At 42.9% G+C, this 117,332-nt stretch overlaps 1 protein-coding gene and 1 long non-coding RNA gene across 9 annotated transcripts; one reads left to right on the top strand and one right to left on the bottom strand.

Moving 5' to 3' along the window:
• Window positions 1–9,333: 9,333 nt before the first annotated feature.
• Window positions 9,334–100,060, bottom strand: CCDC93 (coiled-coil domain containing 93). Of its 8 annotated transcripts, none has more exons than XM_077956861.1 (25): window positions 99,421–100,060; window positions 93,952–94,065; window positions 92,440–92,534; window positions 86,590–86,701; window positions 82,064–82,162; window positions 81,262–81,318; window positions 72,106–72,206; window positions 71,509–71,526; window positions 64,124–64,160; window positions 61,551–61,643; window positions 61,213–61,263; window positions 59,984–60,070; window positions 43,383–43,499; window positions 36,874–36,936; window positions 33,471–33,544; window positions 32,269–32,350; window positions 31,216–31,287; window positions 29,912–29,965; window positions 28,423–28,485; window positions 25,477–25,585; window positions 23,354–23,436; window positions 20,862–20,899; window positions 19,351–19,435; window positions 14,884–14,997; window positions 9,334–10,127 (listed from the first exon to the last, which is right to left on the bottom strand). In XM_077956861.1, exons 1-25 carry the CDS (start codon window positions 99,820–99,822, stop codon window positions 10,074–10,076), a joined length of 2,274 nt encoding a protein of 757 aa, XP_077812987.1. In that variant the 5' UTR covers window positions 99,823–100,060; the 3' UTR covers window positions 9,334–10,073. The 8 variants fall into 8 exon arrangements, with proteins under 8 accessions (XP_077812987.1, XP_077812989.1, XP_077812988.1 ...); XM_077956863.1 differs by having other exon boundaries at window positions 43,383–43,496; XM_077956862.1 differs by having other exon boundaries at window positions 61,213–61,260.
• LOC144333367 (uncharacterized) lies at window positions 99,380–101,123 on the top strand. Its single transcript, XR_013401954.1, has 2 exons — window positions 99,380–99,546; window positions 99,811–101,123. It is a non-coding gene; the product is annotated as an uncharacterized LOC144333367 (long non-coding RNA).
• Window positions 101,124–117,332: the final 16,209 nt, after the last annotated feature.

Raw genomic sequence — 117,332 nt, 5'->3', positions numbered from 1 at the left:
GACCAGATGTGTTTCAGAATCCAGAATTATTTTTTTGGGTTTTAGAAAGGCATATATAGTATATAAACATTTATGGTATAGTCCATACATTAGAAAACACCCCCGACTGGGTCTAGGACAGCAGCATGTAATCAATAATTGAGTATTTCTGCAGTAAGATGTATGAATATATACATTGTGAGAAAAGGACTAGAAATAGCCTCATATTAGTGCAGGTCATTTGAGTCAGATCAGTTGTGTTGTAAAATGAGTTACAAACACTTGTTTTCTCAACAATTTGTATTTTTGCAATTGTGGATCGTGCACCAGTATAACCTCAAGCCATATACAGTTCCAGTTCTCATAGGTACCAACCCTGTTAAATGAGGGAATTCTGAAGAGTCTGGGAAGAATACATGGTCCAACCATTCCATTGTTGCTAGAGACTGGGCATCAGGAAGGTAATTAGTGTGGTACCCTGGACAGCCTTCTTGGAGTTGTGTTTTGGAATTCTGTTCTTTTTCATTGGAAGATACAGGAAATATTCTTATAAAACTCATCAGTGCATTTCATATAAGGATGCAGTTAATCATCCTATTACATTCTTTGTGAAGTCATGTTTTCTTTTCATGACAATGAGGATTATTAATTGACTGTGTTTCCATTTTCATTTTGATGAGGAAGAAGCACAGAACCAAATTGTTGGCTTAACTCTGGAATTTATATAAAACCCAGTAGCCTACTTATTTGTGTATAATGTTTCCAGCCAGTCTATAATTCCAATTTTAGATTTCCCTATCCTAGTGTTTTATGTTCAGTTTATAGTTTACTGTTGTTCTGCTTGTTTCCTACAAGCCACCTCATATCTCGTGAATTAAGGCAGGGAAGAAATTAATAAGCAGGTGACTGACAACCTGGAGGAGGTGGAACAGGTATGTAGTTACCAAATGATACACTCAGTCATCCATCATTGTTGTCTTTTAAGAGTCAGAGCTCAATCTTGGGTCTACTGAGAATCTTCCCTCATTGACTGAAGGATAATAGGGGGTATTAATAATCTCCCCATCTCTCCCTTCATAAAATGCACATTCGGGAATAAATTTTAAAAGTACTGTTTATTGAGCACCCATCATGCATAGCTGTTGTACTGGGTTTTAAATACAAATGATCACTCACTCCTCCATTCACTCTATAAGGTAAATATAGTCCTCACTAACTATATTCTAAAAGGGTGAGTAGCTTGCCCATGGTCACAGAGTGAATACATAGCAGACAGGTATTTGGACTCAAGTCTGCCTGTTTCCAAACATGAGAAAGATGAAAGGAACCTAACAGAAACCTGACTAGACTCCATGTTTCAGCTGTGGCTTGCATTTTGCAGCATGAGATCCACATGAGCCTTTGCAGACTACACCTGATATAGTGAATCCTCTTGCATTATTCTAGTTGGATTCCAGGAATAAGGTTTCAAGGAGAGTCTGGGTGTGGTTGGGTAGGCACCTGTAGAATTTTTTGGTTTACTCTTGCTATTGGATAGTGTGCGTTTATTGTTTATTTGGCAGGGGCTTTGACTTAACGTACTCTCATTATGGAAGCATCCCGGGCAGAAGGAATCACATTTATGTTTAGATTTCCTTAACAGAAAACTATTTGCTTGCCAATTTGGTGGCAACTTCTGCTGGACATTTTAGACTTCAAACTTTTCTTCAGTTAGTAAGCCTTCTTCAACTGCTCACAATAATTATAAAATGTTGAATTCCTGAAACGGATTAGTTGATGATTGACTTTATGCAATCATCATAAACTGACTTATGATGACTTATGATTGACTTATGATTCCTTTTAATTCAGAGTATATGAAATGGAATTCTAGTGACAAAAACACATCTGATTTCCAATTAACATTCTAGGAACATCCTTGGTAAGTGTAATGTCTCTGTTCTCCCTCCATCCCCTTTGCCTATAGAACATAACTAAGATGGAGTTGGGAGGCTGTTAGAGGAATTCATCTCCCCTCTGTGTGGATTTATTTTCTTTCTTTCCTTTATTTATTTATTTATTTATTTATTTATTTATTTATTTGAAACGGAGTCTCGCTCTGTCGCCCAGGCTGCAGTGCAGTGGTGCGATCTGGGCTCACTGCAAGCTCCGCCTCCTGGGTTCACGCCATTCTCCTGCCTCAGCCTCCCCAGTAGCTGGGACTACAGGCACCCGCCTCCATGCCCGGCTAATTTTTTTTTGTTTTTAGTAGAGGCAGCGTTTACACCGTGTTTGCCAGGATGGTCCTGATCTCCTGACCTCGTGATCCGCCCTCCTCGCCCTCCCAAAGTGCTGAGATTACAGGTTTGAGCCACTGCGCCCGGCCATGTGTGGATTTATTTTCTAAGTTATCACTAAGGTGTCACAATTTAATTGCACAAAGTTCCAGGTCTGTAGGATGGATGTGGCTAATGGAAGAGCTTTATTAATTTGGTCATCTATAACACATGAAGTATGCTACTTTTCTCCCTTTGAATATGGCCTCCATGTTTCTTCAGGCATATCTGAGGGATTTTTTTTTTTTTTTTTTAACTTTTTTGGTGTAGAAACAGGATCTTCCTATGTTGCCCAGGCTGGTCTTGAACTCCTGGCCTCAAGCAGTCCTCACACTTTGGCTTCCCAAAGTGCTGGGATTATAGGCATGAGCTACCGTGCCTGGCCTTGTCTGAGCAAACTTGGATTCTTACAATGGCTGTGCTCTGTGAGCGTCTATTCCACATGTAGGTCCCATTCCCAGAAGGCTGCTCTTCTGGCCCCTCATCTGAGTGGTGTGGAGAGGTATCTTTTCAACTCCAGGTCACAACCTATCATAAAACCAGTTTGGGGTTTGCTCAATCAGCTGCATTCTCAATAGTCGTGTGCAATTACTATGAAGTCTCGGTGGTACACAGCAAATCTTTATTTCTTGCTTATATGCCTGAGTTGGCTGGGATTTCACTGATCTAAGGCAGGGCTCTTCTGGGCTTGGTTTCAAGCTGCAGGTTGTGTCTAGGCCTGCTCTATTTGTCCTTCATCCTGTCCTTGGGCCAACAGGGTACTTCTCAAGAGAGAAGGGCAAGAAGGTAAACCCATCTGTGCAAGCATACTTTCAAAACTTGTATCAAGTCAGCTAACAACCCATAGGACAAGCAAAAGCCCAAAGTCAAGGGGAAGTACATTTCACCTGCCATAAAATGGCATCTGCTACGACGGGATGATGGAAAGCAGCACTTCAATGCTCAGCATTTTCAAAACAGGAAAAAAAAAATCAGAGTGTTGTATTAAAAGGGGAAGTATTATCTCATAAAACTTTCATTTTAGTTATATTTAAATCTGGAGTATGCCCTGTATGCCCTGCCCTCCCCATAGTCAACACAGTCTCCAGAGGGATCCTTTTTTTTTTTTTTTTTTTTTTTTTTGACAGTCTTACTCTGTCGCCCAGGCCGGAGTGTAGTGGCGTGATCATGCCTCTCTGCAGCCTTGACTTCCCAGGCTCAACCCATCCTCCCACCTCTACCTCCTGAGTAGCTTGGACTACAGTTGTGCTCCACCACGCCTGGCTAATTTTTTGTATTTTTAGTAAAGATGGGGTTTTGCCATATTGCCCAGGCTAGTCTTGAACTCCTGGGCTCAAGCGATCTCCCCTTCTCGGCCTCCCAAAGTACTGGGATTACAGGCATGAGCCACCGCACTCAGTGTAGGGATGCCTATTAAAATGAAGAGATTGGTTGGGCACGGTGGCTCACGCCTATAATCCCAGCACTTTGGGAGGCTGAGGCGGATGGATCAGCTGAGGTCAGGAGTTCGAGACCAGCCTGACCAATGTGGAGAAACCCCATCTCTACTAAAAATATAAAAGTGCCAGGTGTGGTGGCACATGCCTGTAATCCCAGCTACTCGGGAGGCTGAGGCAGGAGAATTGCTTGAACCCAGGAGGTGGAGGTTGTGGTGAGCCAAGATTGCGCCATTGCACTCCAGCCTGGGCAACGAGAGCGAAACACCATCTCAGAACAAACAAAAAAATGAACCCAGATCGCATTGATTTCCTTCTCCAAAACCCTCCAGTGGCTCCCCACACAGTTCCCCTTCATGTTTCTCAAACTCACCTGCTGGGTATGCTCCTACCTGAGGGCCTTTACACTTGCTATCCCCTGTGCCTGGAATGTTCTTTACACAGGTATCTATATACTCAGTCCCTCACTAGTCAGTGAGTGAGGCCTTCCTTCACTTCTCAATATAAAATTGCAACCGCCACCAAGCCAGACACTCCTGATACTCTTCCTTGCTTTAATCAGCACATTGAAGCACCACATGCCAATATTTACATAGTTATCTGGTTCGTATGTTTTTTCCGCTGGAGGGTAGCTCCAAGAAGGCAGGTTCTTTTGTCTGCTTTTTTTACTGCTGTATTCTCAGGGCCTGACACATAGAAGAAACTCAAGTATTTGTTGGTCGAATGCACAAGCTAACAGAGGTTCATTTTTCTCATGGAACAAGAATATGGAAGCAGGTGGGCCGCAGCGTGGCTGAGAGGCTTGTCATGCGTTCGGAGAGCCAGGCTCTTTCCACCTTTTCCCTCTGCCAACCTCAGTGCGTTGGGATGTCTCTTTTCATGGTCTCAAGATGGGTGAAATCTTTCCAAGAAGTTCAGCAGTCTCCCCTAAACTGGCCATAACTGGCTTAGACATCCATCCGCAAACCATCTGCAAACCAGCAGTTGGCCAACAGAAGTAAGATTCCCGACTGGAACGGCTGTCATGTTCCTCTCCTGGGGCTGACACACAGCCACCTCGGAGCTGGACAAAACCAGAGTTGTGTTGGTTTTTAAAAGAAGGCAGGGGTGGAGAAGGATCACCCACAGCAGGTTTCCACACAAGACGGGCACGGCTTCGGGAGGATGTTAACAGCCCCCCTGGAATCATGACTCAGAGGTATGCCTATCTTTTGTGCTCCAAAAGTCAGAGGACCAGGGTTGCACTGTGATGTTTGTGAGATGGAGGGAACCCTGCAGCAGCCCATCTGTCCCAGGGATTAGTCATGTCACCATCTATTTCCCCGTCCCCATCCCTCCCTCTGCTTGACCCAACATGCTCCCAGAGTGTGAGGAGAGCCAGCCCCTGCTTCGCTGCCCCATTCTGTTCTACCGGAAAAGGACACCCCCCTTTGTATGGCCCACTGCCTCAAGACCCAAGAAAGAGTCTCACTACTTTTGAATCAAAGGCTTTATCTTTAAGAAAGCAGATTTAGTGAATCAGAATTTTCTTCCATTTTGGTTCTATTGTTTTAAGAAAAGTAAACCAAATTAAAAATTAAAAACTATTTTTTTAATAGATAATACATGTACATGGTACAAAATTCAAGAGGTACAAAAGGTGTACATTGAAAAGTCATTCCCACCCCTCTTCCCAGAGGCAATCAGGCTGCTGGATTGCTGGGTATCCTCCCAGAGAAATCCTAGGCGTATGCAGGCAGACATATGATATACATGTGTATATGTCTGTGTGAAAACATACGCACACACATACATCTACACATTTTTCTCCATTCCAAACATTAAGATACCATGGGCTTCTTTTTTCCCCCACTTAATCATGCATCTTGGGGACCATTCTATGGTAGTACACACACACAGGATCCACTGTTTTAAGTTTCTGCAAACTATTCCATTGTTTAAGCTGGTCATAATGTATTTAAGCATTCCCCTATACTGGTGGCACTCTCCAACTTTTTGCTATTACAGTGTTTCAACAAAAACCCTTGTACACAGGTACAATTCTTAGTTCAAAAAGCTGATGCATTTGCACTTCTGACAGACACTGTCTGGCTGTCCCCCATGGAGTGCCTACGTGTCACACTCCTGCCACCACTGTATCTAGTGCTGCCACCCACAGCCTTGCACTGTGCTCCCACTTCCTGGTTCACATGGCTGAGACCTTTCTACCCATCAAGTTACCTTTAGATTCATGACACATTTTGAGCCGAAACATGCCTTATCTCTAACATTACTGTAGTTCTTCCCTCTCTTTTTCCCTTCTTGGGGAATTAAAAAAAAAAAAAATCTGTAAAAGGCAATTCCTTTGAAAGATTCAAAAGCTCTGACACCTTGTTTCATCTCAAACTTCAAGGTTACTGTATAACACACTCTAAGACCCTCTAAAGTTGTGAAAACTGTTTACCTGTCCTCAAACTAAGCATCACGTAGAGGAGAGGTTCAATCTAAATTTTGCTAATAGAGATGCAAAGTTGCCATGTGGAAAAGCCATTTTATCCAACCGGAATTTCCCAGTCAGTCATCTACCCTGAGCTAGATGCTGGGGAGACTGTGGTAAGACAGGCCCTTCCTTTTGTTGCCCAGGGCCAGGCCCGGTGGCCCTGGGCAGGCATGAGTTCGGCACATTTGGGGGACGGATGTAAGGCTGGTGTGGAGCATCCACGGTATTCCCCGTGTTGTCAAGTATGCTATAGATCGGGCACCAAATCCTCCAGGAGTTTTGCACATTTATTGTGAGAAGTGGGAATACTACTATAGCACTACCTTTTACAATGCATCTTCAGCCTGTCATAGAAGGAATGCCCTGGACTTCATGAAAAGGATCAAGAGAGGGCGTGGGGGATTCTGAAGATGCACGGAACAAGGCACTTTCCTTGGGAATCCCAACCACGGGGACAGACGATGGCACCCATCCTATGGGGCACTTTGTTGTACTGTTCTGCATTAAGATGTTCTTTTACCTTGAGGCCAACACCAGCCATGAGTAAATCATAAAGTGCTTCCTTAAAGTGTTCTTCCTCAGTGCATGTGTCAACTCAGCATCTGCACTTCAGAGCAAGGGGTCAGGCTCAAAGTAACTGTGCTACTGTTAGATGCCTACCTCCCCTTTAGGGTGATCATCAGTCACCTACAGAGTGGGCGAACAAGACCATCTGAGGCAGCAGAAATATGAGGGCACAGGTTATGGCCAGGGCTCACTGTTCAGAGTACCCTTTCAGGCAGGTCTGCTTCGGTCACTAGAGACGTGACTTGGGCCTGACATCGACATCACAACCCTGATGTCTCGAGGTCCCAGGCATGACACTTGGTGAGGTAGTGAAAGGACGGTCTGAAGGCTTCTCCAGCCTCTGCTCAAGGTTTCAGGAGGTCCCAAGGGCTCGGTGTTGTCAGAGAATGCTTCCCATGCCCGGGCCTTCTGGTTGTGCTGACAGACTCAGCGGACACTGGCAGGACCCAGCTATCCTGAAAATATGTAAGGGCTACGAGCTAGAACCATTAAAACGATGAACTTCAGACTCTAACAGAGATACGCTTGACAAACTGGGAATTTGTCCTCTGTTAAAAAACCCCTCAGCGTGACTCTGACGACTGTTTAACACTCTGCATCTCCCTCCAGTGGTGTTAGCTAACCCCAGTCATCCAGTAGAGACAGAGCACAGGTCAAAGATATCAAAATAGCATCTCCCCACGCACCTTGCGATCACCCAATCTTGTCCTGCTCACAACAGCTCTGATTGCGGCTTAAGCAGAGCAGTCCCAGGCACTCCTTAAGAAGCACGTAGTGGGAAGGAGCCCCCAACCCAGAGGCTGGCGGAGACTCCACAGCACTGTGCAGCCTGCCCGCTAGCAACTCCCTGTGCTGACTGAGCAGGGCGCCTGTCCCTCCTGGGGAAACCTGGTTCCTCCTGAAGCGCACATTTTACAAAAGTAACTTAAGGATGTTCTTGCTTCCTTTTAACTCTGGAGAAGCCTGTGGGCTTAGAGCATAATGCCACACTATGTCTAGGCATACAGAGAGCCATGGCCCTGGGAAGACCCCTGCTGGCTCTCCAGGAGGTTTCTGAAATGATCAGGGGCCTTGGGGCATCTCCTTAGCCTGTATGGCTTCACTATAAAGTCATATCCTAATTACTCAGAAGACACTGTCCACACTGAGGGTTGCCTGCAGCAAGTGTGAAATCTGAGCTCAAACTGGCTTCTGTAGCCTAATTCAAAGTGTATTCAGGCAACAGAAACTGATTCATCCGTAGTAGGCCCTGTGGATAAAAAAAAAGGGAATAGAGATCTATGGACACCTCTCTATACCAAAACCAAACCAAATGAAACTCCTGTGAAACACAGCTCAAAATAAATGCCTGCACTTTCAAACAGAATTACTGGCTGCTTTGGATTAATCATGCCGTACTTTCCCCATGAGCACAGAGGTGGACTCCAGTAACCCCAAAATGTCATCTGCCTCCCTACCATCTGTGGACAAATATTCGAATAACTGCCCCAACTGCTCACAAAGTTCAGTTAGCCAGGGGTGGGCCTACAAGCTGCTTAACAAGATAACGCAGATGTTTCCCTGACTGAAATAATTTCAAACGCAGTCAAAATTCTGTCTCCTTCCCCTGCCCTCAAAGTGCCACCTGTTCTTTTGCAATTACTGCTTCAACTTCACCCAGCCCTTCAAAACCCCCACATGACCGTGGCTCAGGGCCCAGCTGAGGCGGAGCTGCACATGGCCCAAGAAGCGCCCTCACGTGGCAGTTTCTATTTGCAAGCTGCTGCTTCCCCCTGGCTCAGGCAGGCCTTGCTGGCCCTGGCACTGAAACCAGTGGCTGTTTTTAATCCAGCACGTGTGTGTGTTTTTGAATCTGTACATGTCGGCCCTGCTTAATCACATCCATTAGGGAACTAAAAATGAACACATTTCTGTGGCTGCTGAATGCTCCAGTTGCTTGACATGTTTAAGCTTTTGTGTCAAGCTTACTGTCCAAACCTGCCGCCTAGTATGTTTGCAAGATTTATGCAGAATGGAGCACAAACCTACTGAACATGACTGAGTTACCAGACTCCTGAGGACCAGGGCAGCAGGAGCTCCGTGTCTGATCTGCACTGGTTATTTCCAAGGATTAAAGTCAACCATCAGCTGCCCTTCCAAGGCCCTCCAAAGTCTAGTCTCAGCCCTACTTCCTAGATGGGTCTCTGAAGCCTCCTGAAGAGACCAGTTTATCCCCTCCTTTCCCAATACGCATGCCTTGCACTCCTCTGCATCCTCTTGGGTTTTTAATCATAGCGTATTTTCATTTAAAACAATCTTCCTGCCTGTCAACATCCAATTCTCCCTTTAGATTGGGCCCAAATGCTGCCTCCTCCAGGAAGTTTCCCTGGATCTCTGCAAACCCCACTGCTTTTCCTCCTGACACCCTACTTGCCTTGAGTGCAGGGAACAGTGTCTCTCTCTCTCTCCTGGCTCAGATCATGACCCATCTGCAGTGTAGCCTCATCGAATGTGCCTTCAATGAGGGGGATGCACAGCCCCTCTGCATGCTGTGACTCAAATGAACATTGGGGCAGGGGAAGGTGTAATTTTTATTGAAGTGTCCTCAGCACAAGGTCTGTTTTCAATTTTCTGAGAAATAAACCTGAGTAACGTATAAAAATGAAAATGATACTGAATTTTCATTCCAGTTGCTGTCACCAAGCCTGCTGGTTGGCACCTGGAGGAGCTGGGAACAAAAGGTACCATGGCAGGTGAAAGGCCCAAGTGACCAACACTACATGGGCTGATCATTTCAGCTACATGCCTTCTGTTTGCTGAAAAACATCTCAGATGGTCCAGTTCTGTGGTCAAGTGTGCTGTGTATCTGCCTCCCTGGGCCACCTGCTGGGTGCCTGTGCAGTAGGAACTCTGTTTTACATGTCTCTGAATCTTCCTCAGTGCTTATTTCTCAGTGGGTGCTCAATTAATACTTGCTAAACAAATGAATTCTTCTTTATTCAGAGTCCACACAAATACAGGTACCTTTGTAAGTGCAATGTTACTGGAGACATAAAAGTTGATCAACAGAGAAAAGTACTGCCGACATTCTTCACAGGATGACGGGTGTTATCCAAGCCACATGTTTACGGTCTGATTCCATCAACAGCAGCCAACAGAGATGAATGGAAGCAAAGAGGAGAAAGAAAACATCCAGGTTGTTGAAACCATTACACCTGCATCTCTCTACTGTCGCTTTCAGAACCATTTCATGATCTTGTAGTTGATACACGGTGCTTAAAAGTAAAATCAATGACATACAACCATGGCTGGGGATGTTCAGGAGGCCTTCGCTTTCACCTTGGACAGCAGCATCTCATTCTTGCGGCCCTCCTGGAGGAGAAGCAGAGTATAGAGAGAGTGGTGACTACATTAGCGCCCATGTGAGGCCAAGATGGTCTCAGTGCCCTTCCCATATCCCTATGGGAGACATCTCCTGGCCAACCCAGTCTCTTGGCATGCTGCCGCCAGCATGGTGAAGCTTCCTGATGACCTATGACATCAACACCAAAATAACTATAATGATGCTCCATTTCTGGGCTGTCAGACTGAAAACAGGATGAGAGGATAGGCACTGTCATTCCTAAAGACTTCATGAAGTCTATGAAACATCAAGAGGATGGAAGCAGAAAGCACACTTATCTGCCAGTCTTGGCATACTATGGTGAGTGAGTGGGGAAAGGCTTTGGAGACAGCAGCGTAAAAAGAGAGAAAAGGGAGCCCTAGTTTACACAGCAGGCAAAACACGTAGAGTTCTAACAACAGTGAAGGTTAAGAATATTCTTGTCTTTAAGAAACTCAGAAAATAGGATAAAAGATATTCATCAAGAGATAATGGGGCCGGGCGCGGTGGCTCACGCCTGTAATCCCAGCACTTTGGGAGGCCAAGGCGGGTGGATCACGAGGTCAGGAGATTGAGACCATCCTGGCTAACACGGTGAAACCCCGTCTCTACTAAAAATACAAAAAATTAGCCGGGCGTGGTGGCGGGCGTCTGCAGTCCCAACTACTCTGGAGGCTGAGGCAGGAGAATGGCGTGAACCCGGGAGGCGGAGCTTGCAGTGAGCCAAGATCGTGCCACCGCACTCCAGCCTGGACGCCAGAGCGAGACTTCGTCTCAAAAAAAAAAAAAAAAAAAAAAGATAACCCGCCCTTCCTTAAAACCAAGCTGTATGAAATCAATGGCGTGTGCTACAGGTTATCATTGAGGGAGGTCACTGCCCCAACCTCTGCCTGTAGAATCTGACATCCAGTGGCATAAGTCACCTCTGCATCATTTCATGTTCCCTTCTGGGGTCATCTTCAAAAGCTTCTAACTGCGCCTCCTGCCCTCGTTCCACTGGCCTTAGTAGCTCAGGATGCCTCCATCTGCTAGCAAACCTCCGATAACTCCAACCCCATTCTCTGGGCAGGGTCACAAGGAGTCCTGCTTTTAAATTGGGAGATAAAAGTGGTAGCAGAAAGGGCCCGGAGAGGTAGAGCTCACAGGCTTGACAGTGGTCAGGCCTCCAGGGTCCGTGTTTTCCTGGAGGTGCATTTATTGTGGGAGAAAAACTTTCACCCTTGAACCTTCTGCACTCAAAACCCCCATGGTCAATTTTTCCACCTCCCTGGGCCAGGGTCAGGTGCTCTCAGCTCTCTGGAGGTCCTGATCTTTTGGCGGTGTGATGGCAGCATGACCACAACGACCTTGGTTTAGCTAAGGCTAGTGCTGGCTCATCTACAGGATTCAGACATATCTTTCACTCAGGGAACAAGGAAACAGGTGGGTGCTTGCCTTGGTGGTAAGGCTGAAGACTGTGAGGCTGTCAGAAGCAAGGCGCTCTGACACTTTTCAGCACCTTTTTGGGGAGAGAGAGGCAGTTCACGGGGAGGGCGGTGGGGGTGACAGAAATAAGGTGATGCTGGGTCACATGTTATTTTCTTTTAGAAAATAACAAAGTTTTCCTTTTTAAAATGGATTGAGATGTACTTGAGGGAAAAAAGACTCCAGCTTAAAACAAATGGAGGGGAAGAGATGGAAGAAGAAGAGAGAGCTACACTATTATGTTGTTATACTACACTCTCTACTTGTGTATTTTTGAAGATTTCCATAACAAAAATATAAAACGGTAAATAAGTTTAAACTGTCACCCACCTCACCATTTAAATGAGGCAAAAACCACCCAGAAGCATCCGAACTCTACCGTGGGGAACGGTGTGTGTCACAGCACACTAGGTGATGCTCATACTTTTCGGTAGACACAGCCTACGATGTCACCTAGTATGTGAGCCTACAGAATCACAGTCTCCGTCTCTTCAAAGCAAATATAAAAGAGGCGCTTTGGCTGTTTGTTTCTAGAAGAAAAGGGAATGTCTCATCACCTCAGTCTCCTTCCTGCTGAAAACTCTATCCAGGCCCACTAGGTGCCAGACAGAGAGCTAAGTTCACTCAAGGTTATGTACCCAAAGCCAGCTTCACAAAAATGTAGGGTTTGAATTCATCAGTGCTATTGAATTTAAATCTTAGTTTCATGACCTGATGAAACTGTGGCTTAGAGACACTATTCACTTAATACTGTGATTAAGGTGATGTCAGAGTACATGTTGTTTCCTGGCAGACTTACAATTAATCAGCTCTCTCAGGGCAAGTCAACGGGATTTTAGAGAAAACCCAATGTCTCTAATGAAGAAGCTTCTGAAACCAGAGAAGGCTGGGAGTCAGGATGCAGGCATGACTTGGTACCTAAATGGTGCCCATGGCACATCACTGTTACCCATTTAACGTGGGGTAAACCAAACCCAACGAAGGCAACCGCTAAGCTGGCAAAAAAGCTGGCAAAAAACCATCTCGTAGACAATAATGTGTTTTCCATGAAGAATAATTATGGCACACTACAAGTGCTTGGGCCCAGGATGCAGTGAGAATTTAGAATGTAAAAACCAGTGAGAGGATGGTGAGAAGGCAAAATAGAGGGTGCTGGGAGAAGGCTCCACCCTGGATGAAAGTCCAAATTAAACTGTAATGTATAAAACAGAAAAGCAGCAGAACTAGTCTGGCTGAAGATATGGGGTAGAGGCTGTGGAGTAGCAAGCAAGTCCCTATCATCACCTCCTCCTCAACACCTGTGGTGGCCCCAAATTACCTTGCAGGAGCTTGTGGGAGAAAGTTTAAGATGCTGGAACACTGACATGTGGTTGCCAATTTTAAATTTTTGCCAAGTAAAATGTTAAAAAAAAAAAAAAAAAGGACTACCCACCATCACAATTATTTTCTAAGACAATTTTAACACCAAAAAATAAAAGGACATGCTAAATGTGCGGTGAAATATATTTAAATGAAATATGTAAGAACATATTTCATCCCCTCCCCCTCTTCTGACTTGCTTTGGACTCAGGGAAAGAGGCCCGGCAAGAATCTGGTCTAGGTGTCTTAGCTGGCTCTGGAGGAACCACCCTCTGTGTCTGGTGTGACAATGACTGCCAGCACAGGTGGGAACTCAGACCCAAGCCACTTAACACCTCTGAAGGAACTGGTGCTTCGGAGGTCATCCTAAGCTCTCACCTGAGAGCCTGCTGGGCGAGAATGAGCTTTTCCACTTCATTGTCAATTGCTTTGACAGCTTATACTTATCCTCCTCAACTTACTTGCTTTTTGTTTCTACACTGTCAAAAGGGTGTCTCCAAGCAAAATTTGAGATGCAGTTCTCCTTTTGTGAGTTTTGATTAAAGGGAAGGAGGAGCTCTGAGTAGGGCAGCAAATTCCTAATTGTTCCCTGCCAGTTCGCTCACCGGCCCTTCTGGGACCTCAGCTTCAGTCTGTGCTAGCCTCAAAGGAGTCCCAGACTGAGCCGCAGACCCTCCGCTCCCCATTCCTGCACTGCTATGGCTGAAGAACTCTTTCTTCCCATGGCTATGTCCTGCCCACCCTAGAGGGCCCTCCCGGACCACACCACCTAAACCAGTCTCCTCACACGGCAAAGTCTGGAATTGTTACTACTTATTTGTTATGACTTGTTCTTAGCTTGTTATCCGTGTCTCCCACCACAGTGTATGCTCCTTAAGGAGGGGGAGGTCTGCGTTACAACCTGGCATCTGTCCAGGGATATAGTAGGAGCTGGAACACTGGAAAAGATGAGATTTTGAAATGCCTATGGGATGTGGCTTCCAGAAGTTAAATCACAAAAAAGATGTAGAAGAGAAGGGAAAGATGAGGAAGGAAGAAAGAAAAGTCTTAAAATAAGAACAAAATTATGAGCATAGGAAGACTACATTTTTTATTCTGCAGACCAAACACCACGATACAACCTACCTTTAACTCTGCTGTATTTTCAGCAGTCTCTAAACTCACTGAAACCACATGGATTTAGGTTAGGGAGAAGGAATTCCTTAAAATAAAGCTGCTGAGACCCTAGCAAGGGACAAAATGAAGTCTTTGTGGAAAATCTCTTAAGGGCAGGCACTTTTCTTTCTGGAACAATGAAGAGTAACTGCCCAAATGCAGGAAGAAAAAACAGGGAAAACCAAAATTGACTTGAGTGTTGGGTGGTAGGAGATGCCAGACCTGGTGCTGGATGTTTCAAATTTCTCATCTGACCCAACAGAACCCACCAAATGAGGAAACTGAGGCTGTGAGGAATTAGGTCATTACCAAAGTACACAGCTGGAAAGTGGTAAATGTAGGATTCGAATCGAATCCAAACCTGTGACACTTCAAAGTTCTCTCTTCCCACAGTTTCTTGAGGTCCCTCCCTACCCTAAGATTGGCAGGAGAGGAGATTCTGTATCTGAATCCACAACAAATGCTGTTTCCAGGTGGCCCTTGATATGGACTGATGGAGTCATTTTGTGAGTTTAATGTGCTTACTGTTAGGAAAACTAAAATGATGTGATGTCTTGAAACATTTAATTAGACCTCAAGATGGGCCATAGAAAAATGCAATCTTCAGCTACCTAGACGCCACACTTCACTGCCAGATCACACTCTGTCTTATTATTTCCCTTCACAGACCAAAGGAAAACCAAAACACTGCTGTTTTTTTAGTGGCTACTTTTGAGGTGAACATATATCTCATGTTAGCCTTAATGTGCTGCCCAGCCTTCCTCTTACCTCCTTGAACTCTTTCACAGTCTTAAAGTATAGCCTCTGCTTTTCTAACAGCTCCAAGTACTGGTCGTTCAACTGGTCTCTTCTCATTTTGTTCTCTTGCTTTTTCTTTTCCATCTGTTGAAACATTGTGGGAAATGGTGATGAAAAGACACGTTCTGCCCAAGGGCTGCTGGCAACATCCAAAAGGCAACAGTTGTTAACAGTTTCGTGGATTTCCTCCCAGCAAAGGAAGCTTCAATATATAATTTTTGAGGTTGGTTAATTTATTTGCATGATATTACATGGAGGCCCTACAATTTATTCAGCAATTTTTCTATCACTGAGTATTAACTGTTTCCATTTTTTTTTTTTCTCACTACAATTTCACAATGGACAGGTTGGTGATTCTCAACTGGGAGCTATTTTGACCCCCCACTCCCCACCTGGCAGTGTCTGGAGACAGTTTTGATTGTCACAACTGTGAGGAGTGGGTGCTACTGGTATCACTGAGTAGAAGCCAGCAACGCTGCTAAACATCCTACAGTGCACAGGACACCCCACAGCAAAGAATTATCTGGCCCAAAATGTTAACTGTGCTGAGGCTGAAAAACCTTGATTTAAATAACTGTGCTCATATAATAAAACTGTGTATCCTCTTTTGATTTAATGTATTTCCATGTCATTACAAACTTTCTACAAATTATCATTTTAAAAACAACACAATGTTCCTGCTGATTGCTAACTTACCCATCTTTCTACTGGTAGACAATTTAGGATATTTTCAGGATTTAGATCTCATAAATAGATGCTAGGCTTTGATTTAAAGAGACTTTTCTAAGGTACCCAAAAGCTTATTCATTCAACAAATATTGACTTAGAATCTACTGAGTAGCTTCACGTAGGGTGAACATGGCAAAGTCACTGCTCCCACAGAGCGTACATTGTAGAGATTCACATTAAGCAAGCACCCTGACAAATAGACACACGAAATATTCCCAACACTGATCAGTCGTGTGAGGAAAATGACATGGGAGGAGGTGATGGAGAGGACGGTGGGTGCATGGCCTCCTCAGCCTGGAAGCTCAGGGAGGCTGAGGACACTAGAGCAAGGCTGGCAATGCTATGTGCTATATGTCCAGAAGGTAAACCCAGAGCATCAGCCAGGAAATGAGGGCAGAAAGAGTTACGGTACAGACCGGGTGCCTGACTCATGGCTGGTGCTCAAAAGCTTGTTGAATCAAATTCTGAGAGATGCTTTGCCATGGCTTTGCTGATGCCTGACCGTGATTTCTGTGTTACACTTTGGAAGGGATTTGGTAAACACAAGCTACAGGTAAACTGGCTGCATTTTATTCAGTAGTTCCCTCCACACTGTAGGCCTCTGTTGACTGCATAGGACAAATGCAACTTGGTGTCCCCAAGGCCTACCCCAATGCTGTTCAGAGAAAGACCCATCACATATGGGGACTGATTTGCCTGGTCAAATCCTGACCTTGCATCCAGTTCCTGAGTCCCAAGACCCTGTGCCCTGCTCTTTCCACAGGTCTGCATACGGATGCCTGGTGCACACCCATACTAGGTCTCCAGTTTGGTGCCCTCTTGTGCCCAGGTCTCCCAGAGTGGGCAGTCCCCTCTGGGGTCCTTGGCTGGTGTCCTACTACACTTGGAGCCCTGGCTCAGCAGCAAGTCCTGATCCCTGCCGACGGAACCCCTAATGCTGCCTCCATGGGTCTCTCACACCCACTCACGATCCTGTCACAGTGACACACCAGCCCACCACAGCTCCCACTACTGTTCCTTCGTGGGCTCCAACTCTCAAAGCAGCAGACACCTTTTCCGCTGTGCTGGATAGGACCTCACAGCTAGGTCCCTCTCTCTTATTAGGACAGCCAGCAGCTCTTATCTCAGGACTTTCCTCTCTGCTCTGTGCTTTAGCAAAACACTTCACCATAACTGATTATGTCCTAGTGAGGTAGCAATCCGTTTGAATTATGAATTTATCTAGGATCCACTGTGGGAGTTACTGTGGCAACCTAGAAATAATATAAGCATGAGGCCAGAAAGGCTGGGTTCAAATCCTAGTTCTGCCACTCACTGTGTATCCTTGGACAGCTAATTTAACTTTTTTGAATGCCAGGTCCTTTAGCTAAAATAAGAATATCACCTAGATCACCAGTTTTGTTATGAGAAGCTTGTGACATTAAATGTTAAGTGAATGATCCATTATCTGGTCCATAGTAGCTGCTCAACAAAGACAGTTTTTCTTCTTAACATTTCACATCCTAGGATGCCAACTCACTCTGTGAAGCAGGAGTTGAATCTTTGATCTAAGCTTCATTTGCACACTCTTCTCAGTGTCCCCTTACCCAAACGTAACTTTGTTATTCCCTACTTATCACCTATTCACACCCTAGGTCTGTGAAGTGCTTGTGCCAAGCACTTGCTCACAGTATTCCAGAGATCCAGAGACCTTACCTCCTCTGAGTGAGGTCAAAATGCTGACTGATATGTGACCTCTTCTTTACTCAGAAACCCTTAGACGGGGCATAAACACCTATTCAATCATTGTTACCCAATGCTGGTCTGCTATGTAACACTCTGAACCTGCTGGTTCTGAGAAACTTGTGCTTGAGAGGACACAGACTCCTCCGCCACATCTATGAGAGCAGGACCCATTATGGCACTGTTACAGGGAAAGCTACATTTAAAACAAACAAACACACACAATAAAACACATCCATGCAAGTGAGTGCTGTTCTATCCAGAGTGTCAATCAACATTCAACATTCAAAGTGTATCTGGAACCCTCTTTGACAACTGCTCTTTGACTCTATTGAAAGAATTCACCCATTCAACAAATAGTCCTTGAGGGCCTAACCATGGGTTAGGTGCTACATCAGCCACTGGGGATGCAGACCAGAGAAAGAGAGCCCACTCTGCCCTGGGTGCCATTGACCCATTTGGCACCCACCATGGAGGGGAGAGACAGATACAGCAGCACCTGGTTTCCACACTGGTCAGCCCTGAGGGGCCAAGAGCATGAAGCCTGGGGGAAAGTGAAGAGAGTGAAGGGGTGAGGCCCATTTCTTCTTCTGCTCTGGCTCATAGTCAACAACAGGAATTCATGGGGTTCTTTCCTTTGGTTTCCGCTTCCTGTTTACACTGCTCTCTGTAAACAGGAAGCAGAAGTCAAAGGAAAGAACCCATAAATTCCTGTTCTTCTTGACTATGAACCACAGCAGCTTCCTGAGGAGCAATAGAATGGAGGAAGCGTCTAACGCACTGACATCTGGGCTGTCACAGGCTTTTGGTCAGTCAGGTTCTCTGCCTTCCACCTACTCACATCCCAGGTCACTGAGAGGGGACTGAATTCGCTCTCTGCAAGACAGCCTATCCTGGCTTGGGTGAATGCGCATATACAGGCAAGCATTGACTTATGTCGTTCTAATTTTGACGGCTGAATAGTCCAAGAAATTGTGTTTGTTACTAGTGATACTTTTTTTCTCCTCCTTTGACATTGTTTTATTGAAGTCATTCACAGAGAGATTCATGGTATTTTTCTACAGGGAAAGGGACATGGAACACTTCTGCCCTTAGCTCATCTCTTGTGAGATGAGATTACAGGCAACCTGAACGTTTGTCTTCTGTAACAGGGTTTTTTTAGGATGACAGGACCTATGGACAATTCTTTTTCTTGTGTTTATATTCTGGCATCACTCACTGGAGCCCTTTGCCCCAAGATCATCAGAGGAGAAACCCGACGTCCCTGGAAGATTTTACCGCCATGTCGGAGAACCACTCTGGTGTGATACATTTTTAAAACAGGACCATAAGCAAGAGATATTTGGAAGTACGAGTCAGGATTCATCTGAGAATGGCGGTAGGAAACTGCAGCTGTCTCTGTAGGAAAACCCCATGCTGTACCCTGACTGAGTGGTGCCTCTCTGTTCTCTTCAGACTTCTGAGGCTCCATTGCCTCTCACTTTGGCAGAACTCAGTTCAGCAATGATTTCTCTTTTTTAGAGGGGGGTTCCTGAAAACTAAAATGCTCTCAAGATCTTAAGATTCCTAAGGAATGAATCTCTTGTGGCAGAATGTCAGGTACCGCAGATCCCCCGAGGAAGCGAATCCAGTCAAGAGCGGAAGCCTGCTGGTGAAAGGTGGTCTCCTCATCTGTAAAATGGGTGTGATACTGTTCACTTCCGAGGTCTTTCAGGAATGTCAGCACAATGCCTGGTACACAATAGGTGTTCAATACATGGGAGCTGCTGCTAACAGCAACTTCTGAACCCCTGGGTGTAGGCAGCTCATGGGACAGGCCCTGCCCACTGCAGAGTAAGACGCATGGTGGGAATCCCTCTGTAGAAATGTGTCTTTTCAGGATTGAGGGCACACTCCCCAGCTACCAGAAGAGGCCTGTTCTTCCCAGGACTTTCCCTGTCACCACTATAAAACCTGGGCTACATTACAGAAAAGAAGCCATCTGACCTTCATTCTACTTTGCTTAATTCCTTCCACAATCTGTTCCATCTGACGTAAAAACTGGTCCCGGGCAGCAGGGGAGGCCATGGCTCTGAAAGAAAAACCAGCAGAGTTATGACCAGCACACAGGACTCTGAGGTGGGGGGAAATGCCAAGCAGTCAGCTCTGTATCCAGATTATACCTCTTGAGAGAGGCAATCAGGCCTTTGCAATGCACAGTGGAGCCATGGGGGCCCCTGCGATCCCAGGCAATTAAGGATGCTAAACCTCTGAGAAGGCATGGAAATTAGCCTGGTCTTATAATTGCATATTAATCTTTTTGTCATACTTTCCCTGTAACTTTCATAACTAATACGTATTTCCTTAAAGTAAAACGTGACTAAAATGAACAAAAACAGTACTTATTTGAAATATGGCATGTACTGCTTAAGTAATGAATTTCACTTGGTTTATAAAAAAATTTGAGGATTGGCAGATACTTGAAATTGGTAGACATATTCTGAGATTTCCTAAAACCAGGTCTGAGAAATCTGGTCCTATTTCTAGAAGCAGCAGCTAAACAAGTAGATTCCCTGATGTCCTAAAACATTCTTCTTCACCTCCAACTCTGCAGAGGGAAGGACACCAGGAGGATCAGAACATAAACACACAAACACGCACACCCCACCGCATGCACGCACTGAGAATTATCCTGAAGGATGGGCTGACGGAGCAGAACTCTTCACAAGACACTCAAACCACAGGCTCTCTCAATCATTGGGAGAGATGAAAATGGCATTTTTACAAATGTCACAAGGTATTTTACACAGTGAATCTGAATCTTATTAGGAGGCTGTGGGCTTCTTCTTTTTTTTTTTTTTTTTTTTTTTTTTTAGAAAAGAAGCTTAAAACCTAGAACCTGTAACTCATTAAGATCTCAGTCTCAATGTGTCCCCTGTCACCTGCCAGAGGACAGCAGAGATTTATGCCAGAGAGAAGGGAAGCATGCTCTCTAAGGAGCAAGTCCTGGGGCTGCTGGATGGTGGGTGGGCAAATGGACATGTTTGAGGGCTGCTTGATTTGGGAACAGGTGGGCCTTGACATCTAATTTATAGAGAACAACGTACACATTAACCAAAAAAACTACCGTGAGATTTTAAAAATCTAAAAAATTATATAAATTCCATTATGTAAATTTTAAAGCATTTCTGTGTGTTCATGAACAAATATTAATTTGATAATATACAGAGAGATTTTAGTAGGTAGGCACAGCCAAATTATTGGAAAGTTAACTTTTTTCCTAAGCTCTTCCTTCACTCGACTATCATTATAGTTTTGCAGGTACTCAAGGAGAGTGTAAACAAGATACCTAGCAGAAGGGCTAAAAGAGTAAGAATCACATACCCAGCGTTAAGTCTTGCATGTGCTTTTGTGAAGCACATGCACAGGATAGCACAGGATAGCAGTGTAAGGTGGGCTGAATTCAAAGTGTGCAGGGTGACAGGGTATTAGTGGGAAGGAGGACTGACAGTACTTACTGTGAGAAGTTCTCATGAATTGAGTTCAGCAGACTAATCTGGGGAAGTAAAAAAACAAACGAAATTATAAGACAGGCAAAAAGATTTCCACACTACTGCAACTGCTGCAAGCTTGCCTGTCTCCACATACTGCTTCTGCAAGGAACACAAGCCTTGTTTATGAAGATTAAAGTAACATATGGAAAAAAAAAAATGAGCCACATGTTCTGTCTCACAGTTTTCCTCAGGGAATCCACCTTCTTCTCACAGAAAATTCCCTCTTCCTACAGGGCATTCCCACAGGAATGTAGGGAGAGGGTGCTTTGAAGGGACCTGGATCCCAGCTGAGAGGACACTAAGCTAACATTAGGGCTCTCTAGGCAAGCTGCCACCACAGTCTTTTCTATCTTGCCAAACACTGCACTTTATTTTCAAGGATAACAGCTTAAGGGAGTCAGACAGTGTGGAGGGTGAGAGTCATTTACACTCTATTCCTTCCCACAGAATCTTCTTGCCAATGCAGCAAGCTAAGCTGCTGGGTGGCTGAGTGCCTCCGAGGGGACGCACTGTTCAAGGCCCGGTGGACACTGCCTTAGCCTCACAGCAAATCCTCTTATCTGCCCCAATGATACGGTCCTTGGAAGGGCTCTGAGGCAGGAGTAAGGAAACCTGGATCATCTTTCTGGCCATAAAACGACTCAACTTGGGAGCTCAGAACTAAGTAAATACCACGTGTGAACTTTAGGTTCACAGTCTGCAATGTAGACTATTTCTTGTCCTTACTACTCCACAGGAAGGTTTTTTTTTTTTTTTTTTTGAGATGGAGTCTCGCTCTGTCGCCCAGGCTGGAGTGCAGTGGCCGGATCTCAGCTCACTACAAGCTCCGCCTCCCGGGTTCACACCATTCTCCTGCCTCAGCCTCCCGAGTAGCTGGGACTACAGGCGCCCGTCACCTCGCCCGGCTAGTTTTTTTTGTAGTTTTTAGTAGAGACGGGGTTTCACCGTGTTAGCCAGGATGGTCTCGATCTCCTGACCTCGTGATCCGCCCGTCTCGGCCTCCCAAAGTGCTGGGATTACAGGCTTGAGCCACCGCGCCCGGCCTCCACAGGAAGGTTTTAAAGTTAAAATATCACAGGCATAAATCCATTTAAGATAAAATACCACCTTTATTCAAATGTAACATTCTAAACTGGTAACACGCCTTGGAATTAAAAAGCCCAGCTCCCCACTCTGCCTCGCAAAATTCCTAGTTTTTAAACAGTGGAACAACTTTAAACACTGCTGATGAAGGAAGGTCAATGGGATTTAAGGCCTTTGGGAAGGGGCTGGCCTATCCCTAAGTCAGGGTTGGCAAATCTTTCCTTTTCCAGGTAGGAGGGCCTCAAGGCCAGGATGTGGGGCACAGCTATTCCCCAGTTCTGATGCAAATCCCATAAAAATGCATTCATCTATTCAAATGTTTATCGAATGTCTGTTATACGCCTACCACTGTGTAAGGCCTCGAATACAGAAAAAAATAAAAAACAACTTCTCAAGGAGGGCCCTCTAGGATGACAGAGATCTACCTGGTTTGTCTGACAGCAGGCAGTAAAGGTGACAGTAATTACAGATGCTTCAATTTGGGTTCAGGTAAAAGATACATTTGTAATATTATCCTTATTAAAGTGGTAATTAGTGTAGGCTACAAGGTGATAAAATGAAAACACATTCTGTTAACCTCAAGGTGAGGGGGAGGGTAGGAACAAGTATGTACTGAGAATCCATCATGTGTAAGGAACTTTACATTTTCTCATTCTGTCCTCATTATAATCATCATCAATGCAATTAGGTGTCATCCCCATTTTACAGGTGAGAAAAATGAGCCACACTAAAACCCAAACAAACCAACATCTGACTGACGCCAAAGCCCGTGTTCTCTTCAGGACACCTGCTGCCATGGTGAAGACCAGGACTTTTCTTTTCTAAATTAAGACATATCTGCATACTGTGCCCAAACCATTTGCCATCAACTTGGAAAAGCCCTGAGCCATTAATTTAACCTGAGTTTTTAAGCGTTAGAAAGATGAAGGAAGTGACAGTGACCCTTTCACCCCGGCTTTGAATTTTACAAACCTTTTAGTTCATGCCTATGTCGGCCACTGATTATTAAACAGGTATTTTCTCCCTGTAAACTATAACAAGCCCACCACCCCCATTCAGCTGGTTCCTCCCTTCCTTTAAAACTCAAACTAGTCTCACCAACTCCAGAGCTTCCACTGTGTTCCTTTTAACAATGGCATTTCCCCCACAGCACTCTAGAATGGCTGTCCACCAGTCTCACTTCACAGCAGACAGTCTGGGCTCCCAAGGAATCTTGTACTTTCTGACTGGGTATGCCAGCACTTAGCACATAAAACAGGCACTCTTTCTGCTAATGCTGAACATATCCATCCCAGACATCAAGTTCATTTGACTTCCTGGAGTCAACTGCACTGTTAGCTGCTTAGCCATTTTCTTTTCATAAATGTTCTTACCTCTTTTTCCAAATAAACCTTTTTATCGTCCAGTGTATTATATAAAGTGAAGAACTGCTTGGTTTCTTTGTGCACTGCTGAAACTGTAAAGGTAAAGCAATCAGCACATGAATAAAGAACAGGTATCAGAACACCCTACCTGCCCCTCTCCCCCATGTATGCACTGCCAGGACAGCTTTGTCAGGCCTGGGAGCTCACTCTGCAGAAACCCCACAGTGCGCAAACAGAATCTCCTGGGAAGCTTTTAACAAGTCTCAGGACCAATGAAAGGAGAACGTCTGAAGGTGGGACCCGGGTGGTGACAGTGAGTACCCAAAGTTGAAAATTACTCCCACAAATGAACCAGCCACCCTTACCTCATCCAGCTAAAGAACTGGGTGGGGGTTGTAGATATTTGATAATAATACATGATACAGGTATTTTGATGTAACTGCTTGAAAATGTCCTTAGTGTAAACATGTCTTTATCAGATGATTTTAACCTATGTGAAATTTGTTCCGTGAAATAAATAGATGCAGGTATTATTATTACTAAAAGCTTTGAAACAAGCAGGAATAGAAAAGTAAAGGGAAAGATTTAACTTAAAGCAGAAACTACTTTCTGCTGAAAACTGTCACTGCTGATCCCCGCCTCTGATCATCTGAGTCCAGTGTGAGGACTGGATGAAACCCCAGCCTGGTGGGGCCAGGGCGTGAAGGAAGCATGTTCTGAACTCCTCCAATAGAGCCAGTGCTATACCAGGAAGGATGCCTCAAGGCAAAATCTTAGGTGGAGTTTGAAATAGCAAGTGGGAATTGTAGGATAATGGCACTCTGGACTCCAGCACCAGCTCACAGGCCAAGATGCAGATGTGCAAAAGGGGTGAAGCTGGGTGAAGTGGGCCAAGACGATGCAGGACTTAGTACAGTGTATTTAGGATTCTAAAGATTACCTAAGAAGTTGCAGGGAGCTACTAAGTATTAAAGCTTTTAGAGTAAAATGATCAAATATATATTGAAAAAGATCTAATTAGACTCTGGGCAGCAAAGGAAAGTGGCTACAGCAGCAGTCCAGAAGAAACAGACAGAATTGGCAAGCAGCTTGAGTCAGAGAAGTAAGACGGGTCCAGTTTGCCTAAGAGGAATATGGGGTAGGGGGGCTGAATTCAGTTTTGTACCTGTTGAGTTTGAGGTATCATGGGGACATACAAGAGTAGGAGCATGGAGAAGAGGTGATCAGTTCTTGCCTGGGGTGAGCGACCTAGAATAGGTTTGCAGGATCTGAGTTTGGTATTGAAGAATTTAGCCTGACAGAAGAGAAGGGATCCAGGCACCAGGAACAGGAGGAGTCAAGGCTAAGACGTCAAAGCTTATGGTTTGCTCAGAGGCAGTGTGTGGACTGGCAAGGCCAGAGTGAGGGTTCAGATCAGGAAAGGGGCCTCCAGGCAGGCCACTCAGACTGGGGAGGAACCCAGACATGGTAAAGAAAGAGGCTCTGTTCAGTAAGGCCTGAGGAGTTCCTGAAGATTTGTTAGCAGAGAGAGAAGTGACAGAATCAGATGTGTGGCTAGGGGACTTGGAGGCACTGCAGCTAATGGTCATTTAGCTGAGATATGATGCAAGAGCAGATGTGGCAGGAGTGTTAGGAAGAGAAAGGCAATGGTAGCCTTGAGGGCCATTCTGAGCCTGATGAGACATGGTCTCTTATTCAGGCTGAGGGAACATGGTCCTGGGTTACTGGGTGAATATGATGCTGTTAAGGGTTAAGGACCACATCAGCAAGAAAGTCTGTAGAGAACAATGAGTGAGGGCTGATCTCTAGACACCAGGGTCACGATGTTCTGTGTGAAGTTGGAAAGTGGTGCAGGAGCTCAGGGGAAGGCTATGTGGCTGACCAGGATAAGGGCTGCTTTGAAGCTTTACTCTAAGAGCTCAACTGGTTCAACCATCTGTCCATGGAGAGGGCAGTGAGAGCACCAGTACTGCTCCCAGGACTGCCAAGCGGACCTGTTGATGAAACGGAGCTTTCTGGTGGTGGCCTTTGTGGACTGCGCTCTGGTGCATGCTCCCCCACGCTAAAGTGGAACAGACCCCTCGCCTGTCCCTCCCCAGCCTGGAGAGCTTGTCTGTGGTCGATGCACCTACTCTGGCGGTAGAGTTCAATAAATCTCTTCTGGTACTGTATTAGCTCGGCACGGCTAGGGACTTCATCAATCTTGCGGTGCAAAATTGCTATTTCTCGATTTCTTCGAGCCTAAATGCAAAAGGAAGGTAGAGACAGTACTATTTGGTAAAAGGCCTTACATATTCTCTAGGGAGCCAAAATATTGCCTGCACCCCGACCTGAGCCCAACCACAAGCCCTACAATGTAGGCACAAACTTCTGTCATCGGCATAAAGGTCCCCATCTCAGATTCGGATTGACTTTCCCACTTTCCTAGGTGTGGGAGGAGGCGACTGTGAACTGAACCACAGAAGGCACCAAATAAATGGACCAGGAGGGAAGACACTGAATGGGAAGGGCTGCTATGGACAGAGCCTGCAGCTAGCCCCCCAGGCCCCCAAGGAGTCCAGAGTAGCCAGCTGCACCACTGCCAGGTGGCGACAGGCAACAAGAGGAATGCTTCAGATGATGGGAAGCTACGCCACCTTGCTGCCTCCAGATACATCCCAAATTCCTCATCCTGGTTGAAAAGCTCCTACAACCTACTCCTCAAATACTTTCCAGCATTTTCTCCCAGTAGGAAACGGCCCTACTGACCAGGTCTGGGAGGCGTGGCACTGCTGTGTGGTGTAGCATGGTGCAAGGGCAGCTGCAGGGGGAACAAGCCGCTCATTTGTGCATGGCTCCCACTGAACATGTGTAGACTCTGGACCACGTAGGCTCTGAGTGCTGCCTTTCTTCTGTGCCTGCATCCCTCTGTCCACCACATCCTCCCACTCTCCTGCCTGCTTCACCTGCAGCAGCAGATGTGAATCTCTAATTCACTGGTAAATAGGAGACTCCTGGTGGGAAACCCATATTCATGTCTGGTGACCTAATCCAAAACTGGGTCTCTGCAGCTCTAGGGAGAGGGAAGGATGTATTTCTCCCTTAGGCCAAGGCTATGCTCCCCATGGGTGCTCAGGCGCTCACTCCTGGTTTCCTTTCAGGAGTCTTAAGATACAACTCTTCAGTCTTCTACTGCATCTGTAACTTTTCTCTAGCTACTGACCCTTCTCATCAGCATTAAATACATTCCTATGTCCTCACTTCTTAAAAAGCCCTTCTTTAATCGCCATCACCTTTCAGCTACCAGTCTCTCTCTTCCCTTTTATAGGGAAGAGAAATGTACTGAGAGCCACGCATATGGGAGCCTCTGTCCACACCAATCCTCCTTCAACCCACTGCGACTGGGCTCTCCCCAGTGCCCCACTGAACTGCTTTTGCCAAAGTCACTGCACACCTTCTCAGGGACACACCTAAGGGACAATTCTCAGCTCCTAGCCTTGATTTCTAGTGGCACTTCCCCTCCTTTCAGCTGAGCTCTCTGCTCGGCTCCCACGAGCCTCATGCACTTGTTTTCCCTTCTGGCTGCTCAGGCGCATCCTCACTGGAGATCCCTCCTTTTGCTCTGCCTATCCTCACATGCGCTCACCAGGGTGTAGTCTCAGGGCCTCTTCCACATTCCACAGCCCCAGTCCTCATCAACACTGCAGACACCCAAATCTCCAGCCCATACTATTCTGGGAGTCAGATCTGACAACCAAGTACTCCTTGGACATTTCAATGTGGTTGAGTACCCCAACTTTGAAAAGCCCCAAACAGATCTCATTAACACTCCTATTTATACTCCTCCTCTCACCCTTAACCCTAGTCCACTGCTTCTCTTTTATGCTTCTTCTCTATGAATTACACAAATATTATCCACCCTTGTGTTAGAAATTCCAGCATCATCCTTGACTCCTCTTTTTATCTCAATTGATACTAAGTTCCATCAGCTACAGCCCTGCAATCTGTCCCATCAGTTCATTTCCATGCATTCTACAGCCACTGCCTAACTCAGGCCCTTGCCCTCAGCAAGCCACTGGCTTTACTGAAGGTTTCCTCTGGCCAGTCTGAAGCTGCCCTTAGTAAGCAATTTGCACATAAACTCCCTTGAACTTGATGTATATAGAGACATGTCTTGGTTCTCAAATAGCCAGCATTTCCAGGAGATGGGTCATCCTATTAGTTCTGGGACCTGATGCAATGCTGAATACATACAAAGCCCTCAGTCAAAAAGTTTCCAAATATGCAGCCGTACTGTCCCGATTTTATTTAATTCTATGCCTCTTTAAAGATTAGCAGAGACTGTAACAAGGACAAATTTGACTCACCCAAATTTAGCCATCTCAGCTCAGCAAAGTAAGCAGGTGCCAGAGAGAGGGGAAAGGCGATCTCACTGGCCTCTGCAGCCCTTTGGCCATTCCTACCAGAGCTCGGCCTTTCCCTCCCAGAGAACAGAAGGTTGGCTTGAACCAAAGTGTGACAGAAGGAACTTCTGGCTTTTGATCTTCCATGAGCCAGACCCCAGCAATGTAGGGGATTTTAAATGTAATTTTCACTCTGCATGAATTAAACTTTAGAGCTAATTCTGAAACCTATCTCCCCCATATTTGATGTCACTCTCACAAACCACCAGTTATCCAAACAAACAACAACAAAAAAAACCCAGCTGAAATGGCACTTAATTTCAGAGAAACAGTAGCACAATTCTTGTTTAGTACTTGATGAGTACCGGGGAACTGGAATCCAGACTCTGGCACCTACCAGCTGCTTGACTCTGGGAAAGTCAATTTCTTCATAAAGAAAATGGGATGTAATATCCACTCTCCACCTGGGGTAAGGATTAACTCAAAGGAGTGGTTATGAAAGTAACATACCAATGTGAGATGTTAATACCAACATCTTAAATCACTGAGTTACACTCCAGATAGAAAGAAGACTGGTGAACAGCAGCCTCATTACTCATCTTTTCTAATTCTTAGATATTGAGACTTTCTAGTTATGTCATAGGACATCTAAACCTAGTTAGAAGAATTTATGCATATTTTTGTCCTTTTACTCACCTGTAGTAAACGTATCTTGTAAAGTTTCTCTTTCTCCATATTATACCGTCTGTCTAGGTCGTCCTAAAAATCGGAAAAGGCTGTAATTATCTGAGAATAGAAAACTTTCACTCTTTAATGGAGTCTTTGAAAGTTGAATATGTTTTTATCATATCTCCCCCATCCCAAGGCCTTAAATTTCTCTTCTTAAATGCCTAAATTTACTGTCTGGGTCCTATCTCATATGAGACCCTTGATACCCTCTCATATCATGTTATAACAACTCCTCCTTCTGGGACCCAGGACGAATCCAGTATTCTTAAGTGAAGTAACCTCTAAACGTATATGCCCTTCCCCTGCAAAAACCTATGATGATGTAGAGACAAATCACTAAAGAATGTGTTGTTCTATGCCTGTGTTTGGAGATGACGCTAGTTTTCTATGTTTCTACTTAGAGCTGTGTTATCCAATGTGATAGCCCCTAGCCATAGTGGACAGTGCAGAACAGAATATTTCCATTACTGCGAAAAATTATCTTGGACAGCATTGATATAGAAAATAGAAAGAAACTAGTCCCTCATTGAACCCCGCAAGGTAAGAGACATGGCTGGTTTGTCGTCTCAGAGAAAGTTACAAAAGGGGTCAAAGGAGCCCCTCCTTCTTCAGCATAGGGAATATAAACACACACATACACACACACCCGCACCCACCCACCCAAGGGACTCAGCTGCAGGCAAAATGCAACAGACTTCACTGGAAGAGTGCTGAAGCTCATTCTCCTGGGAGATTATGAGGGTACAAAGGGAAGAGGAACCCTTAAAGAAGACAGATGCTTACAGTTTTCATGCTTTTCCTTTCCTCCACTTCCTTTCCTATCTCTTTCTTCTGGAGGGTTTTGGAATGCGGGTAGCACTGGTTTAACTCAGAAGAGGGTGGCAAACTACAGCCTGTGAGCTAAATTCTACAGGCTTTGGGCCAAATATACCTTGTGGCACATTTTTGTAAACAAAGTTTTATTGGAACACAGCCATGTCCATTCATTTACAGATCAACTATGGTCACTACAGCAGAGCTGGCTCACAAAGCCGAAAAGAGTTACTATGCGGACCTTTACAGAAACAGTTCGCTGAGTCTGGTATATAGTACAACAGAGAGAGAAGGTTTTCCCCTCTGTGCCACCCAACCCCTCAGAGCCGGAGTGGTGACCAGCATATGCGGCCAACGCAGGCCTCTCCCCTTCCCAGCTGAGATGCCAGCATGAAAACAAGATGCTTGTACACAGGACTGGGAGAAAACCCACCAGAAGGGTCACCTTCAGGGCCACTGCTGGGGAGACGCTGCCTCTATCTGAGGGCCAGCTGTATCAAACAGGACAATGCCCTGGAAAGCCTAGATGCAGAGTCTGCCGTAGAGCACATTAAAGTAGGCATGAGAAGCCATCACAGGACAGTGGAAAGCTGGCCGCCTGCCCTCAGGAGACAATGCCAATCCCGAGCAGGCAGGTACTTACGTCATGAGTCATTGCAGAGGTCAAGGTACCAGGCGGCTCTCCACTGGAGAGGGTCTGAAACAATGAAAACATAATAAACACCTCTCCTGAGCATTTGGGAATAGGACAGAAGCCAAGGATCTAGATGTAGGAAGGGGCCAGGCAGGGGCATAAGGGTGCAGCCGAGAAATGCGTTGATGTCCCCCGAGCATGTCTGAAGAGAGCAGAAAGGGAACTGCCCTTAGATGAGCCCCAGATTTTAAATTGTCCTTAGGTGTCTGTCAGTTACACACTAACACGGTAAACTGTACAGCTCTTTTGAATGTAAGAATCTCGCTCACAAGATGTGCTGAGAAGAGAAATGAGATCCTAAGAGTCTAATTCGTGCAAACTCAGAGGCTCAAAACTCAAGCTGATGATTTGAGCTTTAAAGGTTTAAAGTTTTAGAAACAACAGGAGAAGTGGGCTGTGTGACGATGAGCCTGGGATACCACTGCCTCCTAGGCTCTCCCATTCACCCATGCCGGTCCCCTCACAGATGTGAAGAGTTGTATGGCTCGGATGAAATAATGCAACCACTCAGGAGAGTGAAAAGGGCCCTGCAAGACCTTCGTCTGCCCGCTGGGCATGGCAGTGTCCTGTACAGCCATGGGCACAGTCCAGAGCAGAGTGCTGGGCCAGGCAGCAGGGCATGCGGTCTGGCGCTGGGTGGCTGGACACTCTTGTTCTCCCTAAGCTTCAAGTTCCCTGTTCCTTACAATTTAAGGTTTAATTGTAAATTAAAAATTCATGTGAGCTCCTTGGAAGATCAAGTCCTCTGTTCCAAGAACCAGCTGTGCAGGTGTGTTCCCTAAACCTAGACTTCTCCTGCAAGCTTAGGGTTCTTCCGTGAAATCCAACACTGCCCTCTCCTTCTTCATGTTTGCTGCTGCCTTTTGGGAGTGGAGCATTATCCTTGAGCAGGAAAGGAGGAAGGTGAAATGAGTAAACTGGCAGAAAATGTAAAGAATGGGTGAGCAGGAAATAGAGCTCAGACTTTTCCCAGAAACATCTCCCTAAACAGAGGGAGGCCAGAAGTATGTAATCTGGTAATTCATGTCTGGGTTGCTGCCTTCTACATCCTCTGCTGCCTTTTACTCCCAGAGGAAAGAGAGAAGAGATGGATGCAAATCTTAGAAGGTCACAGAAGGAAAACAGTTGAGAAATGTGTATTTACAGGATGAGTTAGCACCAGCTGTCTGCTTGTTGGTCCTCTAGAACTATCTTTTCCCTGTGTAGGTCATAATAACACCTGACAGTCTCAAGGACTAATTCAGAGCCTTTACCTTTTCATCTCCATGTGGTGCTCTCTTAGCTTTCAGGTTTTCAATTTCTTGCTGTAGCCGTGTCATCTCCTCCTTTAAAAGCGACATGAACATTTAAAAAATTCAGACAGGCCAGTAATTAGATGCAATTATTCAACTATTTGGTCCACAAGTCTTATTTTCACATTTCATGAGTTTATTCTGTGACGAAAAGCTAATGGGGTAGCTGCCCCCATCTCCAATTATCAGCCTGGGAAAGTTCTTTTCAGGAGGCTACAGGCAGCTCTTCCTCCATCGAAAGAGGCCTTTCTTTCTGAAGGGCTGGTGAGTAGGTAGTAATCACTGGGCATTGAAATGAACAAGTGATCTAGAGCCTAGTTCCAATTAGTCTTGTCTGTTTCCTGTCTCCAGCAGGCCTCAATCTTATTCACCTGTCCATCTTCCAGCCTGGTGCTCTGCCTCATCAAGTACCTCTTCCACTTGCCGTCCTCCTTGGCCCTTAAGTAAGATCTAGCTTTTAATGGCTCCTGTGCTGAAGTGTCTTTTCCTCCCCTGGAGCTCACACAGAACTTGCCGGGCCTCATTTCCTCTCTCACACTAGAGTCCCCTGAGCACACATCACCCCCACGACCAGACTACAGATTTCCAGATGGTGGCAGCCAGGACTTATACATAGGACATAGACATCCCAGGTTTTCAGGACAGCCCTGGTTTTGTATGATGTTACTCTTTTCACAAAGGCCATCTGTCAACAAAATACATTTTTTCAAAAACTTCATACAGCTTTTCTTTCAAATACCAAAGTTAGGTGGCATTGTTTGTTTTGGGGTTTGGCACAAAGTTACTTATTTGACTTACTTCTGGTGTCGTTGTAGGGTACCAACCATGGTGCTCTATTCGGCTTGTACAACTGACAACTGCTGGATGAATCTGCTTTTTTTTTTTTTTTTTTTTTTTTTTAATGAATCTGCTTTTTAAACTGCACTGGATAGGATATCACAACAGGACAATGGAGGTAAACCAAGAGATTCAGTAAGAGTCCTGGTTTATTTGCTAACACCAAACAACACTTACTCGACAATGTGCTTTAAATTCCTGTTCTTGACTTTTCAGATTTTCATTCATGGCTACAAGTGCTCTCAGGTTCTGTAGGATACTGAAGAGAAAAGACAAGAAAATGACATATGGCAGGCCATTATGATTTTATGAATCACAGCTAAAAGCAGGTCCGCAGCTAAAAAAGGACTCTTTTCAATTTCCTTTCTCAGCTCTAAGAGTGTCTCACGGATTCTGCACAAATGATAACGACTTCCATTTAACTGACATTATTTTTCATTTATAAACCCAAGACCATCATGCCGGATCCAAGAAAACATTACAGATTCCAGAATTAAAATGCCAACTATAGAAACATCAATGAGTTTCAACAGCACCAGATATATTTAATGATACCAATTATTCAACTGTATTCAGGGCACATACAGTATTGAAAACTATTTTTAAAATCCATTCTGAAGAGGATAACAAGTTACTTAAGGTCATTAAAAGCACAAATTTGACAATAAAAATATCAAATATCTGACACTGCTTTGCTCCATTTCATGAAACAAAGGTTTATAATTATAGAGTCAAATTACCTGTGGGGACTTTTTGGTAAAAATGTTCATCAAACAAGAACTGCTCATTCTGTGCCTGAAACTTTTTGATTTCAGTCTCATTCAAATAACCAGCTCCTGGGAGACCTTATACCACCCAAACAGTCTGAAGCTAAAAAGGTCAAATGTTAAGTGCTTTCTCTCCTCTAATGCTCTAATGACAATTCATTCTACATGGAAGAACAAACAACTACAGCAGCTGCGTCTTGACAGAAAAGACTGCACCTTTTCTACCAAGGAGGCATGAGCTGTTTAAAAACTTGTAACGACAGTGAACTCTAGGGAAGAGAATTGGGTGGCTGGGGACAGGAGTGTGATTTTTTACCACATGCCCTTCTTTGTACTAGGAAGGTATGACTATTTTGAAAAACAGAAAAACAAAAAACTATGCTGCTTCTGCACACAAGGGGTATTGGGAGAAAGGTGACTAACACAGGGCAGCCCAAGCACATCTCAGCATGACACAGTCACCACTTTCTGGATGAACAGTAAAATGATCTGACCTGCAGCGGCCAGACCAATAGCCTTTGGCTGCTTTGTTCTGTGTTTAAACAAATCCAGCCAACAAGTATCAGCAAAGTTACTTTCATCAAAGCAAAAGTGCATGCTGAAACCTCTTACCTTGGATCAGCTTTGGATTCTATCTTCTCAAGGGCTGCTTGCTCTTTGTCCAGTTTCTCACTGTAAGTCTTAAGCTGCAAGAGAGAATGGAGACATGGTTGCTGGAGCCTTGGTAGTATAGGTGAACAACTTCACCTTCTTTTTGTGAGGCAGATAATGACATTTTTTAAACAAGAAACTTAAACTCGGATTTTAATGCATAAAGTAGGTAATTACATCATACAACAGAATACTAAGCCAATATTTTTTAAAAAATGAAGTAGCTCTTTTACAATGATCTCTAGTATCTACTGTTTGGTGAAGAAAATACCGACTGTTTCTCCAAACCTACACCCTTTGTACTTTTTGAATTTTGTACCATGTGAATGTGTTACTTATTCAAAAATTAAAAAAAAAAGAAGTTTAAAAAAAGTTCCAAGATTTCTAGTTGAAAATAGTAGACTAAGCACAACTTGCAGCCACTCCTTCTTTTTTATTTTATTTATTTATTTATTTTTGAGACGGAGTCTCGCTGTCACCCAGGCTGCAGTGCGGTGGTGCGATATCGGCTCACTGCAAGCTCCGCCTCCTGGGTTCACGCCATTCTCCTGCCTCAGCCTCCTGAGTAGCTGGGATTACAGGCGCCCGCCACCACACCCGGCTCAGTCTTTGTATTTTTAGTAGAGATGGGGTTTCACCATGTTAGCCAGGATGGTCTCGATCTCCTGACCTCGTGATCCACCTGCCTCAGCCTCCCAAAGTGCTGGGATTACAGGCATGAGCCACAGCGCCCGGCCGCAGCCACCCCTTCTTGCCCTAAGACTCCCAACCATCCAGACTATTACATTAGAACACAAGAGTTTAACCTCACAGGTCAAAAAAGATGGTTAACAGACAGGAATGGCCTGAGGAGGAAGCTATGTGGAGTTAGCAGATGTAGGAAGGACTGGCGTGCAGTGTTGGGGATCTGCATTAGGAACAGCCACATAGGCTAGGCAATGAAACCTGACTGTCTTAAACCCAAGAGCTGGTGCTTAACTCTCAGAGGCAGGGCGGGGTCCTGCATAGTTGGTGATACCCAGCAGAAATGGGGAGTTCCCTGACCCAGAACATCAGTTACTACCTGCTGACCCCAGCCAACAGTAGGTAGATCCCTTCCAGAATAAACACAGGAAGTGGGCTGCATAAAATGGATGGATCTGCAGAGGTGGTAATCCGAAATTTTAAAATTAAAGATGAGCATATAACCAAGGATCACCAAACAGCTGCAGACAGACATAACCTTAAAAAAGATGTATCAATTCAACAAGCCAATTCGGATCTTAAGTGATAGTTATAGAGCACGCAAAACCAGATACAATTAATGTACTTAGACATAAAAGAATACTGCATGAAAACAATCACACACAGGAAATTAGAACTGTGATGGCTGAAATTACAGAGTGGAGGGGACAGCCAGTCTTCTGGCCTTCCTGAAGCAGTCATGAAGCCTCCCCCACGGGTGTCAGGCACCACTGCTGTCTGCGACCTTCCATGCCCTGCTCTGCTGTCCCCAGACTCACTGGAGAGACACAAGTCCTCCCTGCTTTTCAGTGCCACCAGGTTATCCTGGAAGCGCAGGTTTTGCTAAAGAGGTAAAATCTGGGAAGCCTGGAGTGAAAGGGTTCAGAGCGTTCATTCTGCTCACTACTCACCTTGATAGGTAAGGAGAACCAGGCCCAGAGGCGAAAGACATTACTTACAGGCTGACCAAATCAAGCTTCTTCAGAAGTTGCTCAGTACTAGGTTTTATATAGCTTTCCCATTTTTCCAGATGGGAATTAGTCTGATTGTCCTATTAGACAGTAAACTACCAAAGAGCGCTCTGATGCCAGGCTGCCTGTATTTGAATCCTGACCCCCGCTGCATGGCCTTTGGCAAGTTATTTAGCCTCTCTGCCTTAGCTTTCCCATCTGCAAAAAAGAATGATGACTGCAGGAATGATAGGCCCAGAGCAATGTTGGCTGCTGTTTTCATTTGAGGACAGTCTTATTACTGACTTAAATCACACCCTCCACCTTTCTATAACATGAAAAGGGCTCAACAAATACTTGATTTAGTGTTTAGTATAAAAAGCCCCTTTGTAAGTCACTGATAGTTGATATCCTAAGGCATATAAATGTCTTAGAAAATTGATATCAAGATATTTTCCCTTTAATCTCTTCCAGATTGTTATACAAAGACAGATCCAAGAACTAGCAAACTTCATGCCAGGGGCTCTGCAGCATTAAAAGTAATATCACAGAGGGTTCCCAACCCGCAGAGCTTGCCATCGAATCCATAAGGAACGCAGTCACAGAGCAGTGTAAAGGAAGCTGATCTGTCCAAAGGCAAGGCAGGCGTCTTTATGAACAATGAGAAAAAAATTATTCTAATTGCCATTCATGTGCCTGCTCTTTTGAAACATTCTGACAATAACTGAAGAGGTTAGTCCAGACCAGAATTGAAAAGCTTTGTCAGGTTGACATCAAGGTGGAAAATTAAGTGCTACATATTGCTACAGAAATAAGAATTTTAAATTGGTAAATGTCATGTGAATTGTAGAAAAGTAGGGAGACTGGGTTGGTTTCAGAGACCTCTTTGAAGATCCTAGCTTCCAAATCGTCCAGGAAGTACTAGGTAGGGACCTTGCAGCGAGGTCCTTCCATAGTACAGCTATAGTCCAAGCACCAAACTCAGAAGGAAGAGAGCTTTTCAAGTCTGGATGAGGATAGTTCTCTGTGGAAACCAAGCGACAGAAATATCTACACACTGCTCATGATAGAGGTGGCAGCAGAGGTGTCTGTTCAGCAATCAGAAGTGGGAAGTGAGCAGCGACAATGCTGATGTGAAGTAGCAGCACACTTGCAACCTAGACTACAGACTGAATCGCAGGGTTCAAATGCACTCCCAGTCCTCCTTCTCCTCCTGCAGCCCCTGCTCCATTCTGCCTAGGAGATTACTGGAAATTCTGAACAACAATTATATCACTCTGAGGTTCTCTCATCTCTCAAAAGACATCTCACTCTCAAGGAATTCAGGATCTTACAGCTGCTGTTTGAGAGGCAAGGGCTATTTACTGTGAGTGACATTCTGAGTTCCCGCCTGTGCCCCACCCAGCCTATCAGGCTCGCCTTCCTAGGAAGCCTTTACTGACCCTCACAGCCCACAGAGACCTCTCCCACCAGGACCGCTAAGGGTCTAGAATGTGGCAGTGTGAGCAAACTGATGGCATGGGTCACACACTACCACGTAACTGTCCCATGTCTCAAACTGACTGCCGTCTCTGAGAACAGGATTGTGTCTCCCATACACAGAATGATGAAACACGGCATTCCATTAGTGGTGCAGGTCAAAAACGATTCTTGACAAGGGCCCACGGAAGAAGGAAAATCTATCTGCTCACCTCTGTCAGCGTTTTCTTGGCTTCATTATATCTGGCTTGTAGGCTGGTGTGATTTGCTCGCAGCTGTAAATGAAAGATAAAAGACATATGCTCTCATTTGATCCTCATGACAACACAGATGTCAATTTCACAGATGAGAAAATGAAAGCTCAGAAAGATTTAAACTGAGCAAATGTGAAAATTTTAGAAGGGTTGCCAACAACAAATCAAGAAAAAAGCCTCATATTTAATTACCACCAAGTACACGTCAGCCAATGTACTACGAATTTTGCATAAATTATATCACTGAATCTTTACATTTAGTGAAAAAAGGCATTTTTCTTACTTTACAGACGAGGAAATAAATACTCATAGGGGTTAAGTTATTTGACTAAAGTCCCATAGCTGATAACTGATGAGGCCTAGATCCAAATTCAAGTCCCTCTGACTTTTCAGTGGGGCTACAATCAATGCAGTTCACCAACTTGCCTGTTAGCAGAATACAAACAGCATTTCAGCACTTGAGATTCTAGCATAAGACTGGTTGGCAAATGATGACACATAAAAGATAGGATTCAGGACTTCAACACTAAGAGAATGAAAATAAATTACTTTACCGTTCCAACTTACATAACTGTGAACTCACATCTTGAAAAAGTCGATTCCCTTTCTCTTGCTAAAACAATATATCCTAGTGTCTATCAACTTTTAGAAATTTGAAAACATTCCTTTAAATGCTCAAAAGGATTGTGTATTTTCACTTTTAAGAAGGATAAGAGGTACCATATGACCCAGCCATCTCATTACTGGGTATATACCCAAAGGATTATAAATCATGCTGCTATAAAGACACATGCACACGTATGTTCATTGCGGCACTATTCACAATAGCAAAGACTTGGAATCAACCCAAATGTCCATCAGTGACAGACTGGATTAAGAAAATGTGGCACATATACACCATGGAATACTATGCAGCCATAAAAAAGGATGAGTTTGTGTCCTTTGTAGGGACACGGATGCAGCTGGAAACCATCATTCTCAGCAAACTATCGCAAGAACAGAAAACCAAACACCGCATGTTCTCACTTATAGGTGGGAACTGAACAATGAGATCACTTGGACTCGGGAAGGGGAACGTCACACACCAGGGCCTATCATGGGGGGGGGAGGGGGAAGGGGGAGGGATTGCATTGGGAGTTATACCTGATGTAAAGGACGAGTTGATGGATGCAGCACACCAACATAGCACAAGTATACATATGTAACAAACCTGCACGTTATGCACATGTACCCTAGAACTTAAAATATAATAATAATAATAAAGAAAAAAAAAAGAAGGATAAGAGGCAGAAAACCACCTTCAAACTAGTTACTAACTGGGTTCAAGTTAACAATGAGAAATTTTAACCTATATCTCAATGCTTATTTCAAAGTAACATGCCCCATCCTTGGGCCTGTAAGCAGCTTATTAAGAATTATGTCGCCATCAGAAATCATTACTCCCATCTAGTTACTAGTCTTCATGACTGATATATGGTTATAATTCCAATAAGGCCTATCAAGAAGCCAACTCAAGCCGAGAGCAAAGTGATAAAGGAGAGAGAAGCAGGTGGGTTCTGGTGCCTCCCTTTTCAAAGACAGCCATCTGTGCAACAACAACTTTTATTAACCTGTTTGTGTAACTGGTAGATAAGGGTACTTTGGGAAAAAGTTTAGTTGTCTCTTGAAATCCCAGCGTTTTAACTGTTGATGCTTTCTATGGTCTAAATGTCAGTGTCTGCCCCAAATTTGCATCTTAGAACCTAATACCCAATATGACAGTTTCAAGAGGTGGGATCTTTGGGAAGTGATTAAGTCATGAGGGCTCCAGCCTTGTGAATGAGAAGAGTGCCCTTACAAAAGAGGCTCAGCCTGGGCAACAGAGTCAGACTCTGCTGACTCAACCAAAAAAATAAAAGAAATTAGTCAGGCATGGTGGTGTTCCTGTGGTCCCAACTATGTGGGAGATTGAGGCAAAAGGATTGCTTCATCCCAGGAGGTTGAGGCTGCAGTGAGTTATGATCATGCCACTGGACTCTAGCTTGGATGATGGAGTGAGACCCTGTCTCAAAAAAATGAAAATATAAGAGGCTTGAGTGGGCTCCCTTGCCTCCTTCCACCATGTGAGGAAGCAGCAACAAGGCATCATCTATGGACATCAGACATCAGATCTGTTGGTGCCTCGATCTTGGACTTCCCAACCTTCACAACTATAAGCAACAAATTTCTGTAGTTTATAAATTATCATGTCTAAGGTATTTTGATAGAGCAGCCCAAATGGACTAAGACAAGGCTCTAGGAAAGGTCCCCGGGATCTTCTCACCTGCTTCACCCACGTTCTTGTGTAGCCTCTCACCCCTGCACCCACCTACTCATCTGACAGTTACCCAATGCTCTGCTCAAATGAGGTGTATGGGAGAAAGAAAAGAACATGACATTGTAACTGTGAGATCAAAATATGAGAAGAGATGGGGCAGAGATAGGCCCAAGGAAAGAGTCAGCTCCCTCACCAGGGGGTTCAGGAAACCTTCACTGACAAAGACTTACCTTAGATGGATCATGGCAGGGAAGTAAGAGCTTTCTAAGAAGAAAAGGCTCATCTCTTTTCTTTAATTAATTTAACTAACAAGAGCTCTCTTTAATTCTTCATCTGACCATCCTTTCTTACATAGGAAGTGTCCCAGTAGCTTAGCTTGGTTTTTATCTTGCTGAAGTCCTCCAGGATTCTCTTACCTCTATTTTCTTCTTCATCACTAATCCCTACACTTACCCTAAAAATTCAGCTGCTGGTTACCACCACCTCTCTGGATTTCTCTTTCTTTCATCACTCTCAGGTTTCTTCTTAGCTACCTACCAGTTTCACTCCATTTTAATTCCTTTGTAGCATATTCCCTTATTGGACCATGATACAGTTTGGCTGAGTCCCCACCCAAATCTCATCTTGAATTGTAGTTCCCATAATCCCCACATGTCATGGGACGGATAAGGTGGAGATAACTGGATGATGGGGACGGTTTACCCCATGGTGTTCTCATGACAGTGAGTTCTCATGAGAACTGATGGTTTTGTAAGCATCTGGCATTTCCCCTGCTTGTACTTCTCCTTCAAGCCATCATGTGAAGAAGGACATGTTTGTTTCCCCTTCCGCCATGATCGTAAGTTTCCTGAGGTCTCCCCACCCATGCAGAACTGTGAGTCAATTAAACCTCTTTCCTTTATAAATTACCCAGTCTCAGGTATGTCTTTATTAGCAGGGTGAGAATAGACTAATATTTCCTTATTTGTAAAGTGAGGATAATAACAGTACCTCCCCTTCATTAAGGATGTTGTGTGAACTGAGTTAATTTTGCAAAGCGCTTAGTAATTAGTAAGCAATAACAAAGCACTTATTAGGCATTACTGTTACTGACAGAGAGATGTCTGTGATAGAATACATGAAATAAAAACTCAATTTTGTAACCATACAACTCACTCTCAAGGTGAGGGCATACATGTTTGTAAAAGCCTAAAAAAGGATGCATCTCAGATGCTTTCTGCCTGTATGACTTTGTAAAACAGGTTGTGGGGTTTAGAGTTTGGAATCCCTCACATACCACAGGTAGAAGTATAAATTGATAAAATAATTGATGAATAACTTGATAGTTTCTAGCAAAATAAAAAATGCATTTTTTGACAACTTAGGGGACAAGTTAAATAATGTTATATATATACTATGTCACACTATCCAGTCAGTAAAAAGAATGAGGTAGATTCATATGCTTACATTTTGGTTCTACCACTAACAAGCTATGTGACTACAGACAGCCTGCTTAATTTCTCTGTGTCTCAGTATCCTTATTTGTAAAGTGAGGAAAAAACAGTACCTCCCCTTCATAGGGATGCTGTGAGAACTGAGTGAGTTAATTTTGTAAAGCACATAATAATTACTAAGCAATAACAAAGCACTTATTAGCAATTACTATTACTGACAGAGAGATGTCTGTGATAGAATAAGTGAAATAAAATCCCCCATTCTGTAACCATACAACTCACTCTCCCCAGGTGAAGGGGCATACATGTTTGCAAAGGCAACACAGCAGACACAAATAGTAGCTTGCTGTATTTATTCTTATCTTTATATACTTCTATACTATTTAATTTATATTGAGCTTATCCCTGTAATTTAAAAAAAGCACTTGAAACATTTGAAAACTGACAGAAACAAAAGGAAAATGTGTTTAGTATATCTGCACACACACAAAAACATGGAACACAAACTGAGCAAGTCTCTTCCCTTCCTACCTCATTTTCCTCATCCAGTTGGGATAGCTACATGGCCAGGGATTATTGCATGTGCTGGTCATCATCTTTAATTACATTAAACGTAGCAATAATGATTGTTGTCTTTTAATGACAGCCTGCTATATGTTAAGCAGTATGCATGGAAAGTAACAGGCTCTGGGTAAAAGTGTTTTGAATCAACTGCAAAACAGACTCAAGAGTCAGGGAGGATTGCCCTGTCAGCTGGACCAAGAATGTGCCAAGACTGCCCTTTGTGTTGAGGCTTAGCATTGCTTCTCCCCAGGTTTAGACAGAAGGTAGAAGCAAATATTCATTCCTGCTGGGATACTCTGGCTCCTGGAGTTCACAGTAACCTGACAACTATCTTCTCTCAGAGATATACTATAATAAGGAAGCCTCATCCTTGACTCCTTCTGATTCTGTGATGAGTTCTTTTTGAACTATTCTTATCACTAGCAGGGGTCAGGAGTAGAAATGATACTGAGTTGAGAACTCATTAAGATGTCTAAACAAATAACTGAACAGAAACCAAATCGTAGGCTCTCTTTTCATCCTTCTTTGATCCAGAGCATCTAGCAAAACCAACCTATTGTTTGTTCAGCTATGGGAGAACAAATTCTAACAGAACAGATTCAAACAAAGAAATGATTGAGCAGGACCATTTGATAAGTTCATACCTTTTAAATATGTGGGACTTGAAAGAATAAAAACAAGCTCAAAATGCAACTTGTACCCAGTTTTTTTTTTTTTTTGAGATGGAGTTTTGCTCTTGTTGTCCAGGCTGGAGTGCAACGGCATGATCTCAGCTCACCACAACCTTCACCTCTCGGTTTCAAGCGATTCTCCTGCCTCAGCCTTCTGAGTAGCTGGGATTATAAGCAGGCCCACCATGCCAAGCTAATTTTGTATTTTTAGTAGAGACAGGTATTCTCCATGTTGGTTAGGCTGGTCTTGAACTCCCGACCTCAGGTGAACTTCCCTTCCTCAGCCTTCCAAAGTGCTGGGATTACAGGTGTGAGCCACCGCGCCCGGCTCATATTCATTCTCTTAATCTTCTACTACGTATATTCTTCTAATCTAATCTATTGCTAATGCAACTGAAGTACATAACTTTTTATTGTCCAATGACTGTTCCTGAGTCAAACTTCCCAGCTTCCTCTTAGGTCTACTTTTCAGGGCAAATATATGAAGGTCTTTCCAAAACAGTCTCATATCACCAGGTATTACAGAACACCATCTCCTACAGTTCTTTTAAAAATGATCAAGTTTCCTCCATTTCCCTGCCATCAGTAGTAGCAGTCCATGTCTGGACTACTGCATCAGCCTCCTATCTGTTCTCCCTGAATTCCTTCTCACCCAAGTCCAGTTAATTCATGCTCCTGCAGCAAACAGAATGGTCTTTACAATATGCAATTCTGATCATGCCACTCCCCTATTTAAACCCTTCGATGGCTTCCGTTGTCCTTAACATGGCCTGGATGGTCCTCTTGATCAGACACTGCCAACCAACTGTCTCATTCATGACTCTCTGGCCACAAAACAGACTGGCCAAGACCCTTCCTCCTCTGGTCGTTGTTCATGTTGTTCTATACGTCGATATAGCCCATACAGACTTCCTGCCTGGAAATGCCCACTCATCTTTCCAGTCTCAGAACTCTGTGACCTGAGGCTAGGTCAGGTCTCCCTATCAGTCACTCTCCCAGCTTCCTAGATTTCTCCTTCAAGCACTTAACACACCTGTAATTAAATGACAATGAGTGTGATGACTTCTCATTAGACCTTAAGATCCTTGACAGCAAGGATCATAACTTGGTCTTCATTCATCCCAATAGCTTAGTTCAGTGCCTAGCACATAGTAGTGCTCGGGAAATATTTGTGAACTAATGCTATTTATTCTTGCCCTGTGATCTTTTCCTATGATAGAAGTTAGCAAATTTTTTCTGCAAAGGGCTGGTAGTAAATATTTTAGGTTTTGTAGGTCTTATGGTCTTCTGCAACTACTCAACTCTGCCACCGTAGCCTGAAAGCAGCCACAGAAAATACGTAAACAAATGGATGTGCATATGTTGTAATAAAGCTTTATTTACAAAAACAGGTGGCAACTGGATTGGCCCAAGCACCACAGTATGCCAACCCCCATTCTGGAATCTCCTTTAAGCAATCTACTATGAAGATCTTGAATAAACTTATGAAAAGAAAACACTGACCTCTTCAAGATGTTTGGTCTTTTGTACAATCTGCTTGTTCAAGGAAATGACTTTCCGACGATGTAGCTGGGAGGTTCCTAATTTTTCTGGACTTTCTTCAGTTGATAGCTCAGACTGCTGTGGAAAAAAAGGGATGGCAAATCCAAAGGATTTAATTAGTTCACCTTGGTTCACGTAATCAAGCTCTGTTGAATGTGGGCAAAGCACTGTTGGGCAGCCAGTCACACAAAGCCAGGGCATTTACAGGGGCCTGTTCAAAATCTGGCGTAGAGAAGAGATTCTGACACAATGACCAAAATCCCTATCAACAGAACCTGCATTCTGGGCCAAGGGAACAGCATGTGTAAAAAAGTACAGGGACGTAACTGTGGTTATATCAATATCATACAGGCAATAGGTATTATCAAAAAGTCTTAAATAGGGGAATAACACGGCCAAGGTAATATCTTCACAGGACCATTCTGGAGTTATTAAGAATAATGAATTGATTCACTGTGAGTGAAGCATTATAAGCATATGGTTAAAAAGTCTAGTCATTCAGCAGCACTTATAATGAAGAGTCTCCCAACACATTTTCCATCAGTTGGCCCACCCCAATTTAATCATTTCCTATTTCTGATGTTCTGGAGTTGACAGGGGATTGACTGGAAAGGGATTAAAGGTGCTGACAGAGGTCATGTAGGAAAAGTTCTGCAACTATATAAGGGAGGAGGCGGGTGGAGAAGGATCCTCAGGACCAGGAGTGAGTGGAGAGAGATCTCTAAACAAGATGATGAGGTGAATGTGACAACATTTTCCAGGAGGGCAAATGGCCATTCCTCAAAAACCACACAAAGAAGCAAGCAGCTTAGTATAGATACTGAATAGAAACACCTGCCTCAAGACTCCTGCGAGCAGCCCTAGGAAAAAGAAATTAAAAGGTAGACCTTTTTGCGAAAAGTGCAATTATAATACTTCTTGGGTGATTATAGATAGTTTTATTAAACAGTCAAGCACCAACGATAAAACATCTCCTTTCTTATAGTAAGTACCCCAATTCCAAGCTAATCATTGATTACATATTAGCATCAGAGCAATGATATCACAAGTCAAATAACATCTGGAAGATTTCACTGTATAATCATGAGAATGAGAGTGAAAAGGCAAATAACATCTTAGTATTATTATGAAAAGGTATTTGGCCTCTGAGACCTTCTGACAGGGTTTTAAGGGAGCAACAAAAACTATCTGGATATTCAACTTTCCCTGCATGTTTTAACAGTGATTCTAGGCTTGAAAGTTTGAGATATTTACCCACAGGAAAAAGAAATGGGAAAGTGAAAAGGAGGAGAAATTGGATGGCCATAACCATTTATTCTGGTTAAGGATTTCTCTGAATAATTCAGCAGTATTATTAATGGAAGATGAGCTCTTCTGCTACTTAACAACTTTGGAGTTACAAAACAACCAGCAGGATATAGCTGCATAAAATGGTAAGAAACATCATTTTCTATCTCATGGGATGGTAGGCCATTAAGGAAACGGAAAAACTGAGCATTTAATATTACAACACATTTAGCCTTGAAACCTGGGACTATGTAAAATGTCAATATTATTTTAGCTTTCAGGATTTCTGGGAATTGGAATTAACTTTTTAAAATTAATTTTGGACACAACAAGATATTCACAACTTGTAGTACAGACAAGGACAAACTATTTCTGAAAATCATTTGAGAGTATTAAAAAAGCGTGGCAGAAGAGACCACCCCTACTCTAAATCACTTACCAGAAACAGAATTACAATAAACTGTATCTCCTCTACTTTGACTGGATGACCTGAACTATGCTATTAATTTGGCCACTTTTGTATGTTATGTATTTAATAGCTTTTTATATAGCTAATTTTAGCTTTGAGTTTTAATATCCAGGTTAGATTCCTTGACTGTAACTTCCAAAGTGTTATAAGCATATTCTCAGAGCATTGTGCTTTACTAGCCAAATTACATAAGCCTTCTGTTCGTGCTTTTCTGATATCGGAAACAGAACTAATTTCCCATACAGTATGTCTCTAGGTGTGATGTCAGGATTATGCTTGAGTATCCTGACCTCCTCCAGATGCCTGTCAGGCTTCGAGACAGACTTGGGCAGGCAGGCTCCAGTGGACTCACGTAGCACTCACCTTCCAGACTTCCTCCGGTGTGAGGGGGCTGAGTAAACTCATTCAATTCTGTTCTGCAGCTTTGACATGGATTGGGTAATGCCTGACTCTTAGCAAGCTTTCTTGCTCATAAACTGCTTTTATGGCCAAAGTCCTAAGAAAATAAAAATTGCATTCCCCCACCCAGCTTCCATGCTCTCGTATTCGTGTATGGGGCACACATACAGCTTTGTTTTAAAACTATGACCTTCAAACTTCACTCACAAGAGTTCTTCTTGCAGGAAAACCAGCAGCTATCTTGATATGTGGAAAGATTATTTCCAAGATAGCTATCTATCTAAGTCTCAATTTTGAGCCATATGCTCTCTCAAAACCCTGTCAGAAGGTCTCAGAGGCTAAATACCTTTTCATAATAATGCTAAGATGTTATTTGCCTTTTCACTCTCATTCTCATGATTATACAGTGAAATCTTCCAGATGTTATATGACATGTGATATCATTGCTCTGATGCTAATATGTAATGTGCTCATTATTATTTGTAAGTGAATACATAAGCTATTGGATATGAATACATCAATTATTATAAATGAATATATAAGCTACTGTAAATGAATTAAAATACATAAGCTATTGAGTCCTTAGTTGTTTTTAAGAGTCTTTAACTGGGTCCTGAAAGTATTATAAAATGTTGAGAGCTGCTACCTTAATCTAAGGAGCCTGGTTCACTTGGAATCCAACCATGGACTGGGACAGTCAATGGAGTGGGCTCACCAAGTGGCCAGCCATCATTTATACAACACTGAGAGGGAAAAGTTCTTTCTGATTCTACTCTTTTACTAGACCCGTGATTCAGACAAGCATACAAACAGAGAGAAAATGCTGGTAATGCACAGAAAAAAATCTTGAAGTCTCTACATGTACCTCTATCATGTTATAATAGTACATGTTCCAAGGAAACATGGGCTTTCAAAAATGCTCTCCCTTATTGGTAGGTAATAATTCTTAGTGCTGTGTGGAGTCCTGTAAATGTGCATTTACTGGTGCACAGTACATATAAACTTGTAAGTTCCTGTGTTTGCCTTTGAGTCTAGAGACAGTGCTATGGGAAGCTGCTTAATGTTTAATGGGAAGTTATTTTTAGTCAGATAAAACAGTTATTATTGAGCTGGAATAAGAGTTCCTGACCTAGTAAATAGAAAGCTGACTGCTCTGTTTTTCAAACACACTTTTTATCAAGCAATCTAAATTTTTTGTTTCTCAAAGCCAAGAGAACTCAGACTGATGAAGACAGGAAAAGGTCCACAAACCAGCAGGTCTCATCTAATGGTTCATTCACTGAGAGACACGATGAGGAAGAAAACTAGATGACCAAGGTGGATTTTGAATGATGAGACAAAGTCAGATAGAAGAAGAGGAAAACGGGCTTTATACTAAGTCCTTGACAGAAAAAATTTAAATCCTAGAGCATCTTAACAGATTTCTGCTTCCAAAATGCAACATCTGTCAAAGAACATCAACCATCTACAAATATTCCATTTGTGTTTACATTGCAGTGAGGGCTAAAGTGCCAATCTAATTTGTTCAACATGTTCAGATTAAGAACGTGCTTTCAAAGCCACATGGTGGATTAAGATGACTTCTAGTGTAAATTCAGTGTTTTCTAATAACTGACAGATATTCACAACTTCTGTTTTTAGAGGAAACAGATTTAAATGTCACTGAATAATATTAGTCTAGTTCAAAATGGTAAATTCCCAAGAGAAGCAAAAAATGATTACTTTAGCTAAAACTATATACTTTTATAATTGAAAGAGACCCAAAAGGTTATTTACACATCAACCTTCTAATACAGGGTTCTCTCCTATATCATCTCCCTACCCCACCAAAAGATGGTCACTAAGCTGACAACAATAAAGTATTCCTATCTTACAAGGTACCAGGAGTTCTCTACACTAAATAGATGGAATTCAGTTTTTGGCACCCTGACTGACCAATTAAAGACAAGTAGGCTGGGTGCAATGGCTCACACCTGTAATCCCAGCACCTCTGGAGGCCAAGGTGAGTGGATCACTTGGGTCAGGAGTTCAAGACCAGCCTAGCCAACATGGGGAAACCCCATCTCTACTAAAAATACAAAAATTAGCCGGGCATAGTGGCATGCACCTGTAATCCCAGCTACTTGGGAGGCTGAGACATGAGAATTGCTTGAACCCAGGAAGGGGAGGTTGCAGTGAGCCGAGGTCACACCACTACACTCCAGCCTGGGCGGCAAAGTGAGACTCTGTCTCAAATAAATAAATAAAGACAAGTAAACAGACTATGTGAAATATTTATTTTAAAATGTTTTTAAATCTAAGAACTAGCAAGAATGTTAAATTTCAGAAGGCCAAAAAGTAACTGAAAGTGGGAATCCAGGAATGTATGTGTACCTACTGAAGTTGGCTTTTTTTCCTAAGGGTATGTGCCCAAACCTGATGATCACAAGCTTTGATTTTTACAATTCAGTAACAACTTTTTACCACATAAATCTTGATACAGCTATAAGAGGGAAAAAATCCACAATGAGATTCTGTAACAACAGATTGGATCTCCTGCAGTTCTGTAATCCTAATTCACACAATACTTTGGTCCAAAAATCCCACAAGTAAGGACAAGGTATAAAATGGACTTGGGCTGACGTATCCCCAGGTGGTTGGCAGAAGCAAAAGCAGATCTTCCCTGAAAGAACAGAGCTTCAATCCTAGGCCTCAAATAGTTACTACAGATAAATTTCCATGGAATATGGGGCTCACAGTCAAATATCAAAAGCACACAAGAAGTCAAACTACCATAAACAAATGCCAGCAAAAACAGACAGCACAACTGTATCTGTAAAGACTTATTCAAATACCCCCTTCCAATGCACACACAACATATACATAAAAGCATGGCCATTCCCCACTAAAGCAACAGATTAAATCTAATCACTCTTTCAGATAACAGTTCAACTAAGTGTCCACAGCTCTTCCACCTGTCCTTTCTATAACAAGATGCTGACACCTCTCACCACATTGGCTGTTATCCTAGTTTGTAAGTGAACTTCTGAAGCACTCCTGATGACGTGTGACCACTGCAGATAGGAGGGGATCATCCACTTTCCTTGATCTACATTCAGCTTCCAAAAATGAAACTCAATACATGAAGGCTCTTTTCAATATTTTTAAAACCCACTAATGAAATTCCATGAATTTCAAAAACCCATAGTTATGTAACCTTGCTGAGTCTAAGGTTTTGCTTTGGGTCCCACGGTGAGTAATGCAGTGTGCCTGCTCAGAATGCACTTAACATTTAGGAGGTGTGAACAAAAATCCAAAACCTCCCCTTTAATCCCCGTACACTACTGTCAGGTCAGATGGCATCCTCACCAAATTGTGAATTGGTACAACTCACTTTTCTGAAATTCAACAGTTTACATTTTTCTTAAGTGATGTTCCAGTTATCTTTGCAAGTGATGCTCAAATCTGGCAAGGCTAAAGCCCAAGTCCTTATGCAAATTAATAAGGACTCTGAAATGTACAAGTTGTGCTGTGTGGCTTGAGACCATTTTACCAGGTTGACAATTCATTAGTTGATACCATTCTCTTTGCAGTTAGGTATTGTATACTAACTATGCAACAGTCACTCCGAATTCAGGAAATCTTAGAGCTGTTCGTAAACACAAACATATTTAGCATTGTTCTCTCCAGATTTACAGGGTTCCTTACTCTCTTAACTCTGATTAAAATTTTACATCTCTCTCCCCACCTTCCTTGGCTTATTTCAGCTAATCTTTACTCAGATCTTACCGGTGCTATGCTCTGGGGAAGGGGGAAAAGACAAAGACCGTACCTCTGGCCCTTCATAATCTAGCCAGACAAAACTGGCTAATTCATAAGTAAAGGTGTTGCATCCTCTGCATTCTCCTCAATGCCTAACTTGTGTCACAGAGGAAAAGAGTTTTGAAAGCTGCTGTTGTTCCTTCCTCTCCCTCTCTTCCTTTCTTCCTTCCTTCGGCAAATGTCTGTGAAAACCCAACTGTGTTGGGCACTGAGAGTACACTACAATCCCAGCCCTCCTGGAAAGCAAACATTCTAGGCCTGGGAGATGGGCAAACAGACAAATGAAACGGTGCTTGAGGGAAGTGCTATGAAGGAGATAAAGAGTTGATCTCTACAACATCACAGAAGAGCCTCTTTTAATAAGTAGAATCTGATTTTTTTTTTTTTTTTTTTTTTTTTTTAGAGACAGGATCTCACTCTGTTGCCCAGGTTCGAATGCAGTAGCATGATCATAGCTCACTGCAACCTCAAACTCCTGAGCTCAAGCAATCCTCCTGCCTCTGCTTCCCAAGGAGCTGGGACTGGAGGTACATGCCACTACACCCAGGTAATTTAAAAAAAATATTTTGTAGAGATAGGGGTCTCACTATGTTGCCCAGTCTGGTCTCAAACTCCTGGCCTCAAGCTATCCTCTCACGTCAGGTTCCTAAAATGCCTGGATTACAGGCGTGAGCCTCTGTGCCTGACCCAGAATCATGGCTAATGGCTATGAGGTGAGTCTCCCCAAAGTCTTCAAGTGATTCATTATCTTCTACTGAGTATTTATTATGAATGAGGCAACAGGAATACAAAGATAAAAAATGAAATATTGGCCCTCTAATACTTTAGAGGTTAGGAATATGATTTATGCAACACCTATTATGTTATGTGAAGAAAGAGTATCCAGAATGAAGGGGTTTAAAAATCTACCTAGGCCCCTACCCCTCCTGATTCCAACCTGGGTTTTTATATCTGTGGCCACAATAGGAGGTTTCCAAGAGAGCCACACCCTCACCCCTTTCCTGCCCCATACTACACTTCTCCCCAACTCCACAAACCAATGGTGCTAGCAAGTGGTAACATTTTTTGAGTTGGGGCAGGATGATAGGATTGGAAACACTCATATCTAAGGGTATCAGAAATCACACAGGTGCCAGATCAGGTGTGATTTTCTAACAAAGCAGTCAGGGTCCCCTGGCTGCTGAGCTTACTGTGACTTTCTGGCCCAGGCAATGTCCCTGGGCTGTGGTATCTTCACTCAGTCCTAAGCCCTTCCCTTTTCCATTTCTCACCCCGTGGTATGATTTTAAAAGTCACCCATTCTGCCTGGTTATTATCAGGCAAAAACAGTTCAATATCAACTATGCCAACCACTTTTCTTTGGGCAGATACTGTCACTTCAAATGATAACACAAACTAAGTAGCATCTGGCAGCCTCTTTATAGGCACACGAATTGTATCATTCTGTAATTTATGTTTTCACAGGTTGACTGACTCCTTACTGGAAGCCCCTCAGGGCTGCAACCCTGACTCACGCGTAACGCAATCCCTGCCCCCTACACCTGACACTGCCTGGATGTAGGATCTACTCAATAGTTGTTTGCTGAAAGAAGAAATATATCTAATCACTCTTTCACATGACAGTGATTATGAGGTCAATTCCATCAGTTCTCTGGCAGAAAAAAAAACAAGCTGAAGACTTAAAATATAAAAAAACTGTGCTAATTTAAAAATATATTTTCGTAAGACTTCATACATTTGGAAAAAGTGTAAGGGTTACAAACCCAGGGTAGATAAATAACAACATGAAGGAAGGCAACTACTAAGAGGACAGAGGATATATTAACAACAGATACTTTAGGGGCAATTCCTTCCAACTTTGTTAAATATATTTCCTAAGGGACTAGTGGAAACGAAGGCCTTATGGGGATGCTAGCCACTGTGTGCAGCCCCCCATCTGTTGGTAGAAAAGCAATCCCTGTCTCCTACTCTCTCTAGTTCAGAGGGGCTGCCAATCACACCCAACTCCTGGCAATAATGGGCCTGGGGAGAAATCTGTGACCTAAGCCATGACCAACAGAGGAGAGTCCTTCCTTAGGATTTTATATACTGATGGAGGGAGGGGGCAGTAAGACAGAAACTGTCTATAGCCAGGCCTCCAAGGTGATGAGGCCGAGAGAGAGACAAAGCAAAGGTAAAGGGATATGGCAGGGCCACTTGAGTCCCTCTAAAGACTTCCAGTTCTGAGAGCTGATAAAGGTTCCCTTTTGCTTACAGCAGCATGCTGGGTAGAATTCCTATTACTTGCACCCAAAAGGCTTACAAGGCACAGGGTCCAAGTGAGTGAGTGACAGAACTAAAGAGGCAGTCTTCTCTGCTGACTGCATCATAAAGTGGAATAAGAATCATCATGATAGATGGGGACAAGATCTGCTCTAATCAAATGTGGCTGTCTGCTTTTTCTAGAAGAGACCCTTTCCTTGTGTTTTTTCATAAGTACATCCTTGACCATACCCAAGCTCTAATTATCTGGCGAGATTCCCCAGCTGCTCTGGAAAGATATGACTTCAAGACAGAACAAAGGCTTCTGACTAACTGCCAGAGAATGATCCTCAAAATCAAAAGGTCAGAGGCAATGGTGCCAGAATTTCTTAATTGCTGGACAGGAAAATTTCCAAAACCCATTAAGGAAAAAAAATTCCTTTTTTCCAAGTAAGTCCCTTGATGATCTAAAATACACCTTGCTATGGAAATGAGATCAAGATGTTGACATTCTTTGGGCTAGGATATTACCTCCCCCTGCCTTGTTTTTCTGAAACAAAGTCTCTCTCTGTTGCCCAGGCTGGAGTGCAGTGGCGCGATCTCTGCTCACTGCAACCTCCGCCTCCCAGGTTCAAGCTACCAATCCCACCTCAGCCTCCCAAGTAGCTGGGATTACAAGCACGTGCCACCACACCCAGCTAATTTTTTTATTTCAGTAGAGATGGGGTTTCACCATGTTGGCCAGGCTGGTCTCAAACTCCTGACCTCAAGTGATCTGCCCACCTGAGCCTTCCAAAGTTCTGGGATTACAGGCATAAGCCACCATGCCTAGCTGGATATTACCCTTCAAAGAACTGGATGAGAACATATTAATGTGGCATTCTCCAGAAACATGAAGAGTCACTTAGATACTCCAAACAGAAACTTCCACAGTTTTCAGCAACTTAGATTTATGGTGTGTGAGTGAATGGGCTGAGCTGTACCATTTTCACTTTTTCTTGTTTCCGTGGTTAGTTCCCAGTATGCCAGTTGAATATGCCTTCCCAGTAGGCAGTTAAATAATGGGACAGTCTAAGGAAGCACAGTCACAGCCACGCCTGGAAGGCAGACACTAAGGATGGTAAAGGAGGCTGTCCCTGCTTTTCCCTAAGGATGCTCCACCTAGCCAAGGAGAAAGGTTGCAAAGTCAAACAGTCCTGTACTCAAACCTGGAACTTACTAGCTGTATGGCACTGGACAAGTCACATAATCTCGTTACTTTGCCTGAAAAATGGATATAATATCACGTACTCATTTACTGAGCACCAACACTGGCGGGCCCTTGGCGAGACTCTCAGATTACAAACAAGAACAAAGGTGGCCCACAGCCATATAAACAGATAGTTTCAACTGCACATAAGTATAATGATGGAGGAAGGCAGAGGATTATAAGCAAGAAGGCAGTCTATACGAATTAAATGAGATAATTTTGTAGAATTAAAAAATAATAAAAATTTGAGAACTAAATGAGATAATGGTACACAAAGAATCTGCATGGAGAAGGCACTCAGGGTAGATTCTGATTCCCCAAGACCGACCTGTGCCTCTAGAGCTATAAAGTATTCAGATCCTCTAGAGCTACAAAACGTCCCAAGATTCTGTCTTAGGGAGAAGTTGACCAATGAATGATTTAGTTGGCAGACTAAATATTACAGTGGTCAAAATGGTGTATGGTTAGTTAGTGTGCAGCATTAGGGAAAGTCCCTTCCTGCCCTTCCAGGGACATTGCACCTTCCCTGGCCCAGCTTCCTTTTCTTTCTTCTGGCTCCTACAGAAGCTTAGGGGGTTGTAGGGTGGAAGCATTTTTTGGACAGTCAGGCATTTTAGTTTTCTGTAAGTCACAGTAATAGATTCTTCTTCCCTGTAAAAATAAATGCTATGATGCAGTGAGAATATTAGACATCAACACCAAAATCACAGTGGTACTTCTTCCAGCACATTCAGGGAAGGGTGTTACCCTTTGGAAACAATGGCAGATGGAGGTACTCAGCCTAGAGTCTATGGACACTCATGAATTATGTATCTGGAAGCTTCTTCACATTCCTCTTTCTGCTGCTTTACAAGAACCATATTAAATTGAGTTACATACCTCAGGAACTCTGAGACACATGTTATGTTACACTCTTATAAGAAACTTGTGAACTTTACCAGTGAAAGAGAAGTCTGCACGTGTTTTTTTTAACCTCGTTTTTATATCCCAGTGCCTGTCAAGTTTCCAAGCACTCATACAAGGCAGGCTATTCGATTTATTCCTTGGTCACAAAATCATTTTTGCGCTTGCTCCTCCCCACAAATTATCCTGTCCCCTTTCTTCACAAAGCAAAAAAAAAAAAAAAAAAAATCCTGATCTCAGCCTAAGTGAGTTTTTCTCAGATACTACCAACAGCTTCCTTCCTGGGCATTCCTCAATCCCATCTCTACTTCCAAAGTATATTACTGAGACCCTGAAGGTGGCAGCATTGCCAGTGTCCAGTTTCAGCCCAATCTGTGGCAGTATGATTAAAAGACCAATAAGCAAACCATGGTGGACAACTCTAGAACGGCCCCATGATTCCCACCTGCTGATGTGCACACCTGCCTTTGTGTAACCCCTTTCCCTTGGGTGTGGATGGAAGCTGTGCCTTAGAATATGCCACAGAGGGGCCAGGCGCGGTGGCTCAAGCCTGTAATCCCAGCACTTTGGGAGGCCGAGACGGGCGGATCACGAGGTCAGGAGATCGAGACCATCCTGGCTAACCCGGTGAAACCCCGTCTCTACTAAAAAATACAAAAAACTAGCCAAGCGAGGTGGCAGGCGCCTGTAATCCCAGCTACTCAGGAGGCTGAGGCAGGAGAATGGTGTGAACCCAGGAGGCGGAGCTTGCAGTGAGCTGAGATCCGGCCATTGCACTCCAGCCTAGGCGACAGAGGGAGACTCCGTCTCAAAAAAAAAAAAAAAAGAATATGCCACAGAGAAGGGGCAGTCTTTTGATTACATATATATAATTATGTTAAATAAGTCTATAATGCCTGCCCTCAGGGAGAAGCCCTCCCTTGCTAGCTTTGATGAAGTAAGTGGCAATGTAGGGGAGGCTCATGTAACAAAGAACTACAGGTAGCCTCTAGCTAACGGCCAACAAAACTGGTGACCTCAGTGAGCCGGTTGCAGGGAACTGAAAGCTGCCAACAATCATGTAAGCCTGGAAGCAAATCCTTCCCCAGTAAAGCCTCAGATGAGACTGCAGCATTGTAAGAGTCACAGAGGGTGTTGCTAAGCTATGCCCAACTGCTGCCCCACAGAAACAGTGAGATAATAAATATGTGTTATTTTAAGTGTCTACATTTGTGGCAGTATTGCCACACAATAGCAGATAACCACACAAACAACGTGAGAATGAGAAAAGCAGCCCCTGACATCTGAAAGCTAGCCTTGTACTATTAGCAAGGCATTGATGTTGCTGGGAGGCTGGCTTGCACTCATAACCAGGTCTCGTTACAAAACATGAACAATTTCAAAGAACACCAATACCAGACAAGGTCACCCTATGACTATGAGTATGTCTGATGATGGATGAAAACATAAACATTGTCCGAATCACAAAAATGACCAAATATTCCCTATACTGGCTATCATGCATACATAGCTTTAACCTTGATTCATTTTCCCCATGTCTTAGAGATAAGATTTATTAAGATGCTCATTGACAGACTCACCCCTCCTTACAGCATCGAACACAAAGCAAAGCCCACTTCCTTGAACCCTCCTTCAAGTCACCTTATGTAAGTGCAAATCCTATACTAAGTCCTTTCTGACACCCTCTTACTGAAAGGCCCCATGATTCCCACTGGTATGTGTTCTCCCTCACTACAAGCAGCAATACACCCAACTTGTTCAACCAGATATGTTCCTGTTGAACACAACTAGGTCTTTGACTGGACAGTACTGACAAAACAAAAACAAAACAAGCAAATAACAAAAACACCATGCATAACTTTACCACAGAACTTGCACAAAATAGAAGTATAAACCAATAAAACAAGAAAGAGGCTATACTTAGTTTAGCTATAAGACATAAAAATAGAATTGAGTATCTCAAAATGAGTAGAAAGAAACTATCTGACAAACAGTAGTAGGATAAGTGGATATGAATAGGAAAACTAGGACAGATCCCCACTTTAGGCTAAAGAAGAATAAATTCTACATAGGTTAAAGAATTAAACATAATTAATAAAAGATCAGCTGACATGCATTAACTATTTTACCAGATCCATGGAAAAACAATGAACCTCTCATTTGGAAACAGGAACAACAACAACAACAAAAAGACTGACCAACTTAGGCACAAATTCCTTGTATATAATGAAAAACAATACAAAAGTAAAATAAAGTGCCTGAGGAATACTTGTATCACAGTGACAATATATTTAAATCTGAAATATAGACTTTATTTAAATTCACAAGGAACACATTACTCGAGTATAGTCTATAACAGACAATTGAGAGAAGAAAACAGAGTAAACAGTCCTGTATTTAAACCTAGAACTTATTAGTTAGATGGTACTGGATGAGTTCTCTGTGACCTGTACTTACACAGACGTATCTTCAATCCTCTCAGTGATCTACGGAGATACCACTTTATAGTTAACTACAGTAACAATTTAGACAAACCCAAAATCAAAGCTGGAAATACTGGAGGCATATGCTGGGAAGTCCCTTCACCACTGATAGTATTCTATGTAGTTATAACACATAGAGGGGGTCATAACCCGATTATCCAACACCTAGAAACTCTCTCAGCAGAAACCATCTGCTCACATTTCACACTATTATCCACAATGGCAAACAGAAACAGCTTAAAATTGTGTCTAACAAAAAAAAGTTTAATGAATTGTGCTGTATTAACACATAAATTATGTAATTATTAAAATAAATGGGAACTGCCAGCTGCAGCAGCTGAGACCTGTAATCCCAGCACTTTGGGAGGCTGAGGTGGGAGGATGGCTTGAATCTAGGAGTTCAACACCAGCCTGGGCAACATGACAAAACACCATCTCTACAAAAAATATAAGACTTAGCCAGGCATGGTGGTGTGCGCCTGTAGTCCCAGCTACTTGGGGGGCTGAGGTGGAAGGATCACCTGAGCCTGGGAGGCCAAGGCTAAAGTGATCGTACTACTGCACTCTGCCTGGGCAACAGAGTGAGATCCTATCTCAGGAAACACACACACACACCCACCCCCCCACATACACACTTAAAAAAATAAAAATAAACGGGAAGGCTAGAAAATATTTAGGATGTGATGTGACAAAACAAAAAAGAATGAAGACTACAAAAATGAAAATAAAGCTATCGATAGCTGAAGAGTTATAATGTGCCAGGCATTGTTTGAGGCATTTTGGTCATGTTTCATTTAATCTTCCCAATACCTGTCAGAAAAATATTATTTTCATTTTATAAAGCAGATACTAGGGCAAAGAGAGGTTAAATATATGGCCAAGGTCACACAGCTGGGAAATGGAAAAGGCAGATACGAACCAAGATATGACTTCAAATGGTGTGTTTTTAATCACTGCACTCACTCACTGTCCTACTTCTTTTAGACATATATGATGACTGCAACCAAGCACAACTATGAAGATCTGGGAACAAACACTGTAAAATAATATGCAAATGTAAAATAACTGCAATATGGGAATAGGATAAAAGGCAATGTAATTTTTAAAAACCATCAGCTTTAATGCTATATTACCTATCCAAAGAAAACGCAATTAACTAATGTTTGACACCTCCACTTCTCCAACAGAAGTTTAACTACAGTCATCTCTCAGTATACGTGGGGGATTGGTTCAAAAACCACCTGCATAGGCCAAAATCTGTGCATACTCAGCAGTCGGCTCTACAGAACCCACATATATGAAAAGTTGGCCCTCCATATACGCCAGTTTTGCATCCCATGAATACTGTAGTTTCCATACACATCTGGTTGGGGAAAACTCCACATGTAAGTGGACCCACACAGTCCAAACCTGTGTTGATCAGGAATCAACTGCATATATGTCCTCGGAAAAAATCTTGGCATTGCTTCCTGTCCAAATTACTCCTAATTTCACTCTTTTCTAGAAGAATGGAATGGAGGTAGAGAATGGTCCAAGATAAACAGATAAACCAGAATGTATCCATCAGAGTAGGACAGAGATCACTGGTCAAGGGTGAGGAAGAAAAAGCTTAGGAGATAAAGACACAGTGAGATCCAGAAGGAGACGTGCAAAATGCAGAGTAACTGGGGAAGTCAGGTGAGCTTCAGGAGTCCTAGGCAGGGGAGTGGGTGGAAAGAGAGATGCACTGCCAACCACAGGGGGCTCTGCCTGCCTGCTTTTGCTCTTACAATCATCAGAGCCCCTACGTGCTCCCTGTAGAAACAGCAGTGGGTGCTCTATCCAGTTGCTTTTTTTTTTTTTCCCCGAAAAACTGGGTTCAGCAATGCTATGTGGCAACATAAGGGTGGGTATAAACGCACACTCTTGCCATTCAGGTGTGTGTGCTGACAGGAAACCAAGACATTTTCTTCTCAGACAGTGAATTAATACTCTTTCCACAATTACATCTTCATTTGTACTTTTTGGATAACAAATACCCTTTTCTGGTCAAATTTCAGATGACACTTTGAGCAGTGTCATCCTTCCTAGATGGTAAATAGAAAGACAGGATACTGGATTCTATGAGATTGGACTGGAAAGCCCATGTTAAGAAGGACTTACTCGGGGGAGTGGGGAAAACAAACGAATCTCACCCCGAGACATTCCAAGCTGTTTTACTCACTCATATTCTGCTTGCACGAGGCTCCTTCAAGTCTCCTTCCCAGAGGTTCCCATGGATGGCAGCACTAGGCATTTAAAACAGTTTTCCAGAAGTCTTGGGGGTGTTATAGCTGATAACACCTCCAGATTACTGGGGGACACTTTTTCCCTGACTATAAAAATTTTATTTATTTTTTTTGAGACAGAGTCTCCCTCTGTCACCCAGGCTGGAGTGCAGTGGCACAATCTCGGCTCACTGCAACCTCTGCCTCCTGGGTTCAAGCGATTCTCTTGCCTCAGCCTCCTAAGCAGCTGGAATTACAGGCACCCACCACCATGCCCAGCTAATTTTTGTATTTTTAGTAGAGATGGGGTTTCACCATGTTGGGCAGGCTGGTCTTGAACTCCTGACCTCAGGTGATCCACCCGCCTAGGATTATAGGCATGAGCCACCATGTCCAGCCAGAAAGATTTTAGACATATTAAAGTTAACAGAGTTTAACTGAGCAAAGAATGATTCATGAATCCGGTAACTCCCCGAACCAGAGGGATTCTGGTGCTGTCATGTGGTCAGAGAGGAATTTATGGACAGGAAAAGGAAAATGGTCTGGGTGTGGTGACTCTCGCCTCTAATCCCAGCACTTTGGGAGGCCAAGGAGAGTGGATCATTTGAGCCCAGGAGTTCAAGATCAGCCTGGGCAATATGTTGAAACCCTGTCTCTACAAAAAAATACAAAAATTAGCCGGGTGTGGTGGTGTGCACCTATAGTTCTGGCTATATATCACCTGTGCAATCACTTCAGAAGAATATGTCGCAGAGAGTCAGGGCAGAGCTAATTTGTAGTAAAAGATTCTGAGAAAAGGAAAGCAAAGCTGGATGCTTCAACAGCCATCAACATTTTAGGACAGGGCTGGGGAAGGAGGGATGTGCAACAGTGTCCTGTAAATCTGATTTTACTGATACTACATCTCAGCCAGACCAGAATCAGTTATGTGCAAAATGATTAATCACCGTCTCCCTGAAATATTCAAGGTCCTCCTGCCTTTTCTTAGGATGGAAAAAATAAAAAAGGAAACTCTGAAATATGATTTCAGGCTTTTCTTCATTCTATACTCTTTTAATAAAAGTAGAAGAAAAAATTTTGCCTTGGATTTGGCTGAGTTATGGGGTTTATCTCCTAAGAGGCAAAGCTTCATTCCTCAGCCAAATCATCAAACTGAGCCCAAGTTATAAGAGGCCTGATAGAGAAGAAAAAATGCTCATCCCATACCCTCAGGCATGAATTTATCAAATGTGATAACTGCTCTGTGAGACAGGTTTTCTCTTTAAATTTACAGAAAAGTGGGCACTGCAGAACAAAATTAATTGAACTAACGGGTAAGTGCTGATAACCGGTTGTGCATGGTAAAGCCCAGTGCGTTTCTGACAATCGTGGCTGGTGAGTTACAAGAGAACACAGGGCACTGCTGGGCAGTGGGGTAGGGAAGTGGGAGAACAAAGCCATGGAGCACTATCTGGGGCACAGACTCCAGCTGGGCCCCAACCTACCTTCTCTGCATACTCGGACACAATCTGCTTGATCTCGGCAGAGCAGAGTCCCACGATCTGGCCCACGGAGCTTGCGGTGAGACGGCTCTGCAAGCACACGGAGGGGATGTTCTCAAGGCCAAGCCTTGTCTTCCACAGCAGTGGAAAATCTGAACACTCTATTATGGTAAAACGGATAATATTCCCAGGGGAAAAAATAATTTGGCTTTGCCACATATTACCACCAGGAAGGGAGGAAAGCAGCCTCAGGACAAACACGCAGCTACCTCCTGAATCACTGAGCAGACGGTGCTAGATCCTCCTCTGACCCTGGGCACCCCTGGAAAATGGTTCTTCCCTTCTATGTCCCACCCCAAGGTCTCACCTCCTGAGGGCCACCAAACAGCCTGCAGGGGATTTGGCAGGCTTAGGACATAGGGAATAGAGAAGAGCATGGGAAAGGACAAAGAATCTCAGAACTTTAAAATATCTCTTTATTACCACAGGTCTTCCCAGGCCTCAAAAAGAATGATCCTTTCAGGCAAGGCGCGGTGGCTCACGCCTGTAATCCCAGCACTTTGGGAGGCCGAGGTGGGTGGATCACAAGGTCAGGAGATTGAGACCATCCTGGCTAACACGGTGAAACCCCATGTTTCACATACAAATACAAAAAATTAGCCGGGCGTGGTGGCGGGCGCCTGTAGTCCCAGCTACTCGGGAGGCTGAGGCAGGAGAATGGCATGAACCTGGGAGGCAGAGCTGGCAGTAGGCCGAGATCGTGCCACTGCACTCCAGCCTGGCCAACAGAGCAAGACTCCGTCTCAAAAAAAAAAAAAAAGAATGGTTCTTCCACACTTGGCTATACCTTCTGGACAGGCTCTGGAAAGACCAACTATAATCTCAAAATCCTGCTTCCTACCTAGACAGTGGAGGAAGAAAGCAGAAGACAAGAGCTGCCTCAGCATGAGGCATAACTCGCAGGCCAGCTCCAGCTCTTCCACAGGGGCCCTGTGAACCTCCCAGCAGGAATATTCTGCTTTCACAAGGGTCCTTCAAGTCTCCCTCCTAGAGGTTCCCATGGATGACACACAAGACATTAAAAACTGATTACCAAAAGGAACTCCCCGGGGAGGAGGTACTGTGTGATGGTGACAGGGGGTTCTGGAGAAGGTGGGCTCTCTGGGAGAAGACCCCAGCAGAGCAGGCTGGTGCCAAGTCCCCATCCCCACACCTCCCCGACTCCCACTCACCTCCTCATTTGCCATGGCGGTCATCTTGGTCATCAGCGACTGAATACGCTGCTGAAAGAAGAATGGATGGGAGCAGCAGTGAGCGGTTCTGAACATGTAAGACAGAAGCAATATGCCTACATGGATCTTTGTGGTGATATCCAAGGGTGTCTTCCTTGATCTCGTCTTATGTGAGCCTCAAAGGCAGGTGATAAAAGGAAACTGGAAGGTGTGAAAGGCCTGCTCGCAGCAGCTGGCTGTGGGAGGTGCTGGCCATTTGGGAACGCTAGGGATAAGAGTACAATTTCTCCCAAAATGACTTACACAGAAACCTCAGAGGGCCTACATGGACCACACACCTCTTCAGCTGCTCGAAGCTCATCTTCCTCGTGGGCATCAGCTTTTTCTGTAGCTGACAGCCCTGCTGCAAGCGCCGTTTTCTTGTCCTCAGCCTGCAAGGGAAGATGTGAAAACAGCTGAGCACGGGAGTTGGAGACTTAGCAGAGAAAGCACAATACTGCCTAGAGGCATGAGTCTGTGAAAGAAACAAACCTGCAGAGCAGCACCACCCTGATAGAGTGGATACTCCAAAGGCCTGAACCTCCACTCAAGTACAGGGAGGGCAGGTTAAGCTTCAGGAACTGGTAAATGCCTGTTTCCATGTCCCAACTGCTCACCGATTAAATTCAGGCCACACACATTTGCCTGACCTGCCCTTCCACTTTGACTTGGCCTTCCCCATCCTTTAACACTTTCAAGCACAGATCACTACTAAAGGAGTGTTTCTTCAAACTGCCTGTTAAGACCAATTAGTGGGACATAAAAGTAATTTGGCAGGTACGACTAGCATCTGTATAAATTAACATAATGGAACATGCCAGAGTGCTTTGTAGTGAGGGGTTAAGTACTGCTTAGTGAAATTTTTGTTTTGGTGGTATTAGTGTGTGTGTTAATGAATCATGATGAAAAATTACACGTTTACTGCTCAGAGTAATCAAAACTGTTTGAATACCACTGGTCTGAAGGATGAAAACTGCCTTATCTAATGATCAAGCAGCATGCTCTGGACTCAGCCCCAGGCCTTAAATGAAGCACATGAAACTCAAGGCTGGATTAAGTGCTGCCTCCTCAATTACAGGCTATAGGTTTTAATTCTATCTCTGCCATTCACCAGCTGGGTGACCTCAGGCTTACCTCTGATCTCTGCATGTTAAGGACTTCTAGGGTCAAAAGAGAGGTGTGGTCTCAAATGCCCTTCTTGGACCATCCCGACTCTAGGATGCTTTTCTATAACGAGTCTATCACTGCCCATGGGAACACTCTGAGCTCCTAACTGCTTGGACACATCTACAGGGGATGAGACTTCTAATTCAAATGTGCCGTCTGACATAAAAATGACAGGACAAGCACAATTTGAATCCTATTTCAGGGACATTTCATGATTTTTCCAATCATAACCAAATCGCCCAGTCATATACAAAGACAATCTTTTCAGACTTAAATTACATATCAAATTAAATATACACATCAAACCCTTATTATATACCAGATAAAACATGATATACTGAAATCCAGAAAACACGCTGCTTTGCAGGAAATCATTACTCAGTTGGGTAAAAAAACACAAATGGGGACAAAATAAATAATGAGAAAATGAAAAAAGAAGATATCATTATCAGTACATGACTAAGTACCAATAACTAACCCTGATAATAATAATAGTTAATGTTTATTAAATGTTTACTATGTGTTGGCTCATTCTAAGTCCTTTACATTTCAATCTTCACAGTAATGCTGTGAGATAGGTACAATGATTATTATCCAAAGTCACTCCGTGAATGGAGGAGCTGGGGTCCTAAGTCAGCCAGTCTGGCTTTAGAACAGTGCTCTTAGCCACTGCTGGTGCCTGCAGTGACTGAGACAACAGTCACCACAGGAAGCAGAGGGGGAGCCTGGGGGAGATGTACAGTGGAGTGGGTGACAGGGGAATAGCAGGGGGAGTGTGTCCTGTTCAAGAAATCTGGGGATCAGGTGGAGAACGAAAAGAGGTTAATAACAGATCTTTTTAAGAGGCCACTGACCACTTTAGCTGACACTTTCTTATTTAGAAAGCAGTGGCTATGAGCTCAGGTTTGATGTCAAGATCTCTGGGTTCGGATTCTTATTTATTCACTTTAGAGTTATGTGATCTTGGACAAATCACCGAGCCTCTCTGAGCATTAGCTTTCTGACCTAAAAAGCAGAAATAAGTATTCTCCTCATACACCTGTTCAACGGAGTAAGTGAAAACATACAGAGTCCTTAACATAGAGCCTGGAACACAGAAAGGGTTTAGCAACATAACATCTATGTACCTGCCCTGCTGCTGACAATGAAGCATCATTAATAAACACATAAATTAACAGAAATCTTCGGGCAACTTTTGTGAAGTTAGAAAAGCCATCCTGACTTACCTGGCTCTTCCATGACTAGCTGTTTCCACAGAGGGCAGGCCTGTAATTCACAGCTGTGCTCTACCTAACATCCTGTTCACATCTGTCCAGAGTCTCTCACCTCAGATGAGGAGTGCTCTGGGAGCCCTGGCAGTGGACTTCATCTTCACAGTGTAAAGCTACTAGACCCCAGGTGACTGACCCTGGGCCACAACTTTCAATCACCCCTCATTTCCAGCCCCAGGATGAGACTGCTGCTTTGCTCCCCAATCTGCAGAGGTGGCAAGCTAGAAAAGCCACGACGGAGATGCAGGGGCCCAAGGCAGCTCACACATCCCTGCTATCCCAGCCTGTCCGGGGATCAGAGCCTGGGCAGCAGCAGCCCTGCCACATCCCCTTCCTGGGCTTCCCAGGAAGCTGCCCATCCTGTGAGTGTTAGAGGTGAAGGGAGTCACTTCCATCTCTCAAATATTCTCTCCTATTATCAATGTTTTTCTTACCTTCTCCGTTTTGCTCTGGCGGCTAAATCCGTATCTCCTGAAGACCACAAAAAAGGAGTTTAATTACTACTCAAAACATTACAATAAATCCAGTCAAATGCATTTTGGTTGACTTTTTACATGAAAAGCATCAAGAGAATGTATGCCATTTGGTGACTAGAGAAAATGTTACAAGTGCCTAAATTACAAACATATTCCACTGTCTTTTGAATACAAGGCCAGCCACCCTACTTGCTATGCAAATACTGTAATGTAAATTGGAACTCTCAGACAGTATAGAGTGCAACATTTTCCTTAAGTGCAATCATGACTTTTTGAATCAGGAACTGCATTTCAGAGCCACAGTTTAAGCTAAAAGCCTTAAAAATATCTATATAAACAAATGTAAATGTGTTTCCTTAAGCCAAACATGCGCTTTAATGGCTACTTCTGTAACTTAGAGTCTAGCACACTTTTTATTCTCAAACATAATCCAAGCATGATGCCAATAATGTATACTCACTTCACACAACCTTAAATTCAAAGAAACACACAAACCCAATTCAGTTTCAAGTAGTTTATTTTCTGGCTCTAATTAATCTATATTTTTTTTAAATGCAAGAATAACAATGCAAAAACCATTCAACCCCCAACAAAAGCAAAATGCAAACCACCCAGCCTCAGACACCTTTAAGTGATTTGTAAGAAAATAAAGTTAATACAAACATTTAAGGAGAACAAATTGAGCTGGGCGTGGTTGCTCACACCGGTAATCCCAGCACTTTGGGAAGCTGAGGCCGGCCTATCACCTGACCTCAGGAATTCGAGACCAGACTGGCCAACATGGTAAAACCCCATCTCTACTGAAAATACAAAAACTAGCCAGGCATAGTGGCACATGCCTGTCATCCCAGCTACTCGGGAGGCTGAAGCACCAGAATTGCTCAAACCCACGAGGCGGAGGTTGCAGTGAGCCGAGATCACACCACCGGACTCCAGCCTGGGTGACAGAGCAAGACTCTGTCTCAAAAACAAATAAATAAAAATAAAGAACAAACTAAAGGCTGCTCTCTGCCTCGCTTCTGCATGCCTCACTTCTGGGGTGTGTGCTCACCTGGTCTTGGTCCTCCAGCTTCACTCTCCACACTATTCCTGCCCATTCCTTGTCCAACTTCTGCATTGGCCTGATGTACATTTATCAATGGCAGGCCTCTTCCCTCAGGAGAAAACAGAACCTCCTCAGGAGCCTCATAAAGCCTCTCTTCCATGGCTCCGCCTAACAACTGTTTCACCTCACCACCAGCAGCACCTTCTGTGTTCCTATTACACTTACTACCTGAACAGAGAGCTCTGCACACACTAAGCTGCTCCCTTCTCTCCCCCGCTTCCCTGTTCAGCCTTCACCCCTCAGTTCTAAAGCCTCCTCCCCTGTGAAGCATCCCCCATGCACATGTGCTCAGCCTGGCCTGCCCATCCCTGCATCTGTTCATGCTCCTCTCACTTCCCAGATGGTGATTACGTGCAACTGCTACATATCTGTATCATTCTCCTGAGGGCAAAGATTCTACCTTCACATTTGGTTTTTCCAATATTCGCTGAACAAACTAAACATAAGTGAAAAAAATGTGAAAATCAAGAAGCCAAAAGTATCATCTAGCCTTGCAACAGATTGTCATATAACTGGGGAGACCAAAAACTCACTGCTGGGCAGTGTGCCCACCCTTTAGAAATAAACCTATAGGTCCAAAGTGTAGCAGACCAAGGTTAAATTCTGGCTATCCACACAAATTCTGTAAAGGACCTTATGGCAGATTCCGTGGACTGGCTTAATATCCAGTGCATCTTCCAGTACTGCAGAGGCTGGAAAAGAGACTATTTTCCATACTCCCTTGCACCTAGAGTTCTGAATACTATTAAGGTTCCACCAATCAGATGCATCTGCTAGAGTTTTGAATATGGAACAGTTAAAGGAGGAAAGAGGGAAGCATAAGGGATCCATTGTGTTGGTGTGGATCACAGTAGAAACAACCAGGTTCTGGGGCCAGCAGCTATCACAGTGGCTTCTTGGTTTTTCAGAACCCCCTAATTTGACAGAAGCAGCATGGTTTCCTTCCTTGTCAAACCGCTATAGCACCAGCTTCCTAATCCTACAGAGTGCGAGCTAGCTTCCTGATTTTGGAGGCAGAAGCAGCGTCCTGGAGTTCCAGTTCTAATGTGAAGCTTGAGAGCTGACCCTGGATCAGCCTAGTTCTCATCCGGCCCTGTAACCAATCCCTTCTGCTGAAACTAGTGGGAGAGTACTGTTTTCTCAACCAGGGAACCCTGAATAATACAAGGTCTTGCCCAAGTTTCCCACTCCTATAGAAGTGTCCTTGCATCTTGAGTGTTCATCCTTCCTGTTTTATGCCTTTGGTCTGTGGAGACTTTTAGGGCAGAAGACATAAGGTCCTTATCTAAGGCCCAGGGACTTCACAGATTTTCCAAATAAGGCAGTAAACAACCAAATCTGAGTGACTTGATTCCCAGGACAAATCTACTCCTTCTTAAAGACAGATTCTCTGGGAAGACTCTTCTAAGTAATCAAAACTACGTTAGCTCCACAGATGTGAGGTTCTGTGAGTGCGCTCATTGTATGGTGAACATAATTATCGGTCATGAGTAATCCTCTAAGCCTTTCTGTTGAGCTCCTGGAGAGGAAGAAATCTGCTTCATTCACTTTTTAAAAATATTTTAAAAACTGACTTATAATTCATATAATATAAAATTCACCATTTTAAAGTGTATTGCTCACTGGATTTTAGTGTATTCACTATGTTGTGCAATCATCGCCATTATGGAAATCAAGAGAAGTTCCATCACCTCAAAAAGAAACTCTGTTACTATTGGCAGTTAATCCCAAATATTCCCTATTCCCAGCCCTTGTCTACCACTGATCTACCTTCTGTAGATTTACCATAGGTAGATTTACCTACCTATGGATTTACCAATTCGGGAGATTTCATAGAAATGAAATCACATAGTATGTGGCCTTTTGTGTCTGGCTTCTTTGACTCATGAGAATATTTTCAAAGTTCATCCAGGTTGAAGCATGAATCACTACTTAATTCCATTTTATGGCTGAATAATATCCCATTATATGGGTAAGCCGCATTTTGTTTCATCAGCTGATAGATATCTGGGTTGTTTCTACTTTTTAGCAATTATGAATTGCTAAATTCATAATTGTGCAATATATTATGCAATATATTTATAGTGCTACTATAAATATTCATGTACAGTTTCATTCACTTCAGTATCCCCATTGCCTGGCAGTTCAGTGTCTGCCACATAGTAGGCGCTCAATCAATAGTTGCTGCATGAATGAAGAGTCCATGTGATTTTTCTAAAGGCCTCATCTATGTCACAAAGTAGTGAGGTTTCCATGACAGAGCTCTGTCCTTAACTGCCTATTAACTACTGCCTCCCTTTCCTCTTTTCCTGTCAGCCCTGCCCATTTCCCCCAAGTGCCAGCTCTGATCTGCAGTCCCACATGCTTCAATTTGCTCCTGCATTCCTCTTCTTTGGCTCTGACTCATCGATTCTTGCTACCTACACTGTTGGCACCAAAGAGCCCCTCCCATCATCCAGTTCACTTCTTCATACCTTAGACATAGGACCTGGTCTTTAAATCAAGGATGTACATTTAGAACAGCACAGTACAAAAGAAATATAAAGAGGGATATGCATACAATTTTTAAATTAGTAGGTTAGTAGGTTCACATGCCCAAGTTATTCCAAAGATAAACATTTTCCATTAACGAAATCAAGCACGAATCTTAAAATTTAAATTTAACTTAATTAAAATCAAAATTCTGTTTCTGAGCCACACTTGTTGAATTTCGATTGCTCAATAGCCACATATAGTTAGTGGCTACCATATGGGACACCACAATTCTAGAAAACAAACTAACTTTTAAGAACAATTACCTCAGGCCAAACAAAGACATTATCTGTTTGGAATACAAAACAAAATAGGGACATAAAAAGTCCTAAATACTAAGGACTGTGAATTCTGTTCTTTATTCATTTGACAACTTACTAAATACCTTTTATGAGCATGTCATAGGCCTTATCGTCATGGGAGATACAAACAGGTTGGGAGAGATACAACATATTTTATTTACTAACTACAGAATGAGTTGCCTTCTAGGCAACTCAAAGTTAGGCCTTGAATACCGAGGAACAGGCTAACTCCAGCATTCTGGAGGCTGTGCTCCAAACCTCCTCTTCCAAGTCAAATATACAGCACATAAAATGCATTTCCCCAGAGTAGCAGTTTCATAGCACGGTTAGGTGCTTAAGTTAGCCTCTCAAAATTGACTGAATCCATAATAAAATTGAAATATTACAGGTATGCAATTTTGTTAACATTCAAAATCAAAACTATGAGTCTTGTTTTCCTAACACCATTAACACTTAGAAAAATATACCCAAACATGCTTTTTAACATATAAACAGTCCTTAAGGCTTTCAGCATAGTTGAGGAGGCTCATAATTCACCTTTATTTAGGCAACTGAGAGTCAAAATAGGGGGAAGGAGATGGAATGCGGATCTAAAAGCCAAAAGGCACTGTGGTACATGTGTAAGGCTGATGAGTGACCTTCAACCCCAAGGAAGAAACACTGATTTCAGACCTTCTTGCTCTGGAAGTCAAAATACTTGCCCTCTGACAAGACGTAAGATAAGGTAGAAAACAGAAACACTGGCAGGGGGATCTGGACTCCTAAAGCAGTGATGCCACACTGTAATGGGGGGTGGGTGAGGAAGTCAGGAAGGCCGCAGTGTTAAAGGAAAAGGGAAAATGGAGCAAATTGAGTCCTGGGGCCAGCAGGGGGCCAGCCTTGTTTTACAGGGACTGGGGAGAAAAGGGCCAGAGGGTGAGACTTCCCATACATGTGCTAGAGGGAGGGCTAGTGTGAGGGGTAATAGGTGAAGGAGTCCAAGGGCTGTTGCCCCCAAATATGGCACCCTAATATGCTGAATAATTTGAATTAAAGGCACTTGAAGGTCAAATGTTAGAACACGGTTTTTTCTCTCATCTATATAAAGACTGGACCCATTAAAGAAGACACAAGTGTCTTCCATCCACTCCCTGAAATCTCATTATCTACCACAGAGCAAGAGACTGAAAATTAAATACCATACCTAGAACCCAAACCATGGTCTGTTTCCTGTCCCATTCAATTTCTAGACAGTCATTTATTAACCATCGTCTGATTCATTTCCCCAAAACATCATTTACTAACCCCCAAATTGGCATATTTCCCCACCTGCCTTTCCCCTGTGAAGAAGGATATATATGCATCTGGACATCACTGGGTTACTGGGTAGTCACACTTCTGTGGTTTTCTTCCATACAATAATAAATTATGTGTGCCATTTTCTCCTGTTAATCTGCCTTTTGTCAGTTCATTTTCGGTGAACCTTCAGAGGGTCAAGGGGACGCTCCCTCTTCACTCATACACAAACACACAAACACAAGGAGAATAGGAAGGGGAAATGGTCATATCTGAGGGCATATGAAAACTGAAAACTGTTGCTGCTAATAATGATGATTACAATAAGGAGAATGATGACAGCGGCTAGTGGTTAACATTTACTGAGTGTTTTCTACATTGAACAAACTGCTCAAAATTATATATATATATATATATATATATATATATATATATAGTCATACAATCCTCATTTAACGGGAAAGAGCTCCATGCAGTGGAGTGCTGAACAGAACCTAGAGGAAACAGACTGCCAGAAACGAAGGGAGAAGCCTTCCCAGGGAGGTGGAATAGAACACACACTTGCTGGGGCCTGTACATTTTATCTGATTTGCTCTGTGAGGTTTAATAACTGTTCTCTTCTTATTTAGTTTCAGACCAAAGAACAGACATGGCCAGTCTTTCTAAAACTCAGAGCCTAAAAATACACTCTCACTGAAGGCTCAAACAGTATTTGCAGACAACGAAAATGACATGCTTTTGGAGTTCAAGGAACTTTAGCTGAAGTACCAGTCTGAGCCTCTTACTAGTTTATGACCTTAAGCAAGTCATTTTTTAACCTTTCTGAATATTGTCATTATTAGTCTCAAAGAGGAGAATGAGCTAAATATACTATCAGAATGTACTAAGTACCCACTACTCTACCTGCCACAAACTTACCTTCTCCTTGCCAAAAAAGCTAAAAAAAACAAAGTAACATCTCTCTCCCACCCAAGAAAACCCCAAAAACCTAAAACCTTCAGGAAATGCCCACCCTAGCCTTAGAAATTAGCAGAAGTCAGCATGACCATACCAACAGGAACCAGGATTGGTATCAAGACACTGCTCTTTCTCACTCTCAGAGTTTGAGAAGAGTCAAGCAAAACCTGTCTTGCTTCCTTTTCTAAAGAGAGCCAAGCCAGATTCTCACCTCAAACTGCATCAATCACTCCTGAGGACAGGCAGGGAGGTTCTGAACTTTCCCAGCCTTCAGATGGTGATACTAGCTACCATCTACAACGTATATGCAAAAGATCCCATTTGAACCTGAGAATTTCAGAACAAGAATATGTTCTGAAATTTTGTCAACATGGTCTCAGCGAGGAGGACAATTTACTGAATTTCTATCTCCTTTTCATCCTCATGGAAAATCCAATTTTCCATGATGATGGAAAAAATGGACACATAATAATACAAACTCACAAAATCCACTACATTCTCCCAAGAACTTCTTCATTCTGGGACACGTGACACCGACAGAGATTGTCTCTCCAGCTTTGGCTCTCCCAGAGCTGTGCAGCCTCACCTGCTCAGTTGCAGGTGGGCATGGCTAGAGAGACTCTGTCATGATTCCCAGGGCTGGCTTCCTGAGCACACAACCCGTCCATTAGCATAGTGCCCCATGCTTAGAAGGGTCCTCACTTGGCTGTTGTTGCTATCTTTAAATTCTTAATAATTAATCATCATTAATAATTGCTAACAAGTTACTTGGCATTTTTACTACATAGCTAGGCCGGGTGATGCCTGACTTGGAGGAGGCATTCAATTCACAGCAGCAACTAGTGAACTGTGGGGGCAGCCATCACACGCAGCCTAGGGCCAGAACTACTTCAATTTCCTTTGAAACAGACTAGTTTTTATTCTAAGGAAAAAAAAAAAAAAACCCACAAGCAATTGCATACACTTCCATTCGGAAACTAGAATAATTAAGCCTAATTTCCCACTGGTTCTCTCCAGTACCCTAGAGGGCAGGCAAAGCCATCAGATGCTCTTAGGGAAATGCCAGTGGCAGTGCAGTTAGTTCCAGCCACCCCACAAGGGTTGGGCTGTGAGGCAGAGCAGCACACAGGAGCGTCTCGCCACACAAAGGAAGCACAAGGAGACTTACTCACATCAAGGAATCAGTTACCCTAAGAAGAGAATGCATGACATAAAATAAGGTTAACACCCAGTGACAACCAAAAAATTCAATGCGGAGAAGCATGTCCTTGCATTTTTTTTAAGTAAAAACTAAGGACACAAAATAAGATTTTTTTTTTTTTTTTTAACTAGAGATGTTTTTAAGAAGTGACAAAACTACTTCTAAATTCTTCATTTTCCTAGTTAGGACAATATTCACAGGAAATTGAAATTATTATTCTAATACTTAAAGTGAAATCACTGAAACTGCTTTCATTGCTTTCATTTACCTGAAGATTTTAACAAATAGCAGCGGCATGAAGGACAGAGTACCTCAGCCTCTGTAAATTCCTGGAACACCCTAACGCCCAAAGGAGGGCAGAGCCAGGTGCACGTTTCCAGAGAGGAATTACAAAGGATGCCCACAGAAACAGGTAATTCATTACCAGAGAAAAGTCCCTGATGTTGGAAATCTCACGACTGAAAGCAGAAACTTAATCAGGTAGAAGCCAGTCAAGTTAATCCAAATGAAGCAACTTAAATGAGCTTTTCTTTTAAAAGAGACACCTAGACTGGGTCCCACTCATTACCTGCCATATTCCAAAAGCGTAGCATGGATTCGAGATTCTTCATCAAGCAGCTCCTCTGCTCCCTGGTGGCGTTTGTATTTCCGACGGGGCTTGTACACTTCCTAAGTGGATGAGACAGCCAAGTTACTGAGTGTGAGAAGGCTCTCCTCCTGAATTGGTTGCCGGATGCCTCCAGCCATGGGGTATATTCTTTTTTTTTTTTTTTTTGAGACAGAGTCTCGCTCTGTCGCTCAGGCTGGAGTGCAGTGGCACGATCTCGGCTCACTGTAAGCTCTTCCTCTACCATGGGGTATATTCTAAAATTATATATATGCACACATATATATCCTAAACAAAATACGTGGCATGTAGTAAATGATCAATAAATGCCGGTCTTCAGCCCCAGATGACGTGGTTTGCCATTCTACCCCAAATGAATGTACTTCTTGACCACTAAGCTGGCTGTCAAATAATATGCTAGTAATATCTGCTCAGGGCTCTGGGTGCAGGTAGGCAGCTGCTATGCCAGCAAGGTATTCGGGCTGCTCACCCCCACATCTCTCTTCTTCCCTACTACCCAGGTTTATTGCATCTAATCATTACCTGGACATCACCACAAAAAGCACTACTATCAGGTTTTTCCAGACACTGCATTTTATGTTAACTGGAATTGTTCCCCATGGATAATTCTAGTTAACTTTATTATTTTACTTTAGTATACAGTTTCGAGCATACAGAAAAACATTCTTTCTGTAACACATACTATATAATCTCAAACAATTTTGTGGAAAAGGAAATGGATCAGGGCCTGAGATCCATCTAAGGTTGTTCTTAAAAATTCCTGCCACAAATATTCCCCAGTTTACTGCCGGTGCCTACATGAATAGGAAGCTATAAATAACATAAAACAGACTTACAGGGAGATGCAAAATAGAATCAACTTACATGGTGTCAGTTACTGTGCCTGGTTTGGCTTCCACTGAGCTCTACTATTACAGCTTGAGCTTAACTGCTATTATCCTTAGTTACAACTGAAAGAGTCAATAACTAAAGGCAAGAAATTGGATTCTTCTGAAAAAAAAAAAAAAAAAGGATTGACTCCAAAACAAGAGCATACTGACACCAACAGCTAAAAGGACCTTTTATTCTGCCAAACAATGACAATGTTGGCTTTGTGAATTACTCCTTACATGTTAAAGTATAAAACTTCATATACATCTCACCTTTCTTTTACACTTTATAAACCACACTGTGAAGCAGAGACAGGGCACATACCACTAACTTCACTTTACTATTGAGGAAGCAGACATTGAAAAATTTGTCCAAGATCCCTGGGACACTATGAGGCCTGGCCCTAGGTAACCTGGTTTCTCATTTCAAGGCTTGTCCCTGACACTAACTTGCCCCAGACTGCCACTCTAGCCACCCACCAGTCATTTCAGCTAGCCCTCTCACAAGACTCATTCCACAATATGAAGCTGCCACATGGATCACAACAACGGTCTGCTGAAGTAATACAACCTAAATGTCAGGGCCTCACAGGCCAACTATAAAGAGCTATTGCTAAGTCATCCTTTAAAGCAACAGGGGTCAGGAATGTTGATGTCCAGTCCTATCTCTGCCACTAATCAGCTGCATGACCTTGAGAAAGGCAATTCCCCTCAATGGGCCTCAGTTTCTGCATCTGCAAAATGAAGCTAACAGATCTTGAAGGATGCTCCCAGGGTCTCTTCCTTTGTGTCCTTTTAATCCTGTAAAGATACTGACCTGGTAACATAATTCCATAAAAAATTTAAAGTCTGAGATTAATAAAAAGTATAACATGCTTTACATGATGTGCTCTTAAAAAGGAATATAAAATCAATTTATCCTTCTGTCATTAATAGTGGTAGCAACAGTAATAGTTACCACTTATTGAATAGTAGGTACGTGCCGGGCACGTTCTGCTATATCTGTGCTGCCCATTTGATCCCCACATCTATGAGTGCAGTTATACTTGTTATCTTCTGTAGACGAACTTAGGCATACAGAGGTTAAAAAACTTGCTGATGGTGAAAAAGGCAGTAAGTGATAAAAACAGGATGACTCCAGAACTGAGACACTTAAGCACTTTGCAAAATGTCTCATACCTCTACTTTCATCACCCTTTATCTAGGTTCTGATATATATATAAAATGTATATATATAACATATAAATAATTTATATGTACATACATAACATATATATAATTTATATATACATATATATATAACATATATAGATATTTGCAGATGGTAAAAGGCACACACACAGGGTTAAAAAAAATTAAGGTGACCCTTTTGTAAAGCAGAGAACTCTTGCACTGTGAGAGTCAGAGCTCTACTTTGCAGGTCTGCTTACAAGTCAGGTTCAGCTGTCAGAGTAATTACTCTGAGTTCACAGTCCTCAAGACAGGGAAGGGAGGTAGAACGGCACAGCACCATGGCAGTGTCTGCAGCAAATCCCTGATTGCTTCCCTCACGATTACCACAGACAACTTTTTTACTGAAATAATGGAACAGGCAGCGAAACAGCCACCACCAATGTGGCATTCTACACTCAAAACCTCCAGTGGGCCAGCCCACGCCCAACTCAACAGGAAGCAATACTTTCCACTGACCTTAACAGCTCATCCACGCAGCCCAAACCCAATTCTAACAGATCCATCTTACTTAGCCTATGTGTCCTGTCAGTAATTCTGCCTTTCACCTAAAGGGATCCCATAGATGTTTTCACTGCCAAGTGCAATGTCCTGAAAGATTTCATAAGAAAAAGTTACTATAAATGGGACAAATGAATGTTTCTCCAAAATTCTCACATTAATAAAACAACAACAAAAATGAAGTGCTTGGGTATTGACTGAAAGAAACGATGAAAGACAGAGGGATGGCAATCATTTCTGTAGAATCTTCTCCAGTGACACCCCTCACCCTTGTTCTTCCATTCTCTTTTACCTGAGCTCTGCTATGTAAGTATTTATCTTCTGCTCTCTGAGGTACAGCACCAGCCCCAACTCAGGTCTCCTTGAGTCTGCACTGAACAGTATGACTTGGTGGGTAAGAATAAGATTGCTATATTATATAAATGAGCTAAAGATGGTTCCTGCGTTGTTTACTTCTTCACAGAAGACTGATACCCATTGGCTCAAAAGCTGACCAGCACAAACTCAAATTTTTACATATCAAAATGTTTTATACACAGCCTAAATAATCAGACTTTTTGTCATTTAGAGCCTGCCTACTTGGCAAACCCTTCAAAAGTGTTGGCATTTTCTCACCATAGATAGGATAAACCCTGTGGCTAGGTAGACCTCAAGCCACTGGGGCTCTTCATAGGTCTCTGACCACAGACTCACTGTGTGATGCTGAGCAACATCGCCAAGACACATGAGCCTCCTCTGTGATCTTGGGGAGTTCCTTTCCTCACCTCCCACTCTGGATGTGGCCCTTGCATCCAAGCTTCTGGATGGTCTCATGGTGTAAGGGACTCCTCTACCCTGCAAGCAAACCTGTCAAAGCATCACCCAAAGAAAGCTTACATATGCTACTGCCACCTCGCAGTCAGGTAGTTGTTCTTGATCAGCCCTCAAACTCCTCACTAGCTGGAATGTCACTACTGTTGCCTCAGCTCCTAGAACATGGTCTGGCATGCAGTAAGTGTTCAATTAATATTACTGAATGAATACATGGAGTCAAACAAGCTAGAGTTTTAATGCTTGCTCCATTGCTTACTATACCTCTCTGACTTGAGGCAAGTTACTTTAACCTCTGTGGTTTTCCATCTGTATATTAGGTATAAGTAGAGTTGTTATGAAAAGAAACTAATCAGTATATTTAATAGTACCTGACACACAGTAAGGGCTAAGATATATACATATTCACATACATATGGATGTGTATTATTACTAAGATTGCTTTACTTAGGTCACTACATTTATATTTTACAAGCTGAATGAAAAGGACTTCCTCACAGCATTCCCTATGGAAGAACACACTGGACTGGTAACTTTAAATGGCAGTCTCTTAGATGATCCAGTAAGTTCCACAGAGCACTTCCTTCCAACTAGTCTGGAAGCTCTAAGAAGCCTTTTCTCTGTTCCCTCTATTCTCATACAAAAGTCTACACTACCAAAAAAAAAATGCTCCCAAATAGTAAATGAATATATCTTTTGGGTCTGGGTAAAACAGTGTGGGCACCGTTATTCAAGGTTAAGAGGGAGTAAAAGACCGCACTGCACAGGACAGACAATTCACGGCTGTGGAGGGCTGACAGCTCAGAGGAGGAAGCTGTGTCACAGCACACTGCGTGAGACAGAGGAGCTGATTATGATTATGATGTGAAAGTGGAAGGTGGTAGTTTCCATTCCTTATGTCCTTTGAAAAATACCACCTCCTATTGGGCAGGCTTTCTACAAAGCAGCCAGCTATTCTGTGCAAAGGAGATAGGGAGAAGAAAGTCATATACTTCAAAGAAGAAAGCAGGTACTGGCAATAATCTCCCAAAGGAAGAAGAATGAAGCCAAGACAAAAAAAGAACGCGTCCATCATAAGTTCGGATGATAAAGTTCACAGCAGCCTTTCTGCCTGGCAATCTGGCAAGAAGTACTAAAAGCCTTAGGTATAATCTTGACCAATTCCACTTCATGGAATAAATCCTAAGTTAATAATTAGAGATAAAAGAATAAATTTAGCTACAAGGATGTCCTACGTAATGGTCAAGTGAAAAAAAAAAAAGAAAAAGAAACAAACTGTATGTAGCTGAACTAGTTCCACACAATGAATAATCTACAGCCACTAAAAATGCTATGCAGGTACCTTCATTGGCACGGAAAGATATCATCAATATATCACTGAGCAAAATGAGCAAGCAACAAAATAGAATACATAGTACAGTGCCTTTTTTTTTTTTCTATCTCTAATTCTTCATACAGATATTCACAACTCTGAATCTCCTGCTTGCAATATCAGTGGCTATCCCTGGCTGGTGATATCATGAGTGATTTAGTTTTTGCTTTTCTCCATTTCCTAATTTTTCATTCTTATTACAACAGTATTAGTACAAAAGAAAAATAACTTTGAAAAAAAAATCATGCACCAAAAAAATGAATGGGCTACATAACCAAGGATGAATGCAAAAAATTCAAACAGTCTCCTAAGGATGGCTAAAGACAGTAAGCTAAAGATTTAATATTTAAATACTTTTATGTTATGTCTAAGCAAGAATAAGTAAAAGCCTGTTAGTTAAGACATAAAGGCATCATGCTGACCAAAAGATAACAACAGGACAGCCCCCACCTGACATCTATTCTTTGGCTGGGCAAAGGGTCTTCAAATGAGAAGTCACAGTCAATGTTCCTATAAGGGAATGAAGAGATGGTGGGAGAGGACCCAACCACTCTGCATGCATTTGAGTCTCTCAGACCCACGTAAGTAATATCCCAGAGCCCTGAAGTAAGTCAGCAATAGTACTGCAAAATTGGTGCCAGGAATATGTGGGAAAGCAGAGACCAGGTGAAAAGCCAGAAAAGTGGAGGAGTGCCGACACCTGCTTTGCTAGAGTCAGGTGTCATATCAAAATCTGGCTCCCTCTTCCTAGCTTTGAAGCTACAGAGGGAATTTATTAACCTTGCTGAGCTTCAATTTCCTGATTTGTAAAAAGGAAATAATAATATATAACTCCTTGAGTGTTAATGAGGGATAAAGGAGCTAATGTTTGTTAAATGCCTATTGAGATGCCAGGCACGTGGTAGGAACTTAATAAATACACAGCAGCTCCACACCTATTTTACAAAAGACTGGGTCTAAAAATTAGCCATCTATGTGTCTGACCTTATTTCATTCCTTAATTTTCCATTTGTGACTTAAAATTAAGGATTTCCTGTCCTTTATTAAAGGAGGGATTTTCCTTGAGGAGCATGACAATAAATACAATTTTGAGCTATTTAATTTTTTGTACTGACTCACAAGAATAGGTTAGGGATATGCACCACAGCCCTAGAGTCTCTGCGAGCTTTTGGGGCTCTCATTTCAAGTCAGTTGAGGAAGGGCTTGCAGAAGTGGCCGAAGAGAGGGAGGAAAGTGAACGGTGACGGAGCTCAGCTAAGAAACCTACGCAGACAGCTCCTGGAAGTCAGGGCTGTTCTCAGTAGATGAGAAAAGGAAAACCCAAAGGCGAGCTTGAGCTTTAGCCATCCATGAAGACTCTTTATCATTCCTGCTGAAAACTGCCGAACAACTGAAGATCAAGTTCACTCACAAAAAAAGGAAATAAACGAAACAATACAAATTATAACCAGGGAATCACAGTTTTTTTCTATTTCCCTTTATTTTTATTTATTTTTTTGAGACAGGGTCTCACTCTGCCACCCAGGGTGGAGTACAGTGGCACAATCACAGCTCACTGCAGCCTCAACCTCCCCAGGCTCAGGTGATCCTCCCACCTCAGCCTCCTGAGGAGCTGAGACTACAGGTACATGCCACCATGCCTGGCTAATTTTAGTATTTTTTGTAGAGATGGGGTTTCATCATGTTGGCCAGGCTGGTCTCGAACTCCTGGGCTCAAGCGATCTGCCCACCTCGGCCTCCCAAAGTGCTAGGATTACGGGCATGAGCCACCAGGCTGGGCTCATTTTCCTTTATTCTGATACTATTTTCTCATCAGCTGCAAACAGCATTTTATCTAGAGGCTCACAGCAGCACAGTTACAAGACTGGGTTTGAGTCCTGCCTCTACCATCACCATTGTGACATTGGGCAACTTATATATAACCTACCTGTGTTTCAGTTTCCTCATTTGTTAAAAAGCAACAACAACAAACTACTGCTTCATGGGATTGTTATGAGGACTCAGAACAATGTTTGGGCACTATGTAAATATTTGTCATTATCACATATTCCCTAATTCTCTGCAATCACATTGCCAAGCAGAAGTGGATTAAAAACAAACAAACAAAAAACTCCATTAAAAATGAGAAGAAAAAATAATGTGCCTCTAGGGGCTTTAACTAATCTATGGGCATAGAGATGCCAGGCCCAGTTTCATTACTAGGATGATTAACAGCTATGCTGGCCTTTGCTCTGTGGCCGAAAACTACTATTGTCTCATTCTCTACCCAGGGCTCAGAGCGAGATTTACACATGAAGATATTCAATTAAGCATTAAAACTTTTTAACGTTTGTATGTAGCTTTTGTTACAAAAAAATTAAAAAAAACCAAAAACCCTTAATATGTACTGTTTTGAATAAGTAATGCACACTTAGAATAAAATTCAAATAGTACAGAGTTTATAGGGAAAAGAAAATTTCCCCTTCTTTCCTACTGCTAGCCTAGCAATTTCCTGCCTCAGAGGTAACATGATTATCACCTGGTTTTCATATCGTTCCTGAGACGAAGTAACATTTAAAACAGGGGAAAGCAATTATCATATCGAACTACTTGGTTACCATTTGTCATGAGAAATGTCATTAGCAGGAATCTTTTTTTTTTTTTTTTTTTTTGGAGATGGAGTTTTGCTCTGTCGCCCAGTCTGGAGTGCAACGGCATGATCTTGATTCACTCCAACCTCTGCCTTCTGGGGTCAAGCGATTCTCCTGCCTCAGCCTCCCAAGTAGCTGAGATTACAGGTGTGCACCACCACACCCGGCTAATTTTTGTACTTTTAGTAGAGATGGGGTTTCACCACGTTGGCCAGGCTAGTCTTGAACTCCTGACCTCGTGATTCACCCATCTCAGCCTTCCAAAGTACTAGGATTACAGGCATGAGCCACTGTGCCCGGCCAGCAGGAATCTTTTAACAGCATACAAAAGGCCCTACATTGGTAAGTGAAAAAAACACAAAATTATCTTTAAAGTATGATTCCAGTTCAGTTTAAAAAAAGAAATATGTCCAAAAATTAAAAGTGGTTGCTTCTGTGTTGTGAAATTAAGGTGAAAACCAACCTTAATTTAATTCCCCTACATCTATCAATCTTTTTAAAAACTTCTGAGGATGCTGTAAACTGAACACCTATTTCACAACCAGGAAAGAAAATTACTCTGAGGTCACATCATTTTTTCTTATTATTGTTTAATACTGCCACCAAATCTGAAAACAGTATCTGGCTTTTGAGTGTCACCTTCTTAAAAATTTTCCAACCCTTCCATTTCCAAAATGGAATTGAGAAAAAAAGAAATTACAATCATAAAGTGATCAAGATTAATTGTTTCATAGGAGATTTTCATGTCTTTCATTACCAAACAATTGTTCTTTTCAGAGTAATCACCCTGGTAGACCACACATTTATTTTTAAGATAAGCCAGCTTGGAATTCTTTTTCTGGAAAGACTCTGTAGCCAGTTCACAAAGCCACAAACACCAGACAATGTCAATCTTCACAATGACACAAGGTATGTAACCCATGCCATCTGCGCAAGAAGTATATCTGCTATTTCATTTGGGTGGCATATTAATATAAGAATCTATGCAACTATGAAAACCAACTAGATGTATGATATAATTTAGATGAAGTAAAAAGCACGCAAAACAACAGGATACATTATTTTCAGAAGAGAGAGACTGTGCACACAGGCACCTAGGCTTCGTTCCCCTCAGCTCAGGTCGGAAGATTGGGGGTGGAGGGTGCAGTTGACAAGGTTCCACAGCTCTGGCCCAGAGTGTTTTGTAAAGGGTCAAAGGCTCCACTAACCCTCATGCTGGCGAAGTGGGGACACATGTGCAGAATCACTGTGATTAAGATGTACTATGAATGGGGACAAAGGCCATCCCAGATCAGAGGCTAGTCTGTCTATGCAAAGTCACCATGGGTGTGGGGGACAGAAACCTCAAGTTATCATCCCCATTCATCATCTGCTCTTCAGAGCTACTCAAAGTTTACACCTGCCACTGGGACAAACTAGGAAGGGCTCTGTGTTTGGCTATTTCTTCCCTAAAACTGGAAGTGAGGAGAGAGAGCAGTAGTGTGGCAGGTTCTACCTGTGCATACTGCTGCCCTGGCCCTGAGCAGTGAAGCAGGCAGGGCTTCCCTCACACAGTCATCTGAGTCTAGCTCCTAAGCGATCCCTGCAGAGGGAAACCTCAGGAGAAGCACTTTTGTGATTTAAATCAAAGGACTATCTGAGGCTACGCAGGGCTCTGACAGAAGAACACGGCCAGGGAACTTACTGAGAGGTCCACAACTGTCTTGATGGCCTTTTCTTTTCTCTTTATGAAGTCATCATCCTACAAGACAAAACAGAGAGATTAAACAAATCCCATGGGAAAATTAAAACTCAAGTGGACCACTCAGAAATCTGCCTTATAAATTGATTTCTCATCATTACTTTGCCTGAAGAAGTCCCAATTTTCTAACAAATTGAAATATATTCTCCATGGGAAAAGGCTAGGAACCCTGCAGATAGCTCCAACATAAATCCCTACACAGCCAGTAAGAAAAAGGGGGTCATAAGGAGTAGTGCTTAAGACAAGAGTTCTCATTTCATATCCTCTTAAGCATCGAAACCTCAGGTAAGTTACTTAACCTCTAAGCCTCAGTTTCTCTGTCTGTAAAACAGGGATAAAAACACCTATCTCAGGGGGCAGTAGGGATTAAAGAATAAAAGCCATAAGATGTGCTGAGACTGGCATGTAGTAAATACATGATGGCTATTAGCTATGATTGTTGTTATTATTATTATTATTAAATTGTTAATATAGGGATGTTCTGGGCAAGCAGCCTCTTAAAAAACTTTATACAAAAATCAACGATTGCTCTTATAAATTAATAAAAGCCCTAGATCAAACACTAAAATTCAGAGAAAATGACAAAATTACAGAGCTTTGCACTCAGTGGCTATGTAAAGAGGCACTAATGATGCCAAGTAGGGGGTGGGAATGTAGGAGAGCCTGAGCTTACTTTGCTCCTTGGTGGGGAGTCTCTAAGTGTGCACTCTGGTTCTCAGCGGGACAAGAAAATCCCAATACTGACCTCAGGGAGACTGTAAGTCTTCTGGAACTGGGATACAGAGTAGGAGCGGATATAGTCACCCATCTCTTCTTTCGTTTCTATAGCTCGTTTCACCAGCCACTGGGGAAGAAAGTGAAAACACATGAGTTGCTAAGGACAAAATCCCACTGCATGAAGGCCAGTTCAGACATGGCACAACTCATGAACTCAAACCAGCATAGCTGAACTGACCAGGTGATAAGAAGCTATCAACACATGCTGTCCTATAGGAAAAGCAACCAGCTGGGCATCTGACATGTTAAGATCCAATGGGACCTAGTACTGAGTAGCCATACAGGAGCTTTAAAGCCTTACTTCATATCATCGAGCCTCAGTTTTCCTTTCTGTAAAAGTATATCAGTTCCCTTCACCTCACAGAGCTAACATAGGAGTAAATGAAATCACAAGTAGTAGAGTGATTTGTAAATACCTGAAGCACAAAACGAACAGAGCTATCTCCCAATTTCCTGGTCCTACTGGCAGATCTTCATATAAATCTTTTTCTTATGCTCCTTACCCCACAGACCAGGGAAAGGGAGAGAACCACAGAGAATGCTAGTGTAACTCCCCATTTGACAGATGAAAAATTGTCCAACATACTCAAGATTCGAGAGTGGTGCATACTGAGTACACAGCTGAAGGCACTGGTTTATCCTGACATTCACAACATTCTCTCTTAACCCTCACAACTTTGGATAGTACTGGCTGAGTTTCACAGAACCTGAAGTGCCGGGAGGCTATATAACTTACTCATGGATCCATAGCTAGCAAGCTGCAAAGCTGGGAGTCACAACTCAAGAGACTATTCTACAGCGAAGGCTGGACAAATGGTTTTATGAAATGTTTCCCAGCTTTGTTAGGCTGATATCCAGAAACAGCTGCTCTTCACTTCTCCCAACTGAAAACTCCAGTTATTATCATTAAAACACCACCCCACTAAAACCTGCAGAAGATCCAGCCACTCTGAGGGTAAAGGTGTAAAGTGTAAAAAGAGCCTTTGCTTCTCCTCCCCGGTTCTTCATTCATTCCCTTAATTACTGATGAACACACAGAGGGGGTGCCACTCCCCCTCCAGAGAGAGCTACTACATCTCAAAAGCAGTTTTTGGATAGCAGCTGTGTTTCGCCAACAGCGTATCACACTTGGTGAGGGTCAGCTACCTAGGAAAGCAGGCACAAGGCACATAACATGGTGCTGCACGATGCGCCTGCAGGGATGGGAAGAGATGCTTGTTCAAAAAGCGCAGCCAACTCAAGTAAGCACGTGTTTAGGAAACAGCTGCTCAGAACAGAGCAAAAAACTCTATGAGGAATATTCCTTGCTGTTAGTATCATCCACATATTTCTACCACTTCACCCCCAAACAGTGACCTCAGACAAAGACTAAAATCCAGAAGCAGAGAGAGAAGATCAGAGAGCACTCAGAACGACTGTAGCCCCTCACCTGTACCCATCCCAGTACAACTAAGTGGCCCAGGACAACTAAGAGCCAACTAAGGCAGTTGACTCATTGCTCAACTCAATTTAGCTCTGCTTTCTTTTGAATTGGGAGACACAGTTTCTGGCTTTTCAATCTGCTTCCCTTTCAGAGCTGCTTCCTAATCCCAGACCTACCCTGAGTTACCGCCTGGCTGGATCCTGGAGAGCACGATCCCATTAGGAAGGGAAAGCTTGTTGAGTCCTGACAGACGTTTTGGAGTTTCTAGCATGAAAGGCTATAGAGGGAAACTCTTGGACAGCCTATCTCTGCCACAGGTTCCCTCGCACTCAAGAAAAATATCGACCTTCACAGGAGTCACATGTCCGACACAGGAGAAAAAGATATGATCTAGAACCACCAGAGGCCAGAAATTAGATCTGTTTTTTCTTGGCTGGCATCCAGACAGTGTTACTACAGCTTTGCTAAAATGGTGTGAACACAGGTGATGGGCTTCTAGAATCACATAAGAGAAGTAGGTCAACGGCTTACAACTGCTGGTCTGTGATTATTCTTTCAGTGGTGCCCACGGGGGACAAACAAACAAACAAACAAACAAAAACAGGCAAAAGCTACAGGCATATGGTAGGTTTCATCATTGTTAAATGCATTTAATTTGAAGGATTGCTTTTTTCTGAGTTTGAGAATTAAATGGCCATTATTTTATGAAATGATAAAGCAAGATTGTAGTCATTTTTTAAAGTGTCCTTGCCTGGCAAACTACAGGTGGCAACCCTAGGCCAACCTCCATTTTTGCTTTAAAATTTTACAGGTCCATGAAATTAAGAAATCGTAACCACTAGCCTGGGCCCTCCCATCCAGACAAACCCTCTAGCATTCCACTCACAATGGAGAACATTTAGACCTTCAAAACACCCAGCTGACTGCAGATCACTTCCCATTCTTCTCACAGCCTGACTAGATTTTTTGCCTCCAAAGTCCTAGCGTAGGGTTAAAAAAGGTCTAATCTCTAGAGATCCATATTTTGGGGGAAAGATAACAACTGCACAGTTTGACGATGTTGGAGGTTTCAATAACAATCAACACAGGGCCCCAACTTCCTATTTTCATAAAAATGATCAGGTAGTGTCCCCTTGTATCAGAAAGACAGAAGGGCTAACAAACATACTAATCAATTTTAAGGTAAAGTCTTGGCTTCAAATTTACAAATTTCATGGCATTCAACTTGAAGTCTAGCGGAGGGGAAGATTCAACACTTAACAATAACAGAAACTACATAACACAGAGCACTTGCCAAAATGTTCAGTCTTTCATCTAAGTGCTTTAGACATACAACTAACTTAATTCTCATCCTATCAGGTAGGTGCTATTACTTATTTCAATTTAACAGAGAGAAAGTTATTTACCCAAGGTCACACAGCTAGAAAGTGGCAGATTTGAACTCAGGAGGTCTCCAGGGTCTTGACCCCTATATTTCATAATCTTAACACAGAACTAGCAAACTTGTAGCTTCTAGGGCTGTGTAGCTTCCTTCTCGGAGGCTGCATGAAGGGTGGAGTGGGAAAAGCACAGGCTTGGAGACACAGTTTAGACTGGAACCTTTGCTTAACCACTCACTAGCTCTCGGCCCTTAAGCAAATCAATCACCTTCTCTCAGTCTCATTTTTCCCAAATGTAAGGAAATTACATTTCTCACTTTCCTCAAATGTAAGGGATTAAAATAAATGCTTCAAACAACTCTATTAGGGTCAGATGGGAAGTAGTGTTCACACAGCGGGCAACACACCTGAGTCCCTTTGCTCCTCCTCTTTCTAAGATGCCTAGGGGAAACCCATAGAGAAGAACTGCATAGAACGCAGTTGATCCAAGGAATCTGTGGCAGATGGGTTCCAGGACGCTCTAGATACTAATCCACAGGTGCTCAAGTCCCTGATATAAAATGGCACAGTATTTGCATACAAACTAAACACATTCCCCCCCCCATAGTTTAAATCATCTCTAGTTTATAATACCTAATACAATGTAAATGTTATGTAAATAGTTGTTATACTGTATTTTTAAATTTGTATTATTTTTCCAGCTTGCTAAATTTGTATTACTTTCTATTGTTGTATTGTTATTTTTATTGTTTCCCCCCAACACCCCCAAACTTTTTTGATGCATGGTTCATTGAATTTATAAATGTGGAACTGTGAATATGGAGGGCCAGCTGTTGGGAGCTGTATGGCATGAGCCACTTAATCATAGGGGTTTGGGAAATAGCTGGAGGCAAAGAGAAGTCTCCCCTTTAGGCATTTACCCACACGAACTGAATATCTATAAACTGTAAGACATTCTGGTAGGTACTGGAAACAAAACAATAAGCAAGACAGCCACACAGACTTGCTCTCATGCAGCTTAGAGTCTAATGGGAGAAGCAGATAAACAATCACACACACGGATATACATGATTACAAACTGTAGTAAGAAAGATTCTGGTGAAGGAAGGGAATGTGGCCATAGGAGTGCATACCACGAAGGAACATGCTGTGGATTAGGGGATGAGGGAAAGCTTTCTTGAAGAGGTTTGGTGGAGCTGAGATCTGAAGGGTTGAAGCAAGCCATATGAATTAAACAGGTAAGGAGAGAATGGAAGAGCATTCCAGCCCAAGGAACCAGCAATGCAAACGCACTGTGGCAGGCGGAAGCATAATAAACCTGGGGAAATTGGAATGAATATCAGAGAGTGACAGAACAAAAAGAACAAAAAGCAAGGAATGAAATCAAGCTGAATAGGTCAAAAGGGAACAGAGCATACCAGGCTATAGAGTTCTGTCTTTACCAAACAGGCAATGCAAAGTCAGATGAGAACATTCAAAGATCTTATCAGGTGACAGCATGAAACTAGGGTACATGCGGGACCGGCAATCTTCTGAAGATGACAAGGAACACCACCATGTTCTGCTGTACCAAATCATTATCACACCCATTACATTCAGGATCCAGGACAGACAGACCAATTACAGGACAAGCCAGGCCCATTACAGGAATTCTGATGTTAAGAGGACAAGAAACCACTCAGAAGCTCTCACCTGAACAACCGGAAATATGTGAATAAAATCCATCCCCTGGATCTGGTGGGGCTCCAACTGGTGTGGGCATTTCATCCTTGGCAGGACCGAGACAATTTTTTCTGATAGAGCTCTGTTCAGAAAAAGCAACAAGCAAAGAGTGAGGCACACTAAGTAGCCTTTATAGCATCTCTAAAGTCTGGGCAGCATCACAGAAGGATCTGGGACTTCTCCATGCCAGGCTAGTCCAGACCATGACAAGTTTCTCCTAGATGACTGCAAAATGAGAAAAATAAGCACAATTTAGTGGTGTGTATGTGCGCGTGTGTGTGTGTGGCCACAAAACTGCCTTCATCCTTTATTCTATCATGTTTTTCTTCCTACTATTTCGATGCAAAATATTTTACTAAATGATGGTGATGTTAGAGGTAGTAGTTGCTATTTTTTAACATCCTTATGTAGTAAGATAAAAAGTTATTAGTGCCCCGTATTCTTTTTACATTTCATTTTACTGATCTACTCTTTCTAAAAGTTTAAAAATAATATTCTAAATATCATTCAGGCAACAATTACCAGATCTTACACCAGGTACCCAGAATATTAACATGAAACATGGAGCCCCATTTCCAAAAGAGATTTGGAGTCCTCTCCAAAATATTTTTAAAATAAACAGTGGCCTTTAATCTTTTGATACTCTAAAATAAATCCTAGCGTTGAGGGAACTGTCTCTCCTCACTCTTATTTCCATACAGAAGAGAGATTTTCCGCGTCTCATGAGGGACACTGGCCTCTCTCCAACACCTCGCCTCAGTCTTCCTCCTATAGGAGACCACGAGGTGGGACTGAGAAGAGAGGAACCAGGCTTCCTGGGGCCTCAGAGTTTTCTTCTCTGTAGGTCAGGAGGTAAGCATCCTCTCCTGCTAGGGAGGTTTCTCAGCTCAGTCTGAGCTGGGGCAGGACAGTTTATGGCAGCAGTGGCGGAGGGATTTGTATGCAAGTCTGTTTTATTGCAGTTTGAAACCTCCTTCTTGAATCAGTAGGCATTTCATCTCTAGCTATGTGATTCCTGTTTCTTACACTATCTTAATTGAATCAGACTCAAGGGGAGAGAAAAGATACTATTCAGTGGTGTGCCTGACCCCAAAGCCATGGTATGTAGCCTGGGAACACTGAGAAGCAGTCACCAGGCATGGTCTTGTGGCCATTTGGAGAAATAGGAGCTTCTGGATCAGCCTACATGAATAGGTTATATTGCCACACAAGACCCTTGAAAAAAATCTTAGCCAGTCACAGCAGCTACTGGGGCCTTATAAACAAATATAGTACTATGCTCTAATAGACAAAGGTCCAGGTAAACAAGGGTCACTTAGTACTAGGTGCTTCAAATCCAACAAGTTTTGGGTCTCCCAAAAGTGTTTCTTGTTCAAAGAAGTCTTGTCCACCTTTATCTTTCTACAGTTCAATAATCCTTCCCAGGAGACAGATACCCTCAAGATGAACATCCGACTCAGGGCTGGGTGAGAGTTATTACTGTCTTATCTGTGATTCATTTAGTAGGTTTCATCCCTCAGTCCTAGTATTAACAGTAACTAGGTGACCTAGGAGCTAAAGTTAAGCAGTCCCCCAGGGAATAATCACTAAGAACACATAAAAAACAGTGTCCGGTATCTGGAAAATAGCTTCACAAGTTGGGACCAAGGTTAAAACTGCTGAGGACAACGGTAACACCCCACTGATCATAAGACCAAATGTCAGGTCCAATTTGTTAACAGAAAAAAATATGGAAGGGGGATTAATCCCTCACTGCACACATTCATAGAAGAAAGGGAGTATCTACCTCCTAGGAGGGAAGCACATAGGAGAATATTTGCTGCCCCCTCATCCTTCCTCCCCAACAGAAGCAGAGGTGAGGAGTGATTTATTCAAAAGTCCTCAGAGGGGCGGGGCATGGTAGCTCACGCATGTAATCCTAGTGCTTTGGAAGGCCAAGGCAGAAGGTCACTTGAGGCCAGGAGTTTGAGACCAGCCTGGGCAACATAGTGAGACCTTGTCTGCATAAAAAAATTTAAAAATTAGCTAGGCATAATGGTGCATTCCTACAGTCCCAGCTACTCAAAAGGCTGAGGAAGGAAGATCACTTGAGCTTAGGAGTTTGAGGGTGCAGAGAGCACTCTAGCCTGGGCAACAGAGTGAAACTCTGTCTCTTAAAACAAAAGTCCTGAGAGGATGAAGAAAATTATCATGCAGCTCTCAGCCACTCCTGGTGCCCTTCCCTTCTAGGCAGCCTGTCTTTGGGACACATGCATCTTTTGTGCCATAAGATGTGCTGCCTGCCCTAGCCTGTGGTTGTCCAGGTCTGCTTGGGACTCGCATGGGATAGCTTGGTAGTGAAACACTAACAAATCCATTTGGCAACATATCTGAGGCTCTCTCTCTGATAAACTTTTTTTAAATTTTGATCTCCATCAGATTTTTATAGCTTATTTAATTTCCTTGAAACTTGTAAGAAGAGATGAGTGTTCAACTGGTTCTGCTGCCTAAACTCCAAGCTTAGCACATGTAAATGAGTATCAGTCCTGGTTTTGCTCAATGCAGGTCCTAACTATCTATACAGGGGCATGTGATCAATACAGCCTTTCCTTAGTTACATTTTGGTTCAGCAGGAGGAGAGCTCCCTCTTGTGGTTTCAGATACATTGGTTTGCATAGAGTTACCAATTGCCTAGCACCACAGTAGCTTAAAAACAAGAGGCTGGGATCCACACCACCATCCAGCCTAACCCCCTGCCTTCAGACACGGCTCTTCCTGGCCACTCTTCAGAGCCAGCCTACTCACCCAGTTCATAAAGGCCCAGAGAGAAGGTTATCACGGGTCATCCTAGGATTTACAACCCTCTTAAACCCACCTCTCAGAAATTACTGCCAAGTCTGGGCAGTCCTGGCAGCCAAGGTGAGGACATGGAGGAAAATGCAGGCAGGCTGGGGGCAGGGAAAGAAAGTAAGAAAGACTTCCAGAAATCTAACAATCCCTTTTCAGCTTCTCCCTGTGGCTCAAGGTGGAGCCCTCAGATTTCCTAAAAATCATAGAAAGTGACAATTACAGAGGTCACCAGGCAGGTTTCCTAGACTAAGACTTTAACACGCCCAGCTGTGATTAGTTTGACTCCTTTAGTTTTTAAGAGTGTTCAGTGCACTGTTTTCTTCACCCCTGCAAACAGTCTGAAAGAGAATGAATTAAGCCTGGGTGTAAATTCAAGCTCCACCACCAACTCTGAAACTTTTGTCAAGTAACTCGGTCCAGGTCCAATACTCCTATCATAAAACTAGGGATAACCCCTACCCAAAGGCGGCAGTGAAGGTAAAATAATAAAATACACATCCAAGTGCTTGGAACACAGATGCCCAATACAATGTCTGTTGTTGAAATGAACTCAGTTATAAATGTAAAATCTCATTTACGGGCCTCTGGCCATAGGACTCTCTGTTAATGGGGCTTCAGAAGAGGACAGAAGTAGAGGATAGAAGCTTATGGAACTCTCAGCAAAGAAGGATGACAGGGAACAAGGACTTCAATTGGGCACATAAAGAAGACAGCTTGAGAGGCAACCATGCCCTCAACAGGCAAGTGTGCTCCTTGGACATATGTCCAGCCCACCCATTAAATTGACTAGATATACTGGAAAACTGCAAACATAGGACGGTTTTAGTCTAAACTGTACCTAACCAGAAACTCTATGGTGCGGGGAGAACTCCAAACAGAACACATTCCAAAACCAAACAGACATGATTTTTAGATGACTCAGTACCCTGTGGCTATAATGTCTTCTACAGATAATAAAGAATGAGCTACCTGATGCACTGCTGAGTCTGGTGGGTCCTTAGTCACGTAAACCCGTCTCCAGCTTTGCCCACAGTTACAGTTCATGGCTCTGCACTTAAGAGACACACATCAAGCACTTACCAGAGAATATAACACATCCTCAATCCCTTATCCAAACCCTTTGAGTCAGATGTGTTTCAGAATTCTGAAATTTTTAGATTTAGCTCCTTAGAATACCTAAGGGGTATATATTATATATTATGTAAGAACCCAGGAAAATCTAGAGTCACACTCTATAATAAAAAAAAATTTATTCAGCAAAACTTATGAATAGTCACATAAGTGGATCAATAAAGCTATAAATTCAGTCAATTCAGGTCATGTTTTGCTTCCAAATAAGCTTTGTATCCAAACTCTAAAAGAAGAAAAAACAGTTCTCAGTGTCTTTTAGATTTCAGAAATATAGACAAGGAATTGAGACGACATAGAAAAATACTGTGTTCCCCTATCTATTAAAAGTATAATGGAATGCTGCCACTGGAGTCTATCATATCCCCTAAGGATATCGAAATGAAAATGGGGCCTAACAACCACTGGAAAACTCAAGGGGAATTTAGGAAGAAAGCACATGTGGAATCAAAGAAATGGCAAAACTAGACAATGCAATGAAAAGAAATACCAGCACATCAAGGGTGCCACAGGTATAGGAAGCAATGAGGTCAAAGATAGAAGCTTCCAAGAAGAGCATCCTCAAGAAGACAATGAATTCATGCTAGTAAACAGCCTGATTAAGAAGCATAGACCAGGAATGGTGGCTCACACCTCTAATCCCAGGAGGCCAAGGCGAGAGGATCGTTTGAGCCCAGGAGTTTTAAGACCAGCCTGGACAAGATGGTGAGACCCCATCCCTACAAAAAATTTAAAAATTAGCTGGGCATGGTGGTGTATGCCTGGGATCTAGCTACACAGGAGGCTGAGATAAGAGGATCACTGGAGCCCAGGAAGTCGAGGCTGCAGTGAGTGCTGTTCACAGCACTGCACTCCAGCATGGGTGATAGAGCAAGACCCTGTCTCCAAAAAAAAAAAAAAAAAAAAAAAAGCTGGCTGATCTGAGCTACAGCTAAAGGCATATGCGCATATGCTTCTTTTGTCAACCAGGAAAAAAAAAAGGCAATTAGAAACTTAAGGGGAAAATGCTGTATAAAGTAAATTACAACATTCCTGATGCTCAGTAACTCACAGATACCACCTCCACTTGGCTGCCAGAAACACAGGAGCAAATCTTTGGCCAATTGTAGGAAAACAAAGCATTTTGTGATCCATCACTGTGGTTGTCTTGTCCCCAACTCTGCCTTTTGTCCCCATTTTTTTCCCCCTTTTGCTTCATTTTCTCACCATTATTGCTTCATATGTTATTTATAAGACATCTTTGTTCCTTTTGGAAGTGTTTTCTCTCGGAAGAGGGTAATACTTCAGAGAAATGAATAAACAGACTGTCACAGAATCATGCATATCTGAGGTCAGGAATCTCTCCTGACGGGTCAGAGAACTGAGGCCCACAGAAGGAGTGGCTGTCCGAAGGTCACACAGAGGCCCACTGGAGGGCTGGGAGAAGAACCAGGTATCCCAAATGGTGTAATGAAATGGCCAGGCCCCTGGTGAGCCGGTGCACTACAAAAGACTGGGCAGGGTATGCTCAGGTGAGATCTCTAGCAAGGAGCCCATGCTGCTTTCTCTCGAAGACAAGGCAAAGTGAGGCTCTGCCTTACACAGAGGCAATGGGGAAGGAAAGCATCTCCTTTCCTCCGACTAACCAGCTGCCACCCGTATTAGCTGTCTTTGGAAAGATAAACTAAGTAGTCACTACAAACTTTGATCTAGCTGTATGGCCTTGGCGTCTTTCAGTCTCAGTTTCATTTGTAAAGCAGGGATAATACCTATTGTAACAAAAGCTAAACCATGCCAAGTGTCCAACCAACTTCTGGCACACAGTGGACACTCAAAAGTTAGTTCCCTTCTCCCCACCTTTACGTTTTCCATAGAAAAACTTACATTTTTTGACCTATCGTAGAGTTTTCTTGAAAGAGCAAATCAACATCTACATCAAAGTTGCAAGTGGTGATACACCAAGTCATTCCTCCTACTACCTGCAAGACATAAAGAAAATATTTGTTTTCTCTTTCTCGTTTGGGGAGAATGGAAGAAGTGAAAGGTAGGTGAATTATAAATAGCTCTAACAGACTCAGTAAACATACAAAATTATGTATCTTGAGAGAGAGAGAATGTGTCCTCCTTACCCCATCAACCATAATTAATCTAAAATGGCACTGTTACGGAAAACTTCCTGCAGTGACAGAAATATTCTGTTATCTGCAAGGACCAGTACGGTAGCTACTAGCCACATGTGGCTGCTGAGCAGTTGAAATGTGGCTTGCATGACTGAGGAGCTGACTTTTATTATTAAATGAACATACTGTACATAGATCCTCTTTATAGTCAAAAGGACAGACATTCATTCTGTGTTTTATAGACCAGACACATGGGCAGCAAGGCTGACATTTTGTTTCCATACATCTTACTTTTCTTATCTACCTGAGATGATTATCTACCTACTTTTCCCTTAGGAATTCTCTGAGATGCAAATAAGAGTAAGACTAAAAACCCATTGTGAAACAAAATCCTTTTCAGACACAGTCTGATATTAGAAAAAAACAATAGTAAATCTTACCCCTGGCTGTTTAAGACACCTATGAGTTGCCCAATAAAAATGCAGATTCCAGGACCCAAGCCCAGACCTAGCTAACCAGAATTTCCATGAGTGAATCATGGGTTCTGTATTATAAAATAACCCAGAGTGATTCTGCTATGCACAGCCGGGACTGTGACCCCATGGAGCACTCAGCACTGTCTTCCATAGCCTGCCCTGTCTGATTTGAATGCGTCCCTTCTGTGCACAGTCCACTGTGGCACTTTTCTGCATCATGCCATTTATTCTGTGCATGTTGATTTACTTGTCTCTCATCCCTACTCTACAGAAATTGGGCTCTTTGAGAACTGTGCCTTTGTTTTTTCTTTGTGTCTTCAACACCTATTACTGTGATTTGTGCATCATCATTCAAGGTTCTGCTGAATTAAAAGGTTTCTTCACACAGTGATCTCTCTCTCGTCCTAAATCAGAGCATTCACCATCCACAGAATATCTGGCAACTGTCTGTGAGCACACTGACTTGGGATAGCTCATTATTAACTCTGATTATTTTATTTTCCATAAGTTTGATAATCCCCACACGAACTTTAAATTCCTTGAAAGAAGGAACTATTAATTTTGCTTCTCTGCATTTCCTAAAGCTTTGTGCACAGAAAAGGAACTGACATATTCACTGATGCATCATTTCTGTCTTTGAAAAGAAGTCTGAACACTTCCATAATGAATCTGAATTAGGAAGAAATGGAAACACAGACATGGAGGAAGTTAAAACATCATCTCTTCCTCCTTTCTTTGCCATGATTAACCATGTCATTCTGACAAAAGATAGTCTAATGGTTAGAAAGATTTCCCCTTACCTTGTCAAAGGGTGACAAGCCTTTAATTCTTGCCCTGAAATACCCAGCTGCAACCAAGAGCTCCAGAATTTCAGTCAACTTGACATTTTGTTCTTCATCTTCTCTTGTTTCCACCTAAAACAAAAGGTAAAAGTGTGGCTGGTAAAAGCTATCCTGAATAAAGGAACACTAGGTATATCCCCTGATGCCACAATCTCATTGCCAAGGAGCAGATTACATTGGCTACATCACCGCAATGGATTCTCTGAAAATTCAGCAAGTGTCACACAGAAGCATGTGGACAGTGTTGCCGGAGTCACAAATGGGCCCCAGTCCTCAACGGGCTGTTAATCTTCATAGCTGAGGGAGACACATGCCAGGTATACACTAGTATACACTACTAGTAGTAGTATACACTACTCATCACATGCTGAAGGAATCCAGGAAAAAGGAAGGTTAGAACACAATACTTCCTTTTTCTCTAACCCATGGTTTACTTTGACAGTCTTCTCAAATAGATTTTGACTCCTCACACACAGGAACAAGGTTTTATGGTGTTTTCTAAAAAAAACTTTACACTTAGGACTCAGGGCCGGCGTGGTGGCTCATACCTGTAATCCCAGTATTTTGGGAGGCTGAGGCGGGTGCATCACTTGAGGTCAGGAGTTCAAGACCAGCCTGGCCAACATGGTAAAACGCCATCTCTACTAAAAATACAAAACTTAGCCAGGTTTAGTGGCCCATGCCTGCAGTCCCAGCTACTCAGGAGGCTGAGGCACAAGAATTGCTTGAACCCAAGAGTCAGAGGTTGCAGTGTGCCAAGATTGCACCACCGCACTCCAGCCTGGGCGACAAAGCAAGACTCTATCTCAAAAACTTTATACTTAGCGGGGCACGGTGGCTAATGCTTCTAATCCTACCAATTTAGGAGGCCAAGGGGGGGCCAATCACTTGAGGTCAGGAGTTTGAGACCAGCCTGGCCAACATAGCAAAACCCCACCTCTACTAAAAATACAAAAAATTAGCTGAGCATGGTGGTACATACCTGTAACCCCAGCTACTCGGGAGGCTGAGGCACAAGAATCACTTGAACCCAGGAGGCGTGGGTTGCAGTAAGGCAAGACTGTGCCCTTGCACTCCAGCCTTGGCAACAGAGCAAGACTCTGTCTCCAAAAAACAAACAAACAAAAAAAACGTTATATTCATCCAGAAGTTACTGACAAGAGGCATAGAAACGAAGAAGAGAATTCAAACGTGTATCCCTCTCTGTACTTCCCTTTTTGAACTCGAAAACAAATATATGAAAGTCTTCCAACCGAGATATATTAAAGGGTGATTATTGCCACATAATAGGATTGCCTTAAAAATAATAAATTCATCTAATATACGTATATCAGTATTTTGTTTTTGTTTTTTGTTTTTGTTTTTTGTTTTTTGAGACAGAGTCTCACTCTTTCGCCCTGGTTGGAGTGCAGTGGCATGATCTCGGCTCACTGCACTCAGTTCCGGGAGGGAACCTCCACCTCCAGGGTTCAAGCGATTCTCCTGCCTCAGCCTCCTGAGTAGCTGGAACTACAGGCATGTGCCATCACACCTGGTTAATTTTTTTTTTTTCTTATTTTTGTATTTTTAGTAGAGATGGGGCTTCACTGTGTTAGCCAGGCTGGTCTTGATCTTCTGACCTCATGATCAGCCCGCCTCGGCCTCCCAAAGTGCTGGGATTATAGGCATGAGCCATCGCGCCTGGCCCTATATCAGTATTTTGATTGAAAATTTTTAATTTATATCCTCCTTTTACCCCAGATCTTTATTTAATACTGAAATCCATCTAAATATTCTAATACTCCTTCATCTATTTATTATCATGAACTACCTTTCCTCTCTTCTATTGCTGCAGAAAATAACAAACCATCTCTCTATATAAAACACCAATAAGATACCCTGGTTCACATGCTCATACTCATCTCTGAGTCCTCCCTTACCCAACAATGCCTGTTAAGTCTTCCTTTACTATGCATCTCACATTTATCTTCCCTTCCCTTTTATTCATACTTCATTCCAGGACTCCTGCAAATGCTTCTTCATCTTTCTTCCTTTGTTTTGTTCACCCCTTCCTAAATCACAGCTTTCATGTTATCCCTCTTTAGCTCACCCTCCCAGCCCTTATCAACAATGCGCCACACACACTGCCTGTAAGATAAACTCCAGATGTCTGGTTTCACATTCAGATCTTTGGCCACCAACCTATCTTTTCAGGTTCATCCTTTACCCCAAAAACAATCAAGACATGGCCATGGCTGATATTCTCTAACCATTGAGAAATCACTTTCAAATTCTAGCTCCCATTCAACGCCATCCCTCACAAGTCTGTCTTGAAATGGCCACTCCCTTCTGCATTTCTACTTTACTTATAGTCTGTGCTGTACATATAACTAAGTATCAACATCTTCTAAGTGAGATATCTAGTGTTATGTACATGCTTGTCTTTCCAACTGGACTATTGATGGGTTAAGGACAGGAGTATATATTATATACTTGGGTTTACTACTCTGTATCAAAACAGCATTAAGTTCAAAGGACACACTTATTAAATAAAGAATGATCTACTAATGCTTACAAAAAGTAAATGAACCTAAACTAGTCATGCATTAATAAAATGTTTCGGTGGTCACATCCCTGACAATGGAAACAAGTTTATTTTAATGTATACACTGCCAGGAAAGGGAGTATACATATTAAAATACAGTTAATACAGAATTATTAAAGTGACTGATAATCCCCTGCAATAGAGTAGGAGTGGTGTGGGGGAGGTGACATCACTGAGCTACATCCGTCTCTGAAATGACCCTGGTCCAGTCCATTAAGGATCCTGAAGATCAGCATTCACTAGTTCCTAGTGGACATAAAAATTTTAAGTAATATAAATTATTCACACCTTCTCTCCCTTCTGCAAAAAATCTGGGATGGTTGAGAAACATCTACAAGTGAAAACACTCTAAGAAAAGAGAAGCTAAATAGTAGTTGTAGTTCAAGAAGACAGAGCAGAAAAAGAAAATGAGATAATATAAGTACTTTCTTAAAATTTCTGGGGTGTAAAATAGGAACACTTCATTTGTTCAATCATTTATTGTGAAAACACTTACAAGAAGAAGACAAAAAAATAACAAATGAAAAAATAGGATCATCACTGCCTCAACACCTATCTAATGGGCACCCACTGGCCACCCCACTACAGATGCAGGGCCCATGCTTCCATCCACTCACCCCTAGAATGGAGAAGTTTACTTTTGCAATACAATTTGTGAAGTAATTGTGGCACGAGACACTAAATGGGAATGTATGACTCCAAATTCACTTAACAGATTAACACTGAAATGAAATGGAAAAGAGCCATTGCCTGATCCACAGGGAATGAAAGACCCTCACTTGAAGCAATGAAAATCCACCAGGCTGGTTAATACATCCAGTTGTTAAAACTAAATTTCTGACAAAGATGAACAACAATGAGCTCTTACACCAAGCCCAATAAATTTTCAATTTCCGTCCCCTATAGTTGTTGTAAGCTGGAAGGCAGGGCCCAGTCTAGCTATCTTTGCAAAGGGTTAAAAAGAATGAATTTGAGCCGGGCAGTGGCTCACATCTGTAATCCCAGCTACTGGGGAGGCTGAGGCACAAGAATTGCTTGAACCTGGGAGACAGAGGTTGCAATGAACCGAGCTCACGCCATTGCACTCCAGCCTCAGTGACAGAGTGAGGCTCTGTCTAAAAATAAAAAAAGAACGAAGTTAATGAATTAACTGGTCTAGTGACAGCCTAATAACACAGACTATCCATATTTATATTTACTAGCTTCTGAACTGTATGATAATAATTTGATTATATTCACCCTGACCTCTTAATTGCCCGGAACTGTATCAGGGTCTTGGAAAACAATGATGAATCAGACCTGGCCTCCTAGCAGTCAGTGAAAGTTTAAACGAAGGACATACAGTGGCAGGTTGCTTTTTATTTATTTATTCATTTTTCCCTAGAAAGACCTCCACTGATAGTACTGCGGAACATTGGGCTGGAGGGATTTAAACTAGAACGTGGGAGACCACATAGGAGTCAACAACAAAAGGCCAGGCAAAAACTTGATGAGACCCTACAATAAAGAAGTGGCAAAAAAGAAAACTGCAAATGTCACAGTACAAATCCTATTGTTCACTATCCTGGGTGCCATCAAAGCAACGTGCATGTAAGGTTTTACCTAATACAGCGGTTCTGACAACATTATGCTTGTTAGGTTTTCTTAAGACAACAAAATGGACTTGCATTCTGGGAGCACACACTGACAGACAAATCTGTCCTCTCATCACTATATTCCCAGCTTCTGGACACAGAACACAGTGATCCCTCAATTAGTGGATACTTGTGATAAGAAAGAATTGAGGATTTGGGAGGAGTGCAGAGGAGAAAGATTGGTCACAGGCAGGTAAGCGTGAAGGGACCAGACTCACCAGGTCAAGCAAACAGTCACTGGCCAATGCCTGCTCCAGAACCTTAGGAAAAAGGCAGAGGTGCGGCGTGGATTCCATTTCTCTCCAGAATCCAGTAAACTAGACTAGCCTTTGAGTAAAATCAACTGAAAGGGACGACAGATGCAAACTACCTATGAGATGCTAAGTGATATTTGTAGCCAAAAGAAAATGAATACACTTTCCCTGTATTCCCAGCAAACGTGGAAATCCGCAAACCACTCCTGACTCTCCCTAGCACTAAGTGAGTACTCAACAAACACCTCTGGAAAAGAACCCCGCCCTCTTCTGGAGAAGCTGCAATGTTTCCGCCCAGAGCTCGGTCCCCCCCAACACAGCACCCCAGGCATGCGTCCCACCCCGAACGCCCAGGCGCGCTGACCCAGCGGGACACCTCCCTGGTGCGCGCAAGTCTCCCAAACTTCCTCCCGCCGCCCCGGTCCGGGTCAATTCAAGGAGGGTAGCATTCCCTCCCGACAGCAAGGCGGGTGGGGCTGGCCGCCGGGACCCTGCGGGGTGGCGGTAGGCGTCCCAAGGTCACCGCCCTTCGCACCACCCGAGCCCGGACCGCCTCGGACAGCGGTCTCGTGACTCCAGCGCCCAGCAGCCTGGGCTAGCCCTGCAGTTTGTGGTTGGGGAGCCTGTCCCGGGCAGGGGGAAAGGTGGGAGCCCAGGGACCCCCGGCGCGTGGGGCTGCGTCAGGGCAGGTGTCGGGCTGGGAAGGCCACCTCCGCCCCAAGAGACCCGGGAGCGGCTTAAGTTTGTCCCTACCCGCCCGCTGCTCCCTGCCCATGCAGAGGCACCCGCTCCCCGCCTCCAAGAAGAGGGTCGGCGCTTCCCCGAGGTGGATACACCTGAGGAAGGGGGCGGGGCGCCCCTATCGTACCCAGGGCCCGCTCAGTCAGCCGCCCCGCGGCTTGGCCCTCTCTTAGCAGGAACCCCGACGTGTCAGGGAAGGAGGAGGCGTTCTTACCTCCGGGAGACCCTGGCCCTCCGGCCCCTTGGGCAACCCCATGATCCGACCGGGCTGTCGTAAGGCGAGAGCGAAGCCCGCCAAGCGTCCGGAGGAAGCTGTCCCTGTCGCGGAGCTGCTACCGGGGTAAGTGCAAAGCGGAAACTTCCTCCGCCACCGCCGCCGCCGCTGCTGCTGCCGCTGGCCGGGAGCGCCACGGCCGGGCAGAGCATGCGCGCTGGGGCCTGAGCGCGGCGCCACTGCGCCTGCGCCACAACAGCCCGGGGAGCAGTGGGCTGGGCTGCGGGTTCTGGGGTTGTGCTGGATCTTCGCGCCGATTCTCTGAAGTTTTCTCCCAGGCGCTGCTTGAGAGGTGCTCCTCCTGCATCTTGAGGACATTTTGCATTTCAGCTCCCTTCCCATCTCGCTGGCATCGGATACCCCAAGTGGGTCCTGTCTCCTCCGTGAATCAGACTTCGGAAACTCCCTCGCTTCAGGGTCAGAGTCCAAGTACACATGAGCTTGAGGATTCTGAATGCATGCCCAGCTCTAGCCCTTAGAAACGCACGCTTGGACAGATTTCTCCATATACATCCCAGGAACGGACCCCTTGAGAAGGAATTCTTCATGCCGGCTGCCCTCTCCAGCGTCCTGGCCAGTGGCATCGCGATCCCAGGAAACCTCGCTTTAGATATTGCCCACCACCCCGCCCCATTCACGGTTTCTGGGTCTTCCTGGAGGAATGACATCTCAGAGACTGCGGACTCCTGTGTTCACGTCATTTTAGCCGCCGCGTCCCTTATTTGGTGTACCCCTTGTCGGTCCCGGAGGATGGCAACTAGACAAGAGGTCGCAGGCCCCCACACCCGCTCCAAAACGGCTCTTGGCTTTTTGTTTCTTTTAAGCGATGAGGAAAGAGATGACTTCCGTGAAAACTTTTGCTTCCCTCTGTATATGTGTGTGGGATGGGAAGTGTCAGACACTTAGCTCCTTGAGATCAAAAAGGTTTTGTGTTTGCTTTCCTCCCTTCTTTGCATCCCTAGCATCTTTAAAAGAGTAGGCAGGCGCGGTGACACATGCGTGTAATCCCAGCACTTTGGCGGTCGAGGCAGGAGGATCGCTTGAACCCAGGAGTTGGAGACCAACCTGGGCAACATAGTGAGACCTCCATCTCTACAAAAAAATAAGAAAATTAGCCGGGTGCCAGTGGTCCCAGCTAGCCGGTAGGCTGAGGTGGGAGAATTGCTTGAGCCGGGAAGGTTGAGGTTGCAATGAGCTATGATAACACCACTGCACTCCAGCCTGGGTGACAGAGCAAGACCCTGTCTAAAAATTATATATATGTATGTGTGTATATGTATATATGTGTATATATATGTGTGTGTGTATATATATGTGTGTATATATATATGCAGTGATGTTTTCTATTTTATTTTTATTTTATTTTTGCACCTTTTGTACTCCTCCTGGAGTTTATCCTGATAGACAGTGGTTTGTCTGGAGCCAGAGCTCACAAGTAGTTGGAAGTGCCCTAAGGACACCATTTTGTTCTTAAATATAACTAGCAAATATTACTCAAAACTGTGCACCATCCCCAACCCCTGGTCCCCAATAATTTGAATAATGTGAATATGCAAGTTAAGGTATTGAGACGGGAACCCTCCTGTGTGGTATATCTTGCTCTTATGCTTTGTAAAGCCAATAAACCTCAATTTCTACTCTCATAACTTCCCAAATGTGTTGTTTTTGTAGTTTTAAAACTGTCCTTCACTGAAATGGTATAGGTTGATGGGGCATGGAGAGTGACAATCATTTGTGGCCACTGTTGAGTGACCAGACAGGTACTGATGCCTAGGAACAGGTAGTAAGATCTCATAGAGCAGGCAAGCCTAAACAGCTGTATATAATAGCAGCCTGGAGACTAAGACCTGGAGAATAACAGGACTCAGGCCACACCCTGAGTTTCCTGTTATAATACTTCTGCAATGTTTTAAATAAGGACGAGTAGCTAATTTCCTCAGTAAAAAACTGTCCTTCCCAAGTGTGGTGGCTCATGCCTGTAATCCCAGCACTTTGAAAGGCCGAGGCGGGCGGATCACCTGAGGTTGGGAGTTCGAGACTAGCCTGACCAACATGGAGAAATGCTGTCTCTACTAAAAATACAAAATTAGCTGGGCGTGGTGGTACGTGCCTGTAATCCCAGCTACTCGGGAGGCTGAGGCAAGAGAATCACTTGAACCTGGGGGGCGGAGGTTGCGGTGAGCTGAGATTGTGCCACTGCACTCCAGCCTGGGCAACAAGAGCGAAACTCCGTCTCAAAAAAAAGAAAGAAAAGAAACTGTCCTATGTTGTTACGACAGGTATAGGGTGACAGCAACAGAGTTGAGGGGCATGGGGCATGCTTAAAAAAAATAAATAAATAAAAATAAAAAAAAAAAGGTCTCAGCAAAACAGCCATGATATCAGTCAAGAAAGTTTGAACAGGGCTAGGTGGCACCTGCTTGTAGCCCCAGCAACTTGGGAGGCTGACGCAGGAAAATCGCTTGAGTTCCAGAGTTCTGGGCTTTAGTAAGCTATGCCAGTCAGATATCTGCACTAAGACTGGCATCAATACAGTGACCTCCAGGGAGCGAGGTTGCCTAAGGAGTGGTGAACTGGCCCAGGTCAGAAACAGAGCAGGTTAAAACTTCTGTGCTGATCAGTAGTGGGATCATGACCATGAATAACCACTGCACTTCAGCCTGGGCAATATAGAAAGACACTGTCTCTTAAGCAAAAAGAAAAAGAAAGTTTGAGTAGCCCATATTTGAGGGCAGAAACCCTTCACAGTCTTGAAGACCTTTAACAGCCAATGCAGAGAAGGAGGCTTGTGAGGACTCTCTCAGATAAATCCATCTCTCTCCCTTTCCCTTCACTCCAGGTAGCCTCACAGATTGTGTCTCCCTAGTGTGATATCTGAGGACTAGAAATCAGTTATTCTGTCTCTCTTCTGTACACCGAGTACAGAGTCGTGTGATGTTCTTCTAATTGCAAGATTCTTTGGAGCCTCACAAATACTTTCCACTTCCTGGGTAAAGAGGTACCATAGTGATATAGTTTGGATATTTGCCCCACCCAGATCTCATGTCAAAATGTAATCCCCAGTGTTGGAGGTGGGGCCTGGTGGCAGGTGACTGGATCATTGGGGTGCATTTCTCATGAACGGTTTAGCACCAACCCCTTGGTGCTGTCTTCGTGATACTGAGCCACTCATCATGAGATCTGGCTGTTTAAAAGTGTGGCACTTTACCCCCTCTCTCTAGCTCCTGCTTTCACCATGTGACGTGCCTGCTCTCCTTTCACCTTCCTAAAGCCCGTTTAAGCTTCCTAAAGCCTCCCCAGAGGCCAAGCAGATGCTGGTGCCATGCTTTCTGTAAAGTCTGTAGAACTGCGAGTTAATTAAACCTCTTCTTTATAAATTACCCAGTCTCAGGTATTTCTTTATAGCAATGTGAGAATGGCCTAATACACATAGTAAAGAGCTTCCTGTTAGGCTTAGCTTTGTTCTGGAGGAAGTCTTCTATAAAACCTCAATTATTCTGTCTCCAGGCTTCTCTCATTCCTTCTACATGAGTGCAACAATGGGTGTTCAGTAAAGTGGGTCACACAGCACAATAGAGGGAGTGCTGGAACCAGAGCCCCAAATTTCTCATTCCCCATGTTCTTTTGCTTATCCATCCATCCATCCATCCATCCATCCATCCATCCATCCATCCATCCATCCAACAAATATTGCTGAGTTTCTTCTACGTCAGTAGGTCTCAAACTTGGCTGCACATTGGAATCACCTGGATTCCACTCTTAGCAATTCTGATTTAATTGGGCTAGGGAGAGGCATGAATATTGAATTTTTTGCCTTGGAACATATTGTTTTATATACAACACAGTAGTGAATAGTGACTTCATTATGGGTTTGTTTCTTTACAGATCACAGTGGTATACAAAATTCGAAATCCATAAACAAAGAGCTCTTAGGTTAAATGAGTTCTTCCTAAAAATTCTTAATGGCATGCTGGTCTATTCTCAGGCAGTACAATTGTATAATGCACCATCCTATATTTAGCATTTCACATTTCTACAGTAAAATAATGGAGGCACAGGCAGTGCAAGCAGATTTAAACCCCTTCTACTTCTGGACTGAAGGTTAGAAAAACACAGCATGTGCACACACACACTTGGATGAGTTCTTCCAATACATTTTTCCCCGCAAAATGAGAGTTTTATCAAAGATTTTCAATAACTTCCATAGTTTGTACAACCACACTCTATTAGCTACATTAAAAAGGATTCAACAAGGGCCCAACTACACAGTAGTAAATAAACATGCTTGAGAATATCTGCTACATTCTCTATATCCTGGAGAAAAATAATCTTTCCATTTTTTGGTAAAGTTAATAACTAAACAATTCTTTCCTATGGTGGGGGGTGGGTAATGGGACTGTCAAACCTTCACAGGTGATTCCAATGAGCGGTCAATTTGAGAAGAGTTTCTCTGTGCCAGAAACTGTTCCTGGTGCTGGAGAGACTGCAGTCAACACACCAAACAAGATAATTACGGACAGAAATTAAACATGTAACTAATAAGAGAACATCAGGTAGAAATAGGTGCTATTAAAGGGGGCAAAACCAGTGTAGTTTGGGTGTGGTGGCTCACACCTGTAATCCCAGCAATTTGGGAGGCTGAGGCAGGCAGATTGCTCGAACCCAGGAAGTTCGAGACCAGCCTGGGAAACATGGCAAAAACCTGTCTCTACAATTAAAACAAACAAACAAACAACAATGACGACAGCAACAACAACAACCACAACAAACAGTGTCATGCAGTAAAGAATAGCTAGAGTCAGAGTCACTTTTAGATGAAGGGGCCAGGATTAGGCTTTGCAGTGCCATTTGAGAGGAGACCTAAATCCCAGAAGAGTGCCATAGGATGACCTCAGGGGAAAGCATTGCTGGCAGAAGGAGCATCTGAGGTATTCTGGACAGTTTCCCATTGCCCTTTCAGTCCTGCCGTCAGTCCTCTCCTTGCTCGTTTCAGCACAAGGCTGACCAGTAAGGATTTCAGCAGCAGGGCCTGGGGTGTGAGGATCTGGGATGTGGGTCTTGGGATGAAGGGGTGTCTGGGATGTGAATCCTGGGGTTTGGGGGAACTGAGGTATAGGGTCTAGGAAGCAAAATTTCAATAGTAATATTAAGAACTTAAAAAATATCCTTTGATACGATACTTCTACTTTCAGGGCTTATATAAGATCTTCATCACAATGTTACTGATAAGAAAAAAAAACCTATAAACTTAGTAAATAGCCCATAATAAGGGATTGGTTAAGTACATTATAGTCTGTCCATTTGATGCAGTGAAAATGTGTGCTTCAGCAGGCCATGAACAAAAACAGTGAGAGATGAGGCTATATAAATGTTAACAATGTCTGCCTGCCAAAAAATTATTACAACATTTAAAAGGCAAACTGGAAAAATATTTGTTACCTATGACAAGAATTCTTCCAAATGAGGAAGAAAAATGTAATAGAAAAATGAGCATAAGACTTGAATAGAGAATTTCTAAAAGAAATTGTCACTAATTGTCTGAAATAAATAACAGCCTTATTCTACAAGGTTAAAATATGGTATCGTTTTGTATGGAAAAAATAATTATGTTTAAAGGACATTAAACAAATGCCAGTAGCATTCCCTAGTCAGTAAGGTTTTACAACATTTCTTGGAGGGCAATTTGGCCAAGTTAATTTTTCACCAAATATTCATTCTATGCCTCTTGTGTGCCAGGCACAGAGAAGGGCTCTCAATGTGGGTGAGGGTAGAGATTCAGGACCAAGGAGCAGTTTGGAGTTTTCACAGAGCATGGGAGATTGTCTCAGTCTCTTCAGGCTGCTATAACAAAATACTGTAGAGTGGCTTGTAAACTACAGAAATTTATTTTCCTCACTTCTGGGGGCTGGGAAGTCCAAGGTCAAGGCACTACCAAATGTAATGTCCGGTGAGGTCCCATTTCTCATGGATGTACAGCTTCTCATTGTCACCTCACATGGTAGAAGGGTGAGGAGCCTCTGTAAGGCCTCTTTTATAAGAGCACGATCCCATTCATTATGGTAGAGCCCTAATCACCCCCCATCTTCTAATAATACCACCTTGTGGAAGTCAGAATTTCCACATACAGATTTTGGGGTAACCCAAACATTCAGACTACAGCAGAAGTATTACCAACATTTAGCGTCCAGTTGTTAAAGACATCAAACTTCCTGCATTGATTTTAGGTCATAAAAATTTCTTTGACCAGAGAAATGTGGGCAGATAGGCGATTGTGCCAGTTCTGGGTGAGGTGTTAAGAACCATTCTGTGTTCCCTCACTCTCCTATGCTCATGTCATTCACCAGCAGAACGCATACTCAGGCAACCATACCTCCATCCGCCTGGGCCCTCAAACAGGAAACACCAGTGAGAGAGCAGAGCAGACCTGAGCCCCAAGCCCAGCTGAGCACCAAGCCCATGAGTGAGATATCAGTGCTTGCTGTGACCAATGAGGCTTGGGGGTTGTTTGTTAAGCATCATTATCATGCATAACCTAATAAACTGCATGAAGAATTGTTCCCCCAGATGCCATAAGCACGCCCAACCCTCTTTCTGAAAAACACTGGATACAGAAAAGAAACAAAATAGAGCTCTGGGATGAACATACACAGTCAACCAATCATCACAGCACAAATGACACGATGCACATTGAAATAAGTGCCTTTAATAATGAGTTGAAAAGTGGGATGAAAAAGAGGAACAGGAGGAACAGTTTTGAGTGGGGAGTTAATGAAAGTTTCTCCAGGGACACAACATGTAAGACTTGAGATGAAAGAGGGTTAGACCTGAAGTGGGACAAGGGCTTCCAACAGAGAGAGGTCCATGAATAGGGAGGAGCTTGCACCTGAGGGGTTGGAGCAGGAGCGCTAGGTGCCACTGGATGGCCTGGCCCAGTCAGGACCTTGGGGACCACCAGGAGGGGACTGGATTTTACCTAAGTGCAATGAGAGCAATCAGAGGGAGTTTTGTTGGTTTGTTTAAATCAAAATTTGTTTTGTAAACATGTTAGTTTTAGCATGATTTAGCCTTTGATGTATAGAAATGGAATTTGAGTTTCAAATGTCTCCAGTGGCAGGACTGCCCACCTAGGATCCCTATTACCTTTCATGTTTTGGGGAGGGGGTTAACAACGCCAACTCAAGTACTACCCTTACACTGTCTAGAAATGAAAGGAAACCATTGACTCAGGAATTTCACTTCTAAATAGACCGCATTTACGTAACATTATCCTTCGTATTATAGTTCCATCAAGCTTTCATGTGAAAACTAGATGAGAGAAAATGAAAATTACTTTAGAAGAGAGACCAAAAAATACTGTTTTCTGGATTAATCAGACTTCCTATTAATAAATAGCAATAAGAATACAACTTTCATTATCTTGAAATCAAATAAGATGAAAAGAATTATACTAAGATTCACACATATATTTGCGTGGATGTACATATGGGAAAAACCTAAGTATGTTTCCCCACTCCCTACTCACGATCACACAGTACTTCTGGCACCAGATGTATGGGGGGTTTTCTCCGCATGCCAACCAAGCAACTCTGCAGCAAACACCAGCTAAGTGTCCTGCTATTCTGATCCTACTTACCTGGAGACAGCCAGGTAAAGTTGGGTTGAGAGTTCACGATAGGTGAGGGCTCAGTCCTAGGAAACTGACCCCATTTCCCATGCCAATTACAAACTCAGATTTTGACCTCAGCTTCCGGCCCACTGACTATAAACCAGGGTTCCCATGATTCCCTCCTTGGATTGTGGCATTGGGCATTCTGGTGAGCTCTCCATGTGATCGACACAGCAGGCATGAGATTTTATCCCTGAAACTTGTGTCAAATTGTCCAGCTTAGCAGTTTTTGTTCTTGGTTGGAGAGTTGTAGCCAGATATTGAAGTAAACTAGAGGAATTTGAGATCTAATCCTAAATAAATAATAAAAACTTGAAAACAATGAACAGGGCTACGATCTAACAACATGTGTACTATGGTTTTCTTCTGAAACATAATTTCTCTCTATTGTCACCTCCACTTCTACTAAAAATAATCACAGTAACACCAATTTGTTTGTAAAATAAGTTTAGTCTCAAACTTGGCCTAATTATCTGTGTAAGTACAGCAAGAATAACCATATAGGTTCCTTTTAAATTTGCTTTGCTGATAATTTTGACAAGAAACCTCAGACTGGATTTTTTAAAACCTCTCAATGCTAGAAGTCAAACAAATGCAGACATCAGACTTTGCCCTTAAAGCCAGATATTGTATGCATGTGTTCAAATATGACATTCCAGTCAAAGCCTTGATAATATAGTCAATGTTTTCAGTTGTATCATGTTAAAGAGAACAGACTCTTGTTGAATTTATGCAAATAACCATATCATCATAAACAAAAATAAGAATACCCATGAATTAATTCCTGAGTTTTGGAGGGATCAGGTAAGGAACAAAAGCAACTGTTTCAATTTTTGTTTACGAAAGTATGCATTAGCAAATTGCTATAAGTTATAGTTAGTTTAAAAGGAAAAAAAAGTTCCCTTAAATCTGGATAATGAAACATTAAAGGAATCAGAAATATTTCTCTTTTAAAACGCCATTAAGCCCCATTATTCCTTCTTGTCAGTTCATTCAGTGTCATGTAATACATTTTTGTTCTGTTTAATCTTGGTTAGCAGTTTCACAAACCCATTAGTTTCTTCATTAGAGTTCTAGAAATTCTTACCCAGTCCAACGGTACCTAAAAAAAAAAAAAAAGAAAGAAACCCACAAACTCAAATTTATCAGAAACCTGTACTTGCCAGAGTTCTTTCTATCCCTATTATGAACCTTCTTGAAGATATAAAAATATGACTTGAAGAAGGTTAAATTCCATTTCTTATTTGACAAAGTTTCTCATGTAGTTTAATGAATCAAATAAGCTGCTTAATCTGTTTACTACCTCTCTTTTGCATTTCCAGGGGTCCTCTGGGCTGTCCAACAGCTGGCTCAAGGTCAAAAAGACTTCATTTTATAATTTGGTTTTAAGAAGTCTGTCGAAAATAAACTTTCAAAACACTTGATCAAGAGTAGGATCACAGGCCACTATGAAACAATAATTATTCCTTTAACCAGAGTTTTAATTGAAAGAAGTTGCAAGGCTGGGGGAAGTGGCTCACACCTGTAATCCCAGCAATTTGGGAGGCCTAGGCAGGATGATTGCTCAAGTCTAGGAGTTCGAGATCAGCCTGGGCAATGTGGCAAACCCCGTGATATGGTTTGGCTGTATCCTCACCCAAATCTCATCTTGAATTCCCACGTGTTTATGAGAGGGACACGGTGGGAGGTAATTGAATCATGGGGCAGGTCTTTCCTGTGCTGATAGTGAATAAGTCTCATGAGATCTGATGGTTTTAAAAAGGGGACTTTCCCTGCACAAGCTCTCTTCTCTTGTCTCCTACCATGTGAGACACGCCTTTCACCTTCAGCCATGATTGTGAGGCCTTCCCAGCCACATGGAATTGTAAGTCCAATAAACCTCTTTCTTCTGTAAATTGCCCAGTCTCGGGTATGTCTTTATCAGCAGCGTGGAAATGGACTAATACGCCCTGTCTCTATGAAAAATACAACAACGACAAAAAATTAGCCAGGCACAGCGGTATGCTCCTGTAGACCCAGCTACTTGGAAGGCTGAGGTGAGAGGATGGCTTGAGCCCAGGAGGCAGAAGTTGCAGTGAGCTGAGATCATGCCACCACACTCCAGCCTGGGCAACAGAACCAGACCCTGTATGGAAAAAAAAAAAAAAAAAAAAAAAAGCATATTTGTAGGAAAAAAACTTAATGCTTTAACTCAATTTTCTTAAGTAATCAGAGATCTAATAAAGACAGTATGAAGCATAGGAAATTATCTTGATAAAACACAAAATCTCTTTCTCCTGCTTACTGGTTCCCTCTTTCCTTGCTTCTCTTTACTTCCCAAATCCATATTTTGAAACAACCTTTAAATAATATCAAAATTAGACAAAATTACTTTTCTCCCAAAGAGAAAAAAGCACACCTTTATGCCTTCCTTATAATTTTTCTCAACAAAACACTCTCACTTTCCTACTTAGCATATTGAATTGTTCCCCTTATTTCTAGTAGTTTTAGTTATTTATACTAATTATAGTTGTTAATTCTTAGCAGTTGCAAACCAATTCTGTAGACTAGCACCATTTCATAATTTCTAGAAATATGTGCTTCCTGAAGGTACAAATTTTCTTTTTTTCTTTTTCTTTTAGAGATGGGGTCTCTGTTACACAAGCTGGGCTCACATTCCTGGTCTCAAGTGATCCTCCTGCCTCAGCCTCCTAAGTAGTTGGGACTACATGCATGTGCCATTCGTTGTATCTGGTTAAAGTACAACTTTTTAATGTGGAATAGAACATATTTACTAACAGACCTAAATGCATTTTGTCTTTTTGTACAATTTAAGAAGCCAAAAACAAACTTAAACTTATGTGTAACAATTAATGTTTCAGCATTTTATCGTACTTAGAAATGATTCAGATATTTCATGAGAATCTATTACTTATTTATAACACAACTTTAAGTTACTTACAAAGATTTTTGAAACCATGAAAATTTTATTTATAAACTTTTATCCTGTCTACATTTTCCTAGTCTAGTCATTTTTAACAATAATTCTTGAATTGCCCATTAAACAAGGCTAGCCATCATTTAAGTTATTTCCATGTAACCCATTTTTAAAGGATGCAAATGCTAAGCATGAACTCTAAAGTTAAATGCATGGGTATTTTCCTGATCACAAGACACAGTCGTTTTTATTAAAACAACAATAGTAATAAACTCGTCCTATTTACCAAAGATTTACTCAAATCACGTGAACTAAAAGGCATTAAAATATTTGATCTAAGTGTTTAGGTTTTCTTCAAGCAAATTAGAGCTTTTTTTTCCAGATATTTTGGTAGAGAAATATCACATACACGTAATACATATAGACACACAGACACACAGAGAGAAGCAGATCTTACAACTTTTTAACGATTCTGCTAGCCCGGCATGGTGACTCATGCCTGTGTAAACCAGAGTATCTAAGACAAGTCTCAATCAATTTAGGAAGTTTATTTTGCCAAGGTTAAGGGTGCACCCGTGATACAGCCTCAGAAGGTCCTAACAACATGTGCCCAAGGTGGTCGGAGCACAGCTTGGTTTTATACATTTTAGGGCGACATGAGGCATCGATCAATATATGTAAGATGTACATTGGTTCGGCCTGGAAAGGTGGGACAACTCAAAGTCGGGAGGGGGCTTCCAGGTCATAGGTAGATAAAGAACAAATGGTTGCATTATTTTGGGTTTCTGATTAGCCTTCCAATGAATCAAAGGAAGCAATCAGCTGTGCATTTGTCTCCTGGGAGCAGAGGGATGACTTTGAGTTCTGTCTGTCCTTTGTCCACCAGGAATTATTTTGTGGACAAATTGTGAGGGAGGCATGTAGCTTTTTAAATCTTTGTAGCCATCTTATTTAGGAATAGAATGGGAGGCAGGTTTGCCCTTCACAGTTCCCAGCCTGACTTTTCTCTTTGGTTTAGTGATTTTGGGGTCCTGAGATTTATTTATTTTTTCATACCTATAATCTCAGCCCTTTTGGAGTCTCAGGTGGGAGGATCACTTGAGGCCAGGAATTCAAAGCCAGCCTGGGCAACATAGCGAGGCCCAGTCTCTACAAAAAAAAAAAAAATTAGTTGAACATGGTGGTGTGTTCCTGGTGTGTTCCTGTAGTCCCAGCTACTCCAGAGGCTGAAGTGAGAGAATTGCTTGAGCCTGAAAGTTCAAGGTTACAGTGAGCTATGATTGTGCCACTGTACTCTAGCCTGGGTAACAGAGTGAGACCCTGTTTCAAAAATAAATAAATAAATAAATATTCTGCATTTTCCAGTTTTCAAAATCTCTCTCCACTTTAGACTATCAATCTTATGATTGATTATTCCTTGCTCTAAACAATTGTTAGGTAGGTGGCCTTAAATTTGCATTTCCAAAGTCATGACATTTGTGTGAAACTAGGTGGAAAATTTATAGAACTTAGGTCTAAATGCCACTATTTGCTGAGATAAAGAAGGGCGTAGGTAAAAGACTCAGTTAAGACAAGAGGGCTGGGAAAATTACCTTAAACAAGAGTAAAATTTGTTACGTAAGCTTTAAGCCAATGTCTTTCCTATTGTGATTTAGGTACTGAGAGGAAGACACCCTTAGAAATGGAGATTTCATTTATAAATGTAAATTTATTTTTACAAGGAATTTCAAAATAGCTAGCTAAATACGGAAAGTTGTATTTTGGAGACCAAGTTAGTTCAATGGGCAGTCTTTTCAATTGAGCTTGTTTCTTAATTAGATTACTGACTTTAGGATGGAGTTCTTCAATGAACAGGGCTAAACAAAAAGGTCAGTAGATTTAATTTTCTTATAAATCACTTAAACTTTTTATTAGGCATTTTGTGAAAAGCCGTTCAAAATATGCAATAAACATTTTTTGAAATACTTTTAGAAGCTGCACCGTTGAAGGCACTATTAGAAGCTTATACCTATTGAAGGCATCCCTGGGTAGACCTAATTTGAGAGCCCTGTAGATCAGCTCTTCCAGAGTCACTCCCAAAAAACAGCCAGAACCACCACCACCACCACCAACAACAACAACAACAACAAAAGCAACAACAACAAAAAAACCCAGAGACTTAAATAATGCCTTGAGAGCTGCAATGATTGAAGTGGCATCATTGTCTGGGGTGACACCTGAGGTTCGTTGCCTCGTGGCCATGGAGAGCAAGGATGCAGACACAGAAAGAGTAAGGTTAAGAGTGGAGGATTAACAGGCAAAAGAAAGAGAATAGTTCTCTGCTACAGAGAGGTGTCCCAGAAAAATGCGTTGCCTATTTGTGGTGAAATGCAGTGGTTTTCATAGATGAGTTAAGATGAAGGCGATGTCTGATCTACGTAGGACACAAAAAATCAGTTAGGACCAGGTGTGCCATCTGCACAGGGTGCGAATCTCTGGCAGCCCCCACCCCAAACTTTTATTATGCAGGTGGGTTCTCTGCCTGAGCTTCTTCATGTTGCCCATTTCTTTCTTACTGCACATGTGCTAACAAAAAAGGGAAGATGGAGCTTCCATGGCGGACACGCCTGTCTCCCAGGTAGCCCTTTTTTGTTGGTGCGGTTGCTGGCATTCCCCTGTGCAAGCTTCCAGCTTCCTTTTTTATGTTTTGCACCCCTATTTCTCAGGTTGCTCTTTGTTAGAAAAGACATGATTTCTAGTTATGCTTTTTTGTTAGAAGGGAAGTTCTGCCAAGGACTCTTTGCCGTCACTATCTGCCTAAATAATTTATTTCTCTCTCCTGTATCACAATCAGTCTAGCTGCAAATAAGGTGCAACCCACATCTCTGTCTGGCCATATTTTGCTAGCTGCAAATGGGGTGCAGCTCCATTTCTGTCTAGCCATATTCTTGAGGCTCCTAGCCTTTTGATTGGCCACCTATATACACAGACCCAACAACCCATGTACCCCTGACAGATGGAAAGTCAAGCCAAGTTCTCAGGACAAGAAATGAGATGATCAGGAAAGCAATCACTGCCCATGAAAGGGAAAGGATCAATCTTAAAGTGTAATTGTTAGAGTAGGTAGTTAGGCAGATATGAGCGGGGCAGAAGAGGCCCCCTTCCACCAGGAATGTCAGGCGACTATCAAGTGATGGTCAGGCAGTTGTTAAACTGTCTAGCTAACGTTGTAATTGGTCACAGCTGGTGCCAGGGAACGGCCCGCTCCCAATAGACAGAAAACTCCTCAAGCTGATGAGCAGCAGCTTCCCGGTAAGATCTCAGGACTTGGGCTAGTGGGCCCAGGCATGCACACTAAGAGGCAAGATGGCAGTTTAATTGGTATATGACCTTCTTCTGGGAATATGTGACGGGTAAGGGAAAAATGCCTCAAATGAGCATGTGCACAATTTCAGGAAACACACTATATGTGGCCCCTCCCAAGTCCTGGCAGACCACTGCGCACGTGGGCAGCCTACCCCAAGGGAAGAATCAGGGGAGAAGAAACACAAACCCTGGAATCATACCAACATATAAACCCCAAGTCAAGGGGAGGCACTTGAAACTCCCAAGTTCCTTGCTTGGCCCTTTTCCAAATATACTTTACTTCCTTTCATTTCTGCTCTAAAACTTTTAAAATATACTTTCACACTGTGTGTTATGCTCCTCAGATGAATTCTTTCTTTTAAGGAGGCAAGAACTGAGTTACTGCAGATAGTGAATCTGTACAAACAGCGTCACTGCTGCTAACACAATGTTGAGCCAGGTGCAGTGGTTCTTGTCTGTAGTCCCAGCTACTCGAGAGGCCAAGGTGGGAGGATGGCTTCAGCCCAGGAGTTTGAAATCAACCTGCGCAACATAGCAAGACTTTGTATCAAAAAAATAAAAGATAAAAATAAATAAGTAAATAAATAAATCATTAATTTTTTTAAAAGTGTGGTGTTATTCATCGGGAACATTCTATGCAATAGCCACTATAATTCTGAAATTTTTTAGTGTTATTTTGCCACTGTTGTAAAATTTGCAGCTTCCAGAGCCATAATTTCCATACATAAAAAGGAAGGTATAGCTGGAAGGCAGAGTACTTGGAACTTTAGAAATTAGGATCCCATTTTTACACTGGATCTTGGGTCTCTTAAAGTTGAGATGGCTTTGACCCTGACATCTTGGCCTGCATGAAGAGAAGAAATAAAGAGGCCCTTCAGTAAAAACCACTTACTGCCACCAGTTACCTTAAAAACTGGCAATTTTTTGCCAATGACTTGTCAGTCACTGTAGACCAAAAGGCCATGTGTGTCCTGTAACTTGGCTATGAATGAAAGGAAAGAAATAAGAAAATGGTTAGAGGTAGTATGATTTATGAAAAGTTTGTTTGTTTTTTGGATTTTTTCCCCTTTAATATGGCAAAGGCTTAAGTATTTCATTAAATTACAGGGAAGAAGCCAGTTGAGATTTAAAAAAAAATCTTGAAACACAGACTTGGACATTGGAGACTTAGCTTTTAGAATCCTCCCTCAAAGAAAGAAAAATACATGTTTTTCTCCCCCATTAGATTGTCACTTCCTCGAGGAAGGTCAAGGGCTCATGTATTCTGTTTATCTGTATACCTAGAGCCTGACCCAAATAAGTGCACCATGCACATATATGTAGACAGACGGATGGATGGGTAAATGAATATGAATGATGGGTGGATGGATGGATGAAGGGATAATGAGTGGATGGGTGGATGAATGGATGGATAGATGGATGGGTGAATGAATGAACGATGGATGCAGGGGTGAAGGATGAAAAGATGTAGGCTAAGAATTAGCATAATGTGTGCATCAGAGTGGCCACTAGGTGGCAGATGTGACAGTCAATGACTGCTCTTTCTGAGAAATTAGTTCAGATGGTTAGCTACAAGATAATGGACGACAGTTATAGTTTTTCTTTTTTGTTTTCTTTTTAATTTACTTTCTTTTTTTATATTGAAATAGGATCTCACTCTGTCAGTCACGTGGGAATTCAGTGGCTCAATCATGGCTCACTGCAGCCTCGATCTCCCAGGCTCCCGAGTAGCTGGGACCACAGGTGTGCACTACCATGCTGGGCTAAAACTTCTCTCTTAAATGAACTTACGTAAGTGGAATATGCCCAATATTTGAAGTGGAAATTTGGATTTTCCTGTTATCTATTGATTACTCACTCAAATATCAGTAGGTCAACTTAGTCTTTCCTGGAAAAGGAGCTTTTGGTCCAAAATAATAATAATAATAATAAAATAATAAAATAAATAAGGCAGTTACATTGACTTGTAGTTTAAAAAGGGACTGAGCACATGTGTCCATCTTTTCTCTCACCTGAAATCCCACTGAAATGATGGCAAAAGTGTGATTCTACAAGGACACAGAGAATGGAAAAGGAAACAAAAATGCTATTATAACCACTTTCTTAAATGAATTGTACTTGACAAATAACAGGCAGGAAACAACCTGGTCATCTTTAAATTTTCTCTGTCAGATTTTCTTTCTCCCACACCAGGATAATATCTTGTGCAAAGTCAAAGGCTTTTCCGGGCACTTTTGGAGATTAGAACCGTCTCATTTTGGGGTATTGAAAAGTACGCTCTAATCTAATCTTCCATCTTTTATCTAATCTATATCTTCTCCCACTTTCTAGCTTGGGTCTGATTCTGAATTCTGCCAGATGGAAGTGGGGGTTCATGGTCTATTCTTTTTGTCTCCATCAAAACCCTTCTTTCTCTCTTCACCAGCTGATGCTTCTCTGCCCCCCTTAGTATTATGCCCAAGGGGAGCAGGGGTTAGAAGAGGAAAAGACAGTCCTATATTATTGGGCGGTCGTACCTGACATTGGTACCTCTGTGTGGCAGGTGCCCCAATGCTGACCCTTTCTGCTGGTGGTGCTTTTGCACAGTTTTTTTTTTTTTCTCACGCTCCTGTGGGACTTTTGACTTCACACTGTTCTCCCCACACTTTACTTGGTGAAACCCCATGCAGCTGACCTTTCATGATTTCCCCTAATTCTCTTCCCAAGTACTCTTGATGCAAGCTCATTCTGTTGAGCCAGAACTCTTGGGTGGAAACTCAAGCTCACTATTACTTTCCTGGTTTCTCATTTAGTTCTTGGAAAAACTCATGAATCTCTGTCTAATTCAATGACAAAAGTTTAGACCATTCCCACCGCAGTCCCTTCTTTTTTCCACACAAGCATCTCCAGGCAGCCTTAGGTGAGTGGAAGTCACTAATCCTTCTGCCCCACCACCCACCTAACCCCCTAAATCCAGAGGACATGGGTCTAGTTCTCCCAAGAATACTCTTTCCCCACTCTCCGCTCAAGTAGAAGCACAGAACAAGTCTGCACATTTCTGCAGCTCAGCAGCAGCTGACTGGGGACTGAGATGTTCGTCTCCACTCCTGGCAAGTAACTCAGTGTCTACAGTGTGCACATGAAGCCTCCCATTGCTTGACCCAAGAGGTGGAGAGAAACTTCTACTTTAAATGTTCATGTGCCCATATATGACGCTCTTCAAAAAAAAAAAAAAAAAAAAAAAAATCTAACTCACTCTAAAGAGTCTCTAGCTTTTTTTATGGAGTTTTCTTTCTTCACACAGGGACTAAAGTTGAGAGGTGGGCTATGGGCACAAGACTCATGTTACTGTAAATGCATGGTATGTTAGTCCTTCATGAATGTCTAACATCTTCTTTTGGAATACGGGCATAGATGGCATTCTAGGCTTTCAGCCTCAGACACAACTCCAAATTTATTAAAAACCTCACTTAGAAGCTTGTTATACTACAATTAAAGATAATTATTAATTATAGTTAGTAACTGTATTAGTTCATTCTCATGCTGCTATGAATAAATACCCAAGACTGGGTAATTCATAAAGGAAAGAAGTTTAATTGACTCACAGTTCCACAGGGCTGGGAAGGCCTCAGGAATCTTACAATCATGGCAGAAGGGAAAGCAAACACATTCTTCTTCATATGGCAGCAGCAAGGAGAATTGCAGAGTGAAGTGGGGGAAAAGCCCCTTATAAAACCATCTTGCAAGAACTCACTCACTATCATGAGAACAGCGTGGAGGTAACCACTCACATAATTCAACTACCTCCCACAGGGTCCCTCTCACAACATATGGGGATTATAGGAACTACAATTCAAGATGAGATTTGGGTGGGGACACAGCCAAACCACATCAGTAATAATTACAGAAAAAAGAAGGGGCTCTTGAAATTAAAAAACGATAGCT

Source organism: Macaca mulatta, chromosome 12 (genome assembly GCF_049350105.2).
Source record: "Macaca mulatta isolate MMU2019108-1 chromosome 12, T2T-MMU8v2.0, whole genome shotgun sequence".
Lineage (NCBI taxonomy): Eukaryota > Metazoa > Chordata > Mammalia > Primates > Cercopithecidae > Macaca > Macaca mulatta.
Note: the sequence above shows the minus strand (reverse complement) of the source record. Positions and strands in the feature narration are given on the sequence as shown.

Bases quoted from the DNA above. Each gene is read 5' to 3' on its own strand.
- CCDC93 (XM_077956861.1), bottom strand. From the start codon at position 99,822: ATGGGAAGGGAGCTGAAATGCAAAATGTCCTCAAGATGCAGGAGGAGC. The intron at 81,319-82,063 runs GTCAGTATTGGG...TTTGTCTTGTAG, and splicing joins AGACTTACAGTCTCCCTGAG to GATGATGACTTCATAAAGAG. The intron at 29,966-31,215 runs GTAAAGGCTCTG...TCATTGTTTCAG, and splicing joins CACCACATGGAGATGAAAAG to ACCCTCTCCAGTGGAGAGCC.